General features: G+C 45.0%; 1 protein-coding gene and 1 non-coding gene across 4 annotated transcripts; one reads left to right on the plus strand and one right to left on the minus strand.

The window, feature by feature from the left end:
- The first annotated feature begins 44176 nt into the window (after positions 1–44176).
- Positions 44177–84723, plus strand: GYPC (glycophorin C). 3 transcript variants are annotated; one of them, XM_001135559.8, is made up of 4 exons: positions 44177–44544; positions 78298–78354; positions 81916–81999; positions 84001–84723. In XM_001135559.8, exons 1-4 carry the CDS (start codon positions 44523–44525, stop codon positions 84195–84197), a joined length of 360 nt encoding a protein of 119 aa, XP_001135559.1. In that variant the 5' UTR covers positions 44177–44522; the 3' UTR covers positions 84198–84723. The 3 variants fall into 3 exon arrangements, with proteins under 3 accessions (XP_001135559.1, XP_054534930.1, XP_009441483.1); XM_009443208.5 differs by lacking the exon at positions 44177–44544 and adding an exon at positions 44739–44896; XM_054678955.2 differs by lacking the exon at positions 78298–78354 and having other exon boundaries at positions 44389–44544.
- Positions 84724–90886: 6163 nt separating this feature from the next.
- LOC112208557 (U6 spliceosomal RNA) lies at positions 90887–90993 on the minus strand. Its single transcript, XR_002943017.1, has one exon. It is a non-coding gene; the product is annotated as a U6 spliceosomal RNA (small nuclear RNA).
- Positions 90994–144179: the final 53186 nt, after the last annotated feature.

A 144179-nucleotide genomic window follows, 5' to 3' on the forward strand; every position in this document is an offset into this window, starting at 1 on the left:
AGTTTGAAATCAGGTAGCATGATGCCTCCAGTTTTGTGCTTTTTGCTTAGAATTGTCTTGGCTACTCAGGCTCTTTTTGGTTCCATACGAAATTAAAAGTAGTTTTTTTCTAATTCTGTGAAGAAAGTCAGTGATAGCTTGATGTGGATAGAATTGAATCTATAAATTACTTTGGACACTATGGCCATTTTAACAATATTGATTCTTCTTATCCATGAGCATGGAATGTTTCTCCATTTGTTTGCTTCCTCTCTTATTTCCTTGAGCGGTGGTTTGTAGTTTTCCTTGAAGAGATCCTTCACATACCTTGTAAGTTGTATTCCTAGGTATTTTATTCTCTTTGTAGCAATTGTGAATGAGAGTTCACTCATGATTTGGCTCTCTGTTTGTCTGCTGTTGGTGTATCGGAATGCTTGTGATTTTTGCACACTAATTTTTTATCCTGAGACTTTGCTGAAGTTGCTTAACAGCTTAATGAGTTTTGGGGCTGAGATGATGGGGTTTTGTAAATATGCAATCATGTCATCTGCAAATAGAGACAATTTGACTTCCTCTCTTCCTATTTGTTTGAATACCCTTTATTTCTTTCTCTTGCCTGATTTCCCTGGCCAGAACTTCCAATACTATGTTGAATAGGAGTGGTGAGAGAGGACATCCTTGTCTTGTGCCAGTTATCAGACGGAATGCTTCCAGTTTTTGCCCACTTAGTATGATATTGGCTGTGGGTTTGTCATAAATAGCTCTTACTATTTTGAGATATGTTCCATCAATATCTAGTTTGTTGAGAGTTTTTAGCTTAAAGGGGTGTTGAATTTTGTCGAAGGCCTTTTCTGCATCTATTGAGATAATCATGTGGTTTTTGTCATTGGTTCTGTTTATGTGATGGATTACATTTATTGATTTGCATATGTTGAACCAGCCTTGCATCCCAGGGATGAAGCTGACTTAATCATGGTGGATAAGCTTTTTGATGTGCTGCTGGATTCGTTTTGCCAATATTTTAATGAGGATTTTTGCATTGATGTTCATCAGGGATATTGGCCTGAAATTTTCTTTTTTTGTTGTGTCTCTGCCAGGTTTTGGTATCAGGATGATGCTGGCCTCATAAAATGAGTTAGGGAGGATTCCCTCTTTTTCTATTGTTTGAAATAGTTTCAGAAGGAATGGTACCAGCTCCTCTTTGTACCTCTGGTAGAATTCAGCTGTGAATCCATCTGTTATCTACCAGCAATTTAAAACATGAAACACACTAAATAAAGGAAAAATGAAAGCATTTTCTTTATGAACAGGAAATTTCCAGGGTACTTGTTATCACCATTTCTAGTCAACATTTACTAGTGATTTACCATGCAATAGGAATAGATAAATAAATGAAAAGTTTAAGAACAAGAAAGAAAGAGAGAGAGGGAAAGAAAACAGGAAGGAAAAAAGGAAATTTTATAGATAATATGATTGTTAAAGGAAACAGATAAATTATTACAATTAATAAGTATATTTAGCAAAGTTGTCTGATTTAACAATCATTTATATACAAAAGCAGCAAACATTTTTAAACTATAATTAAATGCAAGATACTACTTAAGCACCCTGAAATTATAAAGTACCTAGGAATAAATCTAGCACAAGTTTTTAAGCTTTCTATGAAGAAAATTATAAAGCTATATTAAAAGACATTAAGACAAATTCAAATAAATGAAAGAACATACAATTTTTATGAATCAGAATACTCAGCAGCTTAAAGATGTCAATTATCTCCCTTGACGAGTTCAGTGTAAATCCAACCCAAATCCTCAAAGCTATTTTGTGGTACTTGACAAGTAGTTTCTACAAAAAGGATGAAATATACTGAGCAAAGAATCCAGTTTGAGTGGCCACAGTGTGAGTGAAAGGAGGGAAACACAGAGCGAAGAGCAGTTCAATGAAAACTGACAGATCCGTATATGGAAACATACGCGGAAAACGTTAGGAGCAGGAATCACCAAGATACCGGTGAAGAAGAAATCGCATAGGAAGTTCTACCCCACCAAACTTATTAAAAAGTGATATTAAGAAAATACAGCATGTGTGCAGCCTTAGTAGACCGACGAAGCAGAATGGAAAGGCCATACACATACGTGCGCACATGAGAGAGGGGTGCAGTATAGCAACAATGGAGAAAGCACAAGTTTTCCTATGATCTGAGACAATCGCTTATCCACATGAGGAAGAGAAAAAAAACGAAAGAACAAACTAGAGTATTACCTCACGTCATACATAAACATTAATTCCAGGTGCTTTAAATATTGAAATCTGTAACACAAAACTATAAACATCTTAGAATGCTATATGAAAGAATATCTTTGACTTCAGGATAGAAATGGGTTTCTTAAGATTCAAGAAGGGCAAATCATAAAAAAGTAAACATATTAAAACTAAGAACTTCTGACTATTATAAGGAACCATGTTATGTTTTGAACATAAGCCACCAACTGAAAAAAAAAATTGCAACACATATCACTGACAAAGAAATAGAACACAGAGTATTTAAAGAACTACTGCAAACTGATAGGAAAAAGGTAATTCACAAAAGACAAACATGCAGAAGACTTGAAGGAATACTTCACAAAGAAATGCCAAAGGTTAAAAAATACATGAAAAGATGCTCAACTCATCATTAGTCAGGAAAATGAAAGTTAAAACCACAATGAAATGCTGTTTTTACATCCACCAAATTGGCAAAAATTTCAAAGTCTCACAATATCAAGTTTTGGCAAGGATGTTAGGAAAAAACCATCTACTGCTGTGGAGTAACAATCTGGCATTTATCCAGTGAAATTGAAGATGTGCATTTCAAAAATGCAAGAATTCCTTTCCTAGGAATTTATGGAATGCTTCCACACATGATGTGCTCCAGGGACTGTCCATGAAATGTTCATAACAGCACTGTTTATAACAGCAAAACCTCAGAAAAAAGCCAAATGCCCAATGACACGAGAATACCTAAAGATTTGGGTACATTCATCCCAAGCAATACTGTATAGCAGTGAAAATAAATGAACTATGGCAGTGAGCATATGGTGACTCACTCTCAGAGGGGTATGTTGAGTAGTGCAAAGCAAGTTGCAGATGAATGCATATGTTATGATTCCATTTAAATAAATTTTGAAATTTGCAAAACTACACACTGTATTCCTTTTGGGGGTGCTGCAAGGCAGAGCTGTGCTGGCCCTGTACTAACCACATCAGCAGATAACCCTTGGAATTTGACAGTGCACATTCTCTGAGGAATTCCATAGTAACCCTGATATGGATTCAGCCACAGTTGTTAAAACTATAGAGAAATCCAATACAATTATTGACAAAAAAAAAAAAAAATGTGGTATAGTGGTTACCTCTAGGGAAGGTACAGGTACTCTCTGGGCTTCAAAGATTTTGGTAATGTCTGTTTCTTAAACTATATGGGGATATTCTGCCGTTTATTGTAATGTGTATTATTTTATATTTAATACACATATTATATATTATTTTGTATCTAACCAACATTCAATAAAACCAATTAAAATAATGACTTGTCTAGTTGTGGCCTTGCCTGTACAATGTGACTCATGGTATTACCATTCCAGTCCCAATGTCTTCCTGCAGGATCCTAGCTTTCTATCATCCCACCATGAATGAACCCTTATTTCCATGGACCATGAAAACCAGTGGACACTGAGAGAAGCCATCATGGCACAGAGAGTGAAACCAGAACAAACTCACCTCGGGCAGATCTTCATTAGATTATATAATACCTGTGTGACATAAAGAAAACTTAACCTGTCTCTGGTTCTTCATCTTTGCAATGGAGACGGTAATATACAACTCATCGTGTTGCAGGGAATTGAACTACATAGGCAGAGGAAGGGTAAATCAGATACAATATTTTTGGTGGACAATTTGTGGAAACTATTAAAATATAAAATGTTCTTCCCATTTAATCAGCAATTCAGTTACTTCTCATCTATCTCATCTATTCCATAAAAATTTTCTCCAAACTTTGCATAGATCTACAGGAAAGCTAGTTCATTGCTACATTGTTTTGTGTAGGGAAAAAAATTAGAAGGTACCTTCAATATGAGAATTGTTAAATAAATTATGATACATCAATACTTGGGAATATATCATGTAACCATTAAAATGAATAAGGTCGATGATGTATTGATATAAGAAAATGTCTATGATATATGATTCAATGAAAAATATTCATGTAGACAGAGTCTGAAGCCCAGAAAATTTTAGAGAGGTCTAGTTTTTACCAGCTAGTAGGATGAAGAACGGGAGCTGCAATCCACATAACGTCATTCTCAAGTGAGAATTATTCCTGCTTCAACATACAGCGACCCTTAAGAAATCTTCTGTTCGCTATGTTTTGCTCTTTCTCTCTCCTAAAAGGTTTCTTTAAGTTATTCAAAGTCATAACTGCAGCAATGAAAACCTGATGATTTTAGCAGCTTTCTGAAATCTAAAAATGCCACTTGTAAAGACAAGGTCTGTGAGGCTAGGGCACCTGCATTCTGTGGGGTTTTGAGGAGGAGCTGCTATATTTGGGGCGTATGGTTGATCCATCTTCACATGGTCACCACCTGTCTGTAGTACTATTTTTTCCTGAAAAACTGGGTTGAAATGTCACATAAAGGCCTCTCCAAGTCTCTTAGATGAATAATTTAATCACCCTCTAGTTGTCTCAATGGAGCTGAGCCTGTCTCTTTTCAAGCATGATCATAGGAGGGAATTCAGAGGTTGCGCTGACCCGGCCTTCATCTGCCATCGCCAGCGTCATGCTTGTCTGTCTCCTTTGAAGGCAGGCTCAGAGAGTGATTAGAAGAGTCCCTGGAGAGGGTTAGGGGGAGGATCATTATTACAGGTTTTCTCAAATGTGGAGGGGAGGTGGGCAAGGCCGTGAGAGCCATCCATCCTGAGTCCCAAAGGCAAAAACGCCCTCAGGACTGGCAAGGTGATTCAGTTGGTGGTGCGGGGGTCTATTTGGGGTTTGTGTTTTTTTATTTCTTGAGAGGCTGAAGCATTTTCAAAATGAACTGTGATATTGCCCTAAAATTTTCCCCCTTGTTGACCAGTTCCTTTTCTATAAAAAGAGATTAGAAAGGCATGGAGGGGCTGGTTTGTGCTTGTATATGCCTGGGCAACTAGGAGGCGGTGTAGAATCAGCCCCTCACATCAACCAGGAGGCTGACAGGGCCCTCCAGAGCCAGGCAGCCAGGCTTCCCACCCAGTGCCCTCACCCTCAATCAGCCACTCTGTCGAAGGTCTGATTGTTGGGTGATCATCACTGCTGCAAGGCAATGACAAGCCTTGTCAAAGGTGAGCTATGTCAGCACTAGCTTTCCCCCAGAGGATTTCATGTGAGGACTCAGAAAGTGGAGCCATTGCTATTTACAAGCTTAGTACATACATAATCTCATAATCCTCTCAGTGATTTTGCAGAGTCAGTGTTTATATCCCAGCTCTTGTAGATAAAGGGCCTGAGACTCAGAAGATAGGAAACTACCCAAGATCTCCCTATTCCGAAATGGCAGGATTAGGATTTGAGCCCAGCCCCAAATAATTCCAAAACGCATGCTTTTCTGGCAAATTTTCCATCCATAGACGTCAATGTGGTCAGAGCTGTTTGGGGCCAGCATGAAATAAATCTCATTCGTGGTATTTTCTGCAAATTCCAGCTAAGTTTGAGAATTCACTGAAGTCTAAACTCAGATCCCTCAAGGACAGAAAGGCAGATGAGGACTCATCGCAGCAAGTCCCACAGACGGGACTCCATTACCCCGTGTGAGCACAGAGGCTGCTCTTCCACCTCTTCTGCATTGAGAGCCAGCAGGGATGTCCTGGATGGACAGCTCCTTACCATGCTGCTCCCACTAGTCCAGGACAGCTTTGTAAGGATAGTGGGGACACAGGCTACTTCTTGAAAGAAAAGTAAAAACATTGTTTCTGCAACAGCTAACAAAATGCCTACAACCACTGAATGCACCAGGCAACAGTGCCTGATACAAATCAGCACTCAAAATAGCTTTGGCTGGGCATGGTGGCTCACGCCTGTAATCCCAGCACTTTGGGAGTCCAAGGTGGGTGGATCACCTGAGGTCAGGAGTTTAAGACCAGCCTGAACAATATGGTGAAACCTCATCTCTGCTAAAAATACAAAAATTAACCGGGTGGTGGTGGGTGCCTGTAGTCCCAGTTACACAAGAGGCTGAGACTGGAGAGTTGCTTGAACTCCAGAGGCGGAGGTTGCAGTGAGCAGAGATTGCGCCATTGCACTCGAGCCTGGGTGACAGACTGAGACTCCATCTCAAAAAGAAAAAAAAAAAATAGCATCCATATGCCAGCAACTCTTCTAGGGGCTTCCTATAATTTTAATACCCACATGACCCTTCATGGTAAACATAATCACCTCCATTAAACCTATAATGAGATCGAAGCTCCAAGCCCACGTTCCACAGGGCCATGCACAATCAATTCATTCCATTGTGTTCACCTACTGGATGTGTAAACCTGAGTCGTGTACCGATGAAGGCCCCAAATGTAGAGAGAAAGGTCTTATTCTACTCCTCATAGAGCTGACAGTCAAAGGACAAAAGTAATACACCATGAAAGAAAAGCAGCAATGAGAGGTGATGAGTTGTCCTTGTCACACAGACTAGAGGCTCTCTTGGCAAGGCAATGCCTCCTCCAGAAAGCCCTCCCAGAGCCCCAGATAATATCAACCAGTCTCTCTTCTGAGCATCTCTGCCCACCCTCTGGATTCTAGGCACATTTCTCTCTGCATACATCATCTGTTTTGGAGGCAATTTGCTTACTTGCCTATTTCCCTAGTAGACTCTGGGCTCACTGTGGCAGGCACTGTGACTTAGGCTTTCTTAGCAAAAAGTTGGTGCCAGGGAAAAAAAAGTGTTTATTGTTACAGAATGTGAATATAAGAGCAGGTCTTCTGGGTCTGACATAGGCTGGGCATTTCATGCAGAGCAACTTCTGCAGCAGAGAGCAGTAACAATGGTCAAAACACCATCCAGAGGAAGTCCTATTCTCTGCTAGTCTCTCCTGTCACCCAGCTTTGCCTGTTTAAATGATAATTCACCATGGTGTGTGAATCCATTTTTTGTTAACCTTACAAAGAGTTCTAAAGTGAAAGAGTAGAAAAGGGGGCACTAGACTGGGCCAAGAGTTCTGAGTTTGCATTTCAGTTCCGTCACTAACACCTTCTGACAGTGAGGAGGCCCCAGCACCTCTCTGAGCCTCAGCTTGCTCATCTGTAAAATGAGAGGGTTGAATTAGCTAAACCCCAAGGCCCTTTCCAAAGCCCACATTCTGTTAATCAGAGAGGACAGATATGGAGAAGCCATTAGCACTCCACAAGCCAGCAAAGGGTGATACTAACCCCAGACATCAGGGAAAACAGGAGCTATTTGAATAATGACTTTGCAGATAGGCATTGGGGCATCACAAACCTCCCTTGCCATTCTCCAAGTTATAATTCCACCTCATCGTCACTACCACCCTAATTCCTGCAGTAATTTCATTTAATTTTATGACCTGGCTCCTCCAGCCTTCCTAGTCAGATAAGCAGGTTCAACAGCACTGAGGATGCTGCCCGGCAGTGATTTGCAAGGTTGGGAACAGTGTATAAACCAGGCTGATCAACAGTGTGGGTGGAGGCATTGATTTACCTCTGAAGATGAAAGTCAGATCTCCTTGCAAGCAAAACAAGCAGGACAGTGGAGGATGCTGGCTGGTGGGGAAGGGCCTGATAATGTGCCTACCAAAGGCATATGAATGGCTGGTAGGTTATCATCAAGGCAAAGAGATGAACCAGTGTAATCTGCTCATGAGTAGAAAGAAGGAGCCATGAACCAATTTCTCCCTGGAAGGGTCCTGCAATGGCCAAGTACAAGAGCAGGACAGCCGGGAGCTGTGGGCAGAGTCACTTGTTATTGTCATGTGTAAAAGACGCTGGCACTGCTGTATTCAACTCCCTTGGGCAAGTCACTTCACCTGCCTGTGCCTTAGTGTCCCCAGGGGTGAAGTGGGTACAGAAATAACTATGTTCATGATTGTGAGTGTGGTATTCATGAGGAAGTCAGCAGTGACCCCGTCACAATGGCCATGGAGATGAGACTTTATCCTCTGTTCTTGGTAGCCCTTTAGCCCCAGAGTTTCAGAGCCAGATTCTAGAAGAGTGTTAAGCTGAGAGGGCCTCCTGATATAAACCCTGACACTTCCTTATCCAGTGTGTTCTGCTTGTCTGTGACCTTCTTGGGCAATCATTGAGTGTGTCTTATTTTGCCTTGTTTCTCCAGTTTAGCAAACTGCCTGACCAGGGACGACCCAGGGCAAACTTGAAGGGGGCATGGAGGCACCCATGAAATCTGGGAAATCACAGAAAAACTGCTTCCAAACAGGCCTGAGAGTTCAAAGAAGAGGCCTAGAGGGAAAAGGCCCCTTTTCTCTTAACTCCTCCTAACTAGCCCTGATGAGATGATGTGCCAGCCTGGAGCTGAGTCAAGGTCAAACACACAGAAGGCTAACTCCATCTCACCAGAGGGCTGTGAAATGGAGGACAGAGGAAAGAGGAACTGCCTTCCTCCTTCCTCACAAGTGTAGCCGAGCCCTGGCCAGACTGGTGTGACTAGAGTCCAGTGCAGAGTGGTTACTACATGGGGTATGGCTGGAGGGACCCTGGCTCCCTAAAGGCCCAAAACTCCACCAGGAATGGAGCTGTGGGTCCAGCAAGCAGTCACCAGCCCCTTGCGTGCTGGACACTGTTCTGAGCACATTGCACACATTCACTCCTGTAAGCCCCACGACAGCTGGGAGGAGGTGGGAACCCAGTTATAGATGAGGATGGAGCCTTAGAGGTGAGAAACCTGCTGGGGAGCACCCAGCTAGCAAGCAGAGCGGAGGGACTTGACCTTGAAGCAGGGCTTCTCCACTGTGGCACTACTGACATTTGGGGCCAGATTGTCCTTCATTATGGGGCTGTCCTGTGCATTGCAGGATATTTGGCAGCATCCCTGGCCTCCACCCACTGGACATCAGTAACACCCCTTTCCCAGCTGTGACAACCAAAAGCATCTCCAGATATTGTCAAGTGTCCCCTGGAGACGGTCAAATCACCCCAGTGGAGAACTACTGTATCAGAGGGTAGCAGACACAGGTCAGGCAACGGCGATTTCCACATACAAATTAATTGCTTGCTGAGATGGAAACTAGAATTTGGGATGGGGCCACAGGGAGGGGCACTGAGCTCAATCTCATGGGTCATGGGGAGTAAATAGGCCTGAGGATCAGGAGTCAGCTGGGGGAAGGACAGGGGGAGGGTGTCCCAAGCAGAGGGTCAAGGATGGGAGTGGTAGATGGCAGCATGTCGGAACCAGCTGAGAGATTCTCATACACACAGTTGTCTAGAGGGTCCTGTAAACATACCCACTGGGTCAGAAGCTCCAGGGTAAGGTCCTAGGATCACCATCTTAACAGGTGCCCCACATAATTTGTGTGCAGCCAACCAGTGCTGAGGTCTGGGAATTATAGGACTTCAGTGTGGAGGATGCTTAAAGTGTGAGCAGAGGCTCCTGGAAGCCTCTGAGTGACACAGGATTTTCTTCTCAGTCATTTTGCAAGCCAGGGACCTCCAGCCAGTGACACCCTGCCTGGTCCTTGCCTGACCACATTACCTGCTGCAGGAGACTGCCCACCCACTCAGCGCACCTGAGCCAAGTCTGGCTTATGCATGGGTTCATGAGTTCTTGTCCCACTCCCAAGAGGAATGAGGATACACTGACAATCACAGAGTGACAAAGGTGAGGAGTTACACTGAGTGATGAAACAGCTTTCAGTGGAGAGGGGTCACGGGGGTGGTCCCCTACCCAAAGGGGCAAAGTCTCCCTAATATGGCTGAGCCCAGGGCTTTTTATGGGCTCAGAATGGGGGAGTTGCAGGCCACAGGTAGTATTGGAAAAGGCAGCATTCGATTGGTTAAAAGGCATTATTCAGAAAGAGTCAATTAGGAAAGGGTGGGCAATTAGGAAAGGAAAGAGTCAATTAGGAAAGGAAAGAGTGAACTCTGGGTTGCAGGTTTCATCTGGAATCAGCAGTTCGGACTTTCAGCCTTCAAACTGTTTTTGACTTGAAAATGGGACTTCACCAGGGACCCACTCCTACAGCCTAGGCATTTGGCTGCCTCCTGTCGCTATCACAAGGACTCCCTAGGTAGACTCTGGGCAGTGAGAGGCACTAGGTGTGTGCTTACCCCTGTGGAACAGGCTGCACCTTATGTGAAATCTAGTCATGCCTGAGCTTCCTCACCTAACCAGATGCTATCACAGCCTTTACATCAGTGGATGGTAAAAAAGCATAGGTTTTGGAGTCACACAGAATTGAGTGTGAATCCACTATTGACAGACCATCACCGTTAGCCCCTTGAAGATGTTTCTTTTTATCTGTAATATGAGTACAAAACATCTACCTCCTAGGCATTTTAAGGCTGGAATTGTGTATTTGAAGCATTGTAATATGGTTGACATCAAAGGTTGCTGAACGAATCCAGAACTAAGTAGCTGCTCAACAGACAGACCTCCCAAGTAAACGATGCTGCTGAGATGCATGTGGAGATTACTAGAGAGTCACCCAGAGTGCTCATTAAAACACAGAGATCGGTATTAGAACTGGGCCCCACTGCATGGAGTTTTTCCTCCCAAATAACTCCTAGCAGCCATGATTTCTAAATCTCTCCCTGGATCTGTTCATGACTGGGGGCAAGGTGACAAATGATCCCCAAGCCATACCTCTGCCTTGACAGCCAGAGCCAGGTACCCAGCCAAGGCCCAGAACTCATTTCCAGGCAGGCTGGCCTGGCTTTTTCACAGCCTGAGAGCCTTTCTCTGAACCACAGCAACTGTACCACCACATGCCACTCACTTCTCAGGGCGCTGTAATTCAATCACTCCCAATTGTTTCCTGAGTATGAGTCTTTTTTCCACCAACACTATTGAAAGCTGGGGCCAATGTCTGTAACTGGACATTATCACTTACTCTCCTCACTTCTTGGGGACTGCATTTTAATCAGGAGCTATGCAATCCTTCCACACTGGGCCCTATGTCCTACAGTCACCAATCAGTGCCCCTGTATGGGCTGTTTTCTCCACAATGAATCCCAAATCTGCTGGTTGTACTCAAAACCCACATTTTAAACATGCATTTTCTTCCTGGCCTTAAAAAAAAAATTCAGCACCTTCCTCTACAAACAAAATCACAGCTATCACGTATAATACATGTTACTTTTTAGCTGAGCCTGCAATTTATAAATAAGCCCATTGAAAATATGAAGAAAAATGCAGTATTTGAAGCAGCTTGGAAAATGATACTGCCAGGGTTGCTCTCCAATTTAAACCCATTTGGGTGACTAAGCAGCATAACTGAGGAGGTGGTCCATTGCTTTTTCCAAACCCAGCAAATTCCTCTCCCCACAGTCATGATGGCAGAGGTTTTTCTCAACATGGAGAAATGACAGTAGAAGGAATTGATCCCTGGGCATAAAGGGTATGGGGGTCAGGGAAGAAGCAGCAACACTAACACTCTCCAAGGGACACACTGCGCCGGACACTGCATGAAGACCTTGAATACACATTAGGTGATGCTCACAGCAATAGCTCTCAACCTCCGTGATTATGCCTCCTGGGGCAACGGCAACGCCTGCAGACATTTTTAGTTGTCACAATAAGGGAAGGAGAGGCGACACTGGCATCTTGTGGGTAGAGAACAGGGATGCTGCTAAATATCCTAGCCCCTCACAAGAAAGAATTAGCCAGTCCAAAATGTCAATGGCGTCAAGATTGAGCAACCCTGGCTTTCAGTATAGTTGTTGATGAAAAGAGTCAAACTCTGTAAAATACCTGAAGAGATTTATTCTGAGCCAAATATGAGTGACTATGGCCCATGACACAGCCCTCAGGAGATCTGAAAACATGCCCAAGGTGGTCAGCGTGCAGCCTGGTTTTATACATTTTAGGGAGACATGAAACTTCAATCAAGTACATTTCAGAAATACATTGGTTCAGTCCAGAAAGGTGGGAAAAATTCAAAGTGGCAGCAGGAGAGGTAAGGAGGTGGGGGGCTTCCAGTTTATAGGTAGATATTTAAAATTTTTGGTTGACAATTGGTTATCTAAAGACCTGGAATCCATAGAAAGGAAATGTCTAGGTTAAGATAAGGAATTGTGGGGACCAAAGTTCTTATTATCCAGATAGAAAGAGGATAGATTGTAAATGTTTCTTAACAGACTTTTGGTCTGTGTTGATGTTAGTGCCAGAGGAGTAAAATGAAGCATGTCTGACCCCCACTTCCCATCATGGCCTGATCCAGTATCCTGGGTTACATTTTAAGAGGGCCCTGGCCAAGGAGAAAGCCCATTCTGATGGCAGGGCATTGAGAATTTTATTTGTGGTTTACATAGTTATCACCATCCTTATTTTCCAGATGAGGAAACTGAGACTCAGAGAGATGAAATCACTTCCGAAAGGTCAGTAAGTGAAGGAAGCAGGGTTCAAGTTGAAGTCTAGCTGACCTCACAGCTCCATAGTCAACTTTTAAAAGTCATCATTTTCCCTGTATCCAACATAAAGATGGTTGTGTGGCCTGTTTTTAGCACAATCTGAAGCTCTGTAGTCAATCACACACACAAATGAAAGCAGAGATAAACAATATCCACATACGCATACAATATTTAAAGTTAAGAATCACTGATTTCACAGCTCTTTTCTTTTCACAGGAAAGTTAAGAAGCATTTCACAGTTATTAAATTGCCATGTGGCATTAGTAAAATCACTGAACGTCTCTAAACCTGTTTTCTCATTTAAATAATTCATACTGCGGTTATATTTATTGAGAATGACCTAATGTAGTCATCCTTATCTGAAATCTTTTTAGCTAATTAATTGATGTGATGATTTATTAGTCCAATCTAAAGTTCGATTTGCATGTCAGGAGGGGACCATGTGCATTTCAGGCACCATAACAAATGGCAAGAGACATTGTTGGGTGGCAGGTATCCACCTGCTTGTCCTAGAACTGCTGCATTGACCTTGGTATCAAGTGGAACCAGCCTGAGGACCAACTTGATGGACTGAGGAAGGCAGAACCCACCAAGACTCCCAGTTCATTACAAACTTTATACCTACACCATGATCTTTAGTGACGTCACTGCTGCCTTGGGAGGTCTCTGCACCCTCTCTGGGATAACACAATATCACAGGCTGTTTTGCTTTGTGGATTCTTCTCCTTCTGATATGGAGACCACTATTACGAGGCCAGAGAGTTTGGGCTTTGGCCACAGAGGGCTCTTGAGGGCTTGCAATTGGTGGGCTAACATCATCACTTGTTTTATAATAAAATGATTTGAAACATGTTTAATGTAAATAGGTTTGCAGACAATATTTGCAAACAAGATTGTTTATGTAGAAAATCCTGGTGAAACCACAAAATAAAAACTATAATGAATTTACATATTGAATAAACTAACTTAGCAAGGCTACAAGATAAATGATCTCACAGAAAAATAATTTGATTTTCTGTAGTTAGCAACAATTAGAAAAGAAAATTTAAAACAACTATACTAACAATAGCATTAAAGAGTATTTAGATACCTAGGAATAAAGTTAACGAAAGATGTTTAAGTCCTCTTCACTGAAAAACTACAAAACAGTCCTGAGAGATATTAAAGATTAAGTAAATGGAGAGATATGCTATGTTCATGGGTTGAAGGATTCAAAATATATAGTTTAATTCCCATTCAAATTTTGAAATCCCATCATTTTGAAATATGCCTGGAGCATTCTCTTCTCCCTTAACAAAGGCCCTCGCACAGGGGAAACCACTTTACCAGAGTCTTATCTGTCACATGGGAAGGGCAATTAGACAACTCCAAGCCTCCACCAACCACCCTTTCTCACATAAATAGAATACAAAAAGGTAAGACACATTTCTGAAGGTCACAGCCCAAGGACTCAGGTCCACTAAAAATTACTGAGATTTAATGATAAAGATACTGAGATTTAATGATATATAATGCTTTCCCTCCCCATATCTTACGACCTCACCAACAAGGCTCCAGTGTAATTGCAATGAATTACAACCAAAAAACCTACAAGACACAAACTCTTTAAAGAGTTCTTAGGGAAACACAAAGACAAGAGAAGAGAAAGAATTAACAAGAAAACTGAAACCCTCTGACATCTATAACTGCAACAAACCATGTAGACTGAGTGAATCTGTGTATTAACTCACTATGCATTGGACATTTCTGTGACCAAGTGTGTGGGGGTTTATCACACACCAGGCAATTCTCCAATTCTCTGCAGACACTACCGGGGTGTCCCACAAGTAGTAGGTCCTCTGGTCACCACCACCATGGTGTCCCACAAGTGGTAGGTCCTTTGGTCACTCACGACTTCTGTCCAACTTGGCTACAAATCAGAGGTTCTCAGGACCCTTTTCTTAGGTTCAACCATTGGCTAGAATGGCTCACAGAACTCTGGGAAACACTTCACTAACGTTTAACAGCCAAATGGAAGAAATGCATAGGGCAAGATATGGTGGAAGGGGCATGGAACTTCTATGAGTTCTGCAGGTATACCACCCTCCCAGTACCTCCACACATTCAGCAAACCAGAGACCTTCAAACCCCATTCTTTTGAGTTTTTATGTAGGCATGATTGACTAGAATAGCAGTCCCCAACCTTTTTGGCACAAGGGACTAGTTTCATGAAGATAATTTTTCCACAGACTGGGTGGGGGATGAGGCGGGGATGGTTTTGGGATGACTCAAGCATATTACATTTCTTGTCCACTTTATTTCTATTATTATTACATTGTAATATATAATGAAATAATTATACAACCCATCATAATGTAGAATCAGTGGGAGCTCAGCAACTAGATGATCCCATCTGGGAGTGATGGGAGACAGTGACAGATAATCAGGCATTAGGTTCTCATAAGAAGTGTGCAACCTAGATCCCTCACATGCACAATTCACAATAGGGTTCATGCTCCTATGAGAACCTAATGCTGACATTGATCTGACAGGAGGCAGAGCTTAGGCGGTAATGCAAGCAATGGAGAGCAGCTATAAATACAGATGAAGCTTGCTCACCTACTACTCACCTCCTGCTGTGCAGCCCAGTTCCTAACAGGCCACAGACTAGTATTGGTCCATGGCTCATGGGTTGGAGACCCCTGGTCTCGATCATCGACCATTGGCAATCAACTCAACCTTCAGCCCCTCTTCTCTTCCTGGAAGGTGGAACTAAAGTTGCGACACTGTAATACATAGTTGGCAACCATCCCAAAGCTATCTGAGACACCCCCACCCCCCTCTAGCTACCAGTAATTTAATTAGCTTACAAAAGACACTTATTACTTCAGGGTTTCCAAGAGCTTAAGAGCTGTGTGCCAGAAAATGGGAATGAATATCAAATATATCTTTTAATTATATCACAATATTACAAGGTAGAACAAAGTCTTTTTCTTCTTATTTTTGATTAATCTAATAGTTCAAATTGTTACTGAGCCAAAGGACTTGCTGCCCTATGCACTAGAAACCAATACTATGACATCGTGTTTTTGAGAATACAAAGCTTTTTAAAAAGTCAACCAACAAAGAGACAGGAGTCCAGCTCAAATCTGTCTCCCTGTGCTTTAAGGCAATCATATTACTAGAAAATGTTTAGGGCATGGATTCCGGGATTAGTAGGGAATTGGTGGAAGGAAAGAGGTCTGAAAAGTCCTTGAGCATGTGCAGTTATCTCTTTGTGCTACCTTATGAATCACATGTGCACATTCAAGGGGAGTTAGTATAAAACATTCTGTGGAAATTTGGGCTGTGACATTAGCATGCTCCTTCTGGCAGACTCCAGTTAGCCACATTTGTGCCAAACAATTTCAGCCACTTTTGATATCTGACAGGCTGAGGGAGTTTCCATGTTTTAGCAAGTTGTTTCTTTTCTTATCTGCCATCCTGTAAACTCAAGAATTTCTGTTAGTCACTGATTTCTTTAACTCTTTGGGGCGCAGTTTCAAAAGTAGTAATAGCAACAGGGTATTGGGTAATTATAGCTTAAGAATGAGTGAAATGAACAACAAAAATGTTATATGAAAAAAAGGGAGAAATTGAGAACACTTCCATTATAAGGTAACTGCACTACTCATGAAGAAGTACATGGTTATTTGAAAGTAAGCTTAAATTGGTTGTAAATTGCAAACATTAGCTCAACAACTTGAAACAATATTAAAGACGTATAATTTATATGCTAAGAGAAGAGATGAATAGAATTATATGAAATCCTCAATTAAAACCAGAGAAGACAGAAAAAGAGTGAAAAACAAACAAAAAGAACAAGGGCAATGAAAACACTTACAAACATGGTAGATATTAATCTAACTATATCAATTATCACTTTAAATATGAATATCTCAAATACACAAAACAAGAAACTGTCACAGAGAATTTTTAAAAGACCCAATTACATGTTGTCTACAAGAAACCTATTTTAAATATAAAGGCACATATACATTAAAAGCAATGAAATAGAAAAAGATATACCAAGATAACACTAATCAAAGGAAAGCTGGAATAGCCACATTAATTTTAGACAAGGCAAACTTCAGGGAAATTATCAGGAATAAAGAAGGGCATTACATAGTGTTTAAGGGGTCACTTCTTTAAGAATATATAACAATTTTTAACACATATGTGTCTAACAACAAAGCATTAAAATATGTGAGGCAGGCCAGGTGTGGTGGCTCACGCCTGTAATCCCAGCACTTTGGGAGGCCAAAGTGGGTGGATCATGAGGTCAGGAGTTCAAGACCAGCCTGGCCAACATAGTGAAAACTCATCTCTACTAAAAATACAAAAATTAGCCAGGCATGTTAGTGTGTGCCTGTAATCCCAGCTACTCAGGAGGCTGAGGCAGGAGAATTGCTTGAACCTGGGAAGTGGAGGCTGCAGTGAGCTGAGATTGTGCCATTGCACTCCAGCCCAGGTGATAGTGTGAGACTCTGTCAAAAAAAAAAAAAAATATATATATATATATATATATGGCAAAGCTTGATAGAATTGCAAAGAGAAATGAATAAGTCCACTGCTATATTTGGAGACTTCAACATTCCTTCATCATTGACAGATCCAGCAGGCAGAAAATTGGTAAGGATATAGTTTAACTGAACCATGCTATAGATCTCCTGGTTCCATTAGGTTGGTGCAAAAATTACAAGTTTTTTTTTCCATTTAAAAGCAATGACAAAGCCACAATTACTTTTGCACAAACTTAATACTTGCCATATATAAAGTATTTCATTCAACTACAAAAGGAAATATATTCTTTTGAAGTTCAAATTGAGCACTTAATATTGAAGATCACTTTTGGGGCCATAAATACCCTCTTACCAACTTTAGAAAATAGAAATCACACAATCTCTGCTCTCGGATCTCAGTGGAATTAAACTAGAAATCAATAACAGAAATATATATGGGAAATCCCAAAATAATTGAAGATGAAACATATGCCTGAATAACACATAGGTCAAAGAAGAGGTTTCAAGATAAATTTAATATACTTTGAACAAAATCAAAATGAAAATACTAATTATCAAAATTTATGGAATGTAGCAAAAGTAGTGCTTAGAAGGAAATTTATAGCATTAAAATGCATACATTAGAAAATAAGATTGATACAAAATTAATAATATAAGCTCACATCATAGAAAACTGGAAGAAAAAAAAAACTATAAACCTAAAACCAAGAAGAAAAACATTTAAGATAAGGCAGAAATCAGTGAAACTGATAAAAGGATAACAGTAGTGAAAATCAATGAAATCAAAACATGATTCTTTAAAAATATCAATAAAATTGATTAATAAATTGGTCAATTTGATAAGCCTTTACTCAGGCTAACCAAAAGAGAAAGAGAGAAGTTGCAAATTAATAATATCAGAAATAAAAGGATTATCACTACTAATTTTATGAATATTAAAAGGAAAAGAAGAGAATATTATAAACAACTTTATGTTCATAAATGTGATAACTTAGAAGAAATGGAAAACCACAAAACTCTAAGGAAAGAAATCTAATAAGGACTAAATAAATAGAGACATATTCCATGTTCATGGGTAGGAAGACTCAATATTGCTAAGATGTCAAATTTGATAACTTAGATTAAATGGAACAATAAAATATGGAGATGCTGTCTTTCAAGAAAAAAATAACAAATCTGAATTGTCCTATATCAAAGAAATTAAATCAATAACTAATGACTTTCCAAAACACAAAGCACTGAACCTAGATGGTTTTACTGTTGAGTTCCTCCAAACATTTGAAGAAGATGTAATATCAATTCTCTACAGTCTCATCCCAAAGAATAGTAGCAAAGGAAGCACTTCTTACCTTATTCTATAAGGTGAGTATTACTTTACTATCAAAATCAGATAAAGACACTACAAGAAAGGAAAAATACAGGCCAACATATTTTATGAACATAGATGCAAAAATCCTCAACAAAGTATTGCTAAATCAAATTTACAATATGTAAACAAAACTATACACCATAACCAATTGGAATTTATTATGGATATGCAAGGCTGATTCAACCATTTGAAAACTCAATTAATACAATTCAACATATCAACAGGCTAGGAAGAAAAACCATATGATCATATCAAAACATGCAGAAAAAGCATTTGACAAAATCTGGCACCAATTCATGTTAAAAACTTTCAGTAAACTAACAGCAGAGAGAAACTTCCTGAACCAGATGATAAATATCTATTTTTTAAAAACCCCCTACAGCTAACATCATATTCAATGGTAGGAAAATAGATGATTTACCCTTAAGATTAGTATCAAGGCAAAGATGTCTCCTCTTTCTACTCCTACTGAACATCATACTTGAAGTTCTTTTAATGCAATAAAACAAGAAAAGGGAAAGAAAGGTATATAGATTGAAAAGTAAACACATAAAATTGTCTTTGCAGATTACATGATTATGTAGAAAATCTCAAAGAATGGAGAAAAAACTTTCTGGAACTGGGAAGTGAATATTGCATGTTTGCAAGATTCATTGTTAATATACAATAATCAAGTGCTTTCCTATATATCAGCAAGAAACTATTGGAATTTGAAGTTAGAAACACAATACCATTTATAATAACAACAAAAGATGAATACTTAGATATAAATATAATAAAATATGCACTAGATCAATATGAAGAAACCCACAAAACTGATTAAAGAAATCAAATAAGAACTAAATAAATGAAGAGCTATTCCATGTTTATGGAAAGGAAGACTCAATATTGCTAAGATGTCCATTCTTCCCAACTTGAACTATAGATGCAATGTAATCCCCCCAAAAATCCCAAGATGCTATTTAGTGGATGTCAACAAACTCTTTTTAAAGTTTATATCAAAACTCACAAAAGAAACAGAATAGCAAACACAATACTAAATATAACAAAGTTGGACAACTGACACTACCTTAACTTCAATAATTACCTTCAACATTACTTCAATAGCTACAGTAATCAGGACAGTGTCATACTGGCAAAAAAAAAATGGACAAATAGAACAGAATAGAAAACAGATCAATAGAACAGAATAAAGAGCCCAGAAATAGACACAAATATAGTCAACTGATCTAGACAAAGGAAGAAAGGCAATACAATGGAGAAAAATATCACCTTTTCAAAAAATTTCACTAAAACAGCTGGACTGTCATATTAAAAAAAAATGAACCTAGATACAAACCGTATGTCTTTCACAAAAATTAACTCAAAGTAGATCATACACTTAATGTAAAATGCAAAGCTATAAAATATCTAGAAGATAACATAGAATAAATTCTCAATGAGCTTGGGTTTAAGAATGAGTTTTTAGACACAACATCACCATCACCACCCATGAATAAAAATTACTCGTTAAGTTGCACTTCACTAAAATTAAAAAATTCTGCTCTGGAAAAGACATTGTTAAGAGACTGAAAAGACAACAGTAGGGAAAAAATCTTAGCGAAACACATATCAAATGAAGGACTAGTATCCAAAATATACAAAGAGCTCTTAAACTCAATGATAAGAATACAAACAACCCAATTAAAAATAAGTAGATAATCTGTACAGGTACCCAGATGTCAAATAAGTATATCAAGAGTTGTTCAACATTATATGTGTTAAGGTATTGCAAACTACAGTAACTATGTGGTACCACTACACACCTATTAGAATTTCTTTAAAAAAAAAATTGACAATTCCAAGTGCTGCAAGGGTATAAGGCATCCTAGCAGGAATACGAAATAGTACAGCCACATTAGAAAACAGTTTGGCAGTTTCCTACAAAGCTAAACAGCCTTCTCATACAATCTAGCAATTGTACTCAGAGCATTTACCAATTTAATTGGAAGGTTATATCCACAAAAAACCTACACATGAATGTTTATAGCAGCTTTAATCATAATTGCAAAAAATTGAAAACAAAATGTATATCAATAGATGATATTGAATAAACAAACTTAATATGTCCATACAATGAAATATTATTTAGTAATTTTTAAAAATGAGCTACTAAGCCACAAGAGGACATGAAAGAACCTTAAATGTATATTACTATGCATAAGAAGCCAATCTGAAAAGACTACATTCTGTATGATTCCAACTGTATGACATTCTAGAAAAAAGCAAAACTATAGAAACAACAAAAACAGATCTATGGTTTTCAAGGACTCAGGGAAGGAGGAGGATGAATAGGTGAAACATAGGGGATTTTCAGGGCAGTGAGACTATTTTTCGTGACATTGTAATGGCAGGTACATGATATTATGCACTTGTCAAAACCCATAGACTATATAATACAAGGGGTGACCCTTCATATTGCTATGGACTTATAGTTCATAATAATGCATCTATATTGGTTTATTGTAACAAATGTATCACATGAATGTTAGTAAGTCAGAGACCTCATCTAAATGCTGAGGCACTTACCAGAGCCCATCCTCTTTGCTGAGTTGTGAACTTCATTTTTCTCCCCAGCCTCAAAAGATTGTCATCATCTCTTCTCAGCTTTCTCAGCCACCATTTGTTTATAAGAAAATGCCTCTGGAGACAAAGTGATACCAAATGTCAGAACTACTTTTCTGTGCTTCTCCTTTCTATAGACTCTTAGCCCTTCAAGTCTTCCTGCCACATTAGTTCTTCTATAACCTCAAGCTAATTTTCTTAATATTGTGGTCAAGGTTTATAAATGTTCTTGGCTGCATGGTTGATGCCCTGTCTAATCCTAAAAATAAATGGAAGTAGTATAAAGAGTGAGATCAGTAGCGAATAGTCAAAAGACCATGACAGGAAGAAAATATTTGCATATGTAACAGTTAAATTGTTATACACAATATACAAATAACTACAGTAAATCAATAAGAATATAGAGAATCAACAAAAAAGAGAAGTGTGCAAATAACCTAAACAGGCCATTCACAAACAAAGCACAAATAGGCTATATATGAATAGATCTAGTAGGTATGCAGGCTTGCTTTTCACAGGAAGGGGAACATCACACACCGGGGACGGTTGTGGGGTGGGGGGAGTGGGGAGGGATAGCATTAGGAGATATACCTAATGCTAAATGACGAGCTAATGGGTGCAGCACAACAACAGGGCATATGTATACATATGTAACAAAACCTGCATGTTGTGCACATGTACCCTAAAACTTAAAGTATAATAATAATAAAGTAAAATAAAATAAAAATAAAAAATAAAAAAATACAAATTAAGCTAGCTATAAGATGCTATTTTTCATACGTTGGATTTTTAATATTTTACAGATTAATACAATACTCCATTGACATGCGATGGTGAAATAAGGACTTTCATATTCTATGGAAGTGGGAGTGAAAATTGCCAATTAGCAAATATCTTTCTGTATTTCAAATTTATTACCCTTTCACTCAGCAATTTGATTTTTCAGAATTTGTTATTCAGAAATTTTCATAAAAGTACTCAAAGATACACTAGCTAATAAAAAAAAAAACTGTTGAGAGCCCACTATTTGTCAGACATTGTTCTTAGTGCTTTACATGAACAAACTCATACAATTCTCACGATGACATAGAGATGATAGATGTATGCCAGTCTGAATGGTAGTTGAGGGAGGAAACTAAGGCTAGAATTGAAATAAACTGAATTACTATAAACTATAGAAGAGTTTACTGTTGTCTCAAACACTCGTTAGTAGAGGCAAAATTAAAAGAACAGGAGAGAGATTGAGAGAGAATGGCTGAATGTACCAGGCTTGGTTTTGGCAGGTAGAAACAGATCAGAAAGTGTTGCCCAGATGTATCAAGGGGCTGTGACATGGAACCAGGTGGAGACAGCCACAGGGCTGAGCTGGCCGTGTCCCTAAAATGAAATAACCATGGGAGAAGATTTAATTGCTTCCATACCAAGTATTTTTAATCACCTGCCACTTCCCTGTGCTCCACAGCGCCGACTGCTGTGGGGTCTGAAGAAAAAGTACAAAACGGAGTCTCTTTATCTAAGATCTAGACATCTTTATAGGAACACCGTGGACTCCGTTCCAGTCTCCCAATGGAGCCCTGCCGAGGCATCCAGGCAACATCTATAGCACTGTGTGGGATTTACTGTAAAGTTATTATCTCCACTGCTTGACTCTACTCTTCCTGAAGGCAACTCTGCATCTGATTGACCTCTGTGTCCTCCACACTCAGCAGTGTCGGGTACACGTGGACTGTAGGTGAATGGCTGTTGAATAAATAAATGATTGGAACCACAGATGGATGAATAGATTAGTGGGTAGGTGTATAGGGAGATAAACAATATTTCATATTTAGTATTAACCCTTTTCTTATTATATGTAGATGAGAGGGTTGCACTCGATGATGTCTAAATATCTACTATTCTGCAAATATTTCTATATTCTGATCTAGCTTATTACCCTCCTTCAAGATTCCAGTTTGCGAAATTTATTTTCACCCTTCAAGCTGCATCAATATAGAGAGAACTATGATTTAAAATGGTACTGTTTTTCTTTAACTGCATTTTCTCTTTTCCAAGCAGAATAGCCTTTCATACCTATTGTTTCATGTTTCTGAGAAAACAAACACTAACAGCTTCAGGACTGAATATCAAAATATCTGTCCACTGTCATATTTATTCTTACACCAAAAGAAAATCTATTTCATGTTTTTTTTTATTGTTGCCATGCACAATAAAATTCTGATGTTTCAGATGGTCATCATTTCCAACAATTCTTGACAAAGTCAGACACAGCTGAGTCAAGGCATCAAGCTGGCATAGTAAGAGCCATCCAAGCTTCCAGGAGCATGGCTCAAGCTGGAGAAACAGTGGCTTCCTGCACATGCTCTTCCTACGAGGGAGAGCTGGAGGGCAAGAGGCTGAACCAAACCATCTAGCACATTCCAAACTGTTCTGGGATACACTCAGGTCATGTTCACTCACATTCCCCCAGCCAAAGCAAATCCCAGAGGACTAGGGTAAGGCAGTGCACTGGGCTCATGCTGGGGAAGGGAAGAGTAAATATTTGTTGCACAACAGTACAAGCTATCCCAGGGGACCATTCAGCAGTGAACCCTCAAGACCCCTGCTGCTTCCCCACAGTCTGCTGGAACTCTGCCTGCTTTGTTTCCATTGGTGACTTTACCACTAATAAGTGAAGATACAAGGTAAAAACAGTCACCACTTATTGGGTACCTACTATGCCCCAGTCAATATATATATATATATTTTATATATATAAATATATATATTTGTATACAAATATATATATTTATATATATATAATATATTAATATATATATGTATATAAATATATATTTATATATTTATTTATATAATATATATATATTTAGTAGTGATTGGGGTCTCACTATGTTGTCCAGGCTGGTCTCAAACTCAGAACCTCAAGCAATCCTCCCACCTCAGCTTCCCAAATTGCGGGGATTTACAGGGGTGAGGCACAGTGTCTAACTTTATTATTTTTAATCCTCTCCATAAATCTGCAAGGTGAAAGTTATGCATACATTACATAAAAGAAAGCTACAGATCAAGGAGAGAAACTAAGTAGTCCAGTGTCAGTAAGTGAGTCAATGCCTAAGACAGATGTCAAGTCTAGTTCTACCGGCCCATGTAATCAACCATGAGCTCCTTCCAGTTTCTTTTGATACTCAGCCTCAAACGTCATCCTATCTGATTTCTTTATCTATGCCAATAGAGAACACAATGAAATACTCCTATATGCCAGACAGAATAACTTAATTTATAACACTCAAAATACCAACTGTTTGGAAGAAGTAGAATATTGAGAAATTTATATACTGCTGGTGGCCATGGAAATTGGCACTTTGGGAAAAAGTTTATATTATCTAACAAAGTCCAATGCATACTCTATGAAGCAGCAAGTCCACTTTTTTGTGCATAGTGTGAAGTGTGTGTGTGTGTGTGTGTACATAATGTATAAGTGTCTGTGTATATTATGTACATTGTGTATGTGTCTATACATACAGTACATGTAGTATCTGTATATATTATGTATATAATGTGTATACATAAATAATATGTATAGTATGCACATATATTATATATAGTATGTATATATAATGTATAGTGTGTGCGTGTGTGTATATATCTGTGTAAATACATATCCAACAGAAATGTGTATACCTGAACACCAGGGTACATGTACATGCACAAGAATTTTCATAGTAACATTACTTATAATTGCCCCAAACTGGATATAATCCAATGTCCATTGGTGGCAGAATAGATCAAATTAATTCTAATATATTTATATATTAGGATACAATGAAAATGAATGAACTACAGCTACGGATAACAACAAAGTGAATTAATTTTATGGACATAAGTTGAGTGAGAAAAGCCAGGCTCCAATAAGTAGACACTATATGATTCCATTTATGTAATGTTCAAAAAGCAAAGAAAAACATATTCTTCCTTAGGCGAAACTTGAAAAAGAAAAACGAAGGCCAGGCAAGGTGGCTCACGCCTGTAATCCCAGCACTTTGGGAGGCCAAGGCAGGCGGATCACGAGGTCAGGAAATCGAGACTATCCTGGCCAAGATGGTGAAACCCTGTCTATACTAAAAATACAAAAATTAGCTGGGTGTGGTGGCATGAGCCTGTAGTCTCAGCTATTCGGGAGGCTGAGGCAGGAGAATCACTTGAACCCTAGAGGTTGCAGTGAGCCAAGATCACGCCACAGCACTTCAGCCTGGCAACAGAGCGAGACTCTGTCAAATAAAAAAAAAAAGAAAAGAAAAGAAAAGGAAACCGAATACAATAAAGTTAGCATAGCTGTTACCATTGTGTGGGGAAAAGGAAGGTAAGATTTGGAGACGGCATGAGAGGCTTCTGGGAGGCTGGACATGTCCCGTGTCCTGACTTGGACGGTGCTTCCATGGGGGCTGATGTTGTGACAATTCATTGAGCTGTTATGTACACTATTGTTTTCTGCATGTTTTGTATGTATGTAAAGCTTCACAATTTTAAAAATATAGTCAAAGGAGAAAGAATGGGAGGCGAATTGGAGGCAGTAACTTTGGGTGACTTTTTAAAGAAGTTTTGCTGCAATAGAGAACAAGTGAATTGGTAGTTGGGGAGGAAAATGGAAGGGGTTAAAGTGCAAGATGTGCACTGATCCAAGTGATCCAGGAGGCAGAGGAGCGAGACCCCAAAGAAAGAAGAGATGACATCGAACGCCCCTGCGGAAAGGTGGCCAGAGACGGAAGCAGGACTGTGCTTCTAGGCCTGTGGAATCATAGATTCTGTGGTGGAAAGAGGAAGTGGCCATATCTCAGTGGATTCTATTTTGAAAGAAATAAGATGAGAGAAGGGCTTCAGGGGTCTGGAGAAAAAAGAGAAGAGATGTGCAACAGCATTCCCAGAGAGAGGATCCAAGTGACCAGAAAATGTAACAGGCCACTGGGCAGAGCTGGGAGTTTATATAAGTCCAGTGCTTATAAATTTAACACAACGTCGGCAGCACACGCTGAGCTGCGAGGGTGAAAGTGCAGGGTAGGAGGTGAATGGTGTTCCATCGGGGCTGGGCTTTCTTCAGACAGAGAGTCACAAGGAGAGAAGGGCAAGGTCGCTAACGGGCAAGGAGGAGCGGAGGTTGAGGTTGCAGGGTGGGTCCCATGTGGACTTCAGAGTCTCACCGGGGTGAGGAAAGAACTGTGGACATGAGAGACAGGATAGGGTCAAAGTATCGAGGATTCCAACAAGCCTAGAGAAGTGTCAGAATCAGCTCCAGAGAGAGTGTTGAGAATGTGGGGGTGCAGATGGTCAGGGAGCTGGATGGTGCTACACTGGAGGCAGTGCAGCAGTAAGGTCGGCCTGCTGCCACCGCAGGGGGCCTATGAGACGGAGGAAATGGTCGGTGCTGGCGAACAGGCCAAGGAACTGTGAAATCAGACTAAGGTTTATGTGGATCCTGAAAGGCAAACGTTGTGCTGGAGAGAAAAGCACGAAGCTGCAAGGTATCCCCAGGAAACAAGGGAGAATGACTAGGGGGCGGGAGGCAGGAATGGAATCTGATAAAGGGCATTTCAAACAACTGGGTGTTTGCAAGAAGAGGAAACGGAGACAGAACAGCCTTCCTCACCCCGGCATATTGCCCCTTGGTAGATCCCAGTGGTACTTAGGATGAGAAAAAACAACAAACAACAACAAACAGTCCCCACTTGAGTGGACTGAAGAGAGAGCAATGTCCTCAGGGAAAGCAGGGCTCCTGAAAGAGCATGAACATTGGTCACATTTAATGAGAAGTCAGAGAACACAAAGAAAGTTTTTGACAAGACTGTGAATTCCAGGGCACCTGGTGGAAGGGTTTGGAGGAGTAGGAGTAATGGGAGATGGATTTCCATGAAGTGCCTTAAGAAGAGACTGGGAAACTTGGAACTTTGGGTGGTGACTCCAGTAAGCAGGGATATTGACAATGGTATTGACCTGATGGTGTATTGGGAGAAGGTAGGTTATCATTTCTACTTACAGCCTCTGGAATTGCTTTTCACGTGCAATGGGGAAGCAGGGTCGGTTCTTTAAGGAGATCACAAAGCTGTGGGCATCCCCAATGCATCACTTAACCATGCCGTAGGCAGAGTTGAAGCTGGGAGGCCTATCTGAGTCATTTCTTTGTACTGTCCACGTGCCTTTTTTGGAAAAAAGGTCATTCATTTAAATGAATTGCTGCTAAATTTCGTCTTACTAAATCAAGTCCATTTTCTCAGCCAGTTGAGATGTTTTTGATATCGTATGCTTTCCCTGTGGTTTACAAGTTTTCTTCAAGAATTAAAAAAATAATTCAAATAGTACAGAGAGCTTTTGTTTGAAAAGCAATCCTCTCCCACATACACCCTACCCACAGCCCTGCTCTCCTTTCACCATCTTTGATTGTAGGTTTCCAACAGGTTACTTCATTTTTCTAGATAATATGCTTGTTATCCTAGTTTTGGACTCACCAGCTTCAAACAATGTCTATTGGCTTTCATGCAGGTAATTCTTCATTTACCCAACCTAGATTCATTCTCCCCTACTCTGTGCCCAGGAGATGGGGGCAGACTGCAAGGGCTTCATCAGCAGAACATGCAGGTAGGTTAGGCCAGAGAGTGCCCCACCTGCCCCAACCTCCCTCTGTGCTTCTGCAGTGCTATGCTCCGATAAAGCAACAGGGGAGGGGAGGCCCCTCACCCAAGGCCCCCACCTGGCCCAGCTCCAGTAACAACATTCCTCTCCTGTCCCTTAAGACCTAAGGGTGGTGCTTGTGCTGGGATGCGAGGCCCTTAACCCAGCCCACAGCTCTGAAATGAGTTCCCCTCAAAATACTCTGTGCCTTGTTAACCTCTTTGAGTGTGCCCATCATCTTTGTCACTTCAGGATGCTGCTGACTCACCTCGCATACGAAGGATGGCAGTTCAACACCTTGACATCACTCTCCACATCATTTTTCATTGCTTTCTCCAAATACTGGACACTTTTATAATTACATTTGGTTCTCCCCTGAGTTGATTTTCTTTGCAACTTTAAACAATATGGTAAAGCACGTGTTCCTGTGTGATCCAATGTCATCTGCCTCTCAACCTCCCTGTGCAAAGTAGACCGTCAGCATCCTCTCCCTTCCCTCCACTTCTCACCTCCTCCTCCTACTTGCCACTGATAGGCCTGGACTTGCACAATTTCAATCTCACCAAAAATCACATTCAATTCAGTGACCCTGATTATCTTCAGTGTGTGTGTGTGTTTCTCTATAGGTTCATTCTAAACCGGAATACCAATGAAGTGACAAAAAGTAATCGTATCCGATTTTGCCATTGCAGAGCCAAGTGGGGTGAGAGGCTTGTCTCCTGTTTTTGGGGTTCCACTTCTTGGCCCCTGTACTTCCCCAGGGAAAGTGCCCCCAGCCTGGGGCTGCAGTGGATTAACGTTCCTCATACTCCATCAGTGGCCCGAAGTGATGCTGTACTTTACTTATAGCTTCAGATTTGTCCCATGGCTTATTTGTACAGCTTTTTGTTTTCTGGGGTTTCGGCCAACATTTTTCCTTGTGGAAAAACAAAGTATGCATTCTCACCACATTTTCAGGTGTCTCCAGCCGTTCAATCACCCTGTTTCTCCTGTGGAGCCTCCTTTTCATTTTTCTCTGCAGCGTTGTCCCTCCAGAAGTTTGCCATTCTCCAGAACTAAAATGAAACCCTGTGGGTCCCTCCACCGCCCTCTAGGCACACCACTGTGGCCCGATCCCGGGGCTCTTCTCCTTGCCATTCTCCCTGCTCTAATGGATTTTCTTTTCCAACAGCTTTCTTCTGTGTAAAAAACTTTTTCAGTCTTTACATCTCCAAAGATGTCTTTATTTTCTCTCACAGTCAATTGATCTTTTAGCCAAGTATAAGATTTAAGGTTCAAAGACATCTCCACCTGAACTTTGAAAGCACTGATCTGTTGTCTGCTAGCTTCTGCATTATTGATGTGAGTTCTAAGGCCAGTGTGTGACTTTATTTTCTGTGGAAGCCTCTCTCTCTCTACCCACGTCATTTGCGAAGCTTTTAAAACCTTTCCCTTTAAAATATTTGTTCTGTAAGTATATTATGTATATGTGTGTTGTGTGTGTGTATATATAGATAGATAGATACAGATATAGATAGATGTAGTCTTTAAATTCAGCCATTTCAGTCTGAAGACTATCTTTCATTAGCTCTGAGACATTTTCTTCTGTTTCTTCTCTTCATTCTTGTTTGTCTTCTTCATATATATACACATCACATATATAGTTATACCTATAGATATATATACTTAGGTATATAGAATGATATGTATATATAGTTATATATCTGCAGTTATATATATAACTCTCTCCCTTCATTTTTTCTGTTCTCTCTTTGAGAAGTTCATATTACTTGGAGGTCCTTATATTATCTATCATTTTTTCTATAGTATTTTATCTTGTTTTAGTCTAGAAGATTTTCTTTAGCTTTAACTTCCAATTTTTTTTAACTTTTATTTTTATTTTTGAGACATCATGGCAGAATGCAAAGTGGGAGCGGGCACGTCACATGGCAAAAGCAGGAGCGAAGCCGGGCGTGATGGCTCAAGCCTGTAATTCCAGTACTTTCCGAGGCCGAGGTGAGCAGAATACTTGAAGTCAGGAGCTCAAGACCGGCCTGGCCAAAATGGGGAAATCCCATCTCTACCGAAAACACAAAAAATTAGCCAGGCATGGTGGCACACATCTGTAATCCCAGCTACTCGGGAGGTTGAGGCAGGAGAATTGCTTGAACCTGGCAGGCAGAGGTTGCAGTGAGCTGAGTTCGTGCTACTGCACTCCAGCCTGGGTGATAAAGCGAGACTCTGTCTCAAAAATAAATAAATAAAATAAAGCTGGAGCAAGAGAGAGAATGGGAAGGTGCCACACACTTCTAAAGAATGAGATCTTAGGATAACTCACTCACTATCTTGAGAACAGTACCAAGAGCAATGGTACTAAACCCATGAGAAACCCACCCAATAATCCTATCACCTGTCCCCAGGCCCCACGTCTAACATTGGGGATTATGTTTCAATATGAGATGTGGGCAAGGCATACATCCAAACTACATCAGGAGGCATTCACTTCCCACACTAGTGGCTTTCTTACAGTTTCTTAGAGACATCCACACTTTTTTGTCCCTGTGGATAAACTTCTGTGGCCTGCCTGACATTTTGTACCCAGAAGTGGGGAAGTGGGGAGGATATATATGCTCCTACTGCAAGCAGAGACCTTCAACCCTTGTCTTCATCCCTAGCTCAGACCCCCACCCTCCAACCAGCCATCTCTGAGCCCAGACCCCTGTGGCTCTGGCAGTCTAATACCCCCGCACCCCGCATGCACACACACCCTTCCTCTGGGCTTCCTGTGGGCTGCAGTCCCCAGCTCTCTGTTGCCTCCCCCTCAGCACACTCCCACACTCCATCCAGCAGCCAGGAATTCCCAAAATCTCACAGGTGGCTGGAGGAACCCCTGTGCAGCTCGCAAGCTTATTTCTTCCAGTATTCCTTTATACAATTGGAATGGGCTCTCCAGAGGGAGAGAGTACAAAACATGCTAAATCTATGAACTTGAGCCAAATACTCAAAGGAACTTATAAATGAGAAAAAAAAAGTTAAGAAAATAAACAGTCACCCATATCCCATGGCCTTGGTATGACCATTCCTACCTGTGGGTGGAAGTAGTTATATCTGGATGTGGTCATGGCACAGCTAATCCACGCATGTGTGTTTATTTCACATGGTATTTTCTAGTTTTTTCTATAGCGTTATGAAGCCTTTGTCTTTATCATCGTTAATGAAGCTGCAAACCTCCCAGGAGAGCCTGCCTCAACCCTCCAGAGCACATCAGACACAGATGTCATTAACCTACGTGGGGGCAAAGTCACTAAGCAAAGCGGTAGGTGGCGAACCAGGAATGAGAGGCCACATCTGCCACATTCTAAATCCTGCTCTGTCCTTGCTTGTGAGACCATTCTGGAAATTTAATGAGGTTACCTAGCAAAGCTTATAGCAAAATTGTGGCAAACATCATTACCATTCTGTTCCCACTTCTTGGTAGCTGTTGGGGCTCAGAAAATAATACCCCAAGGTGTGGTGCTTGGACGTGCTGAGTGCTTTGAACTAAGGAGCAGTCTCAGAACCAAGGTCTCTCTGACTCTGCCCCTGCCCCCTGTCTCTGGATCCTATTTCTCTCCCAAAGCACGTGGAGGGGCTTTCTCTGAAGTTTTCCTTGGGAAGTTTCTCCAAAAGAAATTCAATTGTCATGAATCCCCTCCCTGGTATCTACATTAACAAAAGAAGGTGAATTCTTACCACAGAGAAGGAAACTAAGTCTCCACACCCAGGATACCATGTCCAGACAACTATCCAGGACACCATGCCCAGACAGACTTTTCACCTATTCTTCACAGGGCTAGATTCTGAGAGACCCCATCTGCATAATTCCCAAATTCCTGTCTCCTGTTGGCCAAAAAGAGAAAAAGCCACAACAAAAGGCCTAAGGAGGAGCTGCTTTCATCCCTTAGTGGGCTCCAGAGCTCAGCAGGGAGCAGCTGGAGATGCAATGTGTTAGTTCAGTGTCATACCAACAACTTATACCCAAAGGGAAAAGGGCTGGGACCCAAACAAGGCTTCCTGAAAGTTGGTAACTCACTCCCTCATTGTTGGAAGTTTTTAACTGAATCTCTTTCGGCAGCTCCCTGCCTCCTCTCCTTGTGTCTCAGGTGTCCAGCATGAATCACCCCCATGCAGCTGTGCCGTGGCACCAGGAGTCCATGGGGACACGGGGATGTGGGAGGTGGGAAGGGAGCCCAAGGAGAATGAGCTGGCAGCACTGCCACGGCAGGGCTTTAGAGGGCGACAGCCCTGGTTGGAATTCCAGCTCAGGCACCGAGCCGCTGTGTGAGAGTCACTCCTCTGGTCCTCAGCTTCTGTCAAATGAAGAGTGAACAGGAAAACAAACAAAAACAAAGCACCACCTGTTGTGACAATTAGCTGTGACAGTTAATAATACTCATATACTCAGGAAATGGGTCCTATAATCCTGGGCCTGCTGCGATGCATTTTTAGGGAAAAATACACACTTCCTGGAGCATCTGAACCACCCAGGTTGCCTATGTGTTGTCTCCTTTTTTCACTGACTTGCTAGAAATTCAAGCTCCTCCTCACGTTTCTCTGGGCTCTTTCTTTTTTCTCCCCTCAGTCTGAAGCTTCCCAACTTTTCTCAACCCCAGTCCATAGACATCGGCTTTTAGAGTGCACACCGGCAGTTGAGGCTGGCCTATGCATCGCCTCAGCCCACCCCAGACCACCCAGTGTTCCCACTGAGTTTTTATGCTCTTCCTGTTCTCTTAGAGATGCCCATTAGGAAGCTTCCAGAAGGGGGCCATTCTGGATGCTGAAAGATCTACCCTTGAATGAGGTGCTGCTGTAAGTCAGGGGAATAGACTACAGCTCCCACAGCCTCACACAATGCTTGGGTGCTGTTGGGGCTCAGAAATAAATACCTCAAAATATAGCCCTTTGACATGCTGAACTGAAGAATCCTCAAAGTCTGTCTGGCCTTCCCCTTTCTCACCTCCCCACCAACACCTCCTGGGTGTTAATCCTCTGTCTCTCCCAAAGCCCAGGATGAAGTTGTTCTCTGAAGTTCCCTAATCTGTCTAAAGTCTGGACCTTCCTAAGAAGAAAACATGATCCCTGGTCCCTTCCCTGGGCTTTCATTAACTGAACTCACATGTCAGGAAGAAAGTCTGAAGTCTGTCAACACACCTGGGCAGACTTTTGTCGCAAACCATGGTCTGTTCTTTAGGCACAACAGTTTGTCACAAGCCATTGTATGTTCTTCAAGCCCATTGAATTTCCCTAAAAGTCACTTATTACTCTCCTAAAATTACCCAAACTTCCTAATATGGCTTGGATTTGTGTCTCCACCCAAATCACATGTCGAATTGTAATCCCAATGTTGGATGAGTGCCCTGGTGGGAGGTGACTGAATCACAGAGGTGGACTTCCCCCTTGCTGTTCTTGTGATAGAGTTCTCAGGAGTTCTGGTTGTTTAAAAGTGTGTAGCACCTCCCCTTTCTCTCTCTTCCTCCTTCTTCAGTCATGTAAGACAGGCCTGCTTCCCTTTCTGCCATGACTGTAAGCTCCAGCCATGCTTCCTGTACAGGCTGCAGAACTGAGAGTCAACGAAGCCTCTTTTCTTTATAAATGCTCCAGTCTCAGGTAGTTCTTTATAGCAATGTGAGAATGGACGAATACACTTCCCCATTTCTCCTTCTCCTAAGAAGAAGGATATAGAAGTACCCCATTGGTTAATTGGGTAATTATTCTACAATGCTCCTATGCTATGCATGTTAAAATAAACTTGTAGACCTTTTCTCCAGCTAATCTGCCCTTTGCGAGTTAATTTTTCAGTGAACCTTCAGAGGGCAAGGGAGTTTTCTCTTGTCCCCTATGGTGGTTTCCCATCTATCTGCCTTGCATGGTGACAGCCAGCCTTTAGCAACTTCTAAAAGAAAGAGGATCTATCAGCTCAGTCTGAGCAGGCATGATAAGGTCTCCTCCCTTGCCTGGAGGCACTCATCTGAGCCTCCAAACCACCCCATTAGTGAATTCTCAGAAAGAACATTCTGCTGAGAAAGAGGAGGATAGGTTCCCAGTCAAGGCTGGGAGCTTGTAGCCACTAATCTCTTGGTGTCTAGATCAGGTACAAGGCTGTCTCTCTGTCCCTACCCTCTCCGGTCCCCACCTCTTACTGTCCACTCCTTTAGAAGGAGCCTGTGGCAGCACGAACAAAATAAACTTCTCCTTCTTGTCCACATCCATCATAAAATATGCATAGCTGGACTTGGGTTTTCTTAAAAGCTACCAACTTGCCAATCATGTAAATCAACCTATTTTTCTGCATTAATTGAAAGAACCAGAAAAAGGCCAAAAGAGAAGATATTTGCAATACACATGAAAAGGTGATGTTTCCTTTTTTGTATAAAAGGTTCACATAAATCAAAAAGAAAAACATTTGCCACTCCTTCCACTCCTTCTCTATTAGTCAGGGTTCTCTTAGAGGGACAGAATTAATAGAATATATATATATATATAGAGAGAGAGAGAGAGAGAGAGAGAGAAGTTTATTAAGTATTAACTTATACAATCGCAAGGTCCCACAATAGGCTCAATAGGCTCTCTGCAAGCTGAGGAGCAAGGAGAGCCAGTCCCAAAACTGAAGAACTTGGAGTCTGATGTTCAAGGGCAGGAGGCATCCAGCACGGGTGAAAGATGCAGGCTGGGAGGCTAGGCCTGTCTCTCCTTTTTATGTTTTTATGCCTGCTTTACATTCATTGGAAGCTGATTAGATTGTGTCCACCAGATTAAGGGTGATCTGCTTTCCCCAGCCCACTGACTCAAATGTTACTCTCTTTCGGCAACACCCACACAGACACACCCAGAATTAATACTTTTTATACCTCAATCCAATCAAGTTGACACTCAGTATTAACCATCACAAGTTCACCCCTAGTCAACTTGAACCCATACACATCTCCTGAGATCATACATAATCTCCAAATAAAGACAATCGTAAGGTCATATTTACATCTAACATAATACAACTATCCTTTGCACAACTGGAAACACACCAATCCCCAACCCAAATACTATTACATAAAGTTAACAATACTTAAATATTCATATAAAGTCAATAAATCTTATGTCACATGATAAAAGAAAAGGAACTAAAATGAATATATTTTCTTAGTACAAGTGTATACAAACACAAACATGTTTTTAGCAAAAGAATGAGGAAATATTCATGACAATTACAGTCCTGGTTTCTGCAGCTGGTCATGTGGTCGTAGCTGGTATAGATGACTACCTTCTTCTACTACCTATTCTGTATTCCCTTTGCCTTTAGCAAGCACCTCAGCAGGTTTTGTTATTTTTCCTGGTGGAGTGACCCAAACCTTCATTCCTGAGGGGTCTGGGCCATCTGTAGTCCTGCCTGAATTGAGCTGTTGTAGTTTCCCATTGACCTTGATCACAGGGCATGGTAATACTAAGACACCCTAATGGATCTCTTGTATTCCATGCACACTTTCCCATACCTCCATTGTGGAGTAGTAGACTGATTTCATCTTAGTAGTCTGGGTCAATCACCCTAGCCAACACTGTAACTCCCTTCTTAGCCTGTTGACTTAAAGGTAGGAGGATCCCAAAGTGTCCAAGTGGCGATCTTAACTTCCAGTTTAATGGAATTGTTCTTGTGTCTCCTGGTGGCACTGTTCCTCCCTCTGGAACTAAGACCTCTAGCAGCAGAATGTAATGTCATGGGAACAGGAAGGAAAAATTTTGAGGGGTGATGGTAAGTGATGCCATTTCCATTTCCACCCTGTGATTCCTGGACCTGTGAATCTTGGCTATGGGAGAAACAGTACCATATATTGGATGCTGATGCAGAGCATACATGGCCTTCTGGAGAACTTTGCCCCAGCCCTGCAAAGTATTGTCTCCTAGTTGGCGTTGTAATTGTGACTTCAAAAGACCATTCTACCATTCTATCAATCCAGCTGCTTCAAGATGATGGGGAACATAGTAAGACCAGTGAATTCCATGAGCATGAGCCCACTGCTACACTTCTTTAGCTGTAACATGAGTGCCTTGGTCAGAGCCAATGCTATGTGGAATACCATGACTGTGGATAAGGCATTCTGTGAGTCCACGGATGGTAGTCTTGGCAGAAGCATTGCATTCAGGACAGGCTAACCCATATCTGGAGTGTCTATTTCAGTGAGGACAAATTTCTGCCCTTTCCATGATGGGAAGAGGTGCAATATAATCAACCTGCTACCAGGTAGCTGGCTAATCACCCCAAAGAATGGTGCCATGTAGAGGGCTCAGTGTTCATCTCTGCTGCTGGCAAATTGGGCACTCAGCAGTGGCTATAGCCATGTCAGCCTTGGTGAATGGAAGTCCATGTTGCTGAACCCATGCATAACTTCCATCCCTGCCACCATGGCCAGTTTGTTCATGGGCCCATTGGGCAATGACAGGGATGGCTGGGGAAAGAGTCTGAGTGGAGTCCACAGAATGAGTCATACTATCCACTTGATTATTAAACTTCTCCTCTGCTGAGGTCACCCATTGGTGAGCACTCACATTGGATACAAATATCTTCACAGTTTTTGACCACTCAGAGAGGTCCATCCACATACCTCTTCCCCAAATTTCTTTGTCGCCAATTTTCCAATCATGTTTCTTCCAAATTCCTGACCATCCAGCCAAACCATTGGCTATGGCCCATGAATCAGTATGTAATTACACATCTGACCATTTCTCCTTTCATGCAAAGTGCACAACCAGGTGTACTGCTTGAAGTTCTGCCCACTGGGAAGATTTCCCTTCACTGCTGTCCTTCAGGGATGTCCTAGAAAGGGGCTGTAGTGCTACAGCTGTCCACTTTTGGGTGGTGCCTGCATATCATGCAGAACCATCTGTGAACCAGGCCTTAGTCTTCTCTTCCTCTGTCAACTGATCCTAGGGAACTCCTTATGAGGCCATCGGTGCAGGCTCGGGGAGAGAAGGCAGGGTGGCAGGAGTAGAGACCATGGACATTTGAGCCACTTCCTCATGTAACTCACTTGTGCCTTCAGGACCTGCTCGAGCCTGATCATGTATATGTCAGTTCCAATTGATGATGGAATGTTGCTGTGCATGACCCACTTTATGGCTAGATGGGTCAGAAATCACTCAGGCCATGGTAGGCAGTTAAGGTCACATGGTGACTCAATGACCCATAGTCAAACATTCAGTTTCCACCAAAGCCCAGTAACAGGCCAAGTGCTGTCTCTCAAAAGGAGAGTAGCTATCTGCAGGAGATGACAGGGCCTTGATCCAAAATCCTAGAGGCTTCCACTGTGATTCGCCTATGGAGCTTCCCAAAGGCTAACACCTCAAGCACCACTGGATATGATGGGTCATATGGCCCAAGTGGCAGAGCAGCTTGCACAGCAGCCTGGACCTGTTGCAGAGCCTTCTGCTGTTCTGGACCCCACTCAAAACTGTCAGGCTTTCAGGTCACTTAATAAATGGGCCAGAATAACACACCCAAATGAGGAATGTGTTGCCTCCAAAATCCAAATAGGCCCACAAGATGTTGTGCCTCTTTTTTGGTTGTAGGAGGGGCCAAATGCTGCAACTTATCCTTTATCTTAGAAGGAATATCTTGACAGGCCCCACACCACTGGACTCCAAGAAATTTTACTGAGGTAGAGGTTCCCTGAATTTTAGTCAAATTTACTTCCCATCCTTTGGCACATAAATGTCTTACCAATAAGTCCAGTGTGTTTGCTGCTTCTTGCTCACTGGATCCAATCAGCATGATGTCATCAATATAATGGACCAGTGTGATATCTTGCAGAAGCAAAAAGTGATCAAGCTATCTCTGAATAATATTATGACACAAAGCCGGATAGTATATCAGTATGTCCCCTGATGTAGGACAGTAAAGGTATATTGCTGGCCTTACCAGCTGAAGGCAAATTGCTTCAGGTGGGCCTTATGGACAGGAATGGAGAAAAAGGCATTTGCCAAGTCAATGGCTGCATACAAGTTACCAGGAGATGTGTTAACTTACTCAAGCAATGAAACCACATCTGGTACAGCAGCTGTAATTGGAGTCACCACTTGGTTAAGCTTACAATAATCCACTGTCATTCTCCAAGCTCCATCTGTCTTCTGCACAGGCCAAATGGGAGAGCTGAATGAGGATGTGGTGGGAATCACCACCCCTGCATCTTTTAAGTCCTTGATGGTGGCAGTAATCTCCACAATCCCTCCAGGGATGTGGTATTCTTTTTGATTTGCAATTTTTCTAGGTGATGGCAGCTCCAATGGCTTCCATTTGGCCTTTCCCACAACAGTAGCCCTCACCCTACCAGTCAGGGAGCCAATGCAGGGGTTCTGCCAGCTGCTAAATATGTCTATACCAATTATGCATTCTGACACTGAGAAAATGACCACAGGATGAGTCCGGGGACCCACTGGGCCCACCGTAAGTCAAATCTGAGCTAAAACTCCATTAATTACCTGACCTCCATAAGCTCCTACTTAAACTGGAGAACCACAATGACAGTTTGGGTCCCCTGGAGTCAACGTCAGCTCAGAGCCAGTGTCCAGTAGTCCCTGAAATGTCTGATCATTTCCCTTTCCCCAATGCACAGTTACCCTGGTAAAAGGCTGGAGGTCTCCTTGGGAAAGGATGAGAGAAAAATTCATTGCATAAACTGTCAGTAATGTAGTGGAGTCCTTCATCAAGGGGACCCGGCCTGTAAACTGGGTCTGTAAACTGGCTCAAGTATGCAAATTGATTGAGGGGCCATGATTCTCTGTTTTCATAATTCAGATTAGTATTTTGTCCATTTGACCTAGAAGTTTTCCATTTGTATAATGTAAGTAGGAATGTGGTAGGCTTCCTATCAATTTCACTTCTAGGAACACCGTGATTATTTAGCTGATGCCAGAGCTCTACACAAGTCAGACTATTCTTATTGCTGCTTTGACTCTGCTGTCCATTACGGTAGCTATGGCCACCTTGCCTTTGACAGTTGAGTGCTGCCACGTGGCCCCTGCCACCTCAGGATCCAATTATTCCAATCGTATTTAAATTTTGTAGCTGAGTGACTGCAGTTCCCACAGTTAGATCTGATATACAGAGAAGAGCAATACAGGGCTCTTCAAAGATGCAGTTGCTGCCCTCAAAAATCTATTTCTCAAGGAATTGGTCAAGAGTATATCTTCTGGACCCTCCCAGTTGGGATGAGTAGGTCTAAAGTGACTAATGCACTCCACCATCCCAATCTCTCTAAGCCTCTGGATCCCTTCCTCTACATTAAACCAAGGGAGATCAAGCGTTTCCAGCTCACTCACAGTGGGCCATCTTTTAATCCATATTTCAGCTAACCAAGCAAATAAACTATTAGAACTTTTTTTTAACTCCCCAAGCTGCAACATTAAATGCAGAGTCCCTACTTAGTGGGCCCAAATCAATAAATTCAGCCTGATCCAACTCATGTTCCTTCCACCATTATCCCACACCCTTAATATCCATTCCCATGACTGTGCTCCAGATTGCAGTTTACATAAATTAGAGAACTCAAACAGTTCTTTTCGAATGTAGTGCACCTCCTCATGGGTCACACTCTGCACCTCACCTCTAGGGGCCCACCAAGCCTTTAGTCTAGTTATAGGCCTAGAAGCAAACAGAGGTGTTGGGGGTGGCTTCTGAGGAGAATCAACATTATTTTGCCTGGCAACTGCCTCAGGGAAGGCAATTACTGTTGCCTCAGGCAGCGCAGGGTTTATCTCTTCAGACAAAGGTGGAAAGGCTGATAGCAGCATGGGTGGGGGAGAGGATGTTGCCACTACTGGGGATGGGGAAGCTGTTCCTTCTGGCCAAAAATGTTCATCAGAGTTTATTAACTCAGTGTCCCCAGCTTCATCAGGGTCCTCCCACATGTCCCCATTCCAAGTTGCAGGGTCCCATTCTTTTCCAATCAATGCCCTCACTCTAACAGTAGACACCTGGTGAGGCTGTGCATGCATCTTTCATTGCAGGTCAGCCACTAGTATAAGAACTTGTGTCTGTTTTTCCACAATTTCAGCTCTTTCTCTATAGAAGTTCAGACTTTCGCTCAGGGCAGTCTTAGCAGATTTGAGGCTCAGTATCTGCTTCTGAAGCCGGGAGACAGAATCCCTGAGTTCATCATTTTTTTCATCACTTTGTCCCCGAACTTAGGAGCAACCAACCAGCTTCGATATGTTCCTTGTTTCTCCACATATGGTCAAAGGCATTATGTATAGGGTTACTAAACTACTGGCCTCTCACGAGTGAAGAATCAGGAGTGTCAAATGCATTTATTTTGCATAACTCTCTAAACAGTTCATGCCAAGGACTATCAGTGTTCTCCATACTATTAGAAGTAGATTCCTTAGCATTTTGGGGTCTAATCATCTTAAGCAGCCAACTCCAGAAACCCCAAAACAAATGAAGGAACTCCATCCTTCATATTCTGTTCCTCTAGAACCACTCCTGGTACGAAAATCTGTGTTAGTCAAGGTTCTCTTAGAGGGACAGAACTAATAGGATCTGTATATATATATAGTGTGGAGCTTATTAAGCATTAGCTTACATGATCACAAGGTCCCACAATAGGCTGTCTGCAAGCTGAGGAGCAAGGAGAGCCAGTCCAAATCCCAAAACTGAAGAACTTGGAGTCTGATGTTCCAGGGCAGAAAGCATCCAGCACAGGTGAAAGATGTAGGCTGGGAGGCCAGACCCATCCCTCCTTTTCATGTTTTTCTGCCTGCTCTATATTCCCTGGAAGCTGGTTAGATGGTGCCCACTAGATTAAGGGTGGATCTGCCTTCCCCAGCCCACTGACCCAAATGTTAATCTCTTTTGGCAACACTCTCATAGACATACCCAGGATTAATACTTTGTATCCTTCAATCCAATCGAGTTGACACTCAGTATTAACCATCACACCTCCAAATGAGGAAACAGTGTGAACAAAATATTCACCTAAAAGAAGCTGTGATTTGTAAATAAGCAAGTGACAGCATATGCAGCCTCTCTGGTAATCAAAGAAAATGCTGACACAAATAACTATGTATGTTTCTTTTCTACGGAATTAACTATGATTTTAAGTTTGCTGTTTAATTCTGGCAAGAGACTCTGAGATAAACACTGGTACTCTTGATTAGGAAGAAAGTAAAGGTTACAGCCAGAACTTATGAATGTATCAAAAGCTTTAAATGCATCTGTAACCTTTGATTGAGTAATTCTGCTTGTCAGAATATACGCTAAGGAAAAAATTATGAAATCCAGATATTTATGTTCATATGGTTATCACAGCACTATTCAACCAGCAAAGAAAATGAAACAACCTAGTAATTAAAATGAGTTAAAGAGCTTTTCTACTTTTATATGAGAAAATGCTCATGACATAATGTTTGGTAGTAAAAGCTCAGCACTTGAAATCACGTATTCAGTAAAATCTCAAGAGTATAAAGCAAATATTCGTAAATGCATAAAAAAGACTAAAGGTAAATAACCTTAATGTGCTGGAGATTGCAAGCAATTCTTAGGGTTTAGGTATCTTTTTGGCTTTTTCTTTTTTTTTTTTTCTTTTTGCACAAAGAGCATGTGTTACTGTGATGAGGGGCAAAACCTTTCATTAAAGGCCCAAGCAACATCTACCTACCACCGTCTGTAAGGGCTCACCCAGGAGACAGCAACAGCAGCAGGGGACCTCCAACTCCGCTCCCAATAAGGAACTAGCACTGAGGATTTGGAAGGCAGTTTCCCATGAGCAGTTTCTTCCCTGAAGAGGAAGAGAAAATTCATCTCCAGGACTGGATCATACCATCTCACACCTTGGAGGGCTCTGCAGCTTGTATCAGCCACAGTACAGTCAATGAAGACACAGCTAGAACCGTCCATCCCGGCTGCACTGCAGAGCAAGCTCTTGTCACTGTGCTGAACTTCTGGGTTCTCATCTTTACAATGGACTCTTGGCAATACTCCGTTTAAGAGTATTTATGGGAACTAGACAAGATAAGAACTGGTTTATTATTGCAAGATATAGCTGAGGTTTTTTTTAACTTCATTAATAAATATCCAACACATGAAGACACACTAATAATACATTTCTTGACTTATGTCAGACTGTTACCATATAATTAAATTTTTCACATAATTATTTTCCCTTCTTAAGAGTCATTTATTTAACATTAGACACTTTCATAGTTAAATTTTCTAAAATATGTCAAATGTTTCCCTGTTAGCTAATTTGCTACACACTAAGACACACTATTTACTTTCTTTTTCAAATGACTTGGGGTCCTTACTATGAACAAAGTATGTGTTAGAGGAGGAAGGGGGCCAATATCTTTAAGTAACTCCAGTGTACTCTCATTGTAATTACCTCTTTAATTATTATCGAATATATTACTCACAACAGCCTAACTTTGCAGATTGCTCCAATTTCCAGGCTGAGAAAAATGAGGCTCAGAGAAAGAAAGTGAAATGCTGAAGGTTACGCAGCTAGTAGGCAGTAGAGTAACTAACCCAGATTGAGTTCCAAAGCCCTGTGGTCTTTAATAGCGCAAGGAACTGTCACATCCTCCAGTGATGGCTGAAGCTGAGATTGCTTTAGTTCTGTAACAAATGCTACTTCGTTCTTGTATCTGACCTCTGCAGTTTGTGGGGCTTTCAATTTTCGCTGTTTAGTTCGTTAGTTTATTAATTTTTGGCTTCTTTTCTGTAAGGAATTCTCTGCAACATTTTGATGCCTTCAACCTGTCTTATTCCTAAGAAATTAAGGAAATCTCTTATGATTACGTCTAAGGCCAGTAGGTTCTAAATGAGTCTGTAAAAGTGACTTCTCTAAGTGTGCTGCAATGACCTAATGACTTGTCCGTTGTTACCTGGCAGAACTTTCTGCTTCTTTCCAACTTTCCAGCTGCATTTCAGATAATTAAAGTTGTTTTCTCTCAGGACAGAGGAGCGGGACTACTGTTCCACATAGACATATGTGTATGTATTACCAAAAAAAAAAAGTTAAACTGTTAAAGTAATCACGGGTGCAGTGGCTCATGCCTGTAATCCCAGCACTTTGGAAGGCCAAGGTGGGTGGATCACCTGAGGTCGGGAGTTCGAGACCAGCCTGACCAACATGGAGAAACCCCGTCTCTACTAAAAATACAAAATTAGCCAGGCGTGGAGGCACATGCTGGTAATCCCAGCTACTCGGGAGGTTGAGGCAGGAGAATTGCTTGAACCCAGGAGGCGGAGGTTGTGGTGAGCCGAGATCACGCCATTGGACTCCAGCCTGGGCAACAAGAGCAAAAACTCCGTCTCAGAAAAATAAATAAATAAATAAATAAATAAATAAAAATAAATTAATCATTTCTCATTGCTGTTTATTAAATGCCTTTTCCGTTCCCACTGTGATTCTACAATCACTGCCTCTGTAAAACCCCGGAATGCAGGTGTTCTTGCCTCCATTTTATAGATGAGGAAATCAAGACTCAGGGCTTCCCCACCAGGCCAAAGGCATTCTGTGAGTAGTTTATTTCAATTCAACATGGCTGTGCTGCACATGGCAGTTGGAGTAAAGATCTATCAGCATCGGGGGTTCTTCATGATCTAACTAAAGTGAATCACGAGTGCTTTCCCACTGCGTCAAGAAGGCCTGGAGTTTGTGCAGCCCGGCTAGAGGTGAGCCAAGCCTCTGTGTTGCAAATCTCCAGGGCGCAGCCTCTCATTGTATTCAATGCAGATGACAGCCCCAAAGGCACAGCCCATACATTGTACAGACAGCTGGCCTGGCTCTCCGGATTGTGCAGGATAGGCCTTAATGGCAGAAGGTAGGGGAGAGAGTAAACAATGAAAAGCAGCACAGGAAGGTTCAGACATCACACAGGAGAAGCACAGGGTGTTCCCCTGGGTGGGGATTTAAAACAAGGGCCTCAAGTTCCCTGCCCTTGTCTCTGGGCAGAAGGGGCAGATAATGCTATGATACGTTTTTTGTAGATGGTGCCATTTGACTGCATTTAACCAACAAAGGTATGTATCGAAATCCACGTGGAGGTTTTCATGGCAAAAGTAGAGCGAATTCACAAACTGCACTGTGTCTGGCAGCTTCAGACAAAAGCAATGGGAACAAATCACAACTCTTGTCCAGCAATTCTTCCTGTTTTGGAATGATCTTTGCTCAACAGCCCATCCATGAGTACAGGGCCCCCAAAGGCCAACAAGACAGGGACTCTCTCCAGGGACAAATGCCCCGCAGCTGAGAGAGGCCGCCCAGCTATCCAGCGGCCGCGCAGCCAGCCAAGATTTCAACACAGGTCTGCCCTATTTGGTCACCATCCCCGACAGTGCTGGGCCAGGCCATCATGTTACATTGGGGAGTTTTCCCTGCACTCCAGGGGGAATTCTCAACCACAACCTCTGTATCCGGTAGTGGCAGATGGAAAGAGAAACGGTTAGAAAAGCGTGGTTCTTGCGCAGGAAAGTTGGAGCAAAGAAGAGTTCAGAAGTGGGCGGGTGTGTGTTTAAAAAAAAAAAAAGGGGGTGGAAACCCCACCAGCCAAGTCTGCAGAAAAAAAATAAATGAAGTCTGCCTATCTCCGGGCCAGAGCCCCTCCCCTCGGCCCGCGCGGGAGGAGTGTGACCCAGGTGCCGCTTCCTCTCGCCGCCGAGGGTCAGGAGCCCGTGAGCGCGACCCTCCCCTGGCCCGGCCTGGCCAGTCCCCGCGGTCTCTGCCCGGGCTGACGCCCAGGACTGTGGTCGACGAGAAGCCCCAACAGCATGTCGTGGCCCCTCGGCCTCGGTGAGTACCCGCCGTGGGGAAGGGTCCTGGGGACCCACTGGAGGCCGCGGCCCGCAGCAGCCAGGGGCCGAGCCACGGCCACGGACGCCCTGGTGTCCCGGTCCGTGCCCGGCCTCCAGGCGGAGGAGGCGTCCGCTGGGCTCAGATCCCCGACTCCAGCCCCGGTTCCCCGGCGCCTGGGCTGCGCGGAGTCCCTGTCCCGCGTCCCGGACCCCTACGCGCAGCCTCCACGCGCTCCGAGCTGGAGAAGCCGCCAGCCCGCCCTCCCAGGGCGTGTCGCCCGCTTTCTGTTTCTTTGTGCGGGGCATGTGAAATGTGTGGGGCCAGAATTGTCTCCCTAAAGAACAGTAAGGTAAGAGTTCACATCACAAGTTGCTTCTGTGCTGCTCCCCAGCCAGGGTCCGACCGGCCAGGCTCCGGTGAACTCCAGGCAACTCCAGCCTTGCCCAGGGACTTGCTCGCTCCGCTGGGCGCCGCAAAGGCACACAGATGCGAGGGAATCCTGCGGCCTGGATCCTTTGGGGATTTGTAATTCCTCGCTGCTAGTTTTCTCTTTTAAACCATCACGTTTTCTTGCTGAGAGGAAATCATATGCGATGAAAGTCTTTGTAGATGCTTGGAAACATTGCTGGGCCTCTCTCTGCCCTCTTCCTCTGCCGTTCGACTTTTGCAATAAAAACTACCATTTGATTTTACCAAAAAACCTAATGTACATCCCTCTTACCCCCGTCCTGCCGCGGTCTGATTCTTAGAGTCTGTCAGAGAGGAGATATCCTGAGCCTACCATGTGACAATGATACCTTATTGATATGATAATGATATGGGTATTGGAGACACCAACTCTTTTATAAGTCTTTGAAATCCAGGGGGTTGTGAGGCCTCACCCCTCACCCCGCCTGAGCTTGGAGCTTGGCGTGGAGGAGTGCTGCTTCGGTCTACGTGTGTACACGGCACTCCATGTGCCTGTGGTTGTGCTTGCGTCAGCCTGGGAGTGCGCAGGCATCAGTGGTGCTTGGGAGCGAGGCCCCTCAGTCTGCACTGGGATCATCTGCACTGCCTATAAACAAGGCAGCCTCTCTTAGCTCCAGTTTCCTCATCTGCAAAGTAGGAAAGTAGGAATAATAACAGGAGATAACTCATCCAGCAGTACGAAGTGCGTATAAATGTCCCAGCACGGAGACTGACACATCCTAAGTGCTGGATCCGTGCTGGGCATGTTTATATAATTGTACGTGAGACTGTGGTTCCTGGAGCACGTAACTTGAGCATATGTTTATGTGTGTGTATACGGCGGGTCCTGGGTTAAAGGGACAGGAGCCACTGTCATTATTCCAATTCAGTCACTGAGGAGGTGAGGCTGAGAGGCATTCTCATGTCTGAAGAGGATGGGCTTGCCTGACCCCCGCCCCCGTGCCCAGCCCAGCCCAGCAGCCCAAGCAGTTCTCCAGGACTCAGGTTTCAGACCTTCAACACTTGCCTTGGGAGACAAACAGCGGTGCAGCCCTTGCTTGCAAGCCATTCCACATTAGACTTCGGATTGATTTATGGCAGGATCCCTGCTGTGCGAGAACTGCAGGGGGTGGGGGGCGGCTATTTCTTGCTGCTAACTCAGGCAGGATGTGTCTATATCCTGTCTCAGTTTATGTAGCTGCTCATCAGAGCCAGAGGTTAGAGCGGAGAGGACCCACTTCCGCCAGGCCGGCCTGCTCTGCTCAGCTCAGCTGGGCTAGGCCCCAATGCCACAGTTACTGCGCGTGAGTCATGCACAGCAATCCGTTGCCTTGCCCTTGGATGGAAGGGGTCACGGCTCAGTGAGAAGACGGCCAGGTTTGGCAGCTTTATATAGAATTCACCGCCTCTGGCAGAAGCAGAGGACTGCATTAAGTGCCAAATGAAATTCCACCTCAGCCATTGCTCAATTCCTCCAGATGTCACTGGCACTGGGAGTCACATGATGCTGGTGGTCAGCAGCTGGACCCTTCAAGGGTGCCCGTGGTTGGGCAAGTATTTCTGGGGACTTGCAGAGCTCCCTGGGGAGCAAAGGGTTGTGAAGTACAAGGCATTCTGCACTTGTGGTGGGAACAAGTGAACCCATCTGCAGTGAGTAGGAAGAGGTCCCCTCAACAGAGGTGAGAGGTTGGGCCAAGTCAAGTCAGTTTGCCTCTTCAGGTGGCAGACCTGTATGTACATCTATGCCTCAAGTGCCTGTCTGAGGCCACAGCCAAAACATCTTCCAGTAACTGAGCATACCCAGTGGGCCAACAAGCACGCTCTAAATACAAAACCAAACAAACAGTAAAGTTAACAGTGAATGAAGAGTTAAAAATAGGAGAAAGACACCTTCTCCCTACCTCAATGGCAATTACTTTATTTACTGAGGATAATCCTTCTAGAAGTAAATTTGTTGATACAAATATTTCTTATTTTACATAATAAAAATGCATTTTATATATTTTACTTCATCTTGTTTTTTTCCATCAGAATATCTCTTAAAGGTTATACCTTGTTATTTTCTTTAATCAGTTCCTCTGCTGACGGGCATTTAGGCTGTATGCAGACTTCATTTAATTTTTTTAAACCACACACAGTAGTCCTGTGACAATGAGTAAGGAGGATTTTACATGCACGTGTCTGTAAACTGTTAGGATAAATTCTCCCACCTCAGCATTTGATTTCTGGGACAAAGTGTGTATTCATTTAAAATGTTAGTAGATCTTAAGAAACTACCCTCCTAAAGGTCACACCGGTTTCTCATGCTCACAAATAGCCTATGAAAGTCACTATTTCCCTGCATCCTCACTCACACTGCATTTTTTATCTTGGCCAAACTGAGAGGTAAAAAAACAAAACAAACGCTGTCACTTTGGAATGAGCGTCTGTAATTAAGTGAGACTGAGCATGTTTTCTTACTTCCATAAGAGGTTGTATTACTTTTCTGGGAAGTGTCGGTTGATGCCTTTGTCCATTTCCTGTCAGCACCCCACCCCGGTGAGGAAACGTGCCCCAGAAGTGAAAGGACGTGTCCTCATCACATGACGAGTGAGGGGCAGAGCAGAGGCCAGAGCAACATCCGTGCTGTGGAGTCAGCCCTGGGTTTGACTGCCCTCCAATGTTCACCAGCTTTGGGAGAGAGAGGAAATACCTCAGCACCTCAGTTTTCCCATCTGTGAGTGGGAATGATAACAGCCACTTCCCCAGAGTCACCCGATGAGCAACAGCAGCAGGGCCTGGACCTGCTCCCAGTGGCAGAGGCTTGGGAGGTGGCTTTTGTTAGCGAAATTTATTGGAGCAAACCTGGCCTGAGGATGCTGGTAATTTCAGGAGTCACCCTCCAGACAGCTGTTGTTTTTCGCTTTTGATAAAATAACAACAAACTTAGATGCCGAGCCCTGGTAAGGGGCTTTCCTGGGTCTCCCCTGCACACCTGCTATGATAGGCATTTTCTTTTTCTTTTTCTTTCTTTTCTTTTTTCTTTTCTTTTTTTTTTTTTTTTGAGACAGAGTCTCGTGCTCTGTCACTCTGGCTGGAGTGCAGTGGTGTGATCTCAGGTCATTGCACCCTCCACCTCCTCCACCTCCTGCGTTGAAGAGATTCTCTGCCTCAACCTCCCAAGTAGCTAGGACTACCGGCATTCGCCACCACACCCAGCTAATTTTTATATTTTTTGTAGAGACTTTCGGATGAAACACCAGAGGCTCGGGGTAGATAAGCCGCCACAGGGCACCCAGGCACTGAGGGTGCAGCCAGGCTGTAGTTACAAACTGCCAGACCCCACAGGCAAATGAGGCCAACCCAAGGGGAGAGTTGCAGGGTATGTGGGCCCACAGCTTGTATGTGCCAGGCAGGGCCTGCTGCTGTAGCTCTGCACACTGAGGAACTGCATGCACAGACACTCAGGACCTGCCTGCCTCCCCCAGCTCCTCAGCCGGGCCTGTGTCCCACCCCAGTCCACCGTTGTGTCCATGCTGTGCTTTCTGTGGTCAGGTCTGGCCTGCTCTGGGCTGCTGCTGCCCTTGCCTGCCTCAGCAGCTGGCTCGGGGTGGCCCTCGAGCCCTCCCTCACGCACCGTCCCAGGCTTGCTGCCTTTCCAGCTGCACTTCTCACAACTGCTCACGACAGGCCCCTCAGCACGCCGCGGGCCTGGCACACACTCACCCGCTGGTCTGCTAGGACCCAGTTTCCCAAGCCTAGAAAATGACCCACCACAGCCCTGGGCACAGTTTGCAGCCCTGACAGATTCCTGAGTCTGCCTTTTCCCAGAATTCTGACCTCTCCAGGGGCTCTGTGACCCCGCCTGTCCCCACTCAGGGCCTGTCACAGAGAGGGGTTTGCTGAGCCACTTTGAGGCAGGTGGATGATTGCAGGGATGACCCAAGGCCCACCCTCCCAGGACTGCCACCAATTCCAATACCAAAAGAGCCTTTAAAAAGCCTTCACTCAGGAGCTCCTGGTCCAGAACTTGGCATGGACTTGGAGGCCAGTAAATACTAAGTTGAAATGGACAGGAGTCAACCCCAAACAAATTCTAAAGGCACAGTTCTTGGGCCCCAGGAATCCCACCTAGTCCTTCCCACCTTCTCACCCAGCTGGGGTTCATTTTCATATCCACTCCCTTCCCCTACCCCACCTCCCTCTCATCTTGGCCTGGGGTTTTCTTCAGATCCTTACATAATCGGAACTTCTGACAGAATGCTGGCTCCTCTCCTTAGACTATACATTTTCATTTTTCTACATTCTTCCAGAACAATGTTCCTATACAAAATCTTAACCCATGGCAGAAACTGGCAAGAGCCCATTTCCCATGTGCAGGCAGAGCCAGGCCCGCGACACTGGGTTCCTTCTTAGGCAAGGCGAGGGTTGGGTGGGCCCTGGCATGACTTCTCCAGCCCCTGGAGAGCCTCTGCAGTTCTGACCCCTTCACAAGTGAGCCCTGGGCTTGGTGAGGGGTGCCTGCCTCGCCTGGCATCCCCCAGCTGTAGATGGGGGCAGAGCAAGACTTGCTGCCGACCTGCCTGGCTCTGTGGTCTCTGCTCCCTCTCCCGTTCTGCTGGCGTCACCACCCCTCCTTCAGAACTCTCTATGGAATTGCATTCTAGTCTGTCTTGCTTCTGCTTATGCATGTGAAAGCCAGATGCCCCTTTTCTCTCTCTCTCTCTTTCTCTTTTTTTTTTTTTTTTTTTGATACGGAGTTTTGCTCTTGTTGCCCAGGCTGGAGTGCAATGGCACAATCTTGGCTCACCGCAACCTGCGTCTCCTGGGTTCATGCGATTCTCCTGCCTCAGCCTGCCGAGTAGCTGGGATTACAGGCGTGCACCACCATGCCTGGCTAATTTTGTATTTTTAGTATAGACAGGGTTTCTCCATGTTGGTCAGGCTGGTCTCGAACTCCCGACCTCAGGTGATCCGCCCTCCTTGGCCTCCCAAAGTGCTGGGATTACAGGCGTGAGCCACTGTGCCCAGCCTACCAGATGCCCCTTCTCTTATTGCCAAAACACTGTGTTCACACACTGCTTGGGGCCAAGCAGGCACAACAGTGACCCCTTTCCAGGGCTCAGAGGAGGAAGCTCCGCTTCGGGGCATGTAGAGCCAGCCCTGGGCAGGGTGGCCTTGGTTATCTCCCTGCACCCCTGGCACACCCTGATGGCGCTGTTTATCTGCACTTTGCACGTGATGGTCTTGACTGACACATCCTCGCAGAGAGCCACTGCCAGGGCGCCTCACACCCGCTGCTCCCACACGCAGTGGGCATTTTTACGAGGGGCTCAGGCACAGGGTCTCCAGCTGACCCAGCCCAGCACTGCCACTCTTCCTCCTTGAACTCTGGAATGGAGAATCTTCACATTTCGTCAGCAGCCGATGGGCACATGTATTCTCAGCACAGTCTTAAAAGGGGGGAAATTATGGGTTGCCAGATGAAAACCTGATAAAACAATGATGCCTCTGGTGTGGGGCCCAGCCAAGCCATTCTCCTCTATTCACCGGGCAACAGGGGCCCATTGGATGTGAAATCCACTTTCGCTTGAGAAACTCATCCAGTGCTCTTGCCGAAACCTACACACAGGCCTTAGCAATGCTTGAAGCTTCAAGTTCAGGTTCCCCTTCTGTATTTTTTTTTAAACCTTTAGCTCAAATAGACTTTGTGTCAATTTGCTAGTGATAAAGGGTTAGCTTTGAAATCTGAGGATGAGGTTTTGGGTCTGGATCCACTATGAGCTGGCTGTGACCTGGGACAAGTTGCTGGTCCATCGTCTGGCACAGGGATGGCTTCACAGGGATGGGACCTGCCCAGCAGGGTCCGGCACTTCCTAGGTTTAATGCTCTGTCACTGCTATCTTCAAATTCTTCTCTTTCGAACAAGGGGCCTCATGTTTTTATTTTGCACTGGGCTCTGCAAATTCTATAGCTAGTCCTGAACCTGTCAACGGAGCTAATAACAGTCTCTACCTCAGGGCTTTGTTCGGAGGATTCAGTGTATTCTCACAGATAAACATCCTAGTGTAGTGCCTGGTATGTGCTCATAATTGTGCTTAATTGCTTCCGCTCACTGAGTGCGTGTGTGTGTGCTTAAACGCCAGCTTCCTCCCCCCTGCCCTGCTCCCTCCTTGCTCTCCAGACTCCTCAGATGTTTGCCCCTTTGCCACTGAAAGTCATACCCAATGACAGGGGGCCATCTGCATCTGTGTGGTCCCACAGAGACCAGGGCAAGGCCCTCTCGCTCCCGATGCTGCTCCTTCATGGTTTTTATTGTTTTTGTTTTTCTTTTGAGATGGAATCTTGTTCTGTCCCCAGGCTGGAGTGTAGTGACATGATCTTGGCTCACTGCAACCTCCGACTCCCTGGTTCAAGCAATTCTCCTGCCTCAGCCTCCCGAGTTGCTGGGATTACAGACATGTGCCACTACGCCCAGCTAATTTTTGTATTTTTAGTAGAGATGGGGTTTCACCTTGTTGGCCAGGATTGTCTCAATCTCCTGACCTCCTGATCTGCCCACCTTGGCCTCCCAAAGTGCTGGGATTACAGGCATGAGCCGCCACGCCCAGCCTCCTTCATGTTTTTATCCAAGAGTCAGCACTGCGGTGGAGACAGCCCAGAAAACACACGCAGGCCCTGCTCTTGGCCACGCACGCCAGCTGTGTGATGGGGAGCAAGCCTCTTACCTTCCGGAGCTCCATTTCCTCACATCACCCTGGAGAGAGGTCATCTTTACCCCCACCTCATCTGGGCACCAGCCCCTCAACCACTCATACCTGGGCCATCTGGTTCTCCATGGAGAAGAGTAGGCTCTTTGAAAGCACCGTGTGAGTGAAGGAATGAGTGAATGAGTCAGTAAACGGATGGAGGGATGTGAAGGTCCATCCATGTAGGGAAGCAGGGTCTGCAGAGAATGCCCTGGGCCCCAGCATTCACTGCACCCTCTCCCTGCCCTGGGCGAGGCCCTGACCCTGGTGCACTCTAAGCTCCTCTCAGCTCAGCCCCTGACCTCTCCCCCTGCCTGCCAGTGCCCCTCCCCTGAGTGTGAAGCGGGGGGCCTCCTTCCCATGGCTCACCTGGCCCTCATGCGCTCTACCTTTCAATGTCTTCTTTAGGCAGTCATTTCTCCTTTTTCCTTCATGCTCCCCTTTGAATGGGCTTGGACCTGGGTCTCTCTAAGGTTCTGGTCTCTCTCTGTCTCTCTCTCTCTCTCTCTCTCTCTCTCTGGAGAAAGCTCCTTCTCAGCCTTTTCCAGCTTTTCCAGGTCCCAAACTCCTGGGAGTGGAGCCAGGCCTTGCTTGATCATGCCCTGGATGGACTTGTCATATGAATCCCTTTCCTTCAACTTCTGCAAAACTTCTCATTTTAGCGAAATTAATTTCAGTTATGGTTGAAAATCCTGAGTATTCCCTTTTTAAAAAATTTTCAGAGTCTTTTTTTTTTCTTTGTCACTGATTCTCTACACTGTCCTGAGCCATCCTCCTCATCTGGTGACTGTAGCCCTGTCTCAGAGAGTAGAGATGAGGCTCCACTCCACAGACGCCATCTCATTTAGCCCTCTGGCAGCCCCAGGGAGGTATTTTTATCTCCATTTTGCATGTGATGATACCGAAACTAGCAAGTGGATGTGACTTCCAGAGAACCTACCAGCCCCTCACAGCTCCTTCTCTTCCCCCTCTACATTGAAAGCTCAGCCAGGGCCTGACCCCAGATGCAGTGCTCAGAGACCACACTGCTTCTAGAGGCCCACAACAGTATTAGAGCTTCTTTTAAAATCAGAAGGAAGGAAATGAACCTCTAAGATCAAATAGTACATTTGCCTTTATACCAATGCAGCTATACAATATGATTTCTAATATTTGGGAGGAGAAGGGACCCATAAGGTAAAGCACCTTGGCCCATGGAAGTCACCCTGTGACCTGAGCTCAGCCCATTGGAGGTTGAGGGGCTGAAGCTCACTGCCTCTGCTCTCCCTGCCTGAATCTGCCCCTTGTTCCCAGGGCTCTGATCCTCCTCTACATTGGCAGTCCCGGTTCCTTAGCAGTTCTGTCTGTCACGGGAGGACTCCCTGGGCTGGGCATCTGCAGGGGCAGCCTCTACCTCTCCCTGTGGGACTTCACTAACACAGCTGGCGTAGATGCTAGGGAAGCTCAGGTCATGCACTACTTGCTGTCTTTCTCTCTCTCTCTCTGTGTCTCTCTCATTTTCTATCTCTATCTTTCTCTTACTCTTTTGGCCTTTTAAGTCAGAAGAATAGGCTACTCTTCACTTACAAGTTTAAAAGTAAGTTGTCTTTGCCCTATTTCATTATTGCAGAAGCAATTCCTGTTCATTGTAGAATTGTAGGAACAAGATCAAGAGGAAGGATGTAGGAAGAATCTCTATGGGGAAGAGGGTGACTTTGAGATACAGTCCCTTGCCCTGATGTGAGTTTTCAGTTACCTAAGGTACAGTACAGTAAGATACTGAGAGAGAGAGAGAGCCTAGTTCATATAACTTTTATACAGTACGTTGTTACAATTGTTTTACTTCATTATTCATTGTTGTTAATATCTTACTGTGTCGAATTTATAAAATAAACTTTATCATAGTTATTCGCATATAGGAAAACTATCATGTATGTAAGGTTCAGTGGTATCTCTGGTTTCAGGCATCCGCTGGGGGTCTTGCAAAGCATCCCCCATAGGTAAGGGGGAACCACCGATTCATGGGACAGATAGATGATCACCCAGTGGCAGCTCGGAGGGAGATTAGGGCACAGATAAGGCTGGAGGACATCAGTGTAAAGAGGCCACCCTGTGAGGGGCCCAGAAGGGAGCCCTGGAGACCCTCTGGGTGCATTGATCACCTCAGATGGGGGTCCAAGGGATGCCGATGCAGGGCAAAGCACTACAGCAGACGCGGCACAGGTGCCTGGGGCTGTGCACGCCCTGGCAAGCGCCCACTCTGCCCTGCTCCGCACCTAGTGAGGACGTGTAACACACACAGTGCCTCCTTTAATGCTGAAGGCATCACACAGATGCAGATATTATTAATTCCAGTTTAGGAAGACAAAAAGTGAGGCTCAAAGAGGTGATTTCCCCAGTGCTTCCCTGTGCATCACTGACACGCTCTCTCCTGGAAGCCAGGTGTGTCTTCCTCCAGCTCTGGGACTCTGCAGCCTGCCCTGCTGGGAGGGGGCTGCCCATGACCCCTTGCCCTTCTGCTCAGCTTGTTACAGCCCTGAGGTCGCTCTCCTGGCCTCTGAAGAAAGGGCCTTTCTTTGTTCCCCCCACACCCGGAACCACTTGTGTTCCCTCTGCCGTCCTCCGCAGGCACCCACTTGTGTCCCAGCAGCTGCGAATGCAGTGCTCAGAGTGGTACACAAGGGCTGGGTTGTGACAGTCCTGCCAGCCCAGGCCAACCCACTCTTCCTCCGGGGAAGGAGTGGGCAGCTGCCTCCCAAGGTCACTACAGGGGCACTGGGAGAGAATAATGCCCCCACCAACTCCTGGCCAATTCCTGGAATGCCTCCACCGTGGAACCACCCCTGGGCTGGCAACTTTATTCTGTGTTAAAGTACAACAAGCCAGCCGGAGGATCATTGTCACTGCATGACTGCAATTTCTGTTACACTTTGCTAGGCACTTTCAAATCTGTTTCCTCTCTTCATTCTAGAGATACTAGTCTCCCTCTTTCGCAGGTAAATAAAGCAGACCTCAGGAAAGTTCAGTGACTTGGCAGAATTTACACAACCAGGTTGCAATAGAGGAGCCAGACTGGACCAGTCCTCGGTCCCTGACTCCTTTGTGAGTGTACTGTTCAGGCCACTGAAACTCATTCATCATTCTTAAGTGGGAGGGGCTGAGGCTGAAGAGTCATTGCAAGTAAGAAACTGTGATGCTGGCCTTCCATTCTCCTGCCCCCCTCCCCTCCCTCCCTACACACACACACACGCACACACATGCACGCACGCACACACATATGCACGCACACGCACAAGCACACACACATTTCTTCCTACACACCATCTCCTTGCGTTTCTTAGCAGCAGGCAGGTATCAGCCCCAGAACTGAGGCAGACCCTTGGGGATCTGGTTCGGGACAGGGCAGACAGGCATTTGGTACATGGATCCTACTGACCTCCCAAAGATAACTAGAAACAAATGTTAAGAACTGCTGCCTACAACATCTTTTGGCCTTGGGTGTTAGGTGCCCCATGCTTTTGAAACTTTTTCTACTCCACTATTTTTAGGACTCTGTTCCCACTTCTTTGCTCAGTGTAGAGCATCTGCAATGAATCCCTCCGGAGTGTATCAGTAAAGAAAACAGAAACAACCTTCCCCAATCATACCCCAGCAGTTAAATATTTGAGTCAGTTTCTAGACATGACTCCTACATGCATTGCCTATCACATGATCTGGATATCTTTTTTTTTTTCTTTTTTTTTTTTTTTAGAGATGGAGTCTTGCTCTTGTTGCCCAGGCTGGAGGGCAGTGGCATGATCTCGGCTCACCGCAACCTCCTCCTCCCAGGTTCAAGCAATTCTCCTGCCTTAGCCTCCCGAGTAGCTGGGATTACAGGCATGCACCACCACGCCTGGCTAATTTTATATTTTTAGTAGAGACGGGGTTTCTCTATGTTGGTCAGGCTGGTCTCAAACTCCCAACCTCAGGTGATCCACCCGCCTTGGCCTCCCAAAGTGCTGGGATTAGAGGCACGAGCCACCACGCCTGGCCTGTGGAGTCCTTTTCTAAGTTCCAAGTCTGCAGGGACCTCTTGTGTAGCAGGTGACCTGAGCCCTGAGCCTTGAACTTTTCATCCACTTATAGTGAATACAGTCAAGAGCCCCACCATTCAGATCATCCCAGTCCAATCTGATGCATTTGATTTTAATCCGGGGAGTCCCTACTGCATGCAAGGTGCTGCACAGGAGACATACAGGGACAAAGACCATATCTTCAAAGGGGCTTCAGCCTAGTAAGGAAGGGGAGATCCAGGAGCATCAGAAAACTTATTCTGATAAGTCAAAATGCTGATTAGAGACACGTGGCCCAGCAGACTGCTTGCTGCACCTGGCTCAGACACAGGTAATAGTGCCAGGCTGCTTTGAGATGAAGACCACATCTTCCTGAGCTTTCAAAAGAAGGGGGTCTTCACCTGGGATCCCCACCCTAAAAGTCACACACACACAAAAGAGTGTCACAACTACAAATCTCTATTGCAGTATTTTTGTTTTTGACTTTTTTTGCAGCAGTGGCAATTTTATAAAATTAATTCTTAGATGAAGTCTAGAGATACATAAGAGATAAAAGTCCATCTGACCCATTTGAGTAAGGAATAAGGCCTGGTGGCCACACCCCCAGGGCCGCTTGTGATGGCTCACTCCCGAGACAAGTTTGAGATCTCCTGCCTGGTGCCTTCCAGAGCCAGAGCAGTTAACTGATGCTCGGTCACTATTTGCTCTCAAGGAGGACACTTTGAGGCCTGGATCTCAGACAATCCCTCCATAGCAGACGTCTCTACCCCATACAGTTGTGAAATGCTCTCATTGTGGTTAAATATTTGCCTACAGCCAACTACAATGCACACACAGCTGTTTATCACTTTACCAATTAGTTCCATGAGAAAAATGCTTATCAAACTTCAGAAGGTCTACGCTCAAACTCCAGGAAGAAAATCTGAAATGTTAAAAAAGAGACTGGATACAAAATTGGATTGTGAGAGCAATTCATCCGCAAGCAATTACTAATCACTTTATACATCCCTGGTTCCACCATCATTGGAAACATTTGGCGTTATGGTGGTTCTCCCCTGCCGTCAGTCCTCAGAAATGAGAGGGGACAAAGGTGTGAGATGAGATGGCTGCCCTCGAAGCCTTGCTGGGCTTCTTGGGACAGCAAGGTTCACATCATGACAGGAATAAAAAGCATCCAGTCTTCCTGGTGAGAAATTTCTTATCACACGAATTCAGGTTTCTGATCGAATTGCCTATGACTTACTGCGATTAGTTGCTGAACTGGCTCAATAGCTATCTAGCTACTTAGAGAATAACTTCAAGGAGTATAATTCCCCCAACGTAAATGGGTGCTTTTCTAGCTAATAGGAAATTATAGTAAATTTTGACCTAGTTAGACATAGTCGCAGCTTGTTGAATTAAAATCTTGTGCTTGAAGAGACAAGTTGTTGGTGATCAATGCTGACTGCTGAGGATGCTCTAACTCTGGAGAATGAATTGGTAAAGACAAGTTGCACGGATACAAAGCAGGAAGAACAGTGCTGATGTCCAGAGTTCACTACGTGCGCAGTGTTGCCTGGCGACATTTGTCCCTGGTCATCATCCTGTGCTGCGAGTGGATGCTCCAGGCCGTGCCCCATCCTCAGGGTACAGGACATGTCTGTGAGTGTCAGGGTTGTGATTCAAGCCCAGGGGTTCCAACCCCTAGGCTATCTCTTAATCCCTGCACAGCACCACCCCTCCCTCATATGTGCGGAAACTGGGGAGTTTCAAGGGAGAACAGAGTATCCTCTCCCAGAAGGAGGGAGAGAAAGTTGGTTCAAGCAGGCTGTCGAGTACATTGATTTATATCAGGCCTTGGTAATTCGCCCTGGGTCATTTCTTATTTCAGAATCCTGGAGCCTCTGAAAAACCCTTTTGGGACAGGATATTTTTAAACAATTTATTTGAGCGAAATGAAGCTTGTCACTCACTGAGAAAACCAACAATGCTAGAGGAAGTCAAAATGACTCTTTCAGGACGTGGCGGTCACAGGAGGATGAAATCCACGGTGTTCCTTCGAAGTTCCGATGAGCTAGTGTTTCCCGCTCATGGGCACTTCTGAGCCTTATTATTATTATTTCCTGGAGGCTTTTGTCCTCTGCCTAACTCTCTTCATGGTCCTAATCTCTTCTGTTTCCAGGGTGGTGCTTTTGGTAAAAGCCTTCTCTGAGGTTGCAACATCTCAGAGGCACAATTATCTGAGTTTCTGGCCACATCTCGTCTTCCTCGGCCCAGGGCTGTGGGAACAGAGGCTGAACTGTCTGGAGGATGAAAGGATGAAAGGCTGGCCTCTCACTGCCCTGCCTCCTGCCCTGAGAGCCCCAGTGGTTCTCAAAGACGCTTCTCCTTTGAATTCCCTGCGTGTGAGGCCCTCCCCAAGGAAAAACAAGTTCTCTCTGCTCTAGTTCATGATGTCTCCTTCTGAGACCGCAGCTCCCACTCAGGGAGGCTTGTGCTGCAGCACGCCACTGCCCAGAGCTGCTCTAGCCTCACTGGACCAAGCCTTAAGTTTAGCCAGGACTCACTTGCTGGGGCCCTTCTGGGACACCCCGATTCCACCCTGGGGCTCAGGATTGCCTGGAGAAGTCTCACTGTGCAGCGCCTCTCCAACCAGTGCACTCACAGAGGGGCACAAAGAGCCCAGCAGGCCACCCACCTCACCTCCCCATTGCTGTCTCGGCCCTGCCATGAGCCAGTGAGGGTGGCCTTGGGGTACTGGTTTCACCCCCTTTGGCCTCTGCTTCCCCAGCAATGCCTGTGTCCTCACAGGCACTTCTGTAATCCCTAGAAGGGACTGAGGCAGCAGGGATGTGCCTGCGCTCTGACAAGAAGCAGGATATCACATGGGTCACAGGCTTCGAGGGGGCCAGGCTGGGCTACAGGCACAGCTCAGCCTCTTGGTGGCTTAGTCCCCACAGGCACCTTGCGTGAGAGGCTGTGGATGAAGGCCCAGGCCTAGCACGGGGCACACACTCAGTAAATGTTAGCCAGGGAGGGACCACAAAGACTCAGAGACAGGGAGACTTAAACAGGAGGGCTGCAAACTGAGACCCACTGCCAAATCCAGCTGCCCCCTATCTGCACACTTGAAGCTTTCTTGGGGCCCAACAGCACCTATCATTTACGGAGTGTCATGTGCTGCTTCCCTGCTACAATAGCAGCATTGAATCTTTGCCATAGAGACCGGTGGCCCCCAAGTCTAAACTATTTACTGTCCAGCCCTTTATAGACTCCTGACTTTAACCAACAGGAGACTCTCTGATGGCACAACTTCTAGGCCTGGGCCCACCTGACCCCATTGCACCTCAACCCCATGAGTGGATGGGAAGCCATGGAAGAAAAATCCACCCTGAGGTCAGGGAGCAGGCAGCAGCCAGGGAGGCCCACTAACCTGGGCCCACGAGAAGAGCATCAATTCCCGTTCCCTGACCTTCCACTGCCCGGGCTGCTAGCGGGTAGGAGGGGCTCTTGTAGTCTTCCCCTCTCTCCTGCCCTCCTCCTACCTCCTCTGGAAATACAGGCACTCGGGGCTTTGCCTCTGCCCTGCAGAAAATCCCCACCTCACTGGGCAGGTGCAGGAGGGAGAGCCAGAGCAGGTGCAAGCATGCGAGGCAGGCTTCCCTGAGCCCGACAGCCAGGGACAACCAGCTAACACCCAAGTTCAGAAAACAGTGCTTTATCACAGGCACGAGCACAGGGGAGCAACCTCTCCACGCACGGGGCCAGGTGTCAGCTGTGCACTTGCATGCTTCCTTATTGGAACCTCTCCCTACCGGGAGGCCATCATTAGATTTGGAGATGGAGCCTCGGGGGTCAATGTGTGTCCGTATTTGTCCAGTCATAACCTGGTAGCTCCTGAGCTCAACCGTGGTCTCCTGGAGTCCACACTTCTGCCAACTGCCCTAGCACACACGTGGCCTGGGAGCTCAGATTCCACAAATGGTCACTGAGCACCAGCTGTGTGTCAGGCCCAGGCCAAAGCCCTGGGAATAAGACAGTGAACAAACCAGCAGGAATCCCAAGAGGACCTCACACTTTGGCGAGGTGGACACATGGGTAGGATGCCCAGTACATCAGATGGCACTAAGGGCTGGGTGGCCAGTGAAGCCGGGAAGGGAGATGGAAGGTGAGGAGTGAGGGGGTGCCATCTTATAGGGTGGCCATAGAAGGCTTCACTAAGGGTGGCAATGTTTGAGAAAGCCCTGAAAAAAGTGAGTGATCCAGACATGGGGCCATCTGAGAGAAGCATGACAGGCAGAGAGCACAGCAAGTGCAAGGGTCCTGAGGCAGGTGCAGGCTTGGTCTGACCAAGACACATCCAGGGCCAGGTGGCTGGGGGAGGAGGGAGGGAAAAGGTAACTGAGAGATGCAGGTGGACAGGTGAGGTGGCAGAGAGATGAGGGGACCACCTCCCGGCACCTGTTACAGCATCCAGAATTCCACCATCCCCTCTAAGTCTTGGAGCCTTCAAGGCCCCTCCAGAAGGCTCATGACTCTGAGGAGGTGCCCTTCTGCATCTCACCTTAGCCCTAACTAGAGACTGAGAGGAAGGCCCGGGCAACTTGTGACATGAGGTGGGAGCTGGGCAGGAGGAAGAGATTAGTGAGCCCTCCTGCAGTTCCTGAAATGGGGGGCTTCACACAGTGCCCAATTTGCACTTTCACCTGCACACACACAAACACACACATACACACATACACACACACACACACACAAAGGCCAGCTTTCAGAGCCTGTCTGAAATTGTCAGATGTATCTTTTGGGTGCCTGGCCCTGCAGGGAATGAGTGTGAGTGTGGGTCCCCTGTCCCCTCAGCACCTGCAGTCCACAGAGCACACAGGACCCTTAGGGAGCAGGGAGAATGTGCATGGACCCCTCAACCGCAGTTCTGGGTCAGTGCAAGCCCTGGAGGCATCAGCCTCAGAGAGAGCACAGAGCAGCAACCTTCTCCCCTCAGGGTGGAGGGGCTGGCCCAGCAGTGGACAGAGAACAGAACTGTGAAAGGAGGTGGATAAGGGAGGTCTCGACCTGCTGCTTCTAGGTCCAAGCTGCCACCTAACCTGGGGGAGGAAGGCCAGGAACCACACTCAGCCCCACCCACACTTCCCTGGCACAATGAAAGCACAGCCCAGATACATAGCCTCCTTCTCCTCTCTGAAATCAGAGAGGCAGAGAGAACAGCTCGGCCTCACACAGCTCAGGCTAGAACCCAGTATTCCACCACCTCAGTCTTATCCTCACCCATGTCAGAGGTACAGACTAATGTAACTCACCCAGAAGGCAAGTCACACTCGAGGTCAGGATCCTAATACCCAGAAGGGTATTGGGAGACCCAGAAGGGTATTGGGAGGTGCTTTTCATCTGCTTGATGTGATGAACGGTCCAGGGAGGGCAAGCGAGCGAAGCCCTCCAACCCAAGCACAAGGGCTCTTTCTGTGCTCTTTCTGTGTGCCTCCTGTCCTAAGTAATATGATGCCAGGACAAGAATCCAGTTGCTCCGGAAGAGACTGACTCCTGATTCCCGCGCTTCTCGTCTTCACCTAACATCTTGGAAGTTGGCCGCTGGGCATCTGTCTGTACTTGGAATCACTCATGCACACCAAAACACATTCACATTTCTTATCCCTCTGTCCTCACCACAGCCTGGGACAGTGGCAGGGTGGGGGTGGAGAAGGTGATCACGTTCACTGAGCCCTCCCTGTGCCAGTCGAGCTGCCAGTGTGCTCTCGGGAGGAGAGTGTCATTATGCCCTTGTTTAAAAGACAAGGTCTGAGGTCCTAACGCAACTTGGTATCCTGAGTGTTCCTAAATAAATGGGATTGGAAAGGTGTGAAATAACAATCCTAAAGCCACACCAATAGCAAATGGCGGAGCCACGACTAGAATTCAGGTGTTTTCCACAACCTCTGTCCCCCACAGATTCCTGGGCAGGCAGACCGTGCCAACTCCTCTTCTCAGTTCAACCAGGTGCTTTAGGTACCATAATTTTAAGTGGACAAATGGTTTCATGCTTAAACACTGCCAGATCCTCTCCATGAGATGCACACGTGTACACACATACATGCACACACGCTCACACACACACACGCACATGGGCACAGGCACACTGTTGGGAGACTTAAATGACACCTCTTAAATCCAGGAGGATCAGCCTCTTGGATTTAAGCTCGAGTCTCTGCTGAGCTTGGACCCTGTGCGACCTGAGGGCTCCCAAGACCTTCCAGAGCAGGACTGTGGCATCTTGTCCTAAGAGACCCGGTCTCTGAATAGAAAGTAAGACACCCGCCTCCTGTCAGCAACATCAGGACACAAAGCCCGGACTCACAGGCAGGCTGTATGTGGCTGTGTCTGAGTGTGCCTGGGCATTATATTATAATATTTCTTCCAAGGGCCTTCTTTCTATCCTCTTATTCAAGCAGATGGAAATGGCTCCTCCACCCAGGCCTGCCACTGATAAGCCTCTGAGCGGGAGAAGCAGAACTGAGCCTCTTATCAGTCAGCTGCAGGGGTACCTGGTGGGCCTGTGCTGGGTGGCCTGGTGCTGATAAAATGGGCTTGGGCCAGCCGCTCATCAGCTGCTCCCTCAGACCCATCCCCAGGCCCCAACCTCTTAGAAATGGGAGCAGTGAGACCCAGAAAACTTCTTTACTTTCTGAGATACCAAAGCAAGGCAGGCTTCTGGGGGCTATGGGCAACAGGAAGGACCTGATGGGAAACAAGTGGGGATACAGGCTCGGCAAGGCCGCGGGTGGAGAAAGGGGCACTAGAGAGGCCCTCGAGCCCTGAATGTGGTGGTGGGAGCTGGTGCCTCCCACAGGTGTGACAGGATTTTGCGTGTGCTGAGAATTCCCTGTGAGGCAGACTCTACTGCTCCCATGTGACGGCACTGAGCCTCAAAGAAGATGGAAGCTTTTTTTTAAGTGTTTTATTCATTTAAGGTATGATGTGGTGTGGTCGGGTTGGAAGCCAGATCTGCTGGTGCCGAAAGCCCAAGCACCTTGCTCCTTCCTGGGAGCTCTGGCTGGAGGGGTTCACCCCTCCGAATCCCACCCCTGCCACACACACACACCCTGTTTGAGACAGCACATTTTACCTTCAGAAGTTAACTTTTTTCCTCAGCTTCTGTTACTGTTAACCCCCCAACACATTTGGTGAGTTCAAACGGAGGCTGGCATGCAATATTTGGGACATACTTGTATTCAAACAATTTTCATTTTTTATCTGAAAGTCAGATTTCACTGGCTTCCTGTATTGTGTCTGGCAGCTGTGGTAGAAAAGGACCTGAACATGGGTGTTTCTGAAAGGGTCCCAGATGATTCCAAGGTGCAGCCATAGCTGAGTGCCCAGGGTGAGTGGCTCCTGCTGAGCACACCCACCTGCTGCAGCCCTACCAGGCCCCGCCACAAAGCCCAGGGTGGACGGACCCTTCGTCATCAGAAACATCCTCCAAGGGGCTTTCCCAGATTCCCTTCCCATCCTTTGCATCCATCTCGTGGATTCCTCCCACAATGAACAGAAATCTATTTTGTATGTAAATGTAGAATCTGAGACACATCTTAATTTTTAATACTTTACTGTAATTGTGGAAGTGATTCAATAATGGGGCATGTGGGAACATAGAATAATAAATAATTATTCATAACCCTCCTACATCTCCCATCACACTGATGTTCCCTTCATTCGCGTCTACTCACACTCCTGCTTAAACCCCAAATTCTCAGACCGCCAGCCTCTCCTGCAGCTCCTACCTCACACCCAGACCCTTGTCTCTGTCCATCATCCACTCCTGTGAGCCTCTCATTGTGTCATCCTGATTCTTTCTCAGTAGCTTCTAAGTGCTATTCTAAACAATGGGCTCTCCTTTCCATCCCTACCCTGCTTCAAAACTCTAGAGAATCCCCTTCTCTATGACCTCTTCACCTGTCGTGGCTGTTCGTCACTACCCGAGAAAACGCAGACTTCTTAGTCTGATCTTCAGGATCCTTCATTGCCCTTTCCTCACCCAAGCAGGTGAGTAATAAAATTTATTAGTGATATTCACCGTAGTAGTGATGGTGGAAGAAGTAATAAGACAAGGAAAAGAAAAAGAGAAAAATAAGCTAATGATATGTACTGGGTTTAGCCATTTATATTCTTTCATTTTTTCCCACCTAAAACCACAGAGTTTATACTTCCCAAAACAACTCAGAAGTAGTTATGTTAAATGTGTAAAGAAAAATTAATGCATTTGTTTCATTATGAAACCATCTATACTTGAAAATGACACAATTATTTGAAATCTGTACAACCTGGCTTCTTCCAGCTGTGCTGTGAGCCCTCCACACAACCTGGCTTCTCTAGGAGCCTCTAATCCTGATTGAAGAAACAGATCCACCCCTGTAACTGCCTCATGTCTTTTTGGGTAACTGCTTTCACTCTGTTACTTGGTTTGCTTAAGCAAAGGTTTCTTGCCTTTATCAAGGAAATTAGCACACCAGTCTGACAGAAGAGTAGATTGTGTTTGCGCTTACCCTTCTTCTCCTAAAATTAAGTGTTAGCTTTCAAACTTGCTTTTGAAGTGCTAAGAACCCTGATGATAAATGATGAACAAAGCCTCCTGTTTACATTGGAAGCATCAAAACAGCAGGACTGGGCCAATTCACCCATTCCTGTTGATCATTAGACATTAACTGGTTGTCCAACTTCAACCACATCAACTACAAAATCCTGAAATGAAACAAAGTCTAAGTTAGTTGACTTTTCTTTGATAAGTCTCTAGTGCATTTATCACTTTCTATGAAAGAAGCATCTAATTTAGATGGCAGTTGATTTGTGTCATGGGATTTCTTCTGACAGGAGGCAGAGTTATGTATGTGTTTATGGCTTCTTTGCCTTTAAAAGATTAATGTTGGGCAAATATAAATCACAAGACCTGGATAGGGGGCTGGGAAGATGGAGCAGGAGCTTGCCAGGGTGATGGATTGAGACGTATTTTAGAGGATTTTCATCACTAGAAAAACACTGGGAAGATGTGGCAGAGGGGTGGTGGGGCAGGGACAGTGAAGAGAGATGGCTTTTTCTCCCTAAGCACAGAGAAAGGACAGGATGGGCACTTGAGCCAGGGCAGGTGGCTTTCTGGCTCTGTTTCAAAGCAAAATGAAATTGAATTGGTAACTTCCTGAAGCTTCTTTCCTGCCCTGATACCCAGAAGACAGGATTGGAGGACAAAGGAGGGTTCACAGCACAGCTGGAAGTGCTCAAGGTACCCAGCTGCTCCAGGAGATAAAGCACTCCCTGCCTGCCCCAGTCACAGGAACTGGCCCCTGAAACCAGGCTGCCACACCCTATCTTCCCATAGAGCAAGTCTAGGCTTCTGTCCCCTGAGGCTGTGTGTGTGTGTCAGTGTGTGTGCATGTTTGTGTGTGCACCTGTCTGTGCATATGTGGAAGAGTGTGAGAGGAATGTGCGTGAGAGTGTGTGTGTGCATGTGTGCCTGTGTGTGCATATGTGGGAGAGTGTGTGTAAGAGTATATGTGAAGTGTGTGAGTGCATGTGAGAGTGTGTGAGTGTGTTAGAGTGTGTGAGTGTGTGTGAGAATGTGTGTGATAGTGTGTAAGAATGTGAGTGTGAGTGTGAGAGAATGAGAGTAGGAGTGTGAGTGTGTTTATTAGTGTGTTAGAGTGTGTAAGTGTGAGAGAATGTGAGAGAGTAGGAGTGTATATGTGTGTGTAGGAGAGTGTGACAGTGTGTGTGAGTCTGTGTGAGCACGTGTGAGTCTGAGTGTGTGTGTACGAGAGTGTGTGAGTCTGTGTGTGTGTGTGTCTGTGTGTGAGTGTGTGTATGTGAGTGTATGTGTGTGAGTGTGTGAGTGTGTATGTTCATCCTTAAATATATGAGGACAATAAGAATAGCTCCCATGTGCCGGGCAACACCCCGAGAGCCACACTCAGTGCTGCTTTGTGTGTGTTGCCTGCCATAATCCTTCGCTAGGGACGAGCACACGAGGGTCCGGGAGGGGTGCTTGGAGTTGGAACCCAGAGCACCAGGACTTACTGTCAAATCTCTCTGGCACCAAAACGCATGCTCCCTATGCCACCTATCAGGATGCACCCTTAAAGCACTTTTAAGATGCTTTTTGGAAAGAGCCATTTGTTGGTGTGCATTTGTCTTCACCACTGCCCCAAACATAGCTGTCCAATATTCAGGTGAAAACGTCCCCCATCGGCTGGGTGCAGCAGCTCACGCCTGTAATCCCAGCACTTTGGGAGGCCAAGGTGGGCGGATCACGAGGTCAGGAGATCAAGACCATCCTGGCTAACACGATGAAACCCCTTCTCTACTAAAAATACAAAAAAATTAGCCGGCCCTGGTGGCACGCACCTGTAATCCCAGGTACTCAGGAGGCTGAGGCAGGAGAATCGCTTGAACCCAGGAGGCGGAGCTTGCAGTGAGCCGAGATGGCACCACTGCACTCCAGCCTGGGCCACAGACCGAGACTCCATCTCAAAAAAGGAAAGGAAAGGAAAGAGGAAAGAAAGAAAAGAAGAAAGAAAAAAATAAATGCCCCCCTTCTTTCCAACAGACTTTCAAATGCGAGTCTGACATAAAAGACAGATCACAGCATCACCAATAGCAATGGCTAAGATGTACAGTGTATACACTTCCCACGACCTTCACAGGCATCCTTTCCTGCGAGCCTGGTCACCACCCTCTGCTGCAGGCTCCCTCCCCATCCCACTGAGCCTGTGTGCCTCTGGCTCATACAGAGCCAGTGTGCCTCTGGCTGGCCTGAGTAGGGAGAATGCAGTGGCCTTTCCTGAACCCTTGAGTTCTCACAGAGCCCTCTCTGGCTAGGGAGGAGGAGAAGCCTTCTAGGGAATGAGGAGAAGCGGCCCCCTGCATCCTGCTCCTGCACTTTTCCTTCCTTCCAGCATCCTTCGCCACTGCATCTCCACCCTTTGTGCCCATAAACTGTGGGTCCTGTTGTCTCTGGGCCACTTTGGCCTCCCCTTCCTCAGCACATCTCCTGGGGAAGCACGGCTATCTGCCTTGGGATGTAGCCACGAACCTCCTCCTTGGAGCCAATCCTCCTGAATGTTTGAACTGAGCTTCCAGGCAGCAGAATGTTCCCTCCTGCTTCCTGCCGCCCCTGCGGTCCTGCCCACTCCCCACATGGGCTCTGCTGCTCCTGCCTGTCAAACCCGGTGGAGGAAGGAGAAAAACACTTTCCACATCCTGTTAACCAACTGATGAGCCTTCTGGAAACCCAATAACAAAGCGTACCTAACTAAATCATCATTATTTACACATGCAGCCCAATCGAGGACATTTAGTCATGTAATTAAGTACCTAATTATGCTGAAAATGCAATTATATGATTTTTTAAATGAATTAAATCTTCCAGAGAAGTGGTAAAGATTAGCACGCAGCATCTGTCTAGGGAGCAGGTACCTCGAAGGGCACCCAAATGTGACTCCAAGCTGCACAGGGGCCAAATGGTCTGAACCCAGATCACATGTGTGAGCACACACGGGCCCACACAGGCTCACACGCAGAGGATGCCAGCTTCACCTCTGTGTCTCCAGGACTCTACAAAGGTCTGGTGCACACCAGGAACTTGATAAATGACAGTCATTAATGTCATTGGAAGCATAGTGTACATCAATGGAGTGACTATTGAGCGACTTAGAGAATCTTAGAAAGGTTATTTATCCAGCATCTGAGAGGCAGGTGTGTAGAGAAAGAAAAAAAAATGAGAGAAGGATCAGCCAGGATATGTTAGAGGATATTTTAAGCAACATCACTCATTCATTCAGATGCTAAAGCAAAAAAACACAGTCAGTGTCTTCTAGGAGCTCAAAAATTAGTGCAGAGTTGGCTGGGCCTGGTGGCTGACACCTGTAATACAAGTGCTTTGGGAGGCCGAGGCGGGTGGATCACCTGAGGTCGGGTGTTTGAGACCAGCCTGACCAACAAGGAGAAACCCCGTCTCTAAAAACACAAAATTTGCCAGGTGTGGTGGTGCATACCTGTAATCTCAACTACTCCGGAGGCTGAGGCAGGAGAATCGCTTCAATCCAGGAGGCGGAGGTTGCAGTGAGCCAAGATCATGCCACTGCCCTCCAGCCTGGGCAACAAGAGTGAAAAATCCATCTAAAAAAAAATTAATGCAGAGACAGAAAAAGCATCTTAATGGTGATATGAACAGGTTGTTCAGCAAACTACAACTTGTGGGCTAAATGCAACCTGTGGCCTGTTTTTGTACAGTCAGGTAAGCTAACAATGATTTTTACCTCTTTACGGTGTTTCCTCACTTCCATCCCATGCAACTCAGGTTCTGAGGCCATAGTATTAATCACTCACTGTACATGCACAACTCCAGTGGGGGGTCCAGAGTGATCATTGCATCCAGGAGCCAAATCTCATATTTCTTTATAAATATTGAAACAAAACTGTGGAGCCAAATTGTTAATGAAAGAAAGATTCATTATATCTTGGAAAAGGAAGCCAATGATGTGAATAAGGATGAAGAGGTTGAAGATGGTCACAGGAATTGTCAGAGGAGGAGATGGAGAAAGATGAGGCCAAGAGGGGAAACTGAGTCTACACACTTCAGTGTAGGGTTTCCCTCCATGAGCCCAAAATCCAAGGGACAACCCGGAGCCTCCCCTCAAATAATCCTGGCAGCGGACTCTCAATGAGCGTAGGAAGTGAGAGGAACCTTTCCAGTGTCTCTAGGAAACCGTTCACACTGGAGACCCCTGAGAGGACAGCTGAGTAACACACCAATAACAAACTCAGGGAGCTCGAGAAGCAAAGTTTGTGGCCAGCGGCCCTGTGATTCCAAATGCCCAGCCTCTGACCTGCTCCCTGAGAGGTCAGAACTTCCCTTCATTTCCACCTGCAGAAGCAAGGGACTGGGGGTGAACCATGGACTGAAGCCACAGTGCACATTTCTCAGTGTGCAATTGCAGCCCAGGGAAAGGGTGAAAGGAGCTGTGGTCACTGAATGCACTGTCTCTTTTCCACAACATGCATGTCTTTCTTGAAAATGAAAATGACTACTTGGAGCATCTCCTAACCAGGTTAGGCAAAGGATGTGTGGACACAAGACTCAGAGGGCCATTCAGAGAGGGTGGTCATGGTCCTACTATCCAACAACAGCCTGACGTCAGCTCACGGGAGACACCGCCAAGCAGGTGCAGGCACCCAGTGGGAACCTGGAGCAAGGCGGGCAGGTCAGGGCGGCGGGAAAGGACCTTAACAGACCTTCTAGTCGGCGACTTTGAAGATTCTTCAAGACAATAGCCAGTTCTGAAGATTCATCCCCATTTCTTCACTGTAAAAGTAACACGTTTTTTGTAGGTGACTTGGAAAATACAGACAGCCATATATTAGAAGTAAACAAAACCACTCCTAACCCGTCTACTTCTTAAAAGCCGGTACTTAACATTTGAAGCGTATTTCTTTTCATTCCTTTGTTTTAAGATTTTTGTGGAATATTTTTCATCATTTCTATTTAGAGGGTCCTGTTTTCTTCACTTAACATCATACCCTAAGCATTTCCTCCTGTTGCTAAGTTCACGTGCACCCCTTCCCTAACTGCATAATACTGGGTCATATGGGGGTATCATAATTTACATAACCAATGCCCAAATATGGAACATTTAGATTGCTCTCTCTCTTTAATTTTTCATTTTAGACTGCATTACCATCTACTTTCCCGAGCACGGACTTTTGTTCCTGTTCCAGATTGTTTCTCTAGGATCAATTCCTAGAAGTGGATTGCTTGATTCTCAGGGTGATACATATGCCAAATAGTATACCAGAGTATTGAAGGTACTTGTTTCTAGGAATCCCACTTTGACATATTGACGATGAGAATAATTAATATTCAAATAGCCTGACCTATGTCAGGCACTGTGTACCACAAACTAGCTTACAACGGGGCTACACTGTTGTGCCACCGGGTTTTACATGTGAAGAAACCATGGTTTGCAGTGAGCCGAGATTGCGCCGTTGCACTCCAGCCTGGGCAACAGAGCAAAAACTTCATCCAAAAAAAAAAAAAGAAAGAAAGAAAAGAAAAGAAAAGAAAGAAAGAAAAGCTACATAGCATTCCTCAAAATGGTCTGGCCATGAGTATCGTCACTGAGGGGCCACTCCCTCACCTGTCTGCGCCGTGCCTGGCAAGTGTGCTGACTTCACAGCAGGGCGGCCAGATGCCTGGCCCTGAGCCTGGCAGATGCATGACCCCAGGAGCATGGTGCGCAGGATTGCACACCCTCACTTTCCTCAGGGAGGTGTCTGGGTGGAGCTGGGACTGGAAATAGGTGTGTCCAGGGTGTTCTGCGCTCCAGCCACCTCTGGTGGAGCTTGGAGCTGGCAAGTCAAGCAGATGCTGATTGGGATACACGGGCCTTCCTGGCTCCTCAGAACATCTGCACACAGCCATTTTCTTTGCCATTTTGGTACCCCAAACACCTATTTTTGGAGAAGCATTTCCCTGCTGCCTCACTGGAGCTCAGCTATCCTTAAATCAATCAGCAGTGGTCTGGTAGGTGGATCAGCTGGGAACACGTGCTTAATTTCCCAACAACAAGGCCAAGGAGACTGCAGTCTCAGGAGCTATGGAGCAGAAGGGTGTGTGCATGGACCAGACCCTGGCACAAAGGCCCCAAATCCCCGAACCCAGCACCAGGCATGGGGGTAGACAGGGGACACGCAGAAGGAATAGATTCTCCGAGTCCTCCACTGTGCCCGGTCCTCATCTCTGTCAGCGTGGGGTTCTTGAAAGCCTGGTTGCCGCTCACTCTCAGATGGCATCTCCCGCTTCTCCCCTCAGCTTCAGTTCCCTCTTAAGGACTCTGTTCTCCTTCCACTTCCGCTGTGAAGATCCCTCAGTGTGATGAAGATGCAGGGGCAAGTCAGAGGTTACACAGTGGGGGCTGCCCTGCTAGTGTGCTGAAGCCATGCCAACTGTTCAGGGCAGCTTTCTGCTTCCAGGAAGAACACATTGACCTGGCTCCTTTCAGCAGTCTGGGCGTTGTCTTAAGCCTGAGCTTCTTCAGTTGCCTGCTGACCCCAGACACCCCCTCCAGTCCCTACCCATCTCCAGCAGCCAGATGCTGACCAAGCCCTAGGAGCTTCCCAGACATAAAAGCCACTAGAATCGCCTCCTCCCCACTCTTCCTGCCTCTTTCAAATTTGATTTCCCTAGAAATCTTCCGGCAGGGTGTGTCTTCTGGGGGTCAGGCTGGGGGAATTGTGGTTCTGCTTTCCTTCAGTCTATGCCATGAGTAAAGAAGGATATTTGTGAACAGGTGAGATGGCTCATGCCTGTAATCCCAACACTTCGGGAGGCCAAGGCGGGCGGATCATGTGAAGTCAGGAGTTCGAAACCAGCCTGGCCAACATGGCGAAAAACCCATCTCTACTGAAAATACAAAAATTAGCCAGACATGGTGGCAAGTGCCTGTAATCCCAGCTACTCGGGAGGCTGAGGCAGGGAGAATCACTTGAACCTGGGGGGCAGAGGTTGCAGTGAGTCTAGATCGCGCCATTGCACTCCAGCCTGGGCAACAGAGCGAGACTCTGTCTCAAAAAAAAAAGGATATTTGCTGCTTTCCTGATAAACTACAAATGCTGCACCATCCACAGCTGACAAAGTCTTCTCCCCAGTGGTGGACAAGGGCAACTCCACCTTGCTCAGCCAGCTTTTATCCCCAGATTCTTCCTCCTTCAGAGTGCCTTGCTGATTTCTGCTGTTGTCAGCATCCCGGACTTTGGAGACGATGGTTCCACTTTTTCATACTCTCGCCTCACAAGGGAGAAAAAGCACTCTTTCCTTTTACTTAGATGTCGTAGCTCAACTGAGGCAGATTGGTTATGGTGTTGAAGTAAGGTTCTGTTTAGATTTTTTTTCTAAGGCTCAGGGCGAGTAACAGGGAAATCTATACAGAGGAAACCCTGGAACCAGACATTTCAAGTTCTAAGTCACGGCAGCCTCACTTTCTTTCCAGTTCCCCTCCTGGGAGTACATCCCAAAAGCAAGTGACTAGGTATGAAAAGTTATCCAGCAAGACTCCAAGATGTACATAAGGAAGAGATGTCCTTTCCTGACTCTGCCTTCTGAGTGTTGAGCCTCTGCTTCATCCCAATTTACTGACATAGGAATGACTGTCTTCTCCAGGGCAGAGAGGCCACATCTCCTCCCCACCCACCTTTGCAGGCCTCTACACTTCCATCAAGATGGTGCAGTGCAGCCTGCGTGGGTCCAATTCTGTCATCGATGTGGTGTTTTGATACCGTAGCAGCAGATAAGACCGGATAAGGGTTAGGAGGAGGAAAGCACTGCTGATCATCTTATAGAGTGTCAAAGCAGTACAGCTAAATTGCACAGCACCTTGGCAGCCCTGGGGATTGTTGGGAGACTGTTGTAAGGTCACCCATACAGACCTTCAGGGCAATCCTTTTGACCTTGAGACTTTCAGACACGTTCTGAACAGGCTGGTCAAGTTCACATCAACCTCACCTGTGTATTCCATCTGCAAGACCAGACGAATGCACATGTGCTTTCTGCACAGATAGGAAGAGTGGCCATGCCTGAGAATGACGGCAGATTGAAGCCCTCATAGTATACATCCAGCAGGTCCCTGGAGCCCATGGTGATCAGGCATCCAGGGAAGCTCTCCACCCAACCCAGAGGCTTACTGACCACTCTATCATCATGGCCTTCCCTTCATGTATCCCTCCCACCACCATGCCCACTACCACACTGGCATTGCCAACCCACTATCTCAGAAGGACAGACTTGGGGCCACCTCTTCAGGAAGCCTTTCCTGAGGACACTGGAGATCTATGGATTCCAACAGAGAGCAACCTTTTCCCAACTTACCCACATGCATTTGTCCTTGTCGGTTACACAGCGTGCTCCTGATGGCAGGGACTTGGCCTTAACGGTGGAGCATATGGCTGGAGCGTAGAAGGTGCTACAAAAGGTTTGCTGAAGGAAAGAATGAACCAGCACAATTATGAGCATCCCCATTGCCATAGAATCCTAGAGTCCTGGGGCTCAGTCTCACAGTTGTGTCTCCACAAGTCTCCCTAGCACCTCGTCAATGCTCATTTTGATGCTTCATCACATAGAGACTGTGGGCAGTCTGACTTTTGCACCTCCCCAGCCAAGTCATATGCTTCCGGGGGACGCGCACCATATTCTCCTCTCCCCTGTAACTCTGTGGCTGAATAAATGTTAACTGCTTAGCCAACACTGGCTGGCTTCTAGGAGAAATGGATGTGTGGGTAATAAGCTATTCATTTATTTCTTGGGGGCACTTTATTCTGAGACCCTACAGCCTGTACACTGCGTCTTTTCCGGAAGCAATGATAGCCAGCCATCAAGGGCAAGTAAATGCATTTGACCTTTCCTACCAAAAAGAAAAGTTAGTTAATGTACTTCAACTCTCATCTGATTTCTGCTTCACTTGTGCAAGGATGCTCAGGAATCTAGAGCAGGAAGAAAAACCACAGTGCTAGCTGAGAAGCACTTTCCATGTCCCCAAAGGTTACTGTTCCTTCCCCCATTGCTGTCTGGCTCTTGAACCCCAAATCAGACTTGCACAAAGCCTTTCTGCTTCAGAGTGCTTGTTAAATTGACTTTTCTTTCTTTCTTTTTTTTTTTTTTTTTGAGAGGGATTCTCACTCTGTCGCCCAGGTTGGAGTGCAATGATGCAATCTCAGCTCACTACAACCTCCACCTCCCAGGTTCAAGTGATTCTCCTGCCTTAGCCTCCTGAGTAGCTGGGATTACAGGCACCCGCCAGCATGCCCAACTAATTTTTGTATTTTTAGTAGAGATGGAATTTCACCATGTTGGTCAGGCTGGTCTTGAACTCCTGACCTCAGGTGTTCCACCCACCTCAGCCTCCCAAAGTTGGGATTACAGGCATGAGCCACTGCACCCGGCCTGGTAAATTGACTTTTCTAACCAGGCTTGTAGGTTCCTCGCAATTGAACACTCCAGGTAACTGCCACAGCACCTGGCCAACTGTCAAGCAGTCAACGTTGCTGTTGCTGCTGCATCACTGTCATCAACAAGGTTTGTCATTGCAGGAAGTCTCCAAGGACCCCCATGAAACACCTGCATTTCCTGTCATGATTTTGAGGCTGAAATCATCTTCCTCCTCCCAGAACACCTAGGTGTTCTAGTCTGAAGCCATCCTCATTCTCAACTCCCCTCCTTCGAGCCCTCACCCTGTGCCTGAATTCTTCCTTCTTTGCTGGGACAGATGGACAGGAGGAAGACAGGAAGTGGGGAACCCCTTCAACAACTCCTATGGCAGAGGGGAGCCATAGGAGATGGGCCGGGAAATGTAAAGACCAGCCCATGCAGGAAAAAAAGAGAACTTTTTAGCAGAGTGTCATCTGAAAATGCAAAAGAAGAGAGGCTCTTGGTGGCAACAGAGGAGTGTGACTTCCATCCTCAGGGCTAGCACCTGACCCCTGCTCTCCGTCCACATCTGAAAAATACCACTGGCCCTGAGAATCCATTGCAACTGAGGTTCTGCACCCCAACAGCTGCACTCAAGCTGCCAACTGAAGCAGAGAGCACTGCCCGCACTGCAGGGTTGTGCCTGTGTGCCCCGCTGCCTCCAGGGGTGGCTGCCTTCTGCCAGAGAATGGACAGCTGACATCCTGAGGACATAGAGAGTTAGTAGGAATGACTGTAGCCAATGGCAAATCCCATGGATGAAAAGCCACTCCCAACTCCACAAAGATGAGCATAGTGAAGGCTGCAGTTTAGTTGGTTCGTGGTTCCCCAGAAGGCTTTCAAACATTCAGCAGTTGTCATTCAGTGCCAGGCACCCAGTCTAATGCTGAGTATAGAGTTGTGAGCAAGACAAGCCTGAACGTGTGGAGCTTCCTGTCTGGTGGGGTGTTGCAGGGGGCCGGGGGGACCTTGCAACCTGGAGGAGGGCTGGGAAGAAAAAAAGTAGGATGCTTGGGTCTTTCCAAAAAATAGGTCCTCTCATGTCTGTCCAATTGTTGTGCTGGGTAATTGTCTATTTCTGATACCAGACCCAAGCTTGGCTGTAATCAACGCCTTATTCTGCCATGAACCCACCCCCAAGGCTGCCTGCAGATCACCCCCATCCTAGTTGCTGAGCTCAGCATGATCCTAATCTCAACCTCAGAAGTATCCCTCAGCTCCAGCAAGGGGCAGGCTTTCATTCCAGGCCCGTTAAGCTGGATGCAGACCAACCACCTACTTTCTGGGCAGGATCTGAGCTCACTCAGCCAGTCTTCTCCGAAGACCTGATATCACTGCTGCTAGCTGAATGGGTACAGGGTAAGGGAGTGCACCAAGGGGGGCTCTCACCCTTCCATCTCCAGAGGCTTCCGGAGCCTTGGAGCCGTGGATGGCAAGCAGACACTGGGGAGAAAGCTGAGAAGTGGGGAGAGCTGCCTTAGATGCTGAGCTCTCTGCCTGGAATGCTTATAGGCTTTGTGCAGCAAACTCCTATTTGCCCTTAAAGGACCAATCCTGATGTCACCGCTTCTGGAAGCCCTCTTTACACCAGCACTTCCCAGCCTACAGCATGAATCAGAATCTACTATAGTAATTACTGGGTCCCAGTCCTAGTGTTTTTCTTCAGTAGGTCTGGGCTGGGGCCTGAGAATTTCTATTTCTAACAGGCTCCCAGAGGATGCTGTGTACCCAGAGACTATGCTTTGAGAATTGCTGTCTCACAGCATCCGCACCTTCCCAGACAGCCTTGAGCTTCCTCTCTATGCTGATTCTGATCTATTAATATAGGGCAGCTCTGGTTGGGCTGAAATGTCACTCCCCTGGAGTCTGTCACATTGTGAAACATATGTAAATTCAGCTCCACACACTTGGTGGGGTGGGGGGCATGGAGAGAGTAGTTCCAGCTGAGGGACCTTTCCTGCCCACCACGCTCCTCAGGGGGCATGAGCTTGGAGGGAGCCCACATTGGGAGGCCCAGCAGGCAATCCCAATGGTCTCCCAATGAGGCCCCGAAGCTCTCAGGTCCTACCTCCCCTCCCAGCCTGGCTGCCCTGCTGGAAGTGTGTATAGTCTCCCAGTATACAGATTTGGGTACAAGGTCCCTAACCAGAAGCCAAGAAATGCACCCCAAGTTGTTCAAGCCAAATATCTCATCTGGAAACCAGCTTACCAAGGCTCTACACTTCGCAGTGCCCTGTAGGGCTAAACACACTGACTCAAGGCTGCCAGGGCTTCAAATGATTGACTTCTGACTCTCAAGGTACAAGCCGGGGAAAATAACACTTTTCTGGGACGCAGCTGCCAAATCTGGAAAATGGGGCTAATAATAACTCCTATCAAATGGAAATGTTGCAAGGTCTGAGTTAAAATACATTAAATGTGGAGAGCAGCACCTGGCATTTAGTATGAAATTATTACCTGTTTTAAAGGAAGGGAAAATAACAGTCTCTTCTAACCCTGATTGTGTTGGACAAACTATCATAAGAAATGCTGGTCTTCACCTGGAAAATTTCAAAGGGCAGTTCTGGGTATTTGAGCTTCTATAACCATCCATGCCTACTTAAGCAAGGTGTTATTCTTTCTTTCTGAACTTTGAGGTGCATAGTGGTTAGAAAAGTCTAGAACTCCACCACTAAATCCATTCATTTATATATGCATGCATTTACTCATGCATTCAGTGAATATTTATTGAGTACCTACTATGTGCTAGATACTAAACTGGAGGCTGCACTTATTCACTGTATAATAAAGTCTAGCACCCACTTGAACTTGCTATGGCTCCTGCTTCAGGTCTTGCTACTGAGAAGCACCATGAATGCTGGATCCTATACCCTGCCTGGTTCCTGGCTCCCAAGGTCCTGACTCCTGACCCAGTGTTCACTGGGTCCCTTGGCTGCCTCAGTGCCTTGTGTTATCTTCTTCCCCACCTCCAAGCTCCTTGGTGGCCCCAGACACCTCTAGCTTGGCCCACCTGCATCCTGCTGTGGACTCCTAGCTGGGAGTCTGTTTTCCCCTCACCCACTATGACTCCTGACTCCAGCAGGCAGTTACTTATAAGAAAGAGGCATCTGGCAGCTGCACTGGGGAGAATGACCTCATAGCACTATAATTAAAGTGATTATCTGAGTGGAAATGACTATTATGAAGCATCCTTCTCTGTTTTATTATGCAGAGCCATTGTATTGGGAACATGGGATTTCCTATGTTAACACTGATATTTCTGTGATCCAATAAATCCTTCTTCACAATCATCTCCCAGAGGAGAGAAGGCATTCTGTGCAGCAGCTCTAGGAAACATCCTGGTCCCCAATGTCCTAGACATCCCACCCTCTTTGGCCAGGCCATTAAGCTGTGAAAAAACACACTCAGTAACTTGGAGAGTGTCATAGAGTGGTCCTTCCCACAGCAGAGTCAATGTAAAGACCTATGGGAGGGCTTCAGGAATGACTCCTCAGACAGGAGCCCTGGGAAGGGCTTCTCCAAGAGAGAAAGTGCACTCCAGAGGCAAGAGCACTGGCCAAGTCCTGACCTGATATCGGATGAGCTGTGTGATCACGGGCACATCACGTCTCTGAGCCTTGGTGTTCTTCCTGTGAGACGGGCCAATAACACCAGGCACCTCATAGGATGGATGTGAAGACTGCATGATAGAGTAGATAGAAGGCAGTTAAAGCAACACCTGGTGCTATGGTTTGGATGTGGTTTGACCCTGCAAAAGCTCATGTTGAAATTTGATTCCCAAGGTGGCAGTGATGGGAGGTGGGACCTAGTGGGAGATATTTGAGTCACAGGGGCAGATCCCTCCTGCATACATTAATACCCCCTTGAGGGAGGGAGGGAGTTCTAGCTGTCATGAGACTGGATTAGTCACTGGAGAGCAGGTTGTTATAAAAGCAAATTCAGCTTTCTAAACTCTCTTGCTTTCTACATCACCTTGTGGTCTCTTTGCGAATGTCTGCTCCCCTTCTGCTTTTTGCCATGAGTGGGAGCAGTATGAGGCCCTCACCAGATGCAGCTGCCCAATTTGGACTTCCCAGCCACTAGAACTGTGAGCCAAATAAACCCTTCTTCTTTATAAATTACCCAAGTATTCACCTATAGCAACACAAAATGGACTGAGACACCTGATGTGAGCATCAGACACTCCACAAACATTCTTTCTTAAACACAACAAGAGTCCCTGCCTTCATACACAGCACAGATATCTGTTGAGCATCTACCACGTGCAGGCACCACTCTCAGTGGAGGCATACTGCAGAGAACTTAAATGGGCCTGGAGTGACCTGGTGGTTCAGGTTCAAACAGTTCCATCCCAGTCAGTGACCAAGCAGAACCTGGTTCCTGGTCTGTGCACCCCTGCTAGGAGTTGGTGGGTGCACCACACTGTCTCTGTCCACTTGGACCCATTCTCAGAGCTGCTTACACCTGAGCAAAGGATGCAGCTTGGGCCAAGGTGCTGCTAGGCATGGAGAGTTTTCCTCTCTGACCTCAGATTCTTGTCCTCTGTTCACAGAGCCTGATCCAGGGATGGCCTCTGCCTCCACCACAATGCATACTACCACCATTGCAGGTGAGTTCTCATCACAGAGCCCCACCATAATGGAAACTGCCATGACTTCAGATGAGCTCTCATCACAGAGCCCTTTAAGCAGCCAGGGTTGGGGGACTTGGTGAAAACATCCAGGGGAGAACTGACCTAAGGACTTGAACAGGGGTGGCTGTGGCCATTTTTTCTCTCCCTTAGAGGTGGTTTTGAATGTGGAATGGAGGAGTCTAGCCCTGGGTAAATATATATATACACACATACATCGTACATATCTATGTATGTATTTATTGGCCTTTCTCAGGGCTGTTGACTCACAGGAACTCAGGAGCTGGAGAGGCAGCAGTTTTGGCGGGGGAGGTTGAGGGTGGAGGTGAGATGAGGGTAGACTGATCAGGCTACTTAGACTTCTCCACCGTCTCCCTCATCTCACATTATTTTCTGCCCTGGGTCCATGACCCTCAACACTCTGTCCTCAAGGAAACTTGAGCCTGCCTTTGCCTTGCTTTGAACCCTGGGCAAGGGGCTCGCCATGGGTCATGGCTGTGACTGCAAACTGTGTTTGAAGAACAACCAAGTTTGGGAGGTGCTGTATGCTCTGCGACCTTCTTTGAGATCCACACTTCTCAGCAGCTTATTAATAACTCAGGAAACATCTACAATTTGAAAAGAAAGAAAAAGCATCAGCAGCAAGCAATCAAAGACACCTGTTGGACTCTGTGTAACCTGGCATTCTCCAACTCATTGCACCACTGAGCGTTTTTTCTTCTTAGATGGTATTATTAACATTATGCAGATACAAGTGTTCCCCTGAAGGCAGTAGGAAGTTTAAGAAATTGTTCTATAAAGGTGGGACTTGGGAGCAATTTCAGACTTTCCATATTCTTCAGCAGTCCCTCCCCAAGGCCTCCAAATAAACCTGCATTCTAAGAAAAGACAGAGGCTTGTTCTGCAGCTTCAAAGTAAATGCCCAAACTCAAAACACCCCCACCCCATGAGACTGCTGCCCCCTCACTTTCAAGTTCCTGAGTGATGTGACCCCTTCTCAGCAGCCTTACACTGTACTTCCCCACCCCTCTGGAGTCCCAGCAGAAGTGAGGGGTGACAGCCCCTCGCACAGCCACCAACTTAGCATCCTCTGCGTTACCCTCTCCCTCTTCAGTCCTTTGTGTGGCCAAGTTAACTGCTCCTCCTGCAGATTTCCGCAGTCCTCAATCCCCAGGAGGGAATGGGAGCAGGGTAGGGTGAGGAGCAGCCATCGGGCCATTGAAAAACACAAACCACACAACCTGCCCCAAGCACAGTTAATAACCTCATCTTTTTACCCCCTGTATAGTGTATATACAGCAACCAGCTCTGCCCTGTTTTCTGGGACTTTCCTGGTTTTAGAATGAATAATCTCCAAGCAACGTTCTTGCAACTGTTGCAAGGACCATATTAAAATGCATTAAATGTTGAGACCTGCACCTGGCATCTAGTAAGCGATTGTTAGTTGTTTTAAAGGAAGAGGAAATAACAGTCTCTTCTAACCCTGATTGTGTTGGACAAACTGTCATAAGAAATGTTGTCTTCACCTGGAAAATTTCGGAGGGCAGTTCTGGGTATTTGAGCTTCTATAACCATCCATGCCTACTTAAGCAAGGTGTTATTCTTTCTTTCTGAACTTTGAGGTGCTTGGTGATTGGAAAAGTCTAGAACCCCACCACTAAATCCATTCATTTATATATGCATGCATTTACTCATGCATTCAGTGAATATTTATTGAGTACCTACTATGTGCTAGATACTAAACTGGAGGCTGCACTTGTTCACACTGTATAATAAAGTCTAGCACCCACTTGAACTTGCTATGGCTCCTGCTTCAGGTCTTACTACTGAGAAGCACCATGAATGCTGGATCCTATACCCTGCCTGGTTCCTGGCTCCCAAGGTCCTGACTCCTGACCCAGTGTTCACTGGGTCCCTTGGCGGCCTCAATGCCTTGTGTTATCTTCTTCCCCACCTCCAAGCTCCTTGGTGGCCCCAGACACCCCTAGCTTGGCCCATCTGCGTCCTGCTGTGGACCCCTAGCTGGGAGTCTGTTTTCCCCTCACCCACTATGACTCCTGACTCCAGCAGGCAGTTACTTATAAGAAAGAGGCATCTGGCAGCTGCACTGGGGAGAATGACCTCATAGCACTATAATTAAAGTGATTATCTGAGTGGAAATGACTATTATGAAGCATCCTTCTCTGTTTTATTATGCAGAGCCATTGTAATGGGAACATGGGATTTCCTATGTTAACACTGATATTTCTGTGATCCAATAAATCCTTCTTCACAATCATCTCCCAGAGGAGAGAAGGCATTCTGTGCAGCAGCTCTAGGAAACATCCTGGTCCCCAATGTCCTAGACATCCTACCCTCTTTGGCCAGGCCATTAAGCTGTGAAAAAACACACTCAGTAACTTGGAGAGTGTCATAGAGTGGTCCTTCCCACAGCAGATTCAATGTAAAGACCTATGGGAGGGCTTCAGGAATGACTCCTCAGACAGGAGCCCTGGGAAGGGCTTCTCCAAGAGAGAAAGTGCACTCCAGAGGCAAGAGCACTGGCCAAGTCCTGACCTGATATCGGATGAGCTGTGTGATCACGGGCACATCACGTCTCTGAGCCCTGGTGTTCTTCCTGTGAGACGGGCCAATAACACCAGGCACCTCATAGGATGGATGTGAAGACTGCATGATAGAGTAGATAGAAGGCAGTTAAAGCAACACCTGGTGCTATGGTTTGGATGTGGTTTGACCCTGCAAAAGCTCATGTTGAAATTTGATTCCCAAGGTGGCAGTGATGGGAGGTGGGACCTAGTGGGAGATATTTGAGTCACAGGGGCAGATCCCTCCTGCATATATTAATACCCCCTTGAGGGAGGGAGGGAGTTCTAGCTGTCGTGAGACTGGATTAGTCACTGGAGAGCAGGTTGTTATAAAAGCAAATTCAGCTTTCTAAACTCTCTTGCTTTCTACATCACCTTGTGGTCTCTTTGCGAATGTCTGCTCCCCTTCTGCTTTTTGCCATGAGTGGGAGCAGTATGAGGCCCTCACCAGATGCAGCTGCCCAATTTGGACTTCCCAGCCACTAGAACTGTGAGCTAAATAAACCTCTCTTCTTTATAAATTACACAGGTATTCAGCTATAGGAACACAAATTGGACTGAGATAGCTGGTGTGAGCATCAGACACTCCACAAACATTCTTTCTTAAACACAACAAGAGTACCTGCCTTCATACATACCACAGACATCTGTTGATCATCTTCCAGGTGTAGGCAGCACCCTCAGTGGAGGCATATGGCAGAGAACTCAAATGGGCCTGGAGCGACCTGGTGGTTCAGGTTCAAACAGTTCCATCCCAGTCAGTGGCCAAGCAGAACCTGGTTCCTGGTCTGTGCACCCCTGCTAGGAGTTGGTGGGTGCACCACACTGTCTCTGTCCACTTGGACCCATTCTCAGAGCTGCTTACACCTGAGCAAAGGATGCAGCTTGGGCCAAGGTGCTGCTAGGCATGGAAAGTCTTCCTCTCTGACCTCAGATTCTTGTCCTCTGTTCACAGAGCCTGATCCAGGGATGGCTGGAGGGGTGGATGGCTGGATGGAGGCCTCCACCCCTACCATAATTGACATTGTCATCATTGCAGGTGAGCTCTCATCACAGAGCCCTTTAAGCAGCCAGGGTGGGGGGCCTTGGTGAAAACATCCAGGGGAGAACTGACCTAAGGACTTGGGCAGTGGTGGCTGTAGCAATTTTTTCTCTCCCTCAGAGGTGGTTTTGAATGTGGAATGGAGGAGTCTAGCCCTGGGTAAATATATATATATACACACATACATCGTACATATCTATGTATGTATTTATTGGCCTTTCTCAGGGCTGTTGACTCACAGGAACTCAGGGGCTGGAGAGGCAGCAGCTTTGGTGAAGGAGGTTGAGGGTGGAGGTGGGATGAGGGCAGACTGACCAGGCTACTTAGACTTCTCCACCATCTCCCTCATCTCACATTATTGTCTTCCCTGGGTCCATGACCCCCAACCCTCCATCCTCAAGGAAACTTGAGCCTGCCTTTGCCTTGCTTTGAACCCTGGGCAAGGGGCTCGCCATGGGTCATGGCTGTGACTGCAAACTGTGTTTGAAGAACAACCAAGTTTGGGAGGTGCTGTGTGCTCTGCGACCTTCTTTGAGATCCACACTTCTCAGCAGCTTATTAATAACTCAGGAAACATCTACAATTTGAAAAGAAAGAAAAAGCATCAGCAGCAAGCAATCAAAGACACCTGTTGGACTCTGTGTAATCTGGCATTCTCCAACTCATTGCACCACTGAGCGTTTTTTCTTCTTAGATGGTATTATTAACATTTTGCAGATACAAGTGTACCCCTGAAGGTAGTAGGAAGTTTAGGAAATTGTTCTGTAAAGGTGGGACTTGGGAGCAGTTTCAGACTTTCCATATTCTTCAGCAGTCCCTCCCCAAGGCCTCCAAATAAGCCTGCATTCTAAGAAAAGACAGAGGCTTGTTCTGCAGCTTCAAAGTAAATGCCCAAACTCAAAACACCCCCACCCCATGAGACTGCTGCCCCCTCACTTTCAAGGTCCTGATTGATCTGACCCCTCCTGAGCAGCTTCACACTGTACTTCCCCACCCCTCTGGAGTCCTAGCAGAAGTGAGGGGTGACTACCCCTCGCACAGCCACCACCTTGGCATCCTCTGCGTTACCCTCTCCCACTTCAGTCCTTTGTGTGGCCAAGTCCTGCTCCTCCAGCAGATTCGCCCAGTCCTCAGTCCCCCGGAGGGAATGGGAGCAGGGTAGGGTGAGGAGCAGCCATCGGGCCATTGAAAAACACAAACCACACAACCTGCCCCAAGCACAGTTAATAGCCTCATCTTTTTTCCCCCTCTATAGTGTACATAGAGCAACCAGCTCTGCCCTGTTTTCTGGGACTTTCCTAGTTTTAGAATGGAAAATCTCCAAACAACGTTCAGTCCTGGGGTATGATTCTAACCTGTCTGCAGAGTGGTTAGAGTGGTTAGTAGCAGAACTGTGAGGAAGAAAATGAAAAGGGAGGGAAGGAAGGAGAGGAGAGAAGGGGAAAGGTGGATTATTTTAGGAAGGCACAGGTTACAGTGCCACCACACAACAGGTTGGTGAAGCATGGGGAAGGAATGAACTGGCCTGTTTGGTGTTGGTACAGTTGTCTCCAGTGTACACGGTTCAACTTATGAGTTCTTGAGTTTGGAATGGCGTGAATGCAAAAGAATTCAGTAGAAACGGTACTTTGAATTTTGAACTTTGACCATTTCCCAGGCTGGCAATATATAGTATGATACACTATATTATAAAATAGTCTCTGGGTCAGATGATTTTGCACAACTTTAGGTTAATGTAAGTGTTCTGAGCCTGCTTAAGGTAGGCTAGGCCAAGCTTTGATGCTCAGTAGGTTTGGAGTATTAAATGCATTTTTCATTTACAGTATTTTTAACTTATTATGGGCTTACAGGAACCTGGCTCCCATCATAAATCAAGGAGCATCTGTTTCGGTTGTGGCATTGTATCTGTCCTCACACAACCCCTGTGGGTCTTGACCCCCATCCCAGGCCCCAGAGCTCCTGCCTCAGACTGACCCTTGCACCTCTTCCCACCTGCAGGCGTGATTGCTGCTGTGGCCATTGTCCTAATCTCCCTCCTCTTCGTCATGCTGCGCTACATGTACCGGCACAAGGGCACGTACCACACCAATGAGGCCAAGGGCACGGAGTTTGCTGAGAGTGCAGATGCAGCCCTGCAGGGCGACCCTGCCCTCCAAGATGCTGGTGATAGCAGCAGAAAGGAGTACTTTATTTGAGGGACAACAGATTTCACTTCCCTGAATGCCTCCCCCATCTCCATCAGGAAAAATACACCCCATCGCCCAGCACCCCTGCTGATACCACCAGACAGAGAGAGAGAGCACTTGATTCTTCCCAAGATAGGCACCTGGAAACACTAGGTGCCTGCCCAGGGAGGAACGAAGGAGGACTCGCGCTACAAGAGGCCACTCCCAGGGACCCAGGGAGGCGATGGCCACCCCAGAGGCCACCTTTTGCTCCACGGAGGTGGGAGAAAATCTGGGCACATGGGGCCCCCTGGGCAGTGCAGGACAACATCAGCTCACTGGCAGGAAAGTCCTTGTTGAGAGTGAGGGGGTGCCGGGGTACCCGGGGGCTGGGGAAGCAAGGAAATAAGTCATCTGTATGCTGACTGGGGATAATGGCATCAAATGTCAGTCCTTGACATTTGGGGGGAACAGCAGGTGCCAGAGCTAAAAGGTACCTTTGTCTCCCATTGATCCAGCTCAGAACGATTGGAAATAAATTTGAAATGTAACCGAGCATTCAGAGTCCGACAGTATTACTGTAGTTATCTGGGGAAAGATAAACGCCACCCAGGGCTTGCTTTTCACCTGTGCAATATTATATTCTCTGACGGGGCCAGGACAGTTCATTTCTGGCTCCTGTGGGGGCCAGTTCCCAGAGAGCACAGCCAGTACAGGCGGCTCCCAAGCCTGCCAAGGGAGGAAGGACAAGTGACCAGCTTTCCTTTCCCTACAGGGGCACCAGCTGCATGAAACAAAAGGAAGGGTGAAATGTCCCTCTAGAAATAGCCTTTCCCAGTGGCCAGGGCACTAGCTGAAGTGTTGATTTTCCAAGGTGCAGTATTAGAACAAACGGACCTGATCCAAAAATATGAGTGAGTCTTGTCCTTCCAATCACAGTGACCGTGGCACCCAGGGGTGGAAGCAGAGGCTGCAGAGCTCCGCTCGATGGCTTTGGGTCCCAGCTCCCCTTTCCTGGTCCCAGGACCTTGAACAACTTGTTTGACCCCTCTGGCCTCTGTGTTCTCCTCCCTCATGTACAAATGATGCTGATAATGACACCTCTGTTGTGCCTGACTCCCAGCGTTGAGGGTCAAGTGCTCAGACCTCCCTGTCTTCCAGTGTCAGCAACTGTGTGCAACGGTAAACAAACATTCTTCATTGCACTACTTCTGCACACTTCCTGAGGAGTAGCTGTCACTCAAAATCACAGAGTAACAGGAAGAGAAGATGAACTCGTTAACCATCCCCTTCCAGGCGAGTTTTTCCAAGATTCTCAACAGCTCAGCTGTCACTCCAAGGACCAGCAGCTATGAGGTTAAAGACTGCACGCCAGGTGCTGGGGTCACCTAGGTACTCCCTGGGGCTCAGGCTTCTTGAGGCTGCACCATCTCCACTTGGGAGTTGGCAGAAAGGTCCCAAAGATCTCCCTGGGAGGATTATGGGGAATGTGAGCTCAGTGGGGGGTCCACCTGTCAGAGGAGCTGGCAATCCTGGGGCCGTGGTGGGGGAGATGAGCTGGGAGCTCACAGAAGCAGTGATGGCAGAAGCCTGGTCCAAAAGTGAGACCTTTTCCTGGTGACCCGAGCTCGCAGGCCTTCATCTATGAAATAAAGGGCTTGGCTGTATCTGCATGGCCCACACTGATCTTCAGAACACCAGTGTGGCAAAAATGGCGATAAATAGTCCCAATGAATATGCACAAGTCAGTTTAGAAAATGATGTATCATGTAAAGTGAAAGCAGTGCAGGCTCCTCAGCGTCTTCACTGGCCCAGTGTGGATGCTGACACTGGTGGGAGGGGAGCTGTGCACATAGCCTTTCCCAAGCATGTTGAACCAGAGACCCCATTTGCTCACAGGATACCTGCTAGGAACTCGTGGACCAAGTGGTCCTCGGAGCACATTTTGGAAACACTCAGGTAAATGGTTTCTAACATCCCTTCCTGTGGCAATGCCATTTCAGGTTTTTGAGCACCCACATCTTGGGAGCACAGATCACTGTCCAGTGAGCACAGAGGAGGCACCAGAACCTACACATAGACACTCATTGGGGTGAAAAGGCTCCAGAAGAGGATGAGCCCAGGGCTCTCCAGGCCTCCTAGAGAGCAGGTGCCTATGTGGGGGAAGGATGATGGTAACTCATTCCTTTCTCCCTCATTGGGCCCAGGAGCTGTCTATACTAAGCTTGACTTCCTGGCCACCCACCTCCCCTTCCTCACCTCCCTTTATCCTCACTCTTTTGCCTGCCTAGTGTCCTGGAAAACAATTGAAACACAGTCTGCTCCCAGTCTACTGGGTCCCCAGACCCAGCCAGAATCAGGCTCAGCAGCAGTAGTGATGACATGGAAGCTGCAGAGCTGGTTTGTCCCAGGTGGCCTAGCTCAGATGCCACGAGGAGGGAACTGTTGCAGGCTAACTGCAGAGGCCAGATGGCCACACCAGAGAGCAGGGCAACTTAAAGAGATAATGCACACACACACACAGTGCACACTGGTGGACACTTGTGGGCAATTAATAATCCTCTCTTAGATTAGGGACCAGGTTTTTAAATCTGATACTTCCTCCAGCAATGCACTAAGTCATTCTGCAGTACGCCTGCAACCAGTATTAGTTGGGGTAAATAATGCACAAATTTGCACACACCAAAGAGTCAAAAAGACTGTTAAGAAGGAAGAAAGAGGAGAGGAAAGGAAGAGAGGGGATGGGGCAGAGAAGGGCTGGAAGAAGAGGGAAAGGGACAGAGCTCTGTCTGTAGAAAATCCCAGCTTCTTTGCACATAAGCCTCCTTTAATCCTCGAAATAATCCTGGCAAGTGGATATCCTTATCCTCCCTTTAGATCTGTAGAAATTGAGGCGCAGAAAGGTCAATGAGCTTTACTGGAGGTCTCACAGTTTCTAATGGCAGAGGAGCCATTTATCTCAGGCCTGTCTGGCCTCCCTTCAGGAGGTTGAGATGAGTCAGCAGGAGCTGCCCAGGGAGCAGAGCAGGTGGCATCAAGACTCATGGATGCTGGCATGACTGACCAGTGCTGGGATCAGAGAATCCCCAGCCAGGTCTCTGCCACCCAGTGGCCCTGGACAGTGATGGCCCAGGCACCTCTGCCAGCATCGCCATCCCTAGTCAGAGCTGGCCTGGTTGAGAGGTCTCTCCTCCTGGTGGGGAGAGATAATGCAGTGGAGTCTATCTGCTCTTGGTGGGATGATTAGCTTATAGAGATAGCAAGTGCTGCCAGCCCGGTCACACCTCATCCACACTTCCAGCACCCAGGACGCTTGCACCCAGGCCAGTCTTATGAAAAGGAAAGTGATCATCTAGATTACATCATGCCAAAGCATCTCTACCAACACTTCTTAGATGATTTGTGCTTCTTCAAAGTGCTCATTCCCAAACTAAGAGTATTTAGTGATTAAATTTCAGATTCAGAGACAGATAGATAATATATATGTGTGTGTGTCTGAGCATATAGCTGTAATCCACAAACATTTATTAGGTGCCATGTAAGTGTTGAAATTACATAGCTGAATATAGCAGCCTCTGCCTTCAGGGGTCCCTAGCTTAGGGGAGAAGATAAACATGTAAATGTATATAAGCCCTAAAGTATTATGGATGCTGAGAGAGTAGTGATACAGATCAATTTAAAACACTAAGGAGAGAGACAGCAGTTCTATCTTGGGAGTGAGATGGACTTAGGAAATGCTTTAGAGAGGAAGGGAGGCTTGGGCCAGTTGCACAGTATATAAGGGCTTGACCACAGAGCGGCTTCAGTCCCAAGCTAAGAAATTAGGACTTTGTTGCATAGGTAATAAAGAGTCACTGAAGGAACAAGTCAGTCTCTATCATATGGATAAGATAATGATCAAGTTAAACAAGACAAAAGATGAAAATGCACCATGGAAATTCACAAAGGGGCTTCAAAAGATCTAGCAAGGCTCAGACCCTGCCTGTGGAGCTGGAGGCCTCCCCACCCTGGGGCTCACCCACTCCTCCAGCTGCTCCATTGTTTAGTCTGAATTTCACATGACTCGGCCCATCCTGCCTGGAGAGAGATGGATCTCATCTATTCACCAGAAGAAGCGGCAGGAGGTCAAGGCTTTGAGCCAATTGTTATGTAAATATTAGAGAGAATTTTTCTCTTCTTTTTTTAATGGAAGGAACTCCCCTTCATGATTTTATCTTTTTGTCCTCCCTGGAGAGAATCTGCTCAATTGTTTTTCATTCCTTACCTAAATATTTTTATCATCATAGCAACGGGAATGATTTAGGGGCCAACAGTACTTTAGCTGGCCCACTGTCACAAGTAGAACTACAGGCATTTTAATGTTTGCAATTTAGCATGTCAGCATGATGCTATGAAAAGAGAGTGGCTCTGGAATTGGACAGACTTGGACAAAAATCTCATCTCAGGCACTAACTAGCTCTGCGTGACCTAGGAAGAGTTACTTAACTTCTCCGTGCTCCACGGTTCTTACCAGTAACATGGTGACAAAATATTTGCATTTTCATGTTTTGAATAGTAAGTTAAAGGAAGATAGAAACTTGCCAAGAATTGTGAAGGGTCTGAGGTTTTGCCCTGCTTTTAAGTGAGCAATTCGGCCTGTACCAGTTTCATAGATGCTGACAGAAGACATGAGATACCTGGGTCAGAGACAAAGGCACTTACAGCCCAGCAAGCAGCATGACATCAGCATATTTGAATGGCATCTCTTCATCTCCAAGTTACACGTGGGTGATGTGGGTGATCTCAGAGGATGTTTATCCATATGGTGGGTGGAGTTCCAGAAGAGAAATCTTGAACCAAGAAAATCAGAATCTCATAATGGGCAGTAAAATGCCTGCCTTTTGCACTGGAGGGAGCTACTACTGAGTCTTCCAAGTCTGTTTAATACACAAACATCCTGGAAAAGGTAGTCAAGAACACAGTGCAGTTCCTGCCTCACTCAACAGATGTGAAAAATGCAAGAGACCCATGGAGAATTGTCTTCCAAAAAGGTAGGCACTGCCTAACATTGTGCCTGGTACCTGTGAGTACTCAATAAATACATGTTGAATGAACAATGCAATGAACTAAATAACAGGGCTCATAGGTCTTTAAAGTGTCCCAGCTTTCTCTCCAGAAAATCAAAAACATCTTCTGTTTCTCAAACCACATGCAAGAGTTTAAAGCAGAAAACTTTTCTCCATCCTCTGGCCAGTGTATGAGAGATTTCACTGCAGGCTTGGTCTTTTTTATTGGTTTGCTATGACAGGAACACATAGAGGCATACAGCTGTGAGAATGTTTTGGTTCATGGGTGGATCCATAAATCCAGAGCCCTGGCAATAAGGTTGGGTGGAGTTCGCCAGCCTCTATTCTAAGATCATCCTGTAATCAAGAGGTCTCTTGCCAACATTATAGACCTCCAAAGCTGATGTTAAGATATGCAGATCTCCTAGTTTTTTTAGAACCAAATACATTACATTAGCCACCTTTTATTTTTCAAGTAGCTGAAATTATTATCATTTTTTTTCTCTCAAAAAGTACTTAGAAACAAGTTCTATATTCAGCTTTCTCAAGATAAAGCTTCCTCTGGGCTTACTGAGATTCCCCAAGTCAGAGTGAGGCCACTCCTTTCTCCAGGGAAGGACCTTTTTTGTTTTGTTTTGTTTTGTTTTGTTTGAGACAGAGTTTTGCTCTCGTTGCCCAAGCTGGAGTGTAATGATGCAATCTCGGCTCACTGCAACCTCCACCTCCCAGGTTCAAGCAATTCTCCTGCCTCAGCTTCCCAAGTAGCTGGGATTACAGGCGTCCACCACCATGCCCAGCTAATTTTTTGTACTTTTAGTAGAGAAGGGGTTTCACCATGTTGGCCAGGCTGGCCTTGAACTCCTGACCTCAGGTAATTCGCCCACCTCAGCCTCCCAAAGTGTTGGGATTACAGGCGTGAGCCACTGCGCTCGGCCCAGGAAGGACCATTTTGTTCATAGCTGCAGTGCACGGACATTGTCTTCTTAAGGTAACAAATGGAGGTGTTAGGGTGAAAGGATGGTAGGCATCCAGACCTCAGCTCCCAGGCAGAGATAACACCCTTAATTCCTTCAATCGGAACACAAATGTTCTCTGCATTTACACTACAGGTGATGCAATGCCAGAGATTTGGAGCTGAGCAAGGCCTTACTGGCTCCCTGGAGGACACTGGCTGCAATAAGAGATGTGTTAAAATAGTCCAAGCTGCGACGGTTCCATCACAGAGGACCAAATGGCCTGAGGGGAAGTCAGGGAAGGATTGTTGGAGGGAGAATTCTGAGATGGGTTTTGAAGGAGCTGTCTAGGTGAGGGGATGACAAATGCAGAGAAATCAAGGTGATATTGGAACCTGCAAGTGTGCAATTCTTCCTGCAGCTTCAGGCATGTATGGAAGTAACCGAGGATGACTCCAGACACAGAGACTGCAAAGAATCAGCTAATGAGGGGGCTGGCCACTATGCTGTAATTGAAGGTGGTAAGAGCCCTTTACAGGAGGAAAGTGGGTGCAGATATGGTCAGATTTGCAAATTATGTTGCATCCAATGTTGAGAGGAATTAGAGGTTGTACTCTGGGGAGGAAGACAGCCTAGAAATTACTGAGGCCTGAACAGGGAAAAGCACCTTATGAGAGATCTTTCAGGATGAGACAAAATCCTCTTAATTTTTTTTTTAAATAAAAATATGGAACGCTTCATGAATGTGCATGTTATCCGTGCACAGGGGCCGTGCTAATCTTCTCTGTATCATTCCAATTTTAGTATATGTGCTGCGTAAGTGAGCACCAAAATCCTCTTTTAACACAATTGTGAATCAATATGACCCTGAATTGGTTATGAAGCACCATGTGTACAGAACACAATAGCCCCTGGAGCAAAAGACCAAACTAGACCTGTTGAGTTTGTGGATGAAGACCGTTCATCTGCCTTTGTACTAAAATCTCTATGGAATAAACCAAGTTTTTAAGTATCACATAGACACATCTGCAGCTCCTCTGCAACAAAAGATACCTAACTAGGATCCCAAAGAGAAAATGAAAGCAAAGGATTCAGAAGGGCTACCTCATGAGGCCTGGCCTCTATGCCTCTGGGAGGCCAGGGGGAAGGCCATTCCACCCAGACTTTTGACCTGAGTCAGAAATTTTATCCTGCAAGTTTTCTTCTTTGGGATGAGTATTAGAAAGCTCTCTGCCAAGTTCGTCCCTCCAGGCAGGGAGGAAGCAGGGAGAATAGTGAGAAGGCCCACCACCTTCCCTCTTCATCTGGAGACAGGATCGCCGAAAGGGATGCCGAGGCATGTGTGTGGAGTGTGTGGTGGGAGGGACACAGGAGGGAAGAAAACGTAGATGATTCCAAGTTCACTACTCTTCCCCGGCTCAGCTCTGACACACTTCTCAGGTCGGAATGCCATCCTGCGCCCATGTGAGAACATGAGACCAAAAAAAGTTGTGCTAGAAGTCAGGCAAGTGTTTCAGACAAGGTCATAAAATCCAGTATGGGACTCATGTCCCACTTTCTCATTTTCCTAAGAAATGAGGTCATGGAGATGCCAGGGGGAGCAGGCTTCACATATGTTATAAGTACTGGATACCTGTGCAATGCTAGCATCTGTTCCATACTGGGCACCTGTGCAATGCTGGCTAGCTGTGGAATACTAGCCACCTGGGCAATACTGGCACCTGTACAATACTAGCATCTAAGCACTACTGAACAGCTGTGTACCACTAGCATCTGAGTAATATCAACACATGTTCCATGCAGAATACCTGTGCAATACTGGCCCCTATGCAATACTAAGCACCTATTCTATACTGGGCACCTGAGCAATACTGGCTCCCGTGCAATACTGGACAGCTGTACAACATTAGCATCAAACAATGTTTGCACCTGGGCAATACGTACCTGTGTAATACTGGGTATAGCTGTGCAGTACTAGCATCTGATCAATACTGGCACCTGTGCAATACTAGATATTTGTGCAATACTAGATACCAGAGCAATACTAGTCATCCATTCAATACTGGGTACCTGTGCAATTACTAGACACCACATGTGGGCTGACAATTGAATGAATCTGTTGGTGTCTTGCAGTTGATACTCACTAGGTGAATAAGACAAGGCAGCTCCTGGGAGATGACATGGAGCAGAGTCAGGTGGCTCTCCTCTTGGAGTTTTGTTCCTCATTAGTAAAAAAGGGGTGATAGGCCAGGTGCAGTGGATCACATCTGTAATCCCAGCACTTTGGGAGGCCGAGGTGGGCGGATCACTTGAGACCAGGAGTTGGAGGCTAGCCTGGCCAGCATAGCAAAACTCTGTCTCTACTAAAAATACAAAAATTAGCCAGGTGTGGTGGCACGTGTCTGTAATCCCAGCTACTCAGGAGGCTGAGGCAGGAGAACTGCTTGAACCCAGGAGGCAGAGGTTGCAGTAAGCCAAGATTGGGCCATTGCACTCCAGCCTGGGTGACACAGCGAGACTCTGTCACAAAAACAAACAAACAAACAAACAAACAAACAAACCTCCCAAAATAAGGGGGGGTGGGGGGTGATAAACCTTGCTCCTTTCTTCTTCCTTAAACTTAGAATTAGCCAAGGTAGTGAGATGCAGAGGTGCCTAAAAGTGAAGAAAGCTCTTTACCATAAGTATTTTTCATTCCTTTCAATACCCTGTTGAAATGTATTATCAGAAAGATATTTTTTGTTTGTTTACATGGAGAGAGATTTTCCCCTCACAGACATGTTTGATTTTTAAAACAAGGCTGGAGATTTTAAATAGCAAAGCTGAATTGGAATTCTTGGCAGCTAACTGCAGCTACCCCCAGGGAGGTAGAAGGAAGTTCTGTAGCTTGTTTATTCCACCCACTATAAATCACCTGCCATTGAAAAATGATTCTAACAGGAAGAAAATGTGCAGCTGCATTACTAATAAAAAATACATATATGCATGTATGTTTGTATATATGTATGTATATATACACCACTGACCCTTGAACAACACGGATTTGAACTGAGCAGGTTCACTCGTATGCAGATTTTCTTCCACCTCTGCCACCCCTGAGACAGCAAGACCAACCCCGCCTCCTCCTCAGCCTGCTCAACATGAAGATGAAAATCTTTCTGATGATCCACTTGCACTTAATGAATAGTAAATATATCAAATATATTTTCTCTTCCTTATGATTTTCTTTCTTTATAATTTTCTTGAGACATAGGTCTCTCTCTGTTGCCCAGGCTGCAGTGCAGCAGTAGAATCATACCTCACTGCAGCCTTGGACTCCTGGGCTCAAGCAACCCTCCCACCTGAGCCTCCCAAGTAGCTGGGATTACAAGTGCAAGCCACCTCACGCAGTCCTTATGATTTTCTTAGTGACGTTTTCTTTTCTCTAGCTTACTTTATGATGAGAATATACTATATGATACATACAACAATTGATTAAGGTTATAGGTAAGGCGTCTACTCAACAGTAATCTATTAGTAGTTAAGTTTTGGGGAAGTCAAAAGACTTATTCATGTATTTCCGACTGTGTAGAGATGGGGGTGGTATTCCTAACCCTCACATTGTTCAAGGGTCAACTTTATAGAGATGTAGATATAGATAGATAGATTCGATTTAGATATAGACAGGTAGATGTATATGTATACACTTGTATATATACATGTATGTGCATATATATGTGTAGTAAATATGGGTGTACCTGTGTGTATTGCAGTTTAACATATTAAATTAGGCCAGAGATCATTTAAAAGACTCTTACCCAAAGTCACTAGGTTCGCACTGGCTAGTGAATATAAACGTGGGCATGACCTCTCTGACAGTACATGTGGCAGTGTGCCAAGAATCTTGTAACTGTTAGTATTCTTTGATCCAAAAATTGTACCTCTCAAAGTCTATCCTGAAAACAATATGCTGAAATATGGGCCAAAATTTCCGCTTAAAAAAGGCTTATAACAGCTCTATTTGCCATAGAAAAAATATAGAACTATTTAAATTTGCATCATTAGGGGAATGTTAAGAGAATTATGATGCAGACTTGGAAATAAATATTCTACAGCAAGAAAATGATGTTACAAAGAATTTTTAATAAGTTGAGGAAATGCTTGTGATATAATGTTAAGTGAAAAGCAGTAAAATACACAATATACCCACTGTAAACTCAAGCATGCCAAAAAAGGACAGAAAAGATTGGAAAATTTCACCTGCATATTAAGGGTAATTACTTAGGGTACTAAGACCATTAAAAGAAGTTCCATCAGAATCAAGAAGTTTTCCAAGACTCCACCCGCTTCAGAGGCCGAGACAGGAGGGAGCATCAGCTTGTGCCTCTTCTCTTTGCCTTCCAGGATCGGACACCTTTATGGGTGTCTTTATGGGTCATTGTTTCCAGATACTTTTCTCCTACCAAATACTTTTCCACATCCCCTACCAAAAATATATGATAAAAAGAATTTTAAAAATTAGATGAGCCTCACCAAGAATTGGCACTGTTGTAAATTGCAGAGTATTTCCCAGCCCACACCCAAGGGGGTGGTCTTTAGAACCAAAAGAGAAAAAGTGAATCATCATGATTATCACCCAAACTACCGTCAAGGCCCTTCGTTCAGAGAGGGATTCCAGACCTGTGCCCAGCTGCACTGCTAACATGCCATGAGTGTTTGGAAGCCAAACAGGGTGGGACTGACTGGTGAAATGGGAGAGAACTAGGGCCCTCAGATGCTAGAAACCCAGCTAGGAGATGGGGCAAGGGCTTTTCTGAGGCTACACAGTGCATTAGACATGAGTTCTGACTAACATTTCTAAGTGTACTAAGCATTTACTATGTATAACGTATAATCTATTAACTCATTTAATGCTCACAACAATCCTCTGAGGTAGGTATTATTATTTTCTCCCCATGTTACAGATGAGGAAATAGAGAAAATAAACATTAGAAAGCTCATCCAAATTGCACATCACGAAGTGGCAAAGCCCGGAGCTGAACCCAGGCTTCAGCCAGTACACATAATAACTACACAATGTATTAGAAAATGCTAGCTCTGAGACAGAAGATCCACACTGAGATCTGGGAATGTGGGGTTTAGCCAAGGGACCTGCAGAAGAATTGCTCTAAGAGGGCCCAGACACCCTCCTGCTTGCCTCAAGGTGAGTGGGGATGCCAAGCCAGCATCCCCATTTGCAGAGCTGGCATCTATTCCCATTGAAGTAAGTACTTTCCCAAGCAAACCCTCAGGAGCAGGGCAAACATGTTCTCAGAGATACCCCACAAGGTAGCTGTCCCTTTGGGATTTCCCTGCTTTACCAGAGATGTCTGCCTGGGATGGGATAATGGAGGCGGTAATGGTACATCCTTCCAGAAATGTCTTATCTGGATACACACACTTAATTCTCAGGATAGAGGAAAGCCCTGGGGGATGGTGTTGCCCTAGATTCAAGTGGGAAGCTTTGTTCCTAGGCCAAGGCAGAGCAGGACTTGCAGGGCCCTGAGACAGCCCAGCACCACCCATACACCATAGTGGGAGAACACACCTTCATTCCAAGTCACCAAGCGTGCATGCAGGACCTCCTATGTGCCTGGTCCTGTGTGTACACTAGGTCTATAGAGAAGAATACCTGTCCTCAGTGAGGTCCCAGAGGCAGCAACAATAATAGAAAGTAACCCCCAAATGGCAATAAAGCTTGCTAACTACAGGGAGAGAGAAAACTGCAGGATGCTTCAATGCATGACCCAGAAGATGGTGGGATGGAGAGAGAGGAGTTGGTCAAGAAAACCTCAGAGGAAGAACTCTGTTAGTACTGAACAGGTAAGAACGTATGATTGAGTTATCAGAGTTATCAGTTATCTGAGCTAGTAAATGGGGGATTTCAGGAAGAGGTAAATGATTAGGTAGAAATGGCTGTGACATATCCAAAGTGCTGTGAGTCGCTGGAGAGTATAGGTGGAGCGGGGAAGGTGGCAGGAGGCAAGCCTAGAGAAGGAAACAGGAAGATGCTCACTGACAGCCCTGCGGGTCCAGCTGTGAAGTTTCTACTTTGCTCTGTAATCCTCCTGGGATCCCCAGGAGGATTCTCAGCAGGGAGTGGCATCACCAAATTTGGAATTCAGAAACATCGCTTTTAGTGTCATGAGATGGACTAGAGGGAATCTTCCTTCACCACAGGCCAAAATGATGAAAACTCCTGCCATTTTTCAAAGTTCCTAATTTAGAAGAACCCATTATCTCTAGAAAGGAAGTGAAGAGCATGCAAATACGTTCCCTGGGTATCTCACCTTACAATTCCTTAACATTCACCTACTAAGACATTAAAGTCCACAAGCATGTAAACTTTTACAGCACATGAAACTGCACCCCTGTCTCAGATTACATGACAAAGCAAAACTAGGCTGAACGTTCATGCAGCAAAGGAAAGCTCATTTAATTTAGGCTTAATATCATTATTATCACTTTTTTTTCTTTTGAGATGGAGTCTCACTCTGTCGCTAGGCTGGAGTGCAATGGCACAGTCTTGGCTCACTGCAACCTCCACCTCCTGGGTTCAAGCAATTCTCCTGCCTCAGCCTCCCAAGTAGCTGGGACTACAGGCACCCACCACCACGCCCATATAATTTTTGTATTTTTAGTAGAGATGGGGTTTCACCATGTTGGCCAGGATGGTCTCGGTCTCTTTTATATACTTTGACTTTCTGTCAAGATAGCACATGTAAACTTCCTCTTTAGATGCATCCTTTCTGTTCTGAATATATGGTTATAAGAGAGAAAGCACTGAAGAGGGAAAGTAGCCTCAAATGCAAGGAGGACGTTTCTGTGGACTCAGAAGAGAAATAAAGATGCAGAAAGGCACCAGCTTGCTGACTGAGGAAGTAAAAGTATTTCACTGGCAAGGGAGACCCAGAGTTAGAAAACCAGACTCATAGCAAATGGGCCCCGCAAGCACCAAGTATGTTAAGCAAAATTAAGTCCATACTTCAGATGTGTGCCAAAAATATATGGAGGACTGAGTAATGAAAGCTAGACTACATCTAATCCGATTTCCAGAAGGGGAAGAAATGGTGGGAGGTAATAGGTGACTGAGAACTTCCCAGGATTAATTAAAGGCACCAATCTTCAGAATACAGAAATCCCAAAGACCCAAATAGGATAAATACAAAGAATCCACACCTAGCCATATCATAGTGAAAGTGCTAAATAGTGATGAGAATAAGAATGTATTAGCAGTAATGTGAGAGAAAATACAGGCTAAATTTTAACGTGTCAACAGTATTTTGGCAAATGTCTTCTCAACAGCAACAAAGGAAGCCATGAAAACAGGAATAATACTTTCAAGGAGAAAGTAGAAAAAATTGTCAACCTAGAATTCATATTTGACAAGAACATGATGATAAAATATAAGTAAATCTAAACAAATACTGATTTTATACAAATAATAATTATTATTATGTCCAATAAGGTTAGAAATATGGTTAAAACTAAAAGACTGGGCATCAATACTGTATTTAGAAAGGAGTTAAAATTAACATGTTCTTGGTTCCTATATTGTTTGAGGAAATTATAATTTATTAAATTTTGACTTTGATAAGTTAAACAAACCTGTTAAATAAATAACAGAAAAACATGTATAAATTCTAAACCAGAGCCCCCAAAAAATGGAATAAGAAAAAATATCTAATCAATTCAAAAGAAAGCAAGAGAAACAAATATAGAAAAGATTGGACAGAAAGTACAAAATGACTTATTAGAAACCAATCAATTATATTAGAAATACAATTAATGCAAATCTATTAAATTTTCCATTTAAAAGAGAAGATTGTCATAATAGAAAAGTAAAACATGCTATTTATAAGAAATAGGTCTAAAACATATCAATGCAGAAAGGATAAAAGTAAAAAAGTAAAAAAAAATGCAAATATCAACTCCCCAAAGCTAATATAATAGTTATAAACTTATATGCATCTAGAAATACGGTTTTGAAATATATAAAGCAAAAGTTGGCAGGAAGTTCACAGAGAAATAGACAAATCCATCATTATTTCAGGAGATATTGACACAGCTGTCTTGCAAAGAGGGAGGAAAAAAGGAAGGAAGGGAGGGAGAGAAAGAAGGAGACACACAAGATTTGAAAAATACACCAGTCTTGATATAATAGAGATCAAGAAGGAAGGTAGGTAGGTAGGTGGATAGGAAGGTAGGTAGAGATGATAGAAGATAGAAGATAACAATGGACAAATAGATAGATAATAATTAGTATCCACAGCATCCAACAGTAAAGAAGTACACATTCTCTTCAAGCCTACATAGAATATTTACAAAAATTGAGCTGGGCACAGTGGCTCATGCCTGTAATCCCAGCACTTTGGGAGGCCGAAGTGGGCAGATCATGAGGCCAGGAGTTCAAGGCCAGCCTGGGCAATGTAGTGGAACCCCTCCTCTACTAAAAAAATATGAAAATTAGCCAAGCATAGTGGTGTGCACCTGTAGTCCCAGCTACTCAGGAAGCTGAGGCAGGAGAATCGCTTGAACCCAGGAGGCGGAGGTTGCAGTGAGCCAAGATTGTGCCACTGCACTCTGGCCTGGGTGACAGAGTGAGACTCCATCACAAACAAACAAACAAAAAACAAATATTTACAAAAATTGTTAACATACTAAGACCAAAAAAAAAAAGTCTCAACTACTGTCAAAGGATTGGTGTCTTGGTATCTTATAAACCCTAATCTCTGGCCATGATGAAATTAAGTTAAAAATCAATAACATAAAGGTAATTTATATATATATTATATATACACACACAAATTATATATATATTAAAAATATATATATACACACACACACAAATTCAACAACATATTTCAGAATAACACGAGTCAAAGAAGAAATAATAATAGAAATTAGAAAATATTTAAAAGACTGCATATGAAAATGAAATGAAATGCTAATTTGATATTCAAAGGGTCTTCAAAACATTCATAGAAAATGCTTATAAAAAAACTAAGCATGGATTTGAAAATTTTTTTGCATCAAAACAAACTCATACTAACTTGTTATAACATGTCTGTCAGGATCTAGTTTGAGGCACTAAGAAGGATAAGACATCGTTTTGAAAAGGGCCCTTATCAAAGCAACATGAATTCTGCTAAAATTGAAGCAAAAACAAATGCAAATTTGTGGTGAAGCTTAGGTAGGTGGAAGAAGGATGAAATTATTGGTACCTTATGAAAAGTTTGTGGAAACAATGACCCCAAAATCAGCAGTTTGCATATGGATAACTTCTTTAAAGAAAGGACAAGAAGATGTTGAAGATGAAGCCCATAGTGGCCAACCATTCACATCAACTTGTGAGAAAAAATATTAATGTTGCTCATGCCCTAATCGAGGAGGGCTGAAGATTAGCAGCAGAAACAAGAGACACCACCATAGACATCTCAAATCATTCAGCTTACAAAACTCTGACTAAGAAATTAAAGTTGAACGAACTTTCCACTTGATGGGTGCCCAAGCCATTGTGCCCAGATCTGCTGCAGACAGGACCAGATCTCCCAATGGAAATTTTAAACAAGTGGAATCAAGATCCTGAACCATTCCTTCAAAGAACCGCAACAGGAGATAAAATGTGGCTTTACCTGAAGACAAAGCACAATCAAAGCAATGGCTACCAAGAGGTGGAAGTGGTCTATTCAAAGCAAAAGCGGATGGGTCAAGAGCAGAGGTCATGGGAACAGCTTTTCAGATGCTCAAGGCATTTTACTTGTTGACTTTCTGGAGAACCAAAGAACCATAACATCTACTTATTATGAGAGTATGTTGAGAAAGGTAGCAGTTTCTGCTTTAGCAAAAAAATGCCTGGGGAAGCTTACCCAGAGGATCCTTCTCCACCACTACAATGACCCTGCTCATTCCTCTCATCAAACAAGGGCAATTTCATGAGAGTTTTTATGGGATATCATGAGGCATCTGCCTTCCATCCTGATTTGGCTCCTTCTGACTTCTTTTTGCTTTCTAATCTTAAAAAGTTTGTAAAGGGCACTCATTCTTCTTCAGCTAATAATGTAAAAAAGACTGCATTGACATGGTTAAATTCCAGGGACCCTCATTTCTTTAGGGATGGACTGACTGGCTGGCTTCATTGCTTGCAAAAGTGTCTTGAACTTGATGGTGCTTATGTTGAGAAATAAAGTTTATGTTTTTAATTTTTATCTTTTAATTAAATTTTCCATGAAATTTTTGAAGTTCCCTTGTATGGATGGAAACGTATATCCTTAAATGTTAATAGTAGGAACAAGAAAGGCTACAATTTAATGAACTAAACATCTTAAGAAAAACAATAGAACAAACCTAAAGAAAATGGAAGGGAGAGTACACTAAAGATGAAAGCAAAAATTAATGAAAAATAAGCATATACAGTAGACAAAAAATGCTAAAAATTGGTTCTTTGAAATGGTAAATTTTAAAACTTCAGGCAAAAGTAATCAAGAAAAACTTGAGAGAAGGCATGAATAAATAATTTAGGAGTAAAAGAGAAAACATAACTTCAAATTCTGCAGCGATTAAGAAGGCAATACAAGGACAGCAACATTATACCAATAAACTTGAAAACTTAGATAATATGTGCAAATTCATTAAAAATATAACTTACCAACACTGAGGAAAACTAAAAAACAAAAATTTTGAATGGTTCTATAGCCACTTAATGGAGCAGTAGCTAGAAAGATCTCTTTCCACAGAGAGAACACCGGGTCTGAGTTCCACAGAGAGCTGTATCAAATACCCAAGAGATGAACAATTCCAAATTTACTGAGAATCCTCCAGAAAATAGACAATGGGATCATTTTATGAAGCTGGCATACCATGGATTCCAAAATCCAACCACAACAGTGTAAGAAAATAAAATTACAGGCAACCTGTCTCTCATGAACCCAGATGTAAGAAAATCTTAAAATATATTAGCAAACTGAATCCAGCAATGTATAAGAAAGCTTATATATCACCATTGGGTTTATTCTGGTAGTGTAAGGTGGATTTAACATTTTTTAAAATCAATGAATGAAAGTCATACATTCACAGTTCAAAGGGAAAGATCAGTATCTCTTAGTTGAAGAAAAAGCATTTGATACAACTTTACTTTCATTATAAAAATTCCTAGCAAGCTAGAAATAGAAAGTTTCTCAACCCAATAATGCAAACATCACATAGAAGAGTGGCATGTTAAAAGCATTTCCCTAAGATTAGGAGGAGGTAAAGGGCCCATTATCACTGCTTCCATTAAACATCATACTGTGGGTCCCAGCTCCCAAAGACAGGCAAGGAAAATATTGTTATGAAGATCAGGCAAGAACAGCCAAAACAGTCAGTACTTGCAGATACTATGACTGTCCATGTAGAAAATCCAGAGAATCTACAGGTGAATTATTGAATTAATAAGAGAATTTACCATTACTCTGTAGGGTACTAGTAGAGGTCACTTTTTAAAATTGCATTTCTATACACTAACAACATTTTAAAATGTCATTTGTAAAGGTATCATTTAAAATTGTCTCAAGCTTATAAAGTCCACAAGAGTAGATTTAACAAAGGATGTACCTGACCTATATGGACAAAATTATAAACCTGATTTAAAAACATTAAAGAATATCCGTTGTCTATGTCTTCAATGCATTCCAAAGCACACAAAGCACTTATTGTGTTTTGAACACAAAAGTGGTTGGATTTTTTGTTTTTGTCGTGTTGTGGTTGTGATTGTGTAGCTTGATCTGCTGCTTCTGATACTGACAAAGAGGAACAAAGATTAAGAATAGCCAAGATGGTCCTGAAGACGCAGACTTAGACAGGAGGACTCACCCTGTCACAGACTAGGAATTATTACCCATCTCAAGTAATTAGGCAATGAGGTATTGGTGCAGAAGGGGAGAAAAGACAAATGGAAACGAGTAGGGAGCCAAAAATTAGAGCAGCACATCCATTCAACCTAATTCGTGACAGAACTAGATTGAACTTCTAGGAGAAAACTCTGACTTTTGAGGAAATAAAGAAAATATGTTTTCTGAGGTCTTGATCCTTCTCAGAACTTTCTCATTTCTGCTATTGGTGCTGGTGTCTCTGGGCCCAAGAAGATCTGGGGCCCAGGCCTCAGGAAGGGGCACTGTTCGGGCGTTGCTGGTGCATCTCAGGGGAACAGTTCAGAGGCTGCAATGGAAAGGAACTGTCTCTACTATGAGGAAGAACCAGGGCTGGCTGATTCTCCCAGGAACAGGGAGGAGACAGAAAGGCCACAAGAAACAGGGAGGAGCCATTCCCAGGCTTGCCTCACAGAGGATCATGGGGGCAATTAGAGGAGCCTAACAAAGAGAAGCTGGCAAGGTAGAAACCTGGTTTGCAGTCTCAAGTTCAGCATTGCAAAATGAGTTGTAAAAGGGTGGAGCTGGGGCTGAGAGACAACAGCTTCATATTAAACTGAACAGGATTCAAGAGCCAGGGTGACCTGGTGCCTGGGTCCCTCTTTTAGACTCCCTGTCTCTGTGCTTCTGACCCACATTTTGTTCCAGCCTTTTCCTCACTTCACGCCTCTGCCTTAGGCTTCTCACCACTCATCTGCTTCCTCTACCTCACTTATTCTTCCAGGTTCAAGTCAAATGGCAACCCCCTCCCCAGGGTGACCTCAGCCTGATCCCAATTCCTTCCTGGACACCCCGAAAACATGGCTTCTGAACTCAACCACCTCTGTCCGCTTTGCTTTGTCTGTGAGAGCCTTGGGACACCAGCAGGCTAGAGCACAAGACCCAGGGTCAGGGATTCAGAAGAGGGTCCTGATGCTGCCCAAGAAACATCATCTCCTCCCACTTGCCATCTACACTGGCCCCAGCAACCAGGATTGAATCAATGCCTGAGCTTTGCTCTAGCAGTGCAGGTGGACAAGACTTCCTCTGAGACTCATCGATCAAAACACCACTTCATTGTTAATTATGGTCCCATGAAGCCCTAGATATCTGAAGCCTCTGATCCCTCTTGTCCATCTTCCCAAAGTACCACAGGACCATTTCCCTTCTTCAAGGACACACCCCTCTCGCTGCTGCTCTGCAATTTATATAGGACCCTCCAGGTTCACAGACACACACCCTCCAGCCACAGTTGATTGGCCCAGGGGGAAGTACCTGATCCAAGCTCAGCCAATCACAGTACTTCACACCCACCCCATTTATAGTTGATTCCTTCCAAAGACAGCATTTGACTCAAGTTGGGCTGACTCAGGGCCCTTCAGTGGGATTTTTTAATTGAGTCCAGAGAACATATGTCTCAGTCCTGTGCTGGTGGGATGCAAGGTGATGCCAGGCAACTTGGTTGAAAGCTCTGGGCAAGCATGTTGCCCTCCATGGACACAGTGGAGAAAATACAATTTTTAAAATGAAATCCTACAGAGGACCAGTGTAACTTGGTCACATATGCAAGCATCACATGCTCTTTCCTCAGGAATAACAGTTGAAGAAACTAGGGGAAGGAAATTGACAGCCTCCTGCACTGATCCTCTGAAACAGAGCTCCACATCCCACCCACAGCTATATAGGCTTTTGATCTCACAGTGCTCCCTGCACAGGGTTTTTAAAAACATTGGATTACTTGCCCACACTTAAAAATTGATAGACATCCCATAAATATCTGAATTTCTGGATTCTCTTGAAAAATTAGAGAAGCCAGAAATAGTAGGCATTTTCCTCTGCTGCAACAATATGCTGGAAGCACGTGACAGTGCCTGCTTCAGGCTGGGCACATTCTCCTGTGGATTCTAGTCTTCTTTAAACCCCATCCCTTAGCCTACCTGAAGCCATGTGTTGGCTGCCATTCCTCACTGTCTCTGCACTGTTCCTTTATGGGAGATAAAGAGCTGGACCAGGAAGGCCATGCATTTTGAGAAGTTTGGGAGAGAGTGTGTTACTTTGTGGGACAAAAGAGTGCTCCTGCATGATTAACGCAAAAACAAAATCTGTGCCAAAATAATACAGTTGAAGATGTCATTCTGAAACGAATGACTGTCAGCTCATACATCGTGCCCAGTCCACTCAGGGCAAGGCTGGGTGGCCCTTCTGGGTGTGTGGTTCTGCAAGAGCTGCTCTAGAATAGTCATCATTGTGGGCACCAGTAATCCAAACTCAAGGCCAGCGGTTAGGACCCAAAGGGCAAGTTGTGCTATTCACACACAGAAGGTGCACTCTGGGATTTATATTCTACTGTCTTGGTTTTGTTTCTGTTGTTATAACAACAGAATGGGTAATTTATAAAGAACAGATGTTTCTTTCTCACATTTCTGGAGGCTGGGAAGCGCAACATCAAGACCCCAGCAGGTGTGGCGTCTGCTGAGGGCCCAGCTTCGCTTCCCTGATGGCACTGCGTGGCTGTGACCTCCAGAGGAGAGGAGTACTGTGTCCTCACATGGCAGAAAAGGTGGAAGGGTGAAAGGAGACCTACCTAGCTCCGCCAGTCCTTTGGTCAGTGACTAATTCCATCCACCAGGAAGGGGCCTCATGGCCTAATCACTTTCTGGAGGGCTTACTGCATTTTTTTCTTTTCTTTTCTTTTCTTTTCTTTTTTTTTTTTTTTTTTTGAGATAGATTCTCATTCTGTTGCCAGGCTGGAGTCCAGTGGCACGATCTTGGCACACTGCAACCTCTGCCTCCCGAGTTCAAGCAATTCTCCTGCCTCAGCCTCCTGAGTAGGTGGGACAACAGGCGCGTGCCACTACACCCAGTTAATTTTTGTATTTTTAGTAGAGATGGGGTTTCACCATGTTGGCCAGGATGGTCTCCATCTCTTGACCTCGTGATCCGCCTGCCTTGGCCTCCCAAAGTGCTGGGATTACAGGCGTGAGCCACTGTGCCAGGCCTGCCTCACTCTTAATACTGCTGCACTGGGGATTAAGTTTCAGCATTAATTTTGGAGGAGACACAAACATTCAAACTATAGCATCTACATATGGAAAATTAACACATGAGACTGTGTTATGAAATGCAGTGATCTTGCTTTGTGTCCCTTGAAGGTCTGTGGCCAGGAATATCAAACTCCCCATGCTTACAGGGAAACAAAAAAAATCTCCAAGAAGTAGAAACATAATCTTCCAGGAAGGAGTTAATGTTCAAAAGGTATGTTTTCATCAGTAGGACTTGGTAGGATGTGAATAAAAATTTACGTATCTTATTTATCTAGCAGTGTTGGCCTGCCTGCCTCATCAGGAATACTCACAGTTTCTAATAAAAAATTCAATTTACTAACTTACTTTTCATCTGCCATCCTGTGCCTCTCCATTCCCAGTCAACCGCTTCATAAAAGTCACCATGTCGGCTGGGCGTGGTGGCTTATGCCTGTAATCCCAGCACTTTGGAAGGCCGAGGCGGGTGGATCATGAGATCAAGATATCGAGACCATCCTCGCTAACACGGTGAAACCCCGTCTCTACTAAAACTACAAAAATTAGCTGGGAGTGGTGGCATGCACCTGTAGTCCCAGCTACTCAGGTGGTTGAGGCAGGAGAATTGCTTGAACCTGGGAGGCGGAGGTTCCAGTGAGCTGAGATTGCGCCACTGCACTCTAGACTGGTGACAGAGTGAGACTTTGTTAAAAAAAAAAAAAAAAAGTCACCATGCCCCCCACATCCAGCCCAGATACATTCCACTGGCTGTCGGGAGTAGGTGGAGGAGGCTTTTAAAGGCAATGAAGTGTAATAATAGCTCTTCATTTAGTGCTTAGTATGTACAAGATACGTGCTTCATATGCTGGCCTGACCTTAGTGAATATTATCTCACTGAATCCTCATAATAACCATGCGTGGGGGGTATTATTTCATCTTGTAGTAAATAAGGAGACCTGGCTCCCAGGGGTCAGGGGCTCCAGCACACTAGTTTTCTCTTCCTCAAATCAGTCAAGCTCTTTCCACTTCAGGGCCTTTGTGTCTGCCGACTCCTCTCTCCAGAACACTTCTCCCTGATCTTCAAATGCCTGGCTCTTTCTTATCCAGATGCCAGCTCCTCAGAAGTCTGCTCTGGTCATCGCACCTGCTCTCCTGTCCCCAGCCTGCTCCCTCACTTTGCCATGTTACTCCTTCACAGGTATCTAATAAGCGTTCTCTGTCTGAATGACCCCTGATTCTGTGATTCTTTGGATTTTTCATGTAACTTTCTTCTTGGAAACCTCTCCTAACTCAAAAAGGTAATCTCAAGATCAAATCCACACTGATGCCTGTAGCCCTCAAGGTACCCCACTGTCTGGGGCCAGTGAGCCCTTCCAGGGTTGTCATCAATCTATCTATCTCTTCAACCACCCCCCAACCTGACCACACAAACGAGAGGGGCTTTAAATACACCCCAAAGGCAGTTTAGAAAGAAAAATGGAGCCCAAGGATGTATGTGGTGCAGGATATGGGCAGCCTGGCTCTTCAGACACAGTGAGTGACAGAGTGTGTTACAGCCAGCAGAGGTGACCCGGGAAAAGGGAATGGTGAGGGGTGCTACAGGACGTGTGGGGTTGGGGTGGGTGCTGTGGAGGTTGATGCGGGGGCGAGTCTTGGTATTTGGGCTGGTGCTTCTGTTGATGGTGGGGTTGGAGTTGCGATGGGGTAATCTGCCAATCTTGGAGTTGGGATGGGGTATTAATGATAACGGTTGTAGTTTCACGGTTGGGATGGGGTAAGGATAGTGGCGATGATGGTTATATGTTTGTTTATTTGTTCATTCATTTACTCATTTGTTTTTTACAGCTGACATTCACTCATTCATATGGACATTCATTTTTTCTTACACCCTTTGTTTGGAGGCAGCAGAGGTGGCAGTGAGGATGGATAGAGATGGGGTGACCGAGATGGCAGGCATCACATTGGGACCATTTGCATCTAACCCCAGATCACTGAGCTGACAGAGCTTCAGGGTCTTCCTTGCAGGTTCTCACCTAAGTCACTATCCAATTGGGATAACCCAGAGGTAACCCAATCCCAAGGCCCTTGGCAATCATCACATCCATTAGGACACTTGAAATGATGCAGATGTGTTGGTCGAGGGACACACAGGACTTAGGTGTGGAAAACCTGTGACTCTGAGAGTGAGGTGCTGGACAAATCCCCTGTAGACAGATCCAGGTGCCAGCCCCACAGGGCTGCTTCACCCCCACTCCTCCCAGGCGTCCCCCCACCACCAGCTCACAGAAAAGTCAGCTGAGGGATCAATCTGCTTACCATGCATTGTTTCAAGGCAGCTGATGGCAGAGTATTAATAGCTCAGCGGTCCTGGCAACAACCAGCCGGAAAAAGCAGGCAGAGGCCATTGATAATCTGGCTGTGGAATCTCGGGCCTGTGCATGTCACCCTAAGTGCTCTGAGGGCAGAAAAAGCCCAGGGGCCTTCTGCTGAGCCATGGACCCAAGTGGGCCAGTTTGCAGCTGGATGAAATTCAGTCAATAAGAGCTGAGCAGATCAAGTCAAATCAAATGAAGCTCACCCCCAATCTTAGCCACTTTCTAAAGAGGGAAGAGGTTTCAGGAAGGAAGATGAAAGCAAGTGACTTGGTTTGTGCTATTTTTGGAGGGGTGCAGGCATGCAATGAGGTCTGCAATTCTTTATTTGTTCATTTATTTACTCATTTGTTCTTTCAGCTGACACTCATTCATATGGGCATTCATTTTTTCTTACACCATTTGCTCAGTCAATAGAACAGTTGGCTGAGTATTTCAGGACACAGGACCTATAAGAGGCAAGAGCACCTCACTTTAAACTGTGAAGCAGGATGTAGCAAACATGCATCCAGGAGTGCAGTCCTTGAGTGAAGTAGGAAGTCGGGGGATTGGGATGAGATTAGCAGGAAAGGCTTCCTTCCTGCTATTATAAAAGGGCCAGCCATTCCAAGCTGAAAGAATGTCATAAGCAAAGGGGAGGTGGCAGACATAGAGAGAGTGCGTTCAAGGCGAATGGAACAGGCTACTGTTGGCCTTGAGGGAAGTGGGAGAGCTGACTAGAGATGTGAGGATGAAGGAGGGAGATGACACATCCAAGCCCTGACCCAACACCCAGACTCATCAGCCCTGACTCCCAGCTGCTGAATCTTGTGCAGAGGAAACAAGGTTTGAGGATCATATTCTCATGCATCTGACTCACCCAGGGAGAATTCCAACACTGTCACAGCCAGTCCCCACCTCAGACCCCCGAATCAGGATCCATAGAGGTCAGCTTCAGCATGTCCACTTGGGGGAAATAAATGCCAGCGTGAGCCTGAAGACACACGTGATTAGGAAGCAGCACTCTGAGGGAACATGGAAAAGCCAAAAAGGAAGCCGACAGACAAGAGTGTCCTGGGATGACCTGGTGGTTGTCACCTTCATTTTCAGAGACTCACCCAACCCATAACAGACTGCCCAGTACTTCAGTGTCAGCAAGGAGCGCCAGAATGCATTCCGAACTCCCTGGCTGGGCCTATGTCTTGCAGAGCTGCAGCCTCCATCTGAGAGCTGATGTCAGCCTCCCACCTACAAGTCTTTTCCTTCAGCATGCTCAAGGCTGGCCCCCTCCAGACTCCATTCATAACACCCCTGTGGGGAGAGACTCTGGCCATCCCTCCCACAGGCAATGTCCAAGGGGCTGTAGCACCTTCCAGTTGTCGCATCTCTATCAGTGTTGGCCTTTTGTCTTGTCCTCTGCCACCTGCCCTGTGAAAACTCCGCAGTGACTTGAGCTGAGGGGAGCCCCTCCAGGCTTAGTCACACAGCCTGGGGAAGTCTGGAGGCTGAATCACAGGTTAGAGAGTGTCAGGGCCCTGGTTGCGGCCATGCTGGGGCCAGCAGCACTCTCGGGATAGAGAAATTCAAGCTGCAGTTCTTCCTTCCCTCTGACCCTCAATGTCTTTATGAGTAAATGAGCTGGTTGCACACTATCTCCAAAATCTCCCCAGCTGCAAGACTCCCTATGAACTATGGAAAACTGTGGTCTACTTTCTTCAGTTGGCCTTTGGCTACTGAGCCTCTCCAAGCAGAGGCCAACTCTTCAGTCAACCTTTGGTTCTGCAGGTAAAGCCTAAATCCTCTTCTAAAAAAGTAGCGATTGAGACAAGGAGAGGTATAGTCCATAGTGATGCGAGAGGCCATCTGCCCAGGAGTGGAGGACCAGGCCTGGGTGTCAGGATGAGTTGCCTTGGCTTTCTCTTCGGCCCAACAGTGTTTTGGGGTCCTAGAGGCTCAGGGAGGGAGTTCAGGACCATGGGGGACTCTGTGTGTGGAGAGGGGGCAGAATAAGCTAAGCCCTACAAAATGGGACAGCAAATGGGACAAAAAGGAAAGACCCTGTGAAGGGCTTCTAGATTATAGAAACAGCAGTGACTAATCTCATGTGTGCTTATTGTTTGATTGATTATATTGGAAAGGGGAATATATGCAACATGATTTAAATTTCAAGTGCAACATTCAACACATTTGGACCAGAAAGCAAATCTCCCATTCATCTTTCTCTCCAGCAACCTAATCCCCACTATGTTACAGGATACCTGTACAACATTCCTTAGATATTCTATGTGTGTGCATGAGACTCAGTGTGGAGTTGTCCTCTTCTCCATTGTAATCTCCTAGGTCATGCCCAAGCTTCTAAGGAAGTCGTGTTAAATGCCAGATCTTAGCATTTGTTATGCTTTGGGCAAACAAAGGAGGGTCCTGTTTCCATGCACAGGGAGAAGAGACAGGGGTAGAGCAGGACAGTTGTCAAAAGTGGTCAGAGCACAGAAAAGCTGATCAGCAAACCAGATGCTGCTTCAGCAGGAGGGGATTAGGTACCCCAGGTCGGATCTGCAGAACACAGGCAGAGGCTCTGACGACCCTCAGTGACGCTGGACAGAGTGGCTCTCAGAGACTGGTGTGTTCTGCAACTCTAACTTTCTACAAGGAGCAGTTTAGCTGCCAAGAGAGCTGGACCCCCTGCTAAAGACTGCCCCCAGTGCTTTTAGAAACTACCAGTAATGAACAAAAAATCCCAAATGATAATGACTAAGTGGCTCCATGCTAAGCTCCTGGACCAGGCAAAACCTGGAGTGAGAGCACATCCCTCCAGGAATTCAAGCATCTGGTGCACATTTGAAGAGTCACATGGGTGATGGGGGGGGGCTGTTGGCCAACAGCTGGAAACAAGAAACAATTATCCCTTATTGGCAAACTTGGGGTAATAATCACTGGCAAGATTAGGCCTGGGCAAAATGAGTGCAAAGAACTCACCACACTGCCTGGCACAGAGCAACAAAGCAGTTCTTCCTGATCCATTAGTTCTTGCTTGTGGCTAAGCACTGTTCACTCCAGAATGTCCCCCAGTGGCTAATCGAGCCCCTGATTCCCCCAGGGTCTCCTTTCTTCCTCCCACAGGATCAGCTCACCTTCTCTTCCTCAGTGGACCAGACATTCAGTGGTCCAATGATTCCCTGGGGATTCCCCGAGTCTGGCTGTGAAGCAGGATGCAGATGCCTCTGCGTCCATGCTCCTATAAAAATAGCACTCCACAGTCATCATCATAATTTCATTGTGAATCCCAACAGAGACAACAGAAACGACCCCTCAGGGATTTCTATGATGTGTGGGATGTAGCAGATGCCATGGGCCTAACCAGAAGCCCCTCCTGCCCACGTGTCTGGAGCACAACCCACCCTCTACCATGAGGCCCAGAAGAGTAGCCCTACCAGCCCGCACTGCCTGCAGAGTTTTGGGCACAGGGCCAGCCCTGGCCAATAGCACTAAGATGAATTCTGCCATGGATTCCAAGGAAAAGATTTTTTTCCCTATTGATAAGGAATGGCTGAGTAGGAGAACTCTGTTTTTCTGCTGCATGGAAAGGCCCCAGTCTTCCTGCAACCACTGAGAGTGGCATCACAGCAGACAGCAGTGGCAGAGGGGAAAGATGAAAAACCAGTGGGGTCCCTGAGGACCTCTGGAGCGACCACATCAACTCTGGGACCACCCACACCTATGATTTTGCTGTGGCATATCATACATACCCTTGTTCTTATAGCTGTTTTACTTTGGGTCTTCTTTGCTTTCAATCCAAAGCATCTTGAATTTGTTGTTGTTGTTCTTGTTGTTGTTTAAACGTTTGTTTTCAAAGCCATCTTCCTGGTCGTTATTCCCTATTTCCCTGCTTGAGGAAGCCAGTGGAATGGGTTTCTCCTCTGCTCCCTCCCTGAGAGGATGACTCGAGCCCACTCCTTGCTTGTCCTCCTCCTGTCTGTCACAGAAGCTCAGGGCTCAAAGGAGTTAGATCAGAGCAATAGGTTTGAGCCAACCAGCACCCCCAAGCCTCAAGTGGTCATGTGCATCCCAATAAAAAGATCAGTGTAAAATAAAATCTGTCCATGTTCCCTTCCCATGCTTGTCATGCAAATGCTTGTAGCCTGACTTCAGCAGAAACCATCCACACCCCAGGCCTTCTGAGTGTGGATGTTCCAGCTTTTTCCTGCCAAGACTCTGGCTGCCAAGACCCAAAGCTGTGCAGAGAGAATAGGCTGTCCCAGGAAGGAGGTTCCATGCTCTCTTCCGTGGAGAGCTGAGTGTGGCTGATTGGCCTGGGCAATGGTGAAGCAAAGGGCCTCTGTGTAGTCCTTGTGATTGGTCCGTAGACAGAATTTCTCTCTAACTTGAGGACCAAGCTTCTATGGAGGCAGTAGCTTCAGTGAGTGGAACGGAGCAAAAAAAAAGCATAAAAAATTATGTCACCTGGGAGGAGCACTGGCCCTAAGGAAGACAAAGAGTTCCCTGTGGCAAAGGCTACCAGCCTGGACAGAAGCAGAGGAGGGGAGCAGGAGATGGCTAGGAGTGAAGGAGGAGGGTAGAGACCTCTCACTCTTGCCTGCTCCTCTCCACTTTTTCTCCTTTTCTCCTCCTCCAACTTTTGTTTTCCCACCTTTCTCACTTCCTCTCCAGCACTTTAACTTCTCATCTCTCCCATTTGTTTCCTCTTCCCCTGTTGCTCCCTCCCTTTTGATGGCTTCATCCTTTCTCTCACCTCATGGATGAGATGTCCTGAGAAGAAAGCCAGAAGATGATGCCATCGACAATCTGACCTTAGGCTTCTGTAGCTTCTGACAACTGTGGTCAGTTGGGGCTTTTATTATATTATTAAGCCCTAGCATTGCAGTTGCTAGTTATAGACTAGTATTCAGAAACAGTGTGTGCAGAAGGATTTAAATAGAAGGTTGTCTGAGTTGCCAAAATATATAACAACCAGAGAGTGTGACATTAGCAATGTGGCAGAGTAAGAAGCCCTAGATCCTCCTCTCCTCCACAAACACACCAATTCAGAAATAATTCTGAAATTAGGAATTATTAAAATTATTCTTAAATAATTAAATTTTTTAAATTAATTTTTTAATTAAAAAAGTTAGTCTTAAATTATTAAAATTATTCAGCCTCACTGAAAGGCTCCTGCACCCCAAGAGAATGTGCAACCAGACTTATCAAAGCTTGTAAAAACTTTCAGGACACACTGCACCAGAGATTCTGCCTCCAGAACAGGATCATATGATTAGAATAGACCCCATTAGCTCCCAGCTTCTCCCAAAAAGGGCAAGGTTTGATTCACTGTTCAATGTCCCAACTTCCTCAGGAGGGTTTGCCAGAGAACTAACTTTGTCCTGCCAGTCTTGGGACATGAATAAGTCCACCACAGCCTCATAGCCTGAGGAACAGTGAAGATGGCAGCTTGGGCTGATAAAAAGCATAGCCCTCTTCCTTCTGGTTAAACACAGAGCTAGTGGGCAAAAACCACAGCTGCCTGCTTCTCCTTGTGGGAGAGGAAGAGTTGATAAAAGCCCTCAGAATCTCTGACCCAGCTGATGGTTGGGAGTCTTCTGTACAGGGCCAGTCTGAGAGATGCTGCTTTGTCTAAGGCACAAATGTGAATACAGAGTCCAACACAATGAAGAACAGGCAAAGTGTTCCAAACAAAGAAATAAGAAATATATCCAAAAACTGGTCCTAATAAAGCAGAATTATATGATTTACCTGACAGAGAATGTAAAATAGTTCTTTTAAAGATGTTCACCAAGACAACAATGCATAAACAAAGTGAGAATTTCAACAAAGAGACAGAAAATATTTTAAAGTACCAAACAGAAATTATGGAGTGGAAGAACACAATAACTGAATTGAAAAATCCACTGAAGAGTTCAATAGCAGACTATACCAAGCAGAAGAAAGAATCAGCCACTTGAAGACAAGTCACTAGAAATAATTCAGTCAGAGGAGAAGAAAAAGAACGAAAGAAAGTAAAGAAAGCTTAAGGGAATTGTGAGACACCATCGGGTGAACAAATACATGCATTATGGAAGTTTCAGAAGGCAAAGAAACAGAAAGGATTGGAAAGCTCATTAAAAAAAAATTAATGGCTGAAAACATCCCAAATCTGAGGAAGGAGTTGGATCTACATCCAAGAAACCCAAAGAACACCAAAAAGTGAATCCAAATATATCCACACCAAGACACTGTGTATTCAAATTGCCAAAAGTCAAAAACAGAAAGTTTTGAAAGTAGAAAGAGAAAAGCAACTTGTCACATAAAAAGAAACTCTGATGAGACTATCAGTGAATTATTCAACAGAAACTTTGTAGGCCTGGAAACAATAGGACAATACATTCAAAGTGCTAAGAGAAAAAGACTGCCAACCAAGGACACTATACCCAGCAAAATTCTCTTTCAAAACTGAAGGAGAGATAAAGATGTTCACAGACAAACAAAAGCTGAGGGAGTTCTGTACCAGTAGATCTGCCATCCAAAAAATGCTAAAAAAATTTTTCAAGTTGAAATAAAATGATGCTAAAGAGCAATATGATATCATTAGAAAGTATAAAACTCATTGGTAAAGGTAAATATACAGAAATGTAAAATATTGTATTACTGTAGTATAAAAGTGGGTGATTCACTTATAATTCTAGTATGAAAGACAAAAGTACAGAAAGTAAACTAAAACATGTTTAAAGATTTACAGTATGAATAAATGCAAATCATGACTGCAGTAACATAAAGTGATCAGAGAAGAAATTAAAGTGTATAGTTTCTATACGTAATTGAACTTAAGTTGTTATCAGCTTAAAATAGACTGTTATAGTTGAAGATAGTTTATATAAGCCCCAAGGTAATCACACAAATAAAAATAGCTGTGGAAGTTACACAAAACAAAAAAAGAAAGGAATTAAAGCATATCAATACAAAAAAATTATCAAAACACAAGGGAAGACAGTAAGAGAAAAAAAGGCAGATAAAAGAACTACAAGACTAAGAGAAACAACTAACCAAAAAATAGCAATAGTAATTTTTTCTCTATCAATAATTACCTAAATTTAAATGGATGAAAATCATTACCAAAAGACATAGAGTCACTCAATAATTTTATTTAAAAAAAAACTAATTATATGCTGTCTACGAAAAACTCACTTTAGATTTAAAGACACACATAGGCTCAATATAAAGAGATAAAAAGGTACTTCATGTAAATGGCAACCAAAAGAGAGAGGGGGTGGTTAGACTTATACCAGACAAAATAGACTTTAGTCAAAACTTCCACAAGAAACCAAGAGGGAAACTTTATCATTATAAAATGGTAACTTTACCCGGAAGATATAACAATCATAACTATATATACACCTAACATCGGAGCACTTAAATATATAAAGCAAACATTAATAGAACTGAAGGGAGAAACAGAAAGCAAGGCAATAATAGTAGGAGACTTCAGTACCCCACTTTCAATAATGAATAGGGCATTTATACAGAAAATAAGGAAACAGAGGACTTGAGAAACATTACAAAGCGAATGAACCTAACAGATATATACAGAGCATTCCATCCAACAGCAACAAAGTAAGCATCCCTCTCAAGTGCACACGGATCTTTCTCTAGAATAGATAACATGTGAGGTCATAAAACAAGTTCTAACAAATTTAGGAAGACTGAAATCATAGCAAGTGTTTTTTTTTTCTAGCCATAATAGAATAAAACTATAAATTAATAGTGAAAAGAAAACTGGAAAATTCACAAGTATGTGGAAATTAAAAAACATACTCTTGAACAACCATTGGGTTAAAAAAGAAATTTTTTAAAGGAATCAGAAAATACTTTAAGACAAACAAAAAATGGAAGCACAGCAGACCAAAATTTATGGAATGCAGCAAAACAGTACTAAGAGGGAAGTTCGTAGGGATAAATGCCAAATTGAAAAAGAAGAAATATCCCAAATAAGTAACCTAATTTTATACCTCAAATAGAAAAGAACAACTAAGCACAGAGTTAGCAGAAGGAAGGAAATAACAAAGATTCAAGCAGAAATAAATAAAATAAAAAATAGAAAAACAATTGGAAAAAAATCAATGAAATTGAGTTGTTTTTCTTTTGAAAAGAATAGAACAAAGTTAACAAACCCTTAACTGAACAAAGGAAAAAAGAGAGAGAAGACTCAAATAAAATGTTAAATGTAAGAGAAGACATTGTAGCTGATACCACAGAAACACAAAGCAACATAAGATACTACTATAAACAATTATATGCCAACAAATTGGAAAACCTAGAAGAAGTTGATAAATGTTTAGAAATTTGCAAACTACAAAAAACTAAATCATTAAAAATAGGAAATCTGAGTAGACCTATAAATGATATGAAGATTGAGCCAGTAATCTAAAGTTTTCCAACAGAGAGAAGCCCAAGACTAGAAGGCTTCACTGGTGAATTCTACCAAACATTCAAAGAAGAATTAACACCAATCCTTCTTAAACTTTTCCAAGAAATTGAAGAGCAAGAATACTTCTAAATACTTTTTATGAGGATGGTATTACCCTGATATGAAAGCTACACAAAGGCACCACAAGAAAAGAAAATAACAAGCCAGTATCTCTGATGTGTACAGATGCAAAAATCCTCAACAAACTACTAGTGAACTGAATTGAACAGCACAGTAAAAGGATCATATACCATGACCAAGTGGAATGTATCCCTGGAATGCAAATATGGTTCAAAATGCAAAATTTAATTAATATAAGACATAAACAGAATAAAAGATAAAAATCACACAATAATATGTATCATAGATGCAGAAAAAGTGCCCGACAAAATTTAACACCCTTTTATGATTTAAAAAACCTTTCAATGAGCTATGAATAAAAGAAAAGTACTTCAATGTAATAAAGGGCCATGAATGAAAAACCTACAGCTAACATCACACTCAATAGCAACCAACTTAAAGCTTTTCCTCCAAGATGAAAAACAAGGACAAGGATGCCCATTCTGCCCGTTCTATTCAACATAGTACTAGAAGGCCTATCCAGAAAAATTAGACAAGAAAAAGAAATAAAAGACATTCGAATCATAAAGAAAGTAAAATTATCCCTCTTTGCAGATGACATATTATATATAGAAATTTCTGAAGACTTTATAGAAAAACTGTTAGAACAACTAAATAAATTCAATAAAGTTGGAGGATACAAAATAAATTTACAAAAATTCAGTTATGTTTCCGTACACTAATAATGAACTATTTGGGAAGGAAATTAGGAAAAGGAGTTTATTTATAATAGCGCTAAATGAATAAGATATCTAGGGATTAACTTAACTAAGGAAGAGAAAGACTTGAACATTGAAAACTACAAAGTATTGGTAATGGAAATGAAAAAAAGATTTAAAAATGGAAAGATAGCTTATGTTCATGTATCAGAAGACCTAATATTGTTAAAATGTCCAACTACCCAAAGTGATGTACAGATTCAAATCAATCCCTGTCAAAATCCCCTTGGTATTGGTTACAGAAATAGAAAAAACAATTCCAAAATAAATACGAAATAAAAAACCACGAAGAGCCAAATCAGTTTTAAGAAAAAAAAAAAGACCAAAGCTGGAGGCATTATACATTCTGATTTCAAGCATTGATGTTATGGACTCATCTGCCAGGATTTGATTCTGAGCTCCACGCTCAGCAGCTGTATGACCTCAGGTAACACACTTAACCTCTATACCTCAGTATACTGAAGATAAAATGGGCACGATGATGACATCAGGTTCATCAGGCAGTTGTGAGGCTGAAGGATGTAGCTAGAGCAAGGCTGGCACAAAACCAGGACTCATGATGTGCAGGCTACCCTCCTATCGCTTCTATGGTGAACTTCTCACAAATTGAGTATGCGATACCCCCAACACCTCATAAAACTCAAACATGAAGGGGCTAAAGAAACTGGGCAAAGACCCAGGCAGTACCCCAGTCTCAGTCAAGGCATCTTGGAAAGCAGGCTGGGAAAGAAGGCAGAGCCTCCAAACAGCTCAGCAGGCAGAGGGGGCTCCATTGTCAAGGCCCAAGAGCTAGGTTGCCCTAGGAACCCTGCAGAGGCCACAGCTGAGCCAGAGGTCAGAGATAGATAGAGACCCAGGATTCTGAGAGGGGATGGTAACCCCAAGTCCTCGTCTCTGTCCCTGGCCAGCTGGACCAGCAAACCAGAGCTGAACAGGATGAGGTGTGAGGCCCAAAGGGCTCTCCTCTCATCGAGCTGTGACATGCTGTTCCCAACACACCAGGTACAGAAGGGGCCACCTGTAAAGGCTGAGATGGAGGTCTCAAGGGACAGAGCCCAAATTGACCCTGTGAGGGAGGAAAAGCCAGGCAGAATCCCTGGGGAAGGTTTGGAGACACCAATCCCCGCTGGAGAGGTGCCAGACCTGTCCTATGAAAACCGGGGATATGAGAAGCCCATAGAAGCAGGGAGGGGATGCAGGCAAGGCCTCCTGTCATCCCTCTGCATGGCTCAGCCACAGAAGAGGCTGCAGTCACCCCAGCAGAGAAACCTCCAAGATAGGGCAGGAACAGGGGAGAATCTGTCCACTGCTCACTCAAGCCACAGACTCCCTGGAACGGAGAGCCAGCTCCTGAAATCACCATGGTGAGAGTGTCCACACTCCAGTATCAGCATATGCTGCAGATCAGGGCTGCTTTTCTGCAGATGCCATTGCTCTGCTCAGTAGTACCAGTACACCCCTGATTGTAGCACAGCGTGGTCAGTGCTGAAGGCGGGAAAGTGAACAGTCTGACCCAACCTGGGATCAGAACAGGCAGTGCAGGGGAGCAGTCATGGAGTACCCCAGAACCCTGCATGGGGGCCAGTGGGCAGAGGTGCATTCCAGGCAATATGTGTACCGTGGACAAAGCCAAGAGATAAGAATCGTCCCATCCAGCTCCAGCGCAGGTGCCCTGGGACCCTCACTGAGCAACAGAGACACTTGGATGATTCACTAGGAACCAGCCTCCTCTGGGCTCCAGGGTTACGGCAGCCTCCGATGGAGTCGGCTGGACCCAGGGCCCACCACAGACTGAATCTCCCATGCAAGGTGCCTAGAAGAGGAGTTCACGCTCCTCTCCAGTGCCCCCGTAAGCCCGCTGACTTTCACAAGCCCTTGCCATGCTTGGACATGAGACATTTATTGAAGTTAGATGACAGTCAGGAGAGCTCTCTGGTTCCTCTCTAGCGGTAAATAAATGTCACAGGGAAATGCCCTGACACTGTCCCTGGTAAGGAGGAAATGTGAGAAACTCAGATAGAGCCCTGGAAAACCGCCTGCAAGAGGCCCTGATGGGCAGAACCCGATCATCCCGCACTGTGGGGCTGGGGCTTCCTGCACTGCTGTGTGGGTGGTGATGGTCACAAACCTTCCAGCTCACCTGAAAAATGACAAGGTAGATCCTAACCAGGATTCTCAAACCTGGCTGCCCATCAAAATCTCCCCAGATGAGGCTTGTGAATGGAGGGCTCAGACTGGCAGACCTCAGGGTCGCTAAAGAGGGACGACCCCTCAGCACGTGCTTCTGATGCCAGATAACAGCACCAATCACAGCATCTCCTGTGATGGGTCCTTGTCAAATTAAAACTGGTCCAAACAGCCTCCAGATCTGACTCCCAATTTTTAAGAAATGTGGGGGATAGAATAACAAGTTAAATTATACCACAAAGATGCAATTGGCCAGACCTAGTACATGGGACATTCTATAAAACAAATAACCCAGTTTTTTCAGCAAATAAAGAAAAAGAGGAGGAGAAGGGAAGTGCTCATGGTGAGCCACTGGTTCTCAGTAAAGGCTTAACTGCACCCCTTTTTCTTTCCAATGTTGAATACATAACCAAAATCCACTTATCTCTACTTCACAGACCACTCTCTTTTTCCCTTTGTCCAAAGCTTTCTCTCTGGTAATTAGTTGTTATTTCATAATGTAGTCTTAATAGTTCAATAAAAGCACACAGAAGGGGCATTCAGTGATTCAGTGGGGGTGGAATGTGGTGGTCCTTGGTGAAGTCCCCTGTCCGCCATGGGCCAGCTGCCGCTGAGCTTGTCTGAGCCGGGATGGTCACAGGGGGGCTGCCACCAATGCAACAGGGATCCTTGGGTACAGGGGGCCGCCTCGGTGGGGAGGGGCTCACAGAACCAGTTTGGAAAGGTCCAGATTCCACAATGGGAGGTTCACGGGGTAAAGTCAGGCCAGCACAGTGAGGGGCTGCTTGAGAGTAGGAACCAGGAGAAGCCCCCACAGCAAGCCGGAGGAGAGGCCTGTGCCCAGGTAAGAGAGCAAGGCCGCCTCAGCACGCAGCAGGAATAGGGGCTGCAAAAACATTCTCAGAGAAGAGCCCAAAAAGATGCAGCAGCAGGCAGTGGGGAGGCGAGAGGAAGCTGAGACAGTTCCCACAGGCCCAGTCCAATGTCCTAGGCCCCAGAGCCACCCTGGGCTGCTCTCAGGCCGTGAAAACCCTGATAGCCCCAGCCCTGAGTCCTCTGCTTTCCACCTTCACAGCCCCAAGGGAAGGATGCCTGCCATTGTCACCCTCCCTGCCACCCCAACCCAAGTATTGTCTCCCCTGGATCAGCTCAGCCCTAGCCCTGCCTGCAAAAGAAGGAAGGGCAGGCTGGTCACGGTGGCTCACACCTGTAATCCAAGCACTTTGGGAGGCCGAGGCAAGTGGATCACCTGAGTTCGAGACCAGCCTGGCCAACATGGCGAAACCCCGTCTCTGCTAAAAATACAAAAATTAGCCAGGCGTGGTGGTGGGTGCCTGTAATCCCAGCTACTCGGGAGACTGAGGCAGGAGAATTGCTTGAATCTGGGAGGCTGTGGTTGCAGTGAGCCAAGATCGCACCACTGCACTCCAGCTTGGGTGACAGAGTGAGACACCGTCTCAAGAAAAAAGAAAAAGAAGAAGGAAAGGCAGTGTGTGCGCGTGGTGATGGGAGGGGAGCCAAATGTGTGGGAGACCAGGCACCATGGTTCATTCCCACACCTGTGGGAGCAGAATAGGGTGCAAGGGCAAGGAGGGTCATTGAGGATTTGGGTGGCATGACAGGTGGTGAAAGCCATCTCTCCTCATGCACCCTCTCTGTGCCAGACCCGTGAATGTCCAGTAGATCTAGTATGCCCAACAGCAACTTCACTGAATGACAGAAATTAAAGGCAAGGACTCTGAAGTCCAAAGAGGTGCAGTAATTTGCCCAAAGTCCCAGAGAACTCTCTCGATCTCACTCATTCTGATCCATAGACATTCTCTTTTTCATCACAGCACACTCGGCAAGGCAGCCAGGGCTCAGGTGGGTGGGACTGTCTACACAGGGGCTGCTTGTTCCAATAACTTAAGGGAGGAAGAGAGGCTGGTGAGCATCAGGGATATTTAGGGTTTGACTGAGAGAAGTGATGCAATCTGCTCACCCTCTTCCCAGTGAGGTCAGGGGGAGCCCACAGCTGAGAAAATGTGGGGCAGGGGTGGGTGGAAACTCTTAGGGAGGATAGTGAGGTGTATAGTCCTAAGGGAGAAGCCAGTCAGAAAAGGGAGGTCCCAGTGAAGAAGGAAGCCAGGCGATGGGCTGACAGGAAGCAGTGCTCTGGGAATGTGAGGAGGCACTGGCAGGTCCAGGAAGGAGGAAGACTTTCAAAGATGAAGCAGCCAGCACCTCCAAGAGGCCCTGCAGAGGTGGAGCACCCAGGGCAGATATACGGCTCTGCAGGTCCTGGAGGGGACTCCTGCTTTGGGAGGGGGCTGCAGAGGCCAGCAGGACAGACATTGGTGTTTTTAAGAGATAGAAAGCTGCCATGGCACCCAGGGGAAGGGGGCCGAAGAGGTAAGCGCAATTGCTCAGGACCTGGAGCAAAAGTCCTGCTTCTGTGAGGGCAGGGAGGAGGGGGCAGGCAGCAGAGTCCCACAGAAGGAGAGTTGAGCCTTGGTAAAGCAGTTGATGGTGTCCCTAAGTCCCACCTAAAATCCCCTCAATTCACCCAGCTCTTCAATCATCCCACACACGTACTATGTGCCAAAGTCTGTGATGGGCACTGGCTGAAGAGATGAGCAGGAAACCATCCACCCCTCAGGGCCGTCTGGTGGGGAAGATGGGTGGACCATCATGGATGCGAGTCATGGCAAAGTCATGGCACAGAGCTTGCTAAGACCCTGCCCAGCCAGGCCTCTGGGAGGAGGATACAGCTGCACCCCCAGGGACGTGGAGCCCAGTAGTGACTGTCTGTAGGGAGCCTAGGGAGCCTGAGAGAGGGACAGAAAATGACGCCAGGACAGGCATTCTGGGGCAGGCTTTAGGTGCTATATTGTGAAGTCATTTTAACCAGGCCATGGTTAGGAAGGGATTATTATTTCATTTATATATCAAGAAAACTAAAGCTTACTGCAATGGTAAATTTTATGTCAACTTGGCTTGGCCATCATGCCCAGATATTATTCTGGATGTTTCTGTAAAGGTGATTTTTGGGAGAGATTAACGTTGAAATCCATGGGCTTTGAGTAAAGCAGATTGCCATCCACAAAGCAGGTGGGCCACATCTAATCAGTTGAAGGACTTAATTGAACAAAGATGGACCAAGCAAGAAGGAATTCTGCCAGCAGATATTTTTGGACTCAAACTGCAACTCTTCCTTGGGTCTCTGGCCTGCTGGCCTAACCTAACCTGCAGATTTCAGATTTACCAAGCCTCTGCAATCACATGAGACAATCCCTTAAAATCTCTCTCTCTCTCTCTCTCTCCACACACACACACAAACACGTGCAAACACACCCTGTTGCTTCTGTGCTTAAGTTCTATGCCCAAAGACATGCCAATTGTATGAGGCTAGCAGATTTGAATCTAGGACAGCTTGAAACCCCCCTAGCTGCCCTGGTCCACAGTAAACTTCACACTGATCCTTCAAGAAAGGAGAAAGAGGAAAGAAAGAAAGAAAATATCAGAAATTTAATCTATTTAGTCAACATAATTGATTGTCCTTTATTCTGAGAAATTGTTTTCCTTCTCTCAGTGTCAAAATGGACTTTCCTTGGAGAAATGATAAGTTCTGATTAGCAATTGTTGACTTTTATAATTTCTTAATTTGGGAAATTAACAGATGAAATTCCTTTCAATATATCAACTTTTAAAAATTTCACGGGCATCTCAAAAAACGCAAAGTCTAGGATCCCACTTCCAGGTGGCATGCTTGCTTGGACAAATGCACCTGACTTGAGGCTGTGAGTATTTCAGCAGCAGAGATGGCAGGGTGCAGGGACACAGGTCCACGCCAGTCCCAGCGGAGGGGGACAGCATTTGTGCCCGAGGAGGAAGCAAGCAGCAGAGGCCTGGGGGCTGTGGAAGAGGGGGAGCTGGCTGCCCAGGAAGCCTCACCTACCTCTGTAACTCTGCTCCCATCTCCTCAACCAGTGCTGTGTATTCTGCTGCATAGCCCGTGTGCTGCAACTGAACAAAACTCAATTGCCTAGATTAACTTGGCACTTCGATAATGCACTTAACCTCTGAGCCCCAGATACTTAGTACAACTAATGGCACCACCACTGGGCTTCTTTATTTTACAGAATTTCTCCTCTCTGCCTGTGCCCTGGGGTTGCTGCTCATAAAGGCCTCCCTGCAGCCTATCTCCAGCCTTGTAGTCATAACCATCACCTTCTGTTTCATCTCCTGAGATATTCAAGCCTTGCTCCTTCAGGGTCTTGGGACTCCTGCAGCTTCAGGATCCCTAAACATTATATATATATATATCTCACGCTCATAACCTGTTCCAGTTTCGAGGACTTCTTCTCTGGCCAGCAGTGTGGTCTTTGGACTAAGAGCCAGCTATGGGGTCCAGCCATATGGACCAGCTGTGTGACTCCTGCAGGTCTTAATAGTTCAAATGTAGATCAAAACACTTTCTCTTTTAATGTCAAATATGGCCAAGTGGAAGCCAAATAATACAAAGTGTTTCTCTGATTCAAAACTTCTTTTCTCTTTTAATTTTACTGGTGGAAATATTCCCACACCACCCTGTCTTCTAGCATCCTAAATCCAACTGAACATACCACTATGGATGGGGATAGTCTCTGGTTTACCATGACTGTGCTGTGCTGCCCCTGGACATTTTGGGGACAGAGGGGTACTCTGGCTCCTCTAAAGGGACTTAGACTGAGTGTTCCCTTTCTTTCTCAGTAACTTTTCTTTCTTTTCTTTCTTTTTTTTTTTTTTTTTTGAGATGGAGTCTCGCCCTGTCACCCATGTTGGAGTGCAATGGTGTGATCTCGGCTCACTGCAATCTCCACCTCCACCTCCTAGGTTCAAGCAATTCTCCTGCCTCAGCCTCCCAAGTAGCTGGGACTACAGGTGCACACCACCGCACCTGATAACTTTTGTATTTTTAGTTGAGACGCAGTTTCACCATGTTGGCCAGGCTGGTCTCAAACTCCTGCCCTTGTGATCTGCCCGCCTTGGCCTCCCAAAGTGCTGGGATGATGGGCGTGAGCCACTGCGCCCAGCCTCTCAGCAGCTTTTCTTTTGACCTTGGCCCACCTAGCGAATCAGGGCAACCTGGAGGTGGGGTTTGGACCCAAAGTGTTATACAGAAGGAATATGAGTTCAGAGCGTGGCACAGACACAAGACCTGAAGGGCAATACAGGTGGGGATGCCACATGGAGCCTGATGGGCAAAAGCACCAGGGAACCATCAAGGCAGGTGGAATGAAAGCCCGAGGACAATCTGAGGTCAGGGGGCTGCAGCAGCTTTTTAACATTTCCCACTCCGACCACCTTGGGTGAGTTGAGTGCATTGTAAAAGCAGAGACAGGGGCATGGGTGTCTTTCTGTTGTTCTTTTCCTTTTTGCTAACCCTCGGGTACACATACCCGCTGTTGTCTGCATGTCTGTGAAGGACAGTCCTCCTCGCCACAATGACCACAACCACCACTACCACCATGACCGCATATGCCTTCCATGAATCTGCTATGACCTGGAGACAAAAGAAATAGAAACTTCTTATCTAACTTGGGATAAAATAGGAATAACTGAGCTGAAATGAGAACCCTGGAGCCTTAACAAACCTCAAGTACCTAAATTTTCCTGCATGGCCCTTATACCAGCAGTTTGACTGCTGCAAGCCTGTGGTTTCAACTGGAAGCCCTTCTCACATCCTGTCACCACTTAGAGAAAGCATTTACAACCGTAATAACAACAGCTGTTTATTGCACACTTGCCACAGGCTAGGCTCTTGGCCAGCCCACAGTATACACAACATTTAACTTCTTTCAGTGGCCCTAAGAGATTGAGCAGGTTAACTCCATGGAATATGATGATGCAACCTTGAGGCAGTTATGAACTTTGCTTGGGCCCCACAGCCAGTTAGTGATGGAGTCAGGATTCAGTATAAGGACTTTCTGGCTGCAAAGCCCTTTAATGTTTTTCCCAATACTTCCTGTGACCTGCACATGCCTGTAAGAGCCGCAAAAAGCCTTACAGAGACAACTGGGGGATTGAGGTTCTTGCCACACTTCCAATTAAATCACACTTCATCTGAGGAAATTAGCTTCATCCACTGCATAGATAGATAGATAGATAGATAGATAGATAGATAGATAGATAATAGAAGATGATAGATAGATAAATAGATGATAGACAGATGATAGATAGATGATAGAATATGATAGATAGATAGATAGATAGATAGATAGATAGATAGATAGATGATAGATAGATGATAGAGATAGATAGATAGATGATAGAATATGATAGATAGATAGATAGATGATATAAGATAGATTGATAGATACATAGATGATGATGATAGATAGATAGATAGATAGATAGATAGATAGATAGATAGATGATAGAAGAGGATAGAAAGATAGTAGATAGGCTGATTGATACATAGATGATAGATAGATTGATGATAGTAGACAGATAGATTGATAATACATAGATAGATAGATAGATAGATGATAGATAGAAGATGAAAGATGATAGAAAGATAGAAGATTGATTCATAGATACATAGATGATAGATACATAGATGACAGATAGATAGATACATAGATGATAGATAGATAGATAGATAGATAGATAGATAGATAGATAGATAGATAGATAGATAATAGATAGATAGACAGACAGATAGATAGATAGATGGGAATGGAAACTTGTTTTGGAAGACTGTTTAGCATTATTTACCGAAGCTGAACATAACCATCCCACTCATAAGTGTTTTCCCAACAGAAATGTGTATCTATATGCACCAAATGATGTATTCGAATGTGTTCATTCCAGACAATCTGTAGTATCTTTAAACTTGGAGCAACAAGATTTCCACCAACAGGAGAATGGATGTTTAAATAGTGTGTGTTCATGCCATGGAATGCTGCTAGCTCCCTGCAGCAGTGTAGCAGGGCCTCCTGCAGAGGACATGGAGCCATAAGCTGAAGTCAGGACCCTAATCTTCCTATATTGCTCCACCTTTGCACCGTGTGTCTTCCCACAAGCATGAGACCTCCTTAGGGATGGAAATGGCCTCTATTTTTCTCATTTCTACTCCAGACTCACTCAGGTGCCATCAACTTTGGGAATACTCCCTGGCTTAGTTAACTGTTGCCTTTCTATGTCTCCAATATATTTCATCTTTCTACTTTCTTTATTAGACAGTGTTAAACTTGTCTTATTACTTGTCTGCTTCTTTTTTGAAGCAGAGTCTTACTCTGTCACCCAGGCTGGAGTGCAGTGGCCAGACCTTGGCTCACTGCAACCTCTACCTCCCAGATTCGAGCAATTCTCCGGCCTCAGCCTCCCAGGTAGCTGGGACTACAGGTGCCTGTCACCATGCTGGGCTAATTTTTTTTATTTTTAGTAGAGATAGGTTTCGCTATGTTGGCCAGGCTGGTCTCGAACTCCTGACCTCAGGTGATCCGCCCACTTTGGCCTCCCAGAGTGCTGGGATTACAGGCACGAGCCACCATGCCCAGCCCTACTTATCTGCTTCTTAAGGGCTGGAATTAAGTCTTTTATCTCTGTAATGTTTGGGCCTACAGGATCCGACCCAAGGGAAGAGCTCAATAGCTGTTTGTTGCATGGATGATGATGAGTGGTAAAACCAGTCCAGTGCCTGGAAAAGGAGTATGGGAGCTAAAAAGGAATCTAAGAAGGAAGCAGACATCATCAATAAGAGAGGTCTTACAACATTCAGAGATTGGCCCTCTGAGGAAAGAAATTGCAGCTGAGGCCGGGCGCTGTGGCTCACGCCTGTAATCCCAGCACTTTGGGAGGCCAAAGTGGGCGGATCACCTGAGATCAGGAATTCGAGATCAGCCTGGCCAACGTGGTGAAACCTCGTCTCTACTAAAAATACAAAAATTAGCCAGACGTGATGGCGGGCGCCTGCAGTCCCAGCTACTCGGGAGGCTGAGGCAGGAGAATCGCTTGAAACTGGAAGGTGGAGGTTGCAGTGAGCCAAGATCGCGCCACTGTACTCCAGCCTGGGCAACAAGAGTGAAACTCCATCTCAAACAACAACAACAACAAAGAAATTGCAGCTAAATGACTAAACTTGTTCTTGCCTTGGCTGGACTCTCACTGGTCCCACTGCCACCCTCACACAGACGCCAAGGGACCTCCTTTGACACACTGTCCCCACGAAGTTCACAAGCTGGTATTTTGGAAGGTGGGCCCAATTGGTAAAGAAAGGAGCTCTACAAATTTTACTAAATCATCAGGGAAAAGAAGAACACTAAACACAGTTTTCTCTGAGCAAAAATACAGCTTGGCTCACATAACACAGGCCATCTGGTCACATTCAAGTGAGCACATTCTCCAAAGCTCCCAAACCTGTACTAGACCATATTGGACACTAAAGATAAGAAGTTTGGCTTGGATTTCCTGGATCACAGTTATCTTTTGCTGCATAACCAACCAACTCAAAACTTGGTGTCTTAAGGCAAAAACTATTTTTCGTTTGCTCAAAACTCTGTGAGTCAGACATTTGGCCCAGGTTCCAGTGGGAGGTCCTTCTGCTTGTCTTGTCTGAAGTCACATATATGACAGTGGTCACCAAGAGACTTAAATAAAGCCAGATGGTCAAAGATGCCTTCAGTCACATGTCTGATGTTAGCATTAACTAGGGGTTGCTAATTTAAGGAATCTTAGCTGGGAAGGATCATCTCTGTTCAATGTTGACTTCATCCTGTAGGAAACTCGATCAGCCCTTTTCCACATGATGATCCCAGAGAAGTATGCCAAAAGAATGAGAGCAGAAGCTGTAAAGCCTCTCAAGGCCTAGGCTCAGAAGTTACACATCACTTCTTCCGTATTCTTTTGGTCCAGGTAATTCACATGGCCAAGCCTGTAGTCGGTGTTGGAGGACACTGCTTGCATATAGGAAAGGGCACAATGGCAGCCACATGGCAAGTAATCTACAGGAGGCATTGCTTGCCTGCTCTGCAAACCCAGCCCCAGGCTGCTTCCATGAAATGGATACCATCTTTAATGCCCACCACCCAAGAAAATGCTGACCCCTTGGCAATTGTCAGTAACTGAGAGGAAAAGACTAGGAAGTACAAACGTGGTGGTAGAAATGAGGAGTTTGTCACGCCTGTAGTCCCAGCACTTTGGGAGGCTGAGGCAGGCTGATCATCTGAAGTCAGGAGTTCGAGACTAGCCCGGCCGACATGGTGAAACCCTGTCTCTACTAAAAATACAAAAATTAGCCAGGCATGGTGGCACACGCCTGTAGTCTCAGCTACTCAGGAGGCTGAGGCAGGAGAATTGCTTGAACCCAGGAGGCAGAGGTTGCAGGAGGTTGCAGTGAGCCAAGATCACACTACTGCACCCCAGCCTGGGCTACAAGCGGGACTCCATCTCAATAATAATAATAATAATAATAATAAATAAGGAGTTTGGATTAAGGCCCACTAAATTCCAGATGCAATCAATGTGGAGATTCAATCAGGCATATATGAATCTGTAATTAAGAGAGAGGTCCTGGAAGGATATAAACATTTGTGAGTCAACATTACATAGATAATATTTAAAGACAAAGGACTAGATAAAGTCACAAGAGTGTGAGCATACGTAGAAAAGTGAAGCAGTTGTAAGATTAAGCCCTGGAGCACTCTTGCAATAAGAGATCAGAGAATTAAGGAGAATCAGCAATGAAAACTGAGAAAGAGTGGTTTATGATGTTGGAGGAAAAAAAAGAATAGTGTTGTATCTTAGAAGCTGCACACAGAAAATATATCCAGAAGTAGTAAATCATTTTGTCAAATACCACTTATAAGTCAAACAAAGACCAGGAATTTAATTTTTGGATGGTAAAAATCTGCCCCCAAATCTAGGTGACCTTTGGTTTGATTATTAGTTTTTAGATACAATACCAAAAGTACAATCCACGAAGTTTAAAAAGTAGAAATTTGGACTTTATTAAATTGAAAAGCTTCTGCTCAGTGAAAGACAACGTTAACAGAATCAAAAGGCAAGCCACAGGCTAAGGGGAAATATTTGCAAAACACATACCACATAAAAGACTTGTCTCCAAAATATACAAAGAACGCTTAAAATGCAACCAATTAAAACAACCCAATCAAAAAATGGGAAAAATATCTGAACAGATATCTCACTAAAGAAAATATATAGATGGCAAATAAGCATATGAAAAGGTCCTCAATATCATTTTATCATTAGGGAAATGCGAGTTAAAACAATGAGATTCCACTACACACCCATTAGAATGGTTTAACACTCACAAACGTAACTACTCACTTATTGCTTCGGGAATGCAGCATGGTAGAGTTACCTTGGAAGGTGGTTTAACAGTTTCTTAGAAAGCCGAACATAGTTTTACCCCATAATCCAGAAACTGCATGATTTGGTTTGGCTGTGTCCCCAACCCAAACCTCATCTTGAACTGTAGCTCCCATAATTCCCATGTGCTGTGGGAGGAACTCTGTGGGAGAAAATCAAGTCATGGGGGTGGTTTCCCCCATACTGTTCTCATGGTAGTGAATAAGTCTCACCAGATCTGATGCTTTTATGAGGGGAAACACTATTGCTTGGCTCTCATTCTCTCTTGTCTGCCATCACGTAAGACGTGCCTTTTGCCTTCCACCATGATTGCGAGGCCCCCCCAGCCACAAGGAATTGTGAGTCCATTAAACCTCTTTTTCTTTATAAATTACCCAGGCTCACATATGTCTTTATCAGCAGCATGAAAATGGACTAATACACTGCATTTGTAGATATTTACCAATTGAGTTGGAAACTTACGATGACATAAAAACCTGCTTGTGAATGTTTATAGCAGCTTTGTTCATAATGACCAAAAACTTGAAGTAAACAAAATGTTCTTTGATAGGTGAATGAATAAACTATGGTACATTCATATGATAAAAAATTTATTCAACAATAAAAAATGAGATATTAAACTGTAAAAGACATGGATGAATCTTAAATACATATTGATAAGTGAAAGAAGCCAGTTCTGAAAAAGCAGTATACTCTATCATTCCAATCATATGACATTGACAAAAAGATCAGTGGTAGCTGGGGAGAGGAGATGGTCGAACAGGTGAAACATGGAAGATGTTTTAGGGCAGTGAAATGTTTTGTATGAAGCTGAAATGGTGGATATGTCCCATTAAGCATTTGTCAAAACCGATAGAACTTTAGAGCACACAGAGTGAACCCTTATTGCATGCAAATGTTTTTGATAATCATTTTATCAAAATAATTTTGATAAAATGGCTGAGGGACACTGGACTGCAAATGCAAGCCATGGCAAAAGAATCTGACTTACAAATGTATGAAACAACCTCATTGAAGGAAATGGGAAGAAAAGGGACTGACCTAAGTAACTTTGGAAATGAGTGGAGTCTGTAAGACTAAAGACGAAAGAAATTGTACATAAATGCTACCTGATAACATTTTCTCACAATGGGGCACTGGTTAATAATTCTGTATCACAGACAGAAGTGGTGGCTCACGCGTGTAATCCCAGCACTTTGGGAGGCCAAGGCTGGCAGATTACCTGAGGTCAGGAGTTCGAGACCAGCCTGGCCCATATGGTGAAACCCCATCTCTACTAAAACTACAAAAATTAGTCAGATGTCTTGGTGCACACCTGTAATCCCAGCTACTCAGGAGGCTGAGGCAGGAGAATCACTTGAACCCGGTAGACGGAGGTTGCAGTGAGCCAAGATTGTGCCACTGCACTCTAGCCTGGGTGACAGAGTAAGACTCCATCTCAAATAATAATAATAATAATAATTCTGATATCACTGCCCACATCTATTGGAATTGAACAATTAAGTAAAAGAATGGGAGATGGTGGGAGCTAGGTTTCTCACTGTTGGAGTGGGAGTTTAAAGATAAGTAAGAGAAGGAGACTAGAATTATTTATATGATAATGGATTACAGTCAGATAATCAGTAAGAACTCATGTTAGCTTAGTATATGTAGAGATGGTTACATATAGAAATAGGAATAGATATGTATACATACACAGGTTAATATACATTTAAATCAGTGATGTCCCAGTAGCAATTAGCACACCTAGTGCCCAGAGTATGGTTTCTACCATCATATTCCAATAAAGGAACCCAGAGATCTTTGGATAAATGGCTGATTCTAGGACTAGGACAGGAACATCCTGTAGCATCCAAAACATCTTATCGGACTAGAAAGTAAGAAAGTGCTCAAAAAAAAAATGATAGGGGGATGTCACACATCAACAGTGATAAGTCATATTGATAGCATGTACCCTTGATATGATGTGTGAAAATCACACTTTTCTTCTATGTCCTTCCCTCCCCAAACCCATAACTCCAGTCTAGTCATGAGAGAAACATCACACACAACCCAGTTGAGAGACGTTTCACAAAATATATAACCAGTACTCCTCAAAACTGTCAATAGGATCAAAACAAGGAAGCCTGAAACTCTAGATACAGTGACATTGCACTAGATGTAATTGGTGTCCCAGGCCGGGCGTGGTGGCTCACGCCTGTAATCCCAGCATTTTGGGTGGATCACTTGAGGTCAGGAGTTCGAGACCAGCCTGACCAACATGGTGAAACCCCCACCTCTACTAAAAATACAAAAATTAGCTGGGCGTGGTGGTGCACGCCTGTAATCCCAGATACTCAGGAGGCTGAGGCAGGAGAATTGTTTGAATCCGGGAGGCAGAGGTTGCAGTGAGCCGAGATTATGCCATTGCACTCCAGCCTGTGCAACCAGAGTGAGACTCCATCTCAGAAAAAAAAAAAAAAAAAAAAAAAAACAAGAAAGAAAGATGTAATTGATATTCCAGATGGGATCCTGGAACAGAAAAAGAACTTTAGGTAAAAAGTAAGAAAATCTGAATAACAAACATTGAATCAAGAAAGACAACTTCAAATGGTAGAACAACGTTGTTGCATTTCTACTTGTCGGCCCTACACCCTCTCCAACTTGGTGGCTGTCTTGAATATAGCAGCCCATATTCCCAGCATGGGCCCCTCAAGTCCCTAGTTCAGAGAGCAGAGCAGGTCTTAATTCTAAATTCGTGTTTGAATGCTCAAAACATTACAAGTCAAATGAGAAATCTGCATCCTCTGGGGGTGAAAGAGTTGAGATACAGAGTAGAACCTCTAAAGTCAGAGAGGAAAACTGCAGAGCTTCTTTGAGAAATTGGAACATTCAAAAACACCTGTGTATGCTATGGAATTTAGAAAGCCATTTGTATGCCTGGAACAAGATGCATCTCAGAAAAAGCCTGCGAAGATCCTAAGCTTTCACCGCTGGCTGATCTCTAAGACAAGCAGGATGTGAAGGCTAAAGGCAGAGGAGTAAACAGCCTGGCTAACCAGTACCACAGCACAAAGCCAACCTGCAAAAAAAAAAAAAAAAAAAAAAAAAAAAAAAAACAGAGTGGTGGGGTTTCGTTGTTGTTGTTTTCATTTTTGTTTGGGATCTTCTTTGTTTTGTTTTTAACCACTGATACTCGAAAAAATATCTTTCAAAATCCTAACTGAACACAAGCTCAAGGAACAGACTTCAGAGACCACACATGACAAAAAACAAAAAAAAACAAAAAACAGTGTTTGCAAAACATCTGGAAAAGTCACTAAAAAAATGGACAACTGCAGCCTTCAACAATTAAAAACAGCAAACTCTAATGAAGGGGAAAATCAGATTTCCAGAGATGCCACCTTATAATACCCAAATGTCCAACTTTTAACAAGAAATCACCAGGTCTAATAAAAAGCTTATGCTATTAGGCAAACAATATGTAAAGATGTAATTTCTGATAACAACAACATAAAGTGGGGATAGAGTTGTAGGGGAGCAGAATTTCTGCTGTTGAGGCCAGTTGGTGGTATTTGTCCTGGAAGCCCTAACAGACTAATACAATCTGAAACCAACAAAGAGATTGAATCAGCAATAAAAACAATCTCCCAGAGTGCTGACAAGGATGCGGAGAAATTGGAACCTTCATTCATTACCGATGGGAATAAAATGGCTCAGCCACTGCGTAAAACAGCTTAACCTTCCCTGAAAAAATGAAACATTGAATGACCTGTGATCCCAAAATTCCACTCCTAGGCATATTCCCCAAAGAACTGAAAACAGATACCCAAACTAGTACATATGTCAGTTTGTTCATATAAGCACTATTCACATGGCCAAAAGGTGGAATGAGCCCAAATGTCCATGATAAACAAATCATGGTATATATGCACAAAAGAACACTATTCAGCCATAAACCTGTACTGATATTACAACACTGATAAGCATTGAAAACGCTATGTAAGTGAAAGCCAGACACAGGCTATATTGGGGAAAACTGCTTAAGGGTAACAAATTTTCCTTTGAAGTGATAGAAATGTTGTAGAACTCAATAGATGTGGTATTTAAACAACATTGTAAATGTACTGAATGCCAAATGGCTAATTTTATGTTATCTGAATTCCACCTCTTTTTTTATTTTTTTATTTTATTTGAGACAGAGTCTCACTCTGTCACCCAGGCTGGAGTGCAGTGGCATGATCTCGGCTCACTGCAACCTCCGCCTCCCGGGTTCAATTGATTCTCCTGCCTCAGCGTCCCGAGTAGCTGGGACTACAGGCACACACCACCATGCCCGGCTAATTTTCGTATTTTCAGTAGACATGGGGTTTCGCCATGTTGGCCAGGCTGGTCTGAAATTCCTGACCTCAGGTGATCTGCCCCTCTTGGCCTCCCAAACTGCTGGGATTACAGGCGTGAGCCACCACGCCCAGCCGCCTCAATTTTTTTAAAGGGCAACATGAGAGATCCTTGTGCTGACCTGTTCTGTATCTTGACTGCAGTGGTAGGAACGTGGACCTACACATGAGATGGCATTGTACAGAACTAAATGCACACAAACACACCTTCACACACACATGCGCACACACACGAGTGCAATAAAACTAGGAAAACCTAAATAAGGCTTGCGGGTTGCATCAGTGTCAGTGTCCTGGTTATATTGCGCTATAGTTTTCCAAGATGTTGCTTTAGAGTCAATTGTGTAAGGAGCACACAGGACCTCTCTGTATTACTTCTTAAGCTGCATGTAAAGTTACAGAAACTCAGAGGGACGGCCTGGCCACCATATCTCTCACCATAAAAGGCCAGATGTGCCTCTTTCTGACGGGGTCTCCAGGAATTTCAAAAGGCCTCCTCTCTGATTCACCACCAACTATGCTGGTGCCTGTTCATTTGATACTGTGACCATTTTGCCTCAACTTGCCTGATTTTACATTTTTCCCTATGCCTAGGGCTGAACCTGGGTTCAAAACATTATTTCCTTTTTCAGAACCAAGTATTTTAATGAAATTCAATATTGCAGCTTCGTAGTGCCCATCTTGGCTGGAGGGACAGCTCATCAGCCACGTGCATGCTTGGTGTTTCCACAGGGGAAGAAGGAATGCAATTTTCTTATATTGTCTCGATTCCCCACCTAGGGAAAAATAAAGTAGCAAGGGGCATCCATTTTTAGGCATAAATCTCTTTTTTTAAGGAGAAGTGAAGGAAGGCTGGCGATGCAGCGGCTGGCTCTGCCTGCCTGGCTCCCCCTCTGCTATGGAAAGACTGTTCACGTGAGAGTCCGGAGGGCTGCGATTTAATTGCAGTGAGACCCTGGGAAGCTGCTTCCTCTCTCCTGAACTTGCTTCTCTCATTTCTACCCTGTGGAAGTTAGATTGGATCCTTTAAAAAGTCCCTTCCAGCTCTAAAGTTCTCTGATTCTTCTTATTGCCATTATGAATCCAAGCTCTGCCACTCACTAGCTTGGCACTGATGTAACCCCTGTGAGCCCCAGACAGTACTGTATCCATCTCTACTAAATCAATAGATAAATAAGGCTGGTGGAATTTTGACTGGATTTTATTGAATCTATAGTTTGAGGAGAACTGGCATCATACTATTGGGTCTTCTGACCCATGCATAACATATACCTCTCCACTTATTTAGATGTTTCATTTCTCTTAGCAATGTTTTATAGTTTTCAGAGTACAGGTCTAGCATTTTGTGGTCAAATTTATCTCAAAGTATTTAAATTTTTGTTATTCGAAGATGTTTTTATTTTAAGTTCTGATTGTTTATTGACAGTCTACAGAAATGCAATTAATTTTTCTGTATTGATCTTGAATACTGCAAACTTGCTAAACTCAGCTATTAGTTCTAGTGCACTCAAAATTAAAGGTAGATTTTCTCTTTTTTTATTCAATCTGGATGATATTTATTTTGTCTTCCTGCCTAATTGCACTAGTTAAAACTAGCTAGATCCAAGAAGCTTTCCCTTGTGGCCTTAGCAGGAATTCCCTTCCCAAGTGGAGATTTGGGGATATCTCCCCCAAGAGGAGGAGTTATTTCATGGTTTATAGGTACCATATTTTCTTTATCCAATCATCCACTGATGGACACTCATTTTGATTCCATATCTTGGCCATTGTGCATAGTTCTGAAATAAACGTATGAGTGCAGGTGTCTTTTTTATATAATCCCAGTAACAGGATTGCTGGATTGAATGGTGGTTCTATTTTTAGTTATTTAAGAAATTTCCGTACTTTTTTCCATAGGGGTTGTATAATCCCTGTTTTCCATAGGGGTTTTGCTAATTTATATTCCCACCAACAGTGTATAGCCATGCTCATGTAACAAAACTACACTAGTACCCCCTAAATCTATACAAACTTAAAAGGGCGCTCAAGTTGATGAGCGTTTCATTAAGAGTTTTCTGCATAGTGAAATGGGAACTCCCAAAATCCCTTCCTCTCATGGACCATCTTTCAAAAGCACTGATGACAACAGGACAGGTAACACTTGAAGGTGCAGGTGCCCAGAGCAACTCAAGTCATGTGAAGTTAGCGGCTGGAGCTCTAGCATTTCAACCAACCCAGGTGATCAGTCTGTAACAATACCTGCATGGGCCGTTTACTTCAGTACTTTCTGAGATAACAATGAGAATTGATGGTGAATAATTAAGCCCATGCTTTAACATGAAAATGCTTTAACAGAAATGCAATTAATTGTTCTATATTGATGAAAATGATATCCTATATCCATGAAGATGATATGAAATTTACTCTGTGCAATTAGGTTATCCTACTTTTTCAAGCTGGGGTTCAAATAGCGTCACTCCACACCACATAGCTGTCCATAGAACAAACAGAACCTCTGCATGCCCAGATTAGGAGGAAGGCCAGGCCTGCAGAGCCATTCTCTCCACAAACATCACCTTGAGATGCCCTCCTTTGACATCCCAACATACGTGGGCTGCTCACTATCCTCCAAAAGTCAAAGCCTGGCCATCTTGGCCCATCTCTGGAGCCAGCAGACGGGGCACATCTGGGCACCCCAGGGCTTCCCCAGCCTCCTCGAATGCAGACTGACTTGAAACTGTGGTGCTGTCTTGGTAGCCTGGGCTGCTTGTCCCTTCAGATCCCACAGACAGCTCCTCAGACTGGAGGGGACACACCTTCATTCAGGGCATCACTCAGCTTGGCTGTCACAGGCCCAAATGCACCTGGGGGTCCCCCTGTGATGGATGTAGGGCTCACCAGTAGCCTTTTTTCCCTGCACCCACCTTCCCCTCTTGTGGCTGGTCTTCCCCAGCCTTTGTGCTTGGGCTCCAGAAGAGAGGGTAGGCAGTGGGGACTTTCCAGCTCTTAATCAAAATGTTTGCTTTTCTGTTTAACTGTGATTCTTCTGGGTATAGCTCTGCTGGCTGGAGCCAAGAAAGGAGTAAGTAGAAGGAAATAAAACCAAGCTGAATCCCTAGCAAGGGATCTTCTCCCTTTCCAGCAAAGAGGGTCCTCTGCTCTGATCCAAGTGTGCCTCATTCAACTAGAACATCTTCTCATCTTTCTCTCCTCTCTCTCTCTCTCACATCCCCCACAACCCACCACAAACACACACACACACACACACACACACACACACTCAGTGAGGGGCTTCAGTGGGTTATAATATCAACCTCCAGTGCCTTTCACCAAAGCCCTGATGAGAAACTAAAACAGAGATTCTGAGAACACCACGTGGGTCCCCAGCCGTGCTCACTCTGGGTGGTGGTCTCTCAGTCACCCGCTCCTCAGCTCACTCAGGTCACAGAGCTTCCTCAGTAGCCAGCCTTTAGGGAGCAGTTGGCTTTTCAGAGGGTGTGCTGTCCTCCTGCAGGCTGCATGTGCTGTGTGGCCAGCAGCTCCACAGTGGGCGAGGCTGGTTCCCGAGGCTGCGCGACCTGTCCTCCTGCAGAGGTTCACTCTAAGAGCCCATCAGTAGCATCTGCATTTTCTCTACTTTCGTCAGAACAGGAACTTTTTAAACCCCAACTGATCACACAAGTCACCTCCGGGTTGCACTATGAAAACATAGACCCCTTTATGCTTCCTGATAACCACCATTGGACATCCCCTCTGACCACACACAACAGAGGAGTACTCTATAATTACTTCCTGGTTCACAGATTAATCTACACCGAGATTTCCCATTGTAATAGAAATACTTCTACGCACTATCTTTTCTCCTCCTCTATTGAAAATGCATAGAGGTTATGCTCCTCTTCTGATAGATTAGAAAGGTGAGAAATCAAGAAGTAAATTGGCCGACCAGAGAGTCTCAGTGTCTCCATCTTTAAAATGGGACTAATATCACCAACCCGAAGGGGTCCATGTGGGTTAATGGTGTAGGGAGAACAGCTACCACCATGGCCAGCAGGTAGTGAGTGCTCAGAATCATATCCCAGCTGTTACCTGCACGGTCATCAGAGACACAGAAGCAGAGGCAGAAGCTTTGACTTTCCCCTGGGCCATGTTAACATCCAAGCCTCTCCATCAGTGTTCTAAACACGGTGGATGCTGACCCCTAGGGGGTGTCTGGGAACTCTGTGGGGTGTTTGGGATTATCAATATGATGGGTGGTACTTCTGCAGTACCTGGAAGAGTCCCAAACTCACTTCTGAATGTGCTGCTGGACATTTGTGTAGATGATAGGCCTGTTTATTATTTGAACTTTGTGTCATTTTACATAGAAAAACAAAGTATATTCACCTAGTTTCACATACACTGAATCAAATGCAACAATTATGTGAATCAAGGGAAGAATTACTCCTTTACCAAGTATTGCTCTTCTTTTGGAAAAACCCTATCACAATGGCAATGCCTTTCCAAGAACATGAGTCATCTCCAGCCCCAAACACCTGGACACACCTGCATCTGTGGCTGTCACTGCAGTCCCACAAGGGAGTACCTTCCATGTATAAGTACTTCTGCAGCTCTTATTTCAAAATGTCAAATGTAAAGAAAAACCTTTAATAAATTTTTTGTCCTTCTCTTCATATACATTTATTCATTTTAAGTACATGCAAACATTTGATTACATTATTATATTTTCTAGGAAAGCCAGACCTGAGCAATTACAATATATTGTATTTTACTATGGATTGCTTTGCTTTTATTTCTCCTTTCTACTATAATTATGCTCAGGGCTTCATTGTCTTTTTATACAATTATGTGTACAGGTAAGTTGTACTATCTATATTTCATTACTATATAATAAAGAGAATGTTACATAGTATTTGATACAAAGCGGGTATTGGATCTGTTGGTCTTGAGAAGCACAATTCTCTATTACTTAATGCCCCCAAGTATTCTGCTCTGCAAGAAAGCTCTTTTAGTAAAGGAAGAATGGGATTTGATTGCGATGAAGGATAAACTAACTTGGGGCTGAGGAGGTAATGTGAGCTAGACACACATTAAATATTTAGCTGGATTAGAACAACTGAGTCAGCATAAACCTCAGGCCTTAGCACAGGTGTCTGATGAGATCACATTTCCGTCAGCCAGATGCCAGGGTGTCAGATCTCAAGCAGAAGGGAGACCGTTTAACAAGATTTTGGTTTCTCATTACAGCTGAATATTGAACCACTTTCAGAAAGGGTAAACTACCTTTTCATTGTTAGGAATAAAAGAATATTATTTTCTTTTAGCCACTCTCCCTACGCAATTAACCCACATGGACCCCCTCGGTTTGGTGATATTAGTCCCTTTTTAAAGATGGAGACACTGAGACTCTCTGGTTGGCCAATTTGCTTAACTTCTTGATTTCTTGCTTTTCTAATCTATAAGAAGAGGAGTATAACCTCTATGCATTTTCAATAGAGGAGGGAAAAAGATAGTGAATGGAAGTATTTCCATTACAAGGAAATTTGGATATTTATCCAAATAAGGAAATAAGAATATTCACCTAAATTAACATTACTTGTAAAGCAGTTGTCTCAATGAACATAATTCTCTCTTGGTCATCTAATTGATCCTCAAGAAAGACAAATTGGAATAACGAATGTCCAAACAAACAAAGGCATGACTGCACAAATACAAAGGCTGTCGGGGCAAGGAGGAAAGCTCACTGAACTACCAGTAAGCACCTGTTCCAGGCGGGACCCGAAGACACTTGAGGCTGTGTACGGTCTGGAGTGGGGCTGTCTGGCCTCTGGGTCTGAGCACTCCCCTCCCATCTGTATCCCCTACCCACCCCCCGCCACCCCACAGATCACAAATCCCTACACTGAAGGAGAGGTGGGAATCATTCCTACGGGAGGAAGTGCCCAGGTGACGGGCCTCTCATGCCAGGGCCTTTCAGCCACCACTGAAGATGCCCACCCTGATGCCCCCAGACAGCCTTCTTGCTAGCAAGGGCAGGCAAGCCCTTCATCTATCAAAATCCTTCCTCCTGGGCCCCACTGCCTCAAGGACTTGCCAGTTAATTTATTCAACAGATCCATTTGGGGGTGTCTATTCTTTCCGGGTGCTGGAGACAGGCGTCCAGCAAAGCAACCACGGTGCCTGCTCTCATGGAACTTGCAACCTGGCAGGGAGCAGATGTCAGATGGAGGAATAATCACATACACAGTGTGCAGTTATAACAGGGCTGTGTTAACCTGTGAAGGATGGAATATGGTGGGGGCGGGCATCAAGAAAGGTCTCCTTGGGAAGCAGTGCCTGCACCGAGAGTTGAAAGTTGGGTAGGAGTTAACTGGGAGAAAGGGAAGGAGAGCAGGTGGTGGAGAGTAATGGGGCGCCCTGTGGGAAGGCCCTGTGGTGGGTGGGACAGCACCAGACCCAACTGTCCCACAGGCCAGAGTAGAGGAGGTAGGGGCATGAGGTGTGTCTGGGCAGCAGGTACAGACCACGCCAGTCCTGTAGACACATCGAGAGACATTATCTTAAGAGTGGTGCAAACCCATGCCAAAAGTTTATGCAGGGGAAGGACATTGATGTTTTCACATTTGGGAGCAATCACTGTGGCTGCAGACTAGAAAAAGCTGGATAAAGAGTGGATCAGCAATCTGGGAGATGAAGTAGGAAGCCACAGCCACAGCACGCCAGCACTCAGAGCAGGTGATTTTGGAGAGCTCCAGTCTGAGAGGCAAATCCTCACTAAGATGGGAGGGACTGAGAGTGTCTAGCATGCCACCTCTCAGACCCATGGGCTCCTAAAGTCCAGCCTCCAGAGAGTGCCGTCCTTGTACATCCCTCACACCTGACCATTCAGCCTCTGGCCAAGTTGTTCTGATGATGGTGAGGGGGTATCGCTGCTTTATGGAAAGTTCCAAATGCAGAAAACTTTTTCCTTATGATGAACTGGGATTTCCTGCCCATCTCTTGGGCCTCCTGCTCCCTTCAGACACTCAGTATAACTGGTGTGTTCCAATCTCCCCACTACCCTCACCCCTCCCAACTCCAGGAAATCTGGGTGTGGAAAGAACACAGACTCTGGGGTCCCCTTACCAAGAGATGACCTCGGGCAGACACTTAACTTGCCTGAGGCTGTTTCCTCTTCTGTAAAACTGGAGGAGCAGCCCATACAGCACACTCAAGGAAGGGGGTTCCAGGAGTTGGCATCAATAATCCTGCCCAGCACTTAACAGCTCTCAAGGAGCCAACCGTGGGCCATCCCCTCAAACACTGCTCCTGGCTCCACTGCTGGATCCTTGGTGTAAATCACCCTGACTCCTCAGTGGGCATCTTCAAGGTCTTCCAGGGAAAGGCACATTCCCCACAGGCCTGGGGCCCTCCTCCCTGGCCCTGCCCCGATGTCAGGCAACCCTTAGGAAAAGCAGCAGGGTGGCAGGGGCCGAGGAGACCAGAGGGACCCAGGAAGGCAGAGGGGTCTTGGCTGCCTTAGGCCAAGACTGGCAGGTGGAGCATGGGCCAGGCACTTGGGAGCACAGCGGGTAAGCAAGGAGCCCAGGCCTGCAGCGCGGGACCCCAGCTAAAGGGGCTACTGCAGCCACGTGGATTGCATGAGCCACCCATGCTCAGTGCGTGGGCAGACTTTGGGACACTACCCTATTCCCTGCTGGGAGGAAAATAACTCAACAGGGGCATTTTTGCCCCTGCTTCCAGGCCCAACAGTAAAGGAGGAAGCCAATGCTTTACAGGGAAAGTCTGTGGTGCGTGTGCTGTGTGTGTGAGGAAGGGAGGGTGAGCTTGCCTGTGAGTGTGGGGTTGGGGATGGGGGCACACGTACTTGGAGATGCCTGGGCCTGCCCTGCACAAACACGACCCGGCTCCCTGATCTCAGGGCTGTTGCATGGATGCTGAGGCATGAAACAGGGCATCCTTTCCTGGTCTGCCCAACTTCAGGTGGGGGAACTCATTCAATTCTGCCTACGCTGTTTGCCCAGGTTTGAGCAGCGAAGAACCAGGCTCCATAATGCCCCTCAGGTGAGTGGGCAAGCTCACTGCTCCATCCCGTCCCTCCTCACAGGTGCACAGCCCTGACTTTCACCTGGAGCTTCTGAAGATGCGGCGCCAGCTGCAAGCCCTTCTCTGGAGGAAGAGGCAGCTTCTGGGTGTCTCCAGGATATTTGCCTCAAGCCTCACACCTGCTGGATGAGAATGACCAAAGGCAAAACTGATGCCCTGGAACACACACCAGACAAATTCAGGGCTCCTTCCTGGCCCCTGCAAGATTAGCCAGCAGGCCCAAGACTGGATGCAGCTGCTGGGCAAACTTAACACCATTCGATGACTTTAAAAATATTCAAGAGCAAGCAAAGCACTGTAATCAGTGATAAGAGCATAGCAGTCACCCCCACAGGCCAGGTGGAAGCCATGTCACCACTTACTCACTGTGTGACCTTGGGCAGTTTAATTAACATCTCTAAGCCTCAAAGTCCCATGTCTGAAATGCAGATCCTGATAGCACCTACCTCAGAGGTTTGTGGTGAGGATTAAATGATAATCCATGAAAAATGCCTGGCCTAATAAACATGCTTGATAAATCTTACCTGTTGATTATTTGCGACAGTGAATACCTAGCGGTGAGTATTAGAATCCTGTTGGTGCAACTGCAGCTCAGGGGGTGGGACAACAGGCTGAAGGCCGCCAGCTAGGCAGTGGCAGGCCCAAAGGCCATGTGGGGTCTTATTTTTGCTGCCATGGGACAAGTGGTGGGCCCTGGTAACTGGCAGTGCCACAGGGGCCCTTGTTTGCCAAACACATCAGCTGCTGCTCAGGCATAGCCACGGGGCCAGTCCCAGGGCACACAGCATCCCAGCTGGGACAGAGGAGGAGCATCTGGGGCCAGGGCTTCACCAGCTGGTCCACCTCCCTTCCTGGACCTTCAAAATAGACTCAGTCTCATCAGAGCAACAGGAAGTGGGACCCTGATCTTAATCCAGTGTCACACCACACAGGCCCAGTTGGGGGTTGTGCCAGGGCCTGAGTTAAGGTGCCCTCCATGGCACTGGTTACCTCCTCACATGGTGTCCTCACTCTACAAGTCTCCAGGAGACATCCTTGTCTCACCTTTCTGCGTGTGATGATTTTATCTCTTAGAAACAACAACAGCAACCACCAGCCCAGGGTTTACCTTGTGCCAGACACTTGTAAGTGCTTTACATGTCTTAACGCTTCAACCTCATCACACCCTGAAGTGGGCACTGTTATTATCCTCATGTTACAGATAAAAAAGCTGAAGCCCAGCTTAACCCGAGAGGTTAAGTAACTTGCCCACAGACACACAGCTAGTAAGTGGCAGTGCTTGGATTCAAATCCAGATATTCTGGCACCAAAGGCTGGATTTTTAAAAATAATTTCAAATTTACAAAAAAAAAGTTGTAAGAATATTGCAAAGAACCTTATATACCAATGGTTAACATTTTACTCTATTTTTGTTTTATCATTATCTTTTTTTCATTCCTTCTCTCAGTTATTTGAATATTTAAAAATATGTTGCTGGCATGTCCCTTAACCCCTAAATGCCTCTGCATGGAAAACCTAAAAATAATGACGTTCACTTACATACCCAGATTGTATTTATCAGAATGAGGATATTTGACACTAATGTAATACTATTTTCTACACGAAAAAACTTATTAATATTTCATCCATTCATAATAATACTTTTCTTGGCTACTATATTTTGTAGTAAAAATTTTTGTGTCTCTTTGGTTTCCTTTAATATGGAATGATTTCTTGGCCTTTCTTTGTCTTTTATGATACTGACATTTTTTAAGAGTACAAAGCTTTTTTTTAAAAAAAATCCCTTAATTAGGGTTTGTCTGATGTTTTCTCATAATTAGATTCCAGTTATGCATTTTTCACAGGAGTACTCAGAAATGACGTGCTCTCAGCACATCATATTAGCAGGCACATGATTGTGACTTAGTCCCATTTCTGGTGATATTAACTTTGATCATTTGCTTAAGGTGATGCCTGCCAGGCTTCTCCACAATAAAGCTGCTATATTTCCCACTGTAATTAGTGTATATAATTTGTGGGGAGATACTTTGAAATTGTGTAAATGGCCTATTGTCATCAAACTTTCCCTACAGCCTTAGCACCCACTGACAGTTCCTATCTGAATTAAGTGATGAAGGGTGGCTCTTGAATGTGGTGAAGTGTGGCTCTCCAGCTCCATCATTCTTTCCACATTTCTCTTCTCCCCCCCTCATTCATTTACTATCAGTAGGGACTCAAGGATTCTTACTTTTCTCATGCATTATAATTCATCACTATCATCCTTTATTTTGATGCTTGAATTGTCTCAGGAGGTGGCCAGTGGGCCCTTCCTCCCGGTCCCTATCATTCTTGAAACATTCTCTTTCCTGCACAAGAGATTTCAGCCTCATTCTGTATTCTCTCTGTCCCAGTCTCTCTGTCCCATGGCCCCAAGGAGCCCTGGTTCCTTTTAGTTGACATGGT

This window comes from Pan troglodytes, chromosome 13, assembly GCF_028858775.2.
Source record: "Pan troglodytes isolate AG18354 chromosome 13, NHGRI_mPanTro3-v2.0_pri, whole genome shotgun sequence".
Lineage (NCBI taxonomy): Eukaryota > Metazoa > Chordata > Mammalia > Primates > Hominidae > Pan > Pan troglodytes.

What these genes read in the sequence shown, in the direction of transcription:
- GYPC (XM_001135559.8), top strand. Translation starts at nt 44,523, where the DNA reads ATGTCGTGGCCCCTCGGCCTCG. An exon ending in GCATACTACCACCATTGCAG is followed by an intron (nt 78,355 to 81,915) that starts GTGAGTTCTCAT and finishes CTCTGTTCACAG; the next exon opens with AGCCTGATCCAGGGATGGCT. An exon ending in TGACATTGTCATCATTGCAG is followed by an intron (nt 82,000 to 84,000) that starts GTGAGCTCTCAT and finishes TCCCACCTGCAG; the next exon opens with GCGTGATTGCTGCTGTGGCC.